Source organism: Oncorhynchus kisutch, linkage group LG13 (assembly GCF_002021735.2).
Source record: "Oncorhynchus kisutch isolate 150728-3 linkage group LG13, Okis_V2, whole genome shotgun sequence".
Classification (NCBI taxonomy): domain Eukaryota; kingdom Metazoa; phylum Chordata; class Actinopteri; order Salmoniformes; family Salmonidae; genus Oncorhynchus; species Oncorhynchus kisutch.
The window spans coordinates 8476269-8612463 of record NC_034186.2 but is presented as its reverse complement, the minus strand read 5'-3'; the positions used below and the strand labels follow the sequence as shown (position 1 = coordinate 8612463).

Below are 136195 nucleotides of genomic sequence, written 5' to 3'. Positions count from 1 at the left end.
GTTTTATAATGGTAGGATGACATTAGCTGGTCTATAGTATACAGTCTGTAATGGTAGGATGACTTTAGCTGGTCTATAGTATACAGTCTGTAATGGTAGGAGGACTTTAGCTGGTCTATACTATACAGTCTTGTAATGATAGGATGACTTTAGCTGGTCTATTGTATACAGTCTTGTAATGGTAGGATGACTTTAGATGGTCTATAGTATACCGTTTTATAATGGTAGGATGACTTTAGCTGGTCTATAGTATACAGTCTGTAATGGTAGGATGACTTTAGCTGGTCTATAGTATACAGTCTGTAATGGTAGGAGGACTTTAGCTGGTCTATACTATACAGTCTTGTAATGATAGGATGACTTTAGCTGGTCTATTGTATACAGTCTTGTAATGGTAGGTGGACTTTAGCTGGTCTACAGTATACAGTCTTGTAATGGTAGGATGACTTTAGCTGGTCTATAGTATACAGTCTTGTAATGGTAGGATGACTTTAGCTGGTCTATAGTATAAAGTCTTATAATGGTAGGATGACTTTAGCTGGTCTATAGTATACAGTCTTGTAATGGTAGGATGACTTTAGCTGGTCTATAGTATACAGTCTTGTAATGGTAGGATTACTTTAGCTGGTCTATAGTGTACAGTCTTGTAATGGAAGGATGACTTTAGCTGGTCTATAGTATACAGTCTTGTAATGGTAGGATGACTTTAGCTGGTCTATAGTATACCGTTTTATAATGGTAGGATGACTTTAGCTGGTCTATAGTATACATTCTGTAATGGTAGGAGGACTTTAGCTGGTCTATAGTATACACTCTTGTAATGGTAGGATGACTTTAGCTGGTCTATAGTATACAGTCTGTAAATGTAGGATGAATTTAGCTGGTCTATAGTATACAGTCTGTAATGGTAGGAGGACTTTAGCTGGTCTATAGTATACAGTCTTGTAATGGTAGGATGACTTTAGCTGGTCTATAGTATACAGTCTTGTAATGGTAGGATGACTTTAGCTGGTCTACAGTATACAGTCTTGTAATGGTAGGATGACTTTAGCTTGTCTATAGTATACAGTCTTGCAATGGTAGGAGGACTTTAGCTGGTCTATGGTATACAGACTTGTAATGGTAGGATGACTTTGGCTGGTCTATAGTATACAGTCTTTTAATGGTAGGATGACTTTAGCTGGTCGATAATATACAGTCTTGAAATGGTAGAATGACTTTAGCTGGTCATAGTATACAGTCTTGTAATGGTAGGATGACTTTAGCTGGTCTACAGTATACAGTCTTGTAATGGTAGGATGACTTTAGCTGGTCTATAGTATACACTCTTGTAATGGTAGGATGACTTTAGCTGGTCTATACTATACAGTCTTGTAATGATAGGATGACTTTAGCTGGTCTATAGTATACAGACTTGTAATGGTAGGATGACTTCAGCTGGTCTATAGTATACAGTCTTGTAATGGTAGGATGACTTTAGCTGGTCTATAGGATACAGTCTTGTAATGGTAGGATGACTTTAACTGGTCTATAGTATACAGTCTTGTAATGGTAGGATTACTTTAGCTGGTCTATAGTATACAGTCTTGTAATGGTAGGATGACTTTAGCTGGTCTATAGTATACAGTCTTGTAATGGTAGGATGACTTTAGCTGGTCTTTAGTGTACAGTCTTGTAATGGAAGGATGACTTTAGCTGGTCTATAGTATACAGTCTTGTAATGGTAGGATGACTTTAGCTGGTCTATAGTATACCGTTTTATAATGGTAGGATGACTTTAGCTGGTCTATAGTATACAGTCTGTAATGGTAGGATGACTTTAGCTTGTCTATAGTATACCGTCTGTAATGGTAGGAGGACTTTAGCTGGTCTATAGTATACAGTCTTGTAATGGTAGGATGACTTTTGCTGGTCTATAGTATACATTCTGTAATGGTAGGAGGACTTTAGCTGTTCTATAGTATACACTCTTGTAATGGTAGGATGACTTTAGCTGGTCTATAGTATACAGTCTGTAAATGTAGGATGAATTTAGCTGGTCTATAGTATACAGTCTGTAATGGTAGGAGGACTTTAGCTGGTCTATAGTATACAGTCTTGTAATGGTAGGATGACTTTAGATGGTCTATAGTATACAGTCTTGTAATGGTAGGATGACTTTAGCTGGTCTACAGTATACAGTCTTGTAATGGTAGGATGACTTTAGCTTGTCTATAGTATACAGTCTTGCAATGGTAGGATGACTTTGGCTGGTCTATAGTATACAGTCTTTTAATGGTAGGATGACTTTAGCTGGTCTATAATATACAGTCTTGAAATGGTAGGATGACTTTAGCTGGTCATAGTATACAGTCTTGTAATGGTAGGATGACTTTAGCTGGTCTACAGTATACAGTCTTGTAATGGTAGGATGACTTTAGCTTGTCTATAGTATACAGTCTTGCAATGGTAGGATGACTTTAGCTGGTCTATAGTATACACTCTTGTAATGGTAGGATGACTTTAGCTGGTCTATACTATACAGTCTTGTAATGATAGGATGACTTTAGCTGGTCTATTGTATACAGTCTTGTAATGGTAGGTGGACTTTAGCTCGTCTACAGTATACAGTCTTGTAATGGTAGGATGACTTTAGCTGGTCTATAGTATACAGTCTTGTAATGGTATGATGACTTTAGCTGGTCTATAGTATACAGACTTGTAATGGTAGGATGACTTCAGCTGGTCTATAGTATACAGTCTTGTAATGGTAGGATGACTTTAGCTGGTCTATAGGATACAGTCTTGTAATGGTAGGATGACTTTAACTGGTCTATAGTATACAGTCTTGTAATGGTAGGATTACTTTAGCTGGTCTATAGTATACAGTCTTGTAATGGTAGGATGACTTTAGCTGGTCTATAGTATACAGTCTTGTAATGGTAGGATGACTTTAGCTGGTCTTTAGTGTACAGTCTTGTAATGGAAGGATGACTTTAGCTGGTCTATAGTATACAGTCTTGTAATGGTAGGATGACTTTAGCTGGTCTATAGTATACCGTTTTATAATGGTAGGATGACTTTAGCTGGTCTATAGTATACAGTCTGTAATGGTAGGATGACTTTAGCTTGTCTATAGTATACCGTCTGTAATGGTAGGAGGACTTTAGCTGGTCTATAGTATACAGTCTTGTAATGGTAGGATGACTTTTGCTGGTCTATAGTATACATTCTGTAATGGTAGGAGGACTTTAGCTGTTCTATAGTATACACTCTTGTAATGGTAGGATGACTTTAGCTGGTCTATAGTATACAGTCTGTAAATGTAGGATGAATTTAGCTGGTCTATAGTATACAGTCTGTAATGGTAGGAGGACTTTAGCTGGTCTATAGTATACAGTCTTGTAATGGTAGGATGACTTTAGATGGTCTATAGTATACAGTCTTGTAATGGTAGGATGACTTTAGCTGGTCTACAGTATACAGTCTTGTAATGGTAGGATGACTTTAGCTTGTCTATAGTATACAGTCTTGCAATGGTAGGATGACTTTGGCTGGTCTATAGTATACAGTCTTTTAATGGTAGGATGACTTTAGCTGGTCTATAATATACAGTCTTGAAATGGTAGGATGACTTTAGCTGGTCATAGTATACAGTCTTGTAATGGTAGGATGACTTTAGCTGGTCTACAGTATACAGTCTTGTAATGGTAGGATGACTTTAGCTTGTCTATAGTATACAGTCTTGCAATGGTAGGATGACTTTAGCTGGTCTATAGTATACACTCTTGTAATGGTAGGATGACTTTAGCTGGTCTATACTATACAGTCTTGTAATGATAGGATGACTTTAGCTGGTCTATTGTATACAGTCTTGTAATGGTAGGTGGACTTTAGCTCGTCTACAGTATACAGTCTTGTAATGGTAGGATGACTTTAGCTGGTCTATAGTATACAGTCTTGTAATGGTATGATGACTTTAGCTGGTCTATAGTATACAGACTTGTAATGGTAGGATGACTTCAGCTGGTCTATAGTATACAGTCTTGTAATGGTAGGATGACTTTAGCTGGTCTATAGGATACAGTCTTGTAATGGTAGGATGACTTTAACTGGTCTATAGTATACAGTCTTGTAATGGTAGGATTACTTTAGCTGGTCTATAGTATACAGTCTTGTAATGGTAGGATGACTTTAGCTGGTCTATAGTATACAGTCTTGTAATGGTAGGATGACTTTAGCTGGTCTTTAGTGTACAGTCTTGTAATGGAAGGATGACTTTAGCTGGTCTATAGTATACAGTCTTGTAATGGTAGGATGACTTTAGCTGGTCTATAGTATACCGTTTTATAATGGTAGGATGACTTTAGCTGGTCTATAGTATACAGTCTGTAATGGTAGGATGACTTTAGCTTGTCTATAGTATACCGTCTGTAATGGTAGGAGGACTTTAGCTGGTCTATAGTATACAGTCTTGTAATGGTAGGATGACTTTTGCTGGTCTATAGTATACATTCTGTAATGGTAGGAGGACTTTAGCTGTTCTATAGTATACACTCTTGTAATGGTAGGATGACTTTAGCTGGTCTATAGTATACAGTCTGTAAATGTAGGATGAATTTAGCTGGTCTATAGTATACAGTCTGTAATGGTAGGAGGACTTTAGCTGGTCTATAGTATACAGTCTTGTAATGGTAGGATGACTTTAGATGGTCTATAGTATACAGTCTTGTAATGGTAGGATGACTTTAGCTGGTCTACAGTATACAGTCTTGTAATGGTAGGATGACTTTAGCTTGTCTATAGTATACAGTCTTGCAATGGTAGGATGACTTTGGCTGGTCTATAGTATACAGTCTTTTAATGGTAGGATGACTTTAGCTGGTCTATAATATACAGTCTTGAAATGGTAGGATGACTTTAGCTGGTCATAGTATACAGTCTTGTAATGGTAGGATGACTTTAGCTGGTCTACAGTATACAGTCTTGTAATGGTAGGATGACTTTAGCTTGTCTATAGTATACAGTCTTGCAATGGTAGGATGACTTTAGCTGGTCTATAGTATACAGTCTTGTAATGGTATGATGACTTTAGCTGGTCTATAGTATACAGACTTGTAATGGTAGGATGACTTCAGCTGGTCTATAGTATACAGTCTTGTAATGGTAGGATGACTTTAGCTGGTCTATAGGATACAGTCTTGTAATGGTAGGATGACTTTAACTGGTCTATAGTATACAGTCTTGTAATGGTAGGATGACTTTAGCTGGTCTATAGTATAAAGTCTTATAATGGTAGGATGACTTTAGCTGGTCTATAGTATACAGTCTTGTAATGGTAGGATGACTTTAGCTGGTCTATAGTATACAGTCTTGTAATGGTAGGATGACTTTAGCTGGTCTATAGTGTACAGTCTTGTAATGGAAGGATGACTTTAGCTGGTCTATAGTATACAGTCTTGTAATGGTAGGATGACTTTAGCTGGTCTATAGTATACAGTTTTATAATGGTAGGATGACTTTAGCTGGTCTATAGTATACATTCTGTAATGGTAGGAGGACTTTAGCTGGTCTATAGTATACACTCTTGTAATGGTAGGATGACTTTAGCTGGTCTATAGTATACAGTCTGTAAATGTAGGATGAATTTAGCTGGTCTATAGTATACAGTCTGTAATGGTAGGAGGACTTTAGCTGGTCTATAGTATACAATCTTGTAATGGTAGGATGACTTTAGCTGGTCTATAGTATACAGTCTGTAAATGTAGGATGAATTTAGCTGGTCTATAGTATACAGTCTGTAATGGTAGGAGGACTTTAGCTGGTCTATAGTATACAGTCTTGTAATGGTAGGATGACTTTAGCTGGTCTATAGTATACAGTCTTGTAATGGTAGGATGACTTTAGCTGGTCTACAGTATACAGTCTTGTAATGGTAGGATGACTTTAGCTTGTCTATAGTATACACTCTTGCAATGGTAGGATGACTTTGGCTGGTCTATAGTATACAGTCTTTTAATGGTAGGATGACTTTAGCTGGTCTATAATATACAGTCTTGAAATGGTAGGATGACTTTAGCTGGTCATAGTATACAGTCTTGTAATGGTAGGATGACTTTAGCTGGTCTACAGTATACAGTCTTGTAATGGTAGGATGACTTTAGCTTGTCTATAGTATACAGTCTTGCAATGGTAGGATGACTTTGGCTGGTCTATAGTATACAGTCTTTTAATGGTAGGATGACTTTAGCAGGTCTATAATATACAGTCTTGAAATGGTAGGATGACTTTAGCTGGTCATAGTATACAGTCTTGTAATGGTAGGATGACTTTAGCTGGTCTATGTATACAGTCTTGTAATGGTAGGATGACTTCAGCTGGTTATAGTATACAGTCTTGTAATGGTAGGATGACTTTAGCTGGTCTATAGTATACACTCTTGTAACGGTAGGATGACTTTAGCTGGTCTATAGTATACACTCTTGTAATGGTAGGATGACTTTAGCTGGTCTATAGTATACAGTCTTTAATGGTAGGATGACTTTAGCTGGTCTATAGTATACAGTCTGTAATGGTAGGAGGACTTTAGCTGGTCTATACTATACAGTCTTGTAATGATAGGATGACTTTAGCTGGTCTATTGTATACAGTCTTGTAATGGTAGGATGACTTTAGCTGGTCTATAGTATACAGTCTTGTAATGGTAGGATGACTTTAGCTGGTCTATAGTATACAGACTTGTAATGGTAGGATGACTTCAGCTGGTCTATAGTATACAGTCTTGTAATGGTAGGATGCCTTTAGCTGGTCTATAGGATACCGTCTTGTAATGGTAGGATGACTTTAACTGGTCTATAGTATACAGTCTTGTAATGGTAGGATGACTTTAGCTGGTCTATAGTATAAAGTCTTATAATGGTAGGATGACTTTAGCTGGTCTATAGTATACAGTCTTGTAATGGTAGGATGACTTTAGCTGGTCTATAGTATACAGTCTTGTAATGGTAGGATGACTTTAGCTGGTCTATAGTGTACAGTCTTGTAATGGAAGGATGACTTTAGCTGGTCTATAGTATACAGTCTTGTAATGGTAGGATGACTTTAGCTGGTCTATAGTATACCGTTTTATAATGGTAGGATGACTTTAGCTGGTCTATAGTATACAGTCTGTAATGGTAGGATGACTTTAGCTTGTCTATAGTATACCGTCTGTAATGGTAGGAGGACTTTAGCTGTTATATAGTATACAGTCTTGTAATGGTAGGATGACTTTTGCTGGTCTATAGTATACATTCTGTAATGGTAGGAGGACTTTAGCTGGTCTATAGTATACACTCTTGTAATGGTAGGATGACTTTAGCTGGTCTATAGTATACAGTCTGTAAATGTAGGATGAATTTAGCTGGTCTATAGTATACAGTCTGTAATGGTAGGAGGACTTTAGCTGGTCTATAGTATACAGTCTTGTAATGGTAGGATGACTTTAGCTGGTCTATAGTATACAGTCGTGTAATGGTAGGTGGACTTTAGCTGGTCTATAGTATACAGTCTTGTAATGGTAGGATGACTTTAGCTGCTCTATAGTATACAGTCTTGTAATGGTAGGATGACTTTAGCTGGTCTATAGTATGCAGTCTTGTAATGGTAGGATGACTTTAGCTGGTCTATAGTATACAGTCTTTTAATGGTAGGATGACTGTAGCTGGTCATAGTATACAGTCTTGTAATGATAGGATGACTTTAGCTGGTCTATTGTATACAGTCTTGTAATGGTAGGTGGACTTTAGCTGGTCTACAGTATACAGTCTTGTAATGGTAGGATGACTTTAGCTGGTCTATAGTATACAGTCTTGTAATGGTAGGATGACTTTAGCTGGTCTATAGTATACAGACTTGTAATGGTAGGATGACTTCAGCTGGTCTATAGTATACAGTCTTGTAATGGTAGGATGACTTTAGCTGGTCTATAGGATACAGTCTTGTAATGGTAGGATGACTAACTGGTCTATAGTATACAGTCTTGTAATGGTAGGATGACTTTAGCTGGTCTATAGTATAAAGTCTTATAATGGTAGGATGACTTTAGCTGGTCTATAGTATACAGTCTTGTAATGGTAGGATGACTTTAGCTGGTCTATAGTATACAGTCTTGTAATGGTAGGATGACTTTAGCTGGTCCATAGTGTAGAGTCTTGTAATGGAAGGATGACTTTAGCTGGTCTATAGTATACAGTCTTGTAATGGTAGGATGGCTTTAGCTGGTCTATAGTATACAGACTTGTAATGGTAGGATGACTTCAGCTGGTCTATAGTATACAGTCTTGTAATGGTAGGATACCTTTAGCTGGTCTATAGGATACAGTCTTGTAATGGTAGGATGACTTTAACTGGTCTATAGTATACAGTCTTGTAATGGTAGGATGACTTTAGCTGGTCTATAGTATAAAGTCTTATAATGGTAGGATGACTTTAGCTGGTCTATAGTATACAGTCTGTAATGGTAGGATGACTTTAGCTTGTCTATAGTATACAGTCTGTAAATGTAGGATGAATTTAGCTGGTCTATAGTATACAGTCTGTAATGGTAGGAGGACTTTAGCTGGTCTATAGTATACAGTCTTGTAATGGTAGGATGACTTTAGATGGTCTATAGTATACAGTCTTGTAATGGTAGGATGACTTTAGCTGGTCTACAGTATACAGTCTTGTAATGGTAGGATGACTTTAGCTTGTCTATAGTATACAGTCTTGCAATGGTAGGATGACTTTGGCTGGTCTATAGTATACAGTCTTTTAATGGTAGGATGACTTTAGCTGGTCTATAATATACAGTCTTGTAATGGTAGGATGACTTTAGCTGGTCTATAGTATACACTCTTGTAATGGTAGGATGACTTTAGCTGGTCTATACTATACAGTCTTGTAATGATAGGATGACTTTAGCTGGTCTATTGTATACAGTCTTGTAATGGTAGGTGGACTTTAGCTGGTCTACAGTATACAGTCTTGTAATGGTAGGATGACTTTAGCTGGTCTATAGTATACAGTCTTGTAATGGTAGGATGACTTTAGCTGGTCTATAGTATACAGACTTGTAATGGTAGGATGACTTCAGCTGGTCTATAGTATACAGTCTTGTAATGGTAGGATGACTTTAGCTGGTCTATAGGATACAGTCTTGTAATGGTAGGATGACTTTAACTGGTCTATAGTATACAGTCTTGTAATGGTAGGATGACTTTAGCTGGTCTATAGTATAAAGTCTTATAATGGTAGGATGACTTTAGCTGGTCTATAGTATACAGTCTTGTAATGGTAGGATGACTTTAGCTGGTCTATATTATACAGTCTTGTAATGGTAGGATGACTTTAGCTGGTCTATAGTATACAGTCTGTAATGGTAGGATGACTTTAGCTTGTCTATAGTGTACAGTCTTGTAATGGAAGGATGACTTTAGCTGGTCTATAGTATACAGTCTGTAATGGTAGGATGACTTTAGCTTGTCTATAGTATACCGTCTGTAATGGTAGGAGGACTTTAGCTGGTCTATAGTATACAGTCTTGTAATGGTAGGATGACTTTTGCTGGTCTATAGTATACATTCTGTAATGGTAGGAGGACTTTAGCTGGTCTATAGTATACACTCTTGTAATGGTAGGATGACTTTAGCTGGTCTATAGTATACAGTCTGTAAATGTAGGATGAATTTAGCTGGTCTATAGTATACAGTCTGTAATGGTAGGAGGACTTTAGCTGGTCTATAGTATACAGTCTTGTAATGGTAGGATGACTTTAGCTGGTCTATAGTATACAGTCTTGTAATGGTAGGATGACTTTAGCTGGTCTACAGTATACAGTCTTGTAATGGTAGGATGACTTTAGCTTGTCTATAGTATACAGTCTTGCAATGGTAGGATGACTTTGGCTGGTCTATAGTATACAGTCTTTTAATGGTAGGATGACTTTAGCTGGTCTATAATATACAGTCTTGAAATGGTAGGATGACTTTAGCTGGTCATAGTATACAGTCTTGTAATGGTAGGATGACTTTAGCTGGTCTACAGTATACAGTCTTGTAATGGTAGGATGACTTTAGCTTGTCTATAGTATACAGTCTTGCAATGGTAGGATGACTTTGGCTGGTCTATAGTATACAGTCTTTTAATGGTAGGATGACTTTAGCTGGTCTATTATATACAGTCTTGAAATGGTAGGATGACTTTAGCTGGTCATAGTATACAGTCTTGTAATGGTAGGATGACTTTAGCTGGTCCATAGTGTACAGTCTTGTAATGGAAGGATGACTTTAGCTGGTCTATAGTATACAGTCTTGTAATGGTAGGATGGCTTTAGCTGGTCTATAGTATACAGACTTGTAATGGTAGGATGACTTCAGCTGGTCTATAGTATACAGTCTTGTAATGGTAGGATACCTTTAGCTGGTCTATGGGATACAGTCTTGTAATGGTAGGATGACTTTAACTGGTCTATAGTATACAGTCTTGTAATGGTAGGATGACTTTAGCTGGTCTATAGTATAAAGTCTTATAATGGTAGGATGACTTTAGCTGGTCTATAGTATACAGTCTTGTAATGGTAGGATGACTTTAGCTGGTCTATAGTATACAGTCTTGTAATGGTAGGATGACTTTAGCTGGTCTATAGTGTACAGTCTTGTAATGGAAGGATGACTTTAGCTTGTCTATAGTATACAGTCTTGTAATGGTAGGATGACTTTAGCTGGTCTATAGTATACCGTTTTATAATGGTAGGATGACTTTAGCTGGTCTATAGTATACAGTCTGTAATGGTAGGATGACTTTAGCTTGTCTATAGTATACCGTCTGTAATGGTAGGAGGACTTTAGCTGTTCTATAGTATACAGTCTTGTAATGGTAGGATAACTTTTGCTGGTCTATAGTATACATTCTGTAATGGTAGGAGGACTTTAGCTGGTCTATAGTATACACTCTTGTAATGGTAGGATGACTTTAGGTGGTCTATAGTATACAGTCTGTAAATGTAGGATGAATTTAGCTGGTCTATAGTATACAGTCTGTAATGGTAGGAGGACTTTAGCTGGTCTATAGTATACAGTCTTGTAATGGTAGGATGACTTTAGCTGGTCTATAGTATACAGTCGTGTAATGGTAGGTGGACTTTAGCTGGTCTATAGTATACAGTCTTGTAATGGTAGGATGACTTTAGCTGGTCTACAGTATACAGTCTTGTAATGAATCAAATCAAATCACATTTATTTATATAGCCCTTCGTACATCAGCTGATATCTCAAAGTGCTGTACAGAAACCCAGCCTAAAACCCCAAACAGCAAGCAATGCAGGTGTAGAAGCACGGTGGCTAGGAAAAACTCCCTAGAAAGGCCAATACCTAGGAAGAAACCTAGAGAGGAACCAGGCTATGTGGGGTGGCCAGTCCTCTTCTGGCTGTGCCGGGTGGAGATTATAACAGAACATGGCCAAGATGTTCAAATGTTCATAAATGACCAGCATGGTCGAATAATAATAAGGCAGAACAGTTGAAACTGGAGCAGCAGCACAGTCAGGTGGAAGTTGAAACTGGAGCAGCAGCATGGCCAGGTGGACTGGGGACAGCAAGGAGTCATCATGTCAGGTAGTCCTGGGGCATGGTCCTAGGGCTCAGGTCAGGACTTTAGCTTGTCTATAGTATACCGTCTGTAATGGTAGGATGACTTTAGCTGGTCTATAGTATACAGTCTTGTAATGGTAGGATGACTTTTGCTGGTCTATAGTATACATTCTGTAATGGTAGGAGGACTTTAGCTGGTCTATAGTATACACTCTTGTAATGGTAGGATGACTTTAGCTGGTCTATAGTATACAGTCTGTAAATGTAGGATGAATTTAGCTGGTCTATAGTATACAGTCTGTAATGGTAGGAGGACTTTAGCTGGTCTATAGTATACAGTCTTGTAATGGTAGGATGACTTTAGCTGGTCTATAGTATACAGTCTTGTAATGGTAGGTGGACTTTAGCTGGTCTATAGTATACGCTCTTGTAATGGTAGGATGACTTTAGCTGGTCTACAGTATACAGTCTTGTAATGGTAGGATGACTTTAGCTTGTCTATAGTATACAGTCTTGCAATGGTAGGATGACTTTAGCTTGTCTATAGTATACAGTCTTGTAATGGTAGGAGGACTTTAGCTGGTCTATGGTATACAGACTTGTAATGGTAGGATGACTTTGGCTGGTCTATAATATACAGTCTTTTAATGGTAGGATGACTTTAGCTGGTCTATAGTATACAGTCTTGTAATGGTAGGATGACTTTAGCTGGTCTATAGTATACAGTCTTGTAATGGTAGGATGACTTTAGCTGGTCTATAGTATGCAGTCTTGTAATGGTAGGATGACTTTAGCTGGTCTATAGTATACAGTCTTTTAATGGTAAGATGACTTTAGCTGGTCTATAGTATACAGTCTTGTAATGGTAGGGTGACTTTAGCTGGTCTATAGTATACAGTCTTGTAATGGTAGGATGACTTTAGCTGGTCTATAGTATGCAGTCTTGTAATGGTAGGATGACTTCAGCTGGTCTATTTGATCATATCTAAACAAAGCGTTCTGTTGTGATCTACCCTGAAGGAGCAGAGTCAAGACTTGCCTTATTCATTCTTTAATAAATGGTTAAACATATTTTTACGAGGTGTTTCCTTTCTGAAGTAGTGATTATGTAGAAAACATTTAATTGAGAAACAAACATTCTAATCCAGAGGTAGCGCTAGTTGCAAGAACGCTCGGGTCTCAAAGAGTTAAGTTGAATAACAGGATGTTAGTTTGGATCTTGTAATCAAAGGGCGATGCTTTTTCTTCACGAGACACAACCCACAGTTAGACATTCACATGCAAACCAGGAGTCCGACCACAGTAAGTACTGTTGCTGATCTTTGACTAATACTAATTTATAATAATCAACAGTACCATAAAAGGAGTTTGTGTGTGTGTGAACATGTCTAACTATACTTGTGGCGACCAGATTTAGGGTTAGTATTAGTGTAGGAGAAAATAGGTTAGCACGCCTGCAGTACCAGTTAAACAGGTCTGTGTGTGTGTGGGGGGGGGGGGGGGGGGAGTGTTACATAATTACATGTCTTCTTACCCACCTTATTCTTAGATGGAGATTGGTGACATGATTGAGATCAACAGAGGTCAATACAAACACTGGGCTCTGTACATTGGACATGGAAAGGTCATCCAGTTGGTAGTTCCAGGTATGATGTTTTTCTGGAAATGTTTTTGTTGTAGCCTATATTCCAATTCCAGAATTGGGGCAGGGTATAAACATCATCTGAAGTCATATGTTAACAGCAGAGTACTGGCCCAATGCTCTAACCACTAGGCTACCTGCTGCCCCTAACAGTAGAGTACTGGCCCAATGCTCTAACCACTAGGCTACCTGCTGCCCCTAACAGCAGAGTAAAACTGATATCTGAACATGGTCGATAGTCAGAACTTTATGAACGTATTCAATCAGCTACAGCATCTGCTGTTCTCTCAGTTTCTTTATTTCTCATCATCAAAACACACCTTTTATTTCCTCCTGTTTTGTAGATGGGCCTTCAAGAGTAGCTTTCTGCAGTTTTAGCTCATCCAGCGGCAGTGTTTCCTGTAAAGGCACGATTACAATAGAGACATTACAGGATGTGGCAGCAGGGAATACTTACAAAATCAACAACTACCTGGATGACGAGTACAAACCAAGGAGGACTGACGTCATTATGGGGGATGTGGACAAAATGAGAGGCAGCACAATAAAATATGACCTCCTTGGACACAACTGCGAGCATTTTGTTACTTTCCTCCGTTATGGCAAATCAAAGTCCAAACAGGTAGCCATGACAGTATAATGAGAGAATATTCTAATTAATGCTTTGCTTGAGGAGATGCACTCCATTTGAATTATTCTTTTTCTTTGTCTTTTTCCTTATAGGCCGATGACTTCCTGAATAATGTGTTAACTGGTACTGCAGGCCTGCTTGGTGTACTGACTGCTGTTGCTGCTTCTACAGCTGCTGCAGCAAGCACACTTAGTAAATAATTTCTTGGGTCATTCATGAGTCCATGGAGAATGTCAGTAATGCAAAATGTTGTGTATTGTCTAATGAATAAAGGACCATCTCAAAGACCAATGTGGTTGTGTGGTCATTTTTCATTCAAATCAAACAGAATATTAAATTAATATACCACCCTTTATATTATTCAAAGATGGTTAAGGGCTTAACAAAAGAAGACACCTGTACAATGTCAGATACAGTTGACATGTATTCCATGTTGAGGTTGCCTCCCAATATTAGACTTTATATACATCACAGAAGACTGAAATATAACAAACCAGTTGACATGGAAACAATGTATTTTCTGCAGTTTCAAAAAATATGTTTATTAGTTATTACATCATGGAAAATATGACTAACATTCCACCCATGAGGCCACTAGAGGGCGATTGACTGCAGGAACAGGATCTATGGAGAATCCTCCCATACAGTTCATGTTAATCATATATTCTGTTATAAAGTATTAGCCCCGTTTCTACTTTTAGGGACAGATTGCAGGAACCAGATTAAACCTCCTCCTGGATTTAAAAGCATTGTTAATGGATCATCTCTATTGAAAGTGATTGTTAATCCAGGACTAGACTTCATCTGGGTCTGTGAAACCTGCACTTTAATGTTCTGAGCTTGTTCCTTGAATGGATACAGTAAGATACAGTTGAAGTCGGAAGTTTACATACACTTGGGTTGGAGTCATTAAAACTTATTTTTCAACCACTCCACATATTTCTTGTTATCAAACTATAGTTTTGGCAAGTCGGTGAGGACATATACTTTGTGCATGACACAATTACTTTTTCCAACAATTGTTTATAGACAGATTATTTCACTTATCATTCACTGCATCACAATTACTGTGGGTCAGAAGTTTACATACACTAAATTGACTGTGCCTTTAAACAGCTTGAGAAATTCCTGAAAATGGCTTTAGAAGCTTCTGATAGGCTAATTGACATCATTTTAGTCAATTGGAGGTGTACCTGTGGATGTATTTCAAGGCCTACCTTCAAACCCAGTGCCTCTTTGTTTGACATCATGGGAAAATCAAGAGAAATCCGCCAAGACCACAGAATTGTCGACCTCCACAAGTCTGGTTCATCCTCGGGAGCAATTTTCAAACGCCTGAAGGTACCACGTTCATCTGTACAAACAATAGTACGCAGGTATAAACACCATGGGACCACGCAGCCATAATACTGCTAAGGAATGAGACACGTTCTGTCTCCTAGAGATGAAAGTACTTTGGTGCGAAAAGAGGACCAACAGCAAAGGACCCTGTGAAGATGCTGGAGGAAACATGTACAAAAGTATCTATATCCACAGTAAAACGAGGCCTATATCAACATTACCTGAAAGGCTGCTCAGCAAGGAAGAAGCCACTGCTCCAAAACCACCATAAAAAAAGCCAGACTACAGTTTGCAACTACACATGGGCGGAAAGATCGTACTTTTTGGAGAAATGTCCTCTGGTCTGATGAAACAAAAGTAGAACTGTTTGGCCATAATTACCATTGTTATGTTTGGAGGAATAAGGGGGATGATTGCAAGCTAAAGAACACCATCCCAACCGTGAAGCATGGGGGTTTGACCCAAGTTAAAGAACTAAGGCAATGCTACCAAATACTAATTGAGTGTATGTTATCTTCTGACCCACTGGGAGTGTGATGAATGAAATTAAAGCTGAGATAAATCATTCTCTCTGCTTTTATTCTGACATTTTATATTCTTAAAATAAAGTGGTGATCCTAACTGAGCTAAAACAGGGAATTATTACTAGGATTAAAAATGTCAGGAATTGTGAAAAACTTGAGTTTAAATCGATTTGGCTAAGGTGTATGTAAACTTCCGACTTCGACTGTAGGACAACAGGTTTTTGATGACATCGTCCCACGTGAATGATGCATTGCTGCCTTTGGGCCAATTAGTGTAATTTTGTAAATGACTGATCTCTATGGCAAGACACATCATTCATCCAAGTTCCGTCAAAATCAGGCCAGTGGTGTCTGAAATATTGCGTGTGACTAACGTATGTACAGTTGATTACTATGGCAACCCCCTTTGACAGGGTTTGCAACATGTGTGCCAAGTGTTGTTACAATACGAATATCCTTGACGGATTTATATGCATTTGTGCCAGACCACGCCCACGTAAAAGTTTATTGGTCAATAGCGGCCAGGTTGTTTTAAGTACACCTCTGAAAAATAGTGTGTTGAGAGAGCTTTGTCCATTGTTGCCACATACCAACTTTCATGCAAATCAGTCATTCGGCGCCAGAGGAGTAGCATTTTAAGTGTTTTTCCCAACATTTAAAATGGAGGAAAATACATCACTGCAGACCTTGTAGGTATAGGTGCCTAAGGCCAAATTGTTCCTTTCAAAGAGAGGGAACTTTGTACCAAATTTCATGATTTTAAATCAAACGGGATTAGAGATGTAACCTTTCAAATTGTGCTTTATCAATTGTTTGTTATAGCGCCACCATCTGGCCAATTAGTATAATTTTGTAAATACGGGATCACTATGTGGGGGGGAATTATACATGGTCCTGAGCACCAAATCATGAAATACTTGTCCAATAGATCCTTTTCCAGTACGTACTGACATCATGCACAGATGCGCAAACTCCTGGAGGCAGTAAGAACGCCATCGCCGTCTGCGCCCATGAAACATAGACCATTATTTTTTAATACTTCGAAATAAAATAACTTTTTGAGGTTATCATACACTTACAATGATGTTTTGATTCTTGCTTGAACAATCGCTAAGATTATATTTGGTTGTGATCTTAGCAAAATCACTATTTTGGATGCGACAGTTGTTAGCTAGAATGCTAACGCTCATTGACATAGGCTGTAGCAAAAGCTAGCTAAAGAGCCATTTTACTGGTTGAAGTTGAAGTGTTTTAAAAAAAAGTGTAATGCATTTGATTTGCAATGACACAAATATTATATTCAAGCAGGACATTCATAAAAGCCTTAAAATCCAATTATAATCCAAAAGTAGTGTGAAATGCACTCATAAACAACGTGTAAATTGAGACTTTATTTGCTGGTATCTACAAGAACTCCCTTTGTTCTGACACCAACTTGTGCACATCGTCCTCGTGCAGCAATGTTTGCAACACAAAAAGGGGTCTATTAACAATATTTCAGACCACCACCAGAGGGCAGTAACAGTTTACCTTCTGATGTATGGGGCATGGGACTGTTGCAAACTGTCAGACATGAGCGAGATTTGGGAATAACACTTAAAATGTTTGAACATTCTAGATAAGGCTTTTAAAACATGAAAGCATGTTATATCTATGGAAATTCAGAAGATTACAAGCATTAAAGTCCTTAGAATGCTTGATTAGACAAGAGCTGATATCAAATCAAAATCAAATTAAAGTTTATTGGTCACGTACACAGATTTGCAGATGTTATTGCAGGTGCAGTGAAATGCTTTTGTTTCTAGCTTCAACAGTGCAGTAAAACCGAGCAATACAAATACACAATACACACATGGAAACGTTCTGAGAAAATAAATAGAAGAATAATGTAAGAAATAACACATCAAAGTTGTCTAGAAACAGGGTGACCGTGTCTGACGAACACTGATTGTGTTCTCTGCCTACCCCCTTTTATTGGGCAAACATGAGGTAGTCCTACACTGTTGATCTTTATCAAGAACTACATTACTGTAGGGGACTGGTTCCAGACCTTTTTCAGTTACTGTGCTATGTACCCCAGGTCCTAGTACCCCCTGTGGACAGGCCAGATACCTCCAGGTCCTAGTACCCCCTGTGGATAGGCCAGGTACCACCAGGTCCTAGTACCCCCTGTGGATAGGCCAGATACCTCCAGGTCCTAGTACCCCCTGTGGATAGGCCAGGTACCCCCAGGTCCTAGTACCCCCTGTGGATAGGCCAGGTACCCCCAGGTCCTAGTACCCTTTGTGGATAGGCCAGATACCCCCCAGGTCCTAGTACCCCCTGTGGATAGGCCAGGTACCCCCAGGTCCTAGTACCCCCTGTGGATAGGCCAGGTACCTCCAGGTCCTAGTACCCCCTGTGGATAGGCCAGGTACCTCCAGGTCCTAGTACCCCCTGTGGATAGGCCAGGTACCTCCAGGTCCTAGTACCCCCTGTGGATAGACCAGGTACCTGCAGGTCCTAGTGCCCCCTGTGGATAGGCCAGATACCTGCAGGTCCTAGTACCCCCTGTGGATAGGCCAGGTATACCCCCAGGTCCTAGTACCCCCTGTGGATAGGCCAGGTACCTCCAGGTCCTAGTACCCCCTGTGGATAGACCAGGTACCTGCAGGTCCTAGTGCCCCCTGTGGATAGGCCAGGTACCTGCAGGTCCTAGTACCCCCTGTGGATAGCCAAGGTACCTCCAGGTCCTAGTACCCCCTGTGGAACGGCCAGGTACCTGCAGGTCCTAGTACCCCTGGTTGGGAACCACTGCTGTAGGGTACCGTATTCCTACTAAAGAGAGATGTTAAAGTTGTTGGCTCATGTCTGGTTCACTTTCGGATGTTGTTATAATTGTATAACTATTTGAGCAGGACACATCGCCAGCAAAGTGGATACATTGTATCATTTCACCTCACCTGTGAGACTGGAGAAGTAACTCAGCAACTCTTTGAGGAAAGTGGAAGTTGATAACAGTTGATAAAACCAACGCATCGGGGGCCTTTGTCTTCACTCTTCACCAGGGGTTTACAGGTGGAGGAAAACAACCATCGGAAGACAAGACATGATGTGATTGGTAAATGAGTTGTGAAAATCTGATCGATCATTTAAAAATATGTAAGTCTCTTTCAAAAGGAGGCAAGAAGAGGACAGAGAAGAGGTTGCAAGGAGTCGAACAAAATCCAATTGAGATTCTCCCCCGCTGTCCTCCAATAGTTGCTGAATGTCCTCTTCACTGAATAGCGAGGTAGCGACCGCTTAATTGCACCTTACCTGTGAGAACCATGAGCATGTCTGATTAGACAGACTTTACCATGCAGAAAACCATTCAAAAGCTATGATATACTGTATTACCGGAGCTAAACTTAAATGTTTCCCCTTCTAAGTGCAGGCTGCTAGATATTCGTTTGAAAATAAACAGCCTAGTCCGGTCATGTTTAGCTGGTTAACAAGCTGGTAACTTGACCAGCAGTATGGTTTTAGATGACATTAGGAGAAAGGAAAGGGATCCTGGATACTGTATTTGTTACATTACCGTTGTTAAAGAATTACAGAAGTTTATTTTTTTGTCATGGCAATCAACACGTTTTTAGAAATTATGCCTTTTTACAAGAGATTTTACAGTAACATGAAAGGAAATAAATTCATATAAAAATAAAATACTCATAAATGGGGGGGGGGGACAAAAATCTGTTCTCCATAAATCTCATCAATTCAAACATAGAAAATACAAATGAATAACAAATAATCCAAATAGCTGTAAATAATTTTCTAACTGACATTGAGAAGCATTACCTTGCAGAAGGTGTGTATTAGCAGAGCAGTGACAACAACACATAATAAATCAACAGGTAATCATTATATCACAGCAGAGAAATCAAATCAAAACCAAGTTGAGCTTATTGATACATTTACCACATTGATGCATGCTTCCCACAGTGTTTAAAGAGCACATGATGAGACAAACATTGTTCATAAAAATACTGCCCCTGTCATTGGTTAATTAATATGTGCATAGCATCAGTGCATTGTGAATGACCAATGAGAAAACACCCTGGACAACAGTTCAGTTGTCTCTTCAGTAAGTACACAATGACCAAAATGTCACTATATTGCCGCGTTCATGTACTAATCGGAACTAGGAAACTCAGGAATGTCCGACTCGCTAACTGTTTGAAGTTACAGACGTGCCGTGCCACGTTCAACCAGTTAGCAAGTGGGAAATGTCAGCGTTTCCTAGTTCTGACTGGCGCGTGAACGTGGCAGGAATTCAGACATACAGCTCCTAACATGAAAAATGCATAGGACAAATACAAAAGCGTTTTGTTCCTCTTGATCCTGTGTTATTAGTAAATACTTCACCATTTAAATCCTGTTTAACTACAAAATATATACAAAATATACAGTTAATCACAATGGACAACAGATTTAGAAGAAGTCTAGATGGTGATATTGGAAATTATCTGCAGACACAGTACAATAGTAATTTCACTGACAATGTTGCAAACATAGCCCGACTTTCCTCAAACACAACATTGAGGTTGTCATGGCAATACACAACAGAGTGTCAGTTCCTAAATTCAATCTGTAATGCCAGAGTACGTTCAGAGTGCGGTGTTGTCAGAGTGTCAGTTCGTAAATTCAATCTGGAATGCCAGAGTACGTTCAGAGTGCGGTGTTGTCAGAGTGTCAGTTCGTAAATTCAATCTGGAATGCCAGAGTACGTTCAGAGTGCGGTGTTGTCAGAGTGTCAGTTCGTAAATTCAATCTGGAATGCCAGAGTACGTTCAGAGTGCGGTGTTGTCAGTTCGTACATTCAGAGCGTTTCGCTCTCGTCGGAGCGTTCAGAGATGCGCACTGTACGCTGACGCCCGAGGACTACGGTTGTTCCGTGCGTTCTGACCTCCCAATAGCAGTCAAGCTCCCAAACTAACGTTGCCTAGCTTGCTAGCTACTTCCGAGACACAAACGAGAGAACACCTCACTCTGACCACTTGACTCGCCCTGACAGAGCTGGTTATGCTGTTTTCATGTTACCCTAGTGCGTTGGTGACTGGAACTGTGCTGCTGGCAACAATTTAATTACGCTTTTTTTTTCTTTCTTTTTTTACCGACGTTTACTGACACCAGTCATGTTCATCTGATGTCAGTTATTTGCGCTCTGGCACAAAGACTAGAGTGCTCTGAAATCCGGGTAGATAACCAGAATGAATTTACTGAACGCAGCTCCGAGAGTGTTCACATACCGCCGGTCCTCCAACTGTCATAATATATGGTGGAATTCAGTCCTTTTTTTAGAGAAAACAGCGGTTATTTTAGCTTTCTTTTGTGGAGTGCTTGAAGCACACAGCACGGGTTTGTTCTAGTAGGTTTGGTGCATACTCAGCAATGTGACTTGCCCTTTTCTACGATACTGCCTTATCTGTGGAGATAAAACAATGCAAACAGGAACCAGCAAAGGCCCAATGCTTCTATCACAGACGACCTCAGGTGAAACGACATTGAAGTAACCTTTTATAACCACACCCATTCAGTCAAATAGACTGCCGTGTTTCAAGGCAAGCATGTACAACAATGTTACTTACTAGGCACAGTTAGGAATATGGCAGTGCTAGTGGGCTGTGTGTTACGTGTGAAGTATTATGAATATAGTCTTTCAACCCCACAGTGTACGATAGTGTCTGTGAAGCAATCCACATAGAGAAGAGAACTGGTCTGAAATTAATCGAGGCAGAAGGAATCACATAACCATGTCATTAATGTGTGTGTGTGTGTGTGTGTGTGTAAATGCCAAGAAGGGAGCTTTGGTTTTCAACATTCTACATAATCTTAGTGTTTTGCATATTCTTAGTGTTCTGCATATTCTTAGTCCAGGAGTGTGGTGTTGTCATGACGACAGAGGGGGTTGGATAGGGTTGGAGGGAGAGCTTGGCTTTAAGAAAGGCTCTTGTCGTAGGCCTTGACCACACGTTTGATATGGAACAGTTTGTGTCTCAACTTACGACACTCCAGCTTCTTAGCCTGGTAGTCTGGTGTCTGGGGAGGAGCAGAGAGAAAACAGATCATTTGTTTCATCGTCTATTCTCCATTATGGGGTGATAAGAGTTCATTCTTTATAATGTAGAAAGATTTCATAGAAATGTCTGCTCACCCTCTTAAGGTCTTTCAGTCGATTATATTCCTCTGCCACAACCTAAAGTAAAGAATAAGGAGAATAAGAACTATTTCTCCCTGGTTCTAAGTGTGTATCTCAGTGGAGGCTGGTGAAGGAAGGAGAGCTCATAGTATTGAGCTTGTCCTCCTATTTAAATTGACACCAGCCCTCCACCATCCGGACACACATATGGCCCCTGGCGACAAGGGTTGTAGCCCCCACCTCCACCCTCTTGTCTGTCTGTGACCCTCTAGTCTGTCTGTGACCCTCTAGTCTGTCTCCAGTCTGTCTTATGACCCTACAGTCTGTCTTATGACCCTACAGTCTGTCTTATGACCCTACAGTCTGTCTTATTACCCTACAGTCTGTCTATGACCCTCTAGTCTGTCTATGACCCTCTAGTCTGTCTATGACCCTCTAGTCTGTCTCCACCATCTCTCTATGAACCTACTGTCTGTCTCCACCATCTCTCTATGACCCTACTGTCTGTCTATGACCCTACTGTCTGTCTATGACCCTACTGTCTGTCTATGACCCTACTGTCTGTCTCCACCCTCTGTCCATGACCCTACTGTGTCTCCAACCTCTGTCCATGACTCTACTGTGTCTCCAGCCTCTGTCCATGACCCTACTGTCTGTCTCTACCATCTCTCTATGACCCTACTGTCTGTCTATGACCCTACTGTCTGTCTCCACCCTCTGTCCATGACCCTACTGTGTCTCCAACCTCTGTCCATGACTCTACTGTGTCTCCAGCCTCTGTACATGACCCTACTGTCTGTCTCCACCATCTCTCTATGACCCTACTGTCTGTCTCCATCTCTCCAGGACCCTACTGTCTGTCTATGACCCTACTGTGTCTCCAACCTCTGTCCATGACTCTACTGTGTCTCCAGCCTCTGTCCATGACCCTACTGTCTGTCTCCACCATCTCTCTATGACCCTACTGTCTGTCTATGACCCTACTGTCTGTCTATGACCCTACTGTCTGTCTCCACCCTCTGTCCATGACCCTACTGTGTCTCCAACCTCTGTCCATGACTCTACTGTGTCTCCAGCCTCTGTCCATGACCCTACTGTCGGTCTCCACCATCTCTCTATGACCCTACTGTCTGTCTCCATCTCTCTTGACCCTACTGTCTGTCTATGACCCTACTGTCTGTCTCCACCCTCTGTCCATGACCCTACTGTGTCTCCAACCTCTGTCCATGACTCTACTGTGTCTCCAGCCTCTGTCCATGACCCTACTGTCTGTCTCCACCATCTCTCTATGACCCTACTGTCTGTCTCCACCATCTCTCTATGACCCTACTCCCTACTGTCTGTCTCCACCATCTCTCTATGACCCTACTGGCTGTCTCTTTTTCCACAGTTCCTGCTGTACTCTCAAAAAATAACAACATAACATTTCAAATTAAAATTAAAAAAGCCTCCACTGGTCTCCCTCTGGTTTCTCACCTGGTACTGGGCGGAGGTCTCGTCCAGTGTGTCCAGCTGCCTGCTGAGTTTGTTCATCTGGTCACTGATGTCATCCATCTCAGCACACAGATGTTTGTACTCCCTCAGGTCGGCATCAAACTCCCTCTTGTACTCCTGACGCTGGCTGTCTGACGTTATCTCTGGGTAGACGCTGAAGGGAGAGAGAGAAATAGACAAAGTCAGAGAATATTGTTAGACATTGTTCACACATACACTATTCAGTTGAAGTCAGAAGTTTACAGACAGTTTAGCCAAATACATTTAAAACCAGTTTTTCACCATTCCTGACATTTACTTCCTGTCTTAGGTCAGTTAGGATCACCACTTTATTTTAAGAATATGAAATGTCAGAATAATAGTAGAGAGAATGATTTATTTCAGCTTTTATTTCTTTCATCACATTCCCAGGTGGTCAGAAGTTTACATACACATACAGTACACAATTAGTATTTGGTAGCAATGCCTTTCAATTGTTTAACTTGGGTCAAACGTTTCAGTTGCCTTCCACAAGCTTCCAACAATAAGTTGGGTGAATTTTGGCCCATTCCTCCTGACAGAGCTGGTGTAACTCAGTCAGGTTTGAAGGCTTCCTTGCTCGCACACGCCTTCAGTTCTGCACACACATCTTCTACGGGATTGAGGTCAGGGCTTTGTGATGGCCACTCCAATACCTTGACCTTGTTGTACTTAAGCCATTTTGACACAATTTTGGAAGAATGCTTGGGGTCATTGTCCATTTGGAAGACCGAAGCTTTACATCCTGACTGATGTCTTGAGATGTTGCTTCAATATATCCAAATAATTGGATATAGATACTTTTGTACCTGTTTCCTCCAGCATCTTCACAGGGGCCTTTGCTGTTGTTCTGGGATTGATTTGTACTTTTTGCACCAAAGTACATTAATCTCTAGGAGACAGAACGCATCTCCTTCCTGAGCGGTATGATGGCTGCGTGGTCCTATGGTGTTTATACTTGCGTACTATTGTTTGTACAGATGAACATGGTACTTCAGGCGTTTGGAAACTGCTCCAAAGGATGAACCAGACTTGTGGAGGTCTACAGTTCTTTTTCTGAGGTCTTGACTGATTTCTTTAGATTTTCCCATGATGTCAAGGAAAGAGGCCCGGAGTTTGAAGGTAGGGCTTGAAATACATCCACAGGTACACCTCCAATGAACTAAAATGATGTCAATTAGCCTATCAGAAGCTTCTAAAGCCATGACATCATTTTCTGGAATTTCCCAAGCTGTTTAAAGGCACAGTCAACTTAGTGTATGTAAACTTCTGACCCACTGGAATTGTGATACAGTGAATTGCAAGTGAAATAATCTGTCTGTAAACAATTGTTGGAAAAATTATTTGTGTCAGGCACAAAGTAGATGTCCTAACCGACTTGCCAAAACTATAGTTTGTTAACAAGAAATTTGTGGAGTGGTTGAAAAACAAGTTTTAATGACTCCAACCCAAGTGTATGTAAACTTCGGGCTTCAACTGTACATACACAACAGTATGTGGACACCCTTTCAACTTAGTGGATTTGGCTATTTCAGCCACACCCGTTGCTGACAGGTGTATAAAATCAAGCATGCAATCTCCATAGACAAACATTGGCAGTAGAATGGCCTAACTGAAGAGCTCAGTGACTTTTAAATGTGACGCCGTCATAGGATGCCACCTTTCCAACAAGTCAGTTCGTCACATTTCTGCCCTGCTAGGAGGTGCCCCAGTCAATTGTAAGTGCTGTTATTGTGCAATGGAAACATCTAGGAGCACCAACAGCTCAGCCATAAAGTGATAGGCTAATAGAACGGGACCACAGCTTACTGAAGCGTGTAAAAACCGTCTGTCCTTGGTTGCAACACTCATTGCCTCTGGAAGCAACGTCAGAACAATAAATGTTTGTCGGGAGCTTCATGAAATGGGTTTCCATGGCTGAGCAGCTGCACACAAGCCTAAGATCCACATGTGCAATGCCGAGCGATGGCTGGAGTGGTGTAAAGCTCGACACCATTGGACTCTGGAACAGTCGAAACTCGCTCTCTGGAGTGATGAATCACTCTTCATCATCTGGCAGTCCGATGGACAAATCTGGGTTTGGTGGATGCCAGGAGAACGCTACCTGCCCCAAGTGCCAACTGCTAAGTTTGGTGGAGGAAGAATAACTGTCTGGGGCTGTTTTCATGGTTCGGCCTAAGCCCCTTAGTTCCAGTGAAGGGAAATGTTTACACTACAGCATACAATAACATTCTGGACAATTCTGTGCTTCCAACTTTGTGGCAACAATTTAGGGAAGGCCCTTTCCTGTTTCAGCATGACAATGCCCCATGCACAAAGCGAGGTCCATACAGAAATGGTTTCTCGAGACCAGTGTGGAAGAACTTGACTGGCCTGCACAGAGTCCTGACCTCAACCCCATCAAACACTTTTGGGATGAATTGGAACACCGACTATGAGCCAGACCTAATTGCTCCAACATCAGTGCCGACCTCACTAATGCTCTTCTGGCTGAATGCAAGTAAGTCCCCTCAGCAATGTTCCAACATCTAGTGGAAAGCCTTCCCAGAAGAGTGGAAGCTGCTATAGCAGCAAAGGAGGGATCAACTCCATATTAATGCCCATGAATTTGGAATGAGATGTTAGACGAGCAGATGTCCACATACTTTTGGTAATATAGTGTATTTGATCAATAGATCTCGAATGTACTATGATCAACAGTATTAGAGTCATATTCTGTCTTGCTGTACACTCAGCATATTTCAACGAGAAGCTCCGCTTTCTTTTTGGCCACTTCTTGACCATTTACAGGAATTGAGTGCTCCTTGTAATACACCGTAAAGCAAGCTAGGGCTTCATATCTTCTGTTTTACACCAGTCAAATAATGGTTTTCAGATCCCAATTCTCTCACCAGGGCCCTCTCCGTCTCAAGGAGAGAAAAGGCAGAGGGGAGGTGGATGCAGCTCTCTCACTAACGACCTACCCACAACTGACCCCCAACACCTTAAACCTTTGGCCCAATTCTCTCATTATTTCCAATTACAACCTCATGTGGAATGGCATGCCAGTAGAGATTAGTTACTGTACTGGACCAAACAAGACCAGCCCAGACTGCTATACTGTTAGAAAAAAAGAGTTCCAAAGGGGTTCTTCAGCTGTCCCCATAGGAGAACACTTTTTGGTTCCAGGTAGAACACTTTTTGATTTCTGGAAGAACCCTTTTGGGTTCCATCTACATGGAACCCAAAAGGGTTCTACCTGGAACTGAAAGTGTTCTACCTGGAACCAAAGAGGGTTCTACCTGGAACTGAAAGTGTTCTACCTGGAACCAAAAAGGGTTCTACCTGGAACTGAAAGTGTTCTACCTGGAACCAAAAAGGGTTCTACCTGGAACTGAAAGTGTTCTACCTGGAACCAAAAAGGGTTCTACCTGGAACTGAAAGTGTTCTACCTGGAACCAAAAAGGATTATTCAAGTTCTCGATAACACCTTTTCTTCAAAGCGTGTACTGGGTGTGTGTGTAAAATCTCTGACTAATATGGCTCTAGTGTGTGTGCATGTGTGTGTATGAGTGCTTGCCGTGTGTGTCTAACGTCCCCCACTACCATTGCATTGTTGCAGGTGTGTGTGAGTGTGAACGTGTGTTTGTGTGTGTGTGAATATGCCCGCCTGCGCTCGCATGTGTGTGTGTGCGTGTGAATGTGCCTGCCAATTTGTGTGATATAATAATATATAATATATGCCATTTAGCAGACGCTTTTATCGAAAGTGAGTTAGTCATGCGTGTAATACATTTGTGCATGTGTATGTGTATGTGCATGTGTATGTGCATGTGTATGCCTCCCTGTGTGTCTCACCTCTCCCACTCCTCTGGGTCCAGTTCGTTGCCAGTCTCTCCTCCAGTGGTGTACTCTGTTTCGTACTGTGATTCATCCAGCTCAGGGTTGCGCCGGCGCCTCTTCCCCCTGTTAGCAGAGGGCTTCCTGACCCCCCCTGCCTCCTCAGAGGGGCTGGAACTGGCCCCCTGGGAGGGCTGGTCCGAGGGAAGGATAGCCAGATGCTCTGAATACCTAAGGCACAACAATAACATTCAATATAAACTCAACAATGAATGTAATACCTGAATACCTCTGCTCTATGTACCAAAAACACTCTGAATACCTGAATAGTTCTGCTCTATCTACCAAAAACACTCTGAATACCTGAATAACTCTGCTCTATCTACCAAAAACACTCTGAATACCTGAATAGCTCTGCTCTATGTACCAAAAACCCTGAATACCTGAATAGCTCTGCTCTATCTACCAAAAACACTCTTAATACCTGAATAGCTCTGCTCTATCTACCAAAAACACTCTGTGAATACCTGAATACCTCTGCTCTATGTACCAATAATTACCTTCGTTTTGACTTTAGTTTCTATGACCTTAGTCATGGCCATAGTTTATTGTCACATACAACCAAGAACATATCAGCCATGACCTTACTATGGTTTCTGATCCACTTAAAGGGAAAAACGACAATGAAGTACGTGAATGTAACTGATCACAAATCACCAAAACCACTGGACAAATGGAAGAGACAGACTCCGGATTTCCTTAATAAAAGGAGGGGAAGAGCCAGTTCACTGTTGAGTTAGCAGGGATTTAAGGTTTCATCTCGTGGCTATGATATTACAGCAGAGCACCATATAATATAAACTAGCAGGTTGGGGAAGTCTTGAGGCTATAGCATTCCTCTGTTTATGAAGCAGGACTTTTTAGGAGTTTCATCAACATTACATAAACTCAGCAAAAAAAAGGAACGTCCTCTCACTGTCAACTGTGTTTATTTTCAGCAAACTTAATATGTGTAAATATTTGTATGAACATAACAAGATTCAACAACTGAGACCTAAACTGAACAAGACATGTGACTAACAGAAATGGAATATTGTGTCCCTCAACAAAGGGGAGGTCAAAATCAAAGGTAACAGTCAGTATCTGGTGTGGCCACCAGCTGCATTAAGTACTGCAGTGCATCTCCTCATGGACTGCACCAGATTTGCCAGTTCTTGCTGTGAGATGTTACCCCACTCTTCCACCAAGGCACCTGCAAGTTCCCGGACATTTCTAGGGGGAATGGCCCTAGCCCTCACCCTCTGATCCAACAGGTCCCAGACGTGCTCAATGGGATTGAGATCCGGGCTCTTTGCTGGCCACGGCAGAACACTGACATTCCCGTCTTGCAGGAAATCACACAGAACGAGCAGAATGGCTGTTGGCATTGTCATGCTGGAGGGTCATGTCAGGTTGAGCCTGCAGGAAGGGAAACACATGAGGGAGGAGGATGTCTTCCCTGTAACGCACAGTGTTGAGATTGCCTGCAATGATAACAAACTCAGTCCGATGATGCTGACACACCGCCCCAGACCATGACAAACCCTCCACCTCCAAATCGATCCCGCTCCAGAGTACAGGCCTCGGTGTAACGCTCATTTCATTCGATGATAAACGAGAATCCGACCATCACCCCTGGTGAGACAAAACCACGCCTCTCTCAGCCTATTGCGCACAGTCTGAGCACTGATGGAGGGATTGTGCGTTCCTGATGTAACTCAGGCAGTTGTTGTTGCCATCCTGTACCTGTCCCGCAGGTGTGATGTTCGGATGTACCAATCCTGTGCAGGTGTTGTTACACGTGGTCTGCCACTGCGAGGACGATCAGTTGTCCATCCTGTCTCACTGTAGTGCTGTCTTAGGCGTCTCACAGTACGGACATTGCAATTTATTGCCCTGGCCACATCTGCAGTCCTCATGCCTCCTTGCAGCATGCCTAAGGCACGTTCACGCAGATGAGCAGGGACCCTGGGCATCTTTCTTTTGGTGTTTTCCAGAGTAAGTAGAAAGGCCTCTTTAGTGTCCTAAGTTTTCATAACTGTGACCTTAATTGCCTACCATCTGTAAGCTGTTAGTGTCTTAACGACCGTTCCACAGGTGCATGTTCATCAATTGTTTATGGTTCATTGAACAAGCATGGGAAACAATGTTTAAACCCTTCACGATGAAGATCTGTGAAGTTATTTGGATTTTTATAAATGATCTTTGAAAGACACGCTCCTGAAAAAGGGTGGTTTCTGTTTTTTTGTTGCTAAGTTCATAAAGCATCACTGAGGGTTGATATATGGTGAGAGCTACAATATTTCTTATTCAGTCTAATTGATTTGTTTATAATAATTTATAAGCATGTATCCATTATTATTGTTCCAATAACTGTTCTAAATATGTATGAGCCTCAACTCTTAATGAGCAGTTTACAGATGTGTGTGTTGACTTTCCATGATACTTCCGAGGGCGGTCGATACAGTACCCTCCTGTCCCAGGCACTGGACCTCATGAAGTATGCTTTGTTTGACATATGGCCTGATAGAGGCATTGTTTACTGCACAGCACCAGGTCTTGTGCACCCATTTGCAAATAAGACCAAATAAGACCACTTGACCTGATACGTGTAACTCTGACAGAGAAGTGCGTCTGTCCGTAAACTTTCAACATGCGTCGTTCCTTCCTTCCGTCCTTCCTGAATGTTATCAATGATCTGACATCACCGGCGGATAGGTGAAAGCTACTTACTGGAAGCCTGTCTCACACCCATCCCTATTATGTCAGATCAGTGATTACGAAGGGAGGAAGGAATGGTGCAGGTTATTGTAAACACACAAACAGACCTAATTGTACTTTAACAGTTACACATAGCCTACAAGCTGAAGTACAGTACTTTCTCTTATTTGTATAGAGTTGCGCAAGATGTAGTTCTATATTCTCTAAGAAAGTGTCACGTTCTGACCTTTATTCCTTTGTTTTGTCTTTATTTAGTATGGTCAGGGTGTGAGTTGGGGTGGGCAGTCTATGTTAGATTTTCTATATTTTCAGTCTTTGTGTGTCTGCACCAGATAGAACTGTTTCGGTTGTCACTTTGTTGTGTTGTATTTTTGAAGTGTTCAGTTCACGCTGCGCTTTGGTCCTCTCCTCCTTCCACCGACGACAACCCTTACAGAAAGAATACAGGAAGATGGTTCCGACGGAGAAGCGCGACATCCTACGAGTTCCAAACAGACTTTACTGACTTTTTCGTGTTTATCTTGACTTTTTTTTTTTGTACAGAAAGTTCATACTATTATCACATGTGACCACCAGGCACTTCTGGACATCAGATCGACAGTTACAAACCTCAATTTAACTTCAAATCCCACTTCAACTCCGACTCAGCTGTTCCTTTGTTCATACCGGACCTTTGTTTCATTGGCTATCAAAACGCTGCAGGCGTAGACGTGGCAGACGGGCCGGCATCCTGGCGAGACTGGAACAAAGAGAAAATCGACCGGCATTCCCCTCCGTTCTATTGGCAAATGTTCAGTCACCGGAGAATAAGATGGATGAGCTTCACTCGCGAGTCTAATATCAGAGAGACTTGAAAAGCAGCAATATTATATGTGTTGCAGAAACGTTGCTGGATTACTATAAGCATTTCTACATGCATTTCCGCTACACCTGCAATAACATGCTAAACACCCATATGTGACAAATCAAATTAGATTTGATATGTACGTAGAACTCAGTGGTTTCTCCATGCAGCGGCACGATCGGACGAAGACGGCCTCCGGAAAGTCCAATGGGGGAGGGGTGTGTCTACCAACACGTCTCCCTCACTTTTACCAACACGTCTACCTCACTTCTACCAACACGTCTACCTCACTTCTACCAACACGTCTACCTCACTTCTCCCAACACGTCTACCTCACTTTTACCAACACATCTACCTCACTTCTACCAACACGTCTACCAACACATCTACCTCACTTCTCCCAACACATCTACCTCACTTTTACCAACACGTCTACCAACACGTCTACCAACACATCTACCTCACTTCTACCAACACGTCTACATCACTTCTACCAACACGTCTACCTCACTTCTACCAACAAGTCTACCTCACTTCTACCAACAAGTCTACCTCACTTCTACCTCACGTCTACCAGCACGTCTACCTCACGTCTACCTCACTTCTACCAACACGTCTACCTCACTTCTACCAACACGTCTACCAACACGTCTACCAACACGTCTACCAACACGTCTACCTCACTTCTACCAACACGTCTACCTCACTTCTACCAACACGTCTACCTCACTTCTACCAACACGTCTACCTCACGTCTACCAACACGTCTACCTCACTTCTACCAACAAGTCTACCTCACTTCTACCAACAAGTCTACCTCACTTCTACCAACAAGTCTACCTCACTTCTACCAACACGTCTACCTCACTTCTACCAACACGTCTACCAACACGTCTACCAACACGTCTACCAACACGTCTACCTCACTTCTACCAACACGTCTACCTCACTTCTACCAACACGTCTACCTCACGTCTACCAACACGTCTACCTCACTTCTACCAACAAGTCTACCTCACTTCTACCAACAAGTCTACCTCACTTCTACCAACAAGTCTACCTCACTTCTACCAACAAGTCTACCTCACTTCTACCAACACATCTACCAACACGTCTACCAACACGTCTACCAACACGTCTACCTCACTTCTACCAACACGTCTACCTCACTTCTACCAACACGTCTACCTCACTTCTACCAACACGTCTACCTCACGTCTACCAACACGTCTACCTCACTTCTACCAACACGTCTACCTCACTTCTACCAACAAGTCTACCTCACTTCTACCAACAAGTCTACCTCACTTCTACCAACAAGTCTACCTCACTTCTACCAACACGTCTACCAACACGTCTACCTCACTTCTACCAACACATCTACCTCACGTCTACCAACACGTCTACCTCACGTCTACCAGCACGTCTACCTCACGTCTACCAGCACGTCTACCTCACTTCTACCAACACGGCTACCAACACGTCTACCTCACTCTACCAACACGTCTACCTCACTCTACCAACACGTCTACCTCACTTCTACCAACACGTCTCCCTCACTTCTACCAACACGTCTATCAACACGTCTACCAACACGTCTACCTCACTCTACCAACACGTCTCCCTCACGTCTATCAACACGTCTACCAACACGTCTACCTCACGTCTACCAACACGTCAATCAACACGTATGCCAACACGTATACCTCACGTCAACCTCACTTCGACCAACCAGAGGTGCTAAAACTCTAGACCACTTTTATTCTACCCAGAGAAATGCATAAAAGGTCCTCCCTTGTCCTTCTTTATGCAAAACTGACCATGACTCTATTCTCCTGCTTCCTGTTTACAAACAAAAGCTCCAACAGGAAGTACCAGTGATGCGCTAAATACGGAAGTGGTCTAATGAAGTGGACGTGAGGCTACAAGACTGTTTTGCTACTAAAGACTGGGATATGTTCCAGGTTTTCTACATCAAGACTCCAGCCACCCACGCCATAGACTGTTTACTCTGCTACCGTCCGGCAAACGGCACCGGAGCATTGGCTCTCGGACAAGCAGGCTCAGCGAGCTTCTACCCCCAAGCCATAAAACTGCTAGATAGCCATAAGACTGCTAAAAAGTTTATTAAACGGTTAGCCGGACTATCTGCATTGACCCTATCTTGCACTGACTTTTTGCACACTCGCAAGACTATACATTGAGTGTACAAAACATTAGGATATGCCTTCCTACTATTGAGTTGCACCACCTTTTGCCCTCAAAACAGCCTCAATTTGTCCCGGCATGAACTCAACAAAGTGTCGAAAGCATTCTACAGGGATGCTGGCCCATATTGACTTCAATGCTTCCCACAGTTCTGTCAAGTTGACTGGATGTCCTTTGGGTGGTGGGCCATTGTGCAGACCTCACTATCCTCTGGAGAGCCTTACACTTGTGGGCGGAGCAGTTGCCGTACCAGGTGGTGATACAGCCCGACAGGATGCTCTCGATTGTGCATCTGTAAAAGTTTGTGAGTGTTTTCGGTGACAAGCCAAATTTCTTCAGCCTCCTGAGGTTGAAGAGGCGCTGTTGCACCTTCTTCACCATGCTGTCTGTGTGGGTGGACCATTTCAGATTGTCTGTGATGTGTACGCCGAGGAACTTAAAACTTTCCACCTTCTCTACTACTGTCCCGTCGATGTGGATAGGGGGGTGATCCCTCTGCTGTTCACGATCATCTCCTTTCTTTTGTTGAGTGTGAGGTTATTTTCCTGACACCACACTCCGAGGGCCCTCACCTCCTCCCTGTAGGCCGTCTCGTCGTTGTTGGTAATCAAGCCTACCACTGTAGTGTCGTCTGTAAACTTGATGATTGAGTTAGAGGCATGCATGGCCACGCAGTCATGGGTGAACAGGGAGTACAGGAGAGGGCTGAGAACGCACCCTTGTGGGGCCCCAGTGTTGAGGATCAGCGAAGTGGAGATGTTTCCTACCTTCACCACCTGGGGGCGGCCCGTCAGAAAGTCCAGGACCCAGTTGCACAGGGCGGGGTTGAGACCCAGAGTCTCGAGCTTAATGACGAATTTGGAGGGTACTATGGTGTTAAGTGCTGAGCTGTAATTGATGAACAACATTCTTACATAGGTATTCCTCTTGTCCAGATGGGTTAGGGCAGTGTGCAGTGTGATTGCGATTGTGTTGTCTGTGGACCTATTGTGGCAGTAAGCAAATTGGAGTGGGTCTAGCGTGTAAGGCACTGCATCTCAGTGCTAGAGGCGTCACTACAGACCCTGGTTCGATCCTGGGCTGTATCACAACCGGCTGTGATCGGGAGTCCCATAGGGCGGCACACAATTGGCCCAGCGTCGTCCGGGTTAGGGGAGGGTTTAACCGGGGTAGGCCATCATTAGGTTTAACCGGGGTAGGCCATCATTGGGTTTAACCGGGGTAGGTCATCATTGGGTTTAACCCGGGGTAGGTCATCATTGTAAAATAAGAATGTGTTATTAACTGACTTTCCTAGTTAAATAAAGGTCAAATAAAATAAAATAAATAATAATCTTGATACACACAGGAAACTGTTGGGCGTGAAAAACCCAGCAGCGTTGCAGTTCCTGACTTACTCAAACCGGTGTGCCTGGCACCTACTACCATATCCCATTCAAAGGAACTTAAATATTTTGTCTTGCCCAACATTTAGATCTGCCAGAATCAGAGGTAGTAAGGAGGACCAGGGAAGTTCTCTGCTTAGTGTGTCCGCTAGATCAGAGGCAATAGAGATGACCAGGGATGTTCTCTTGATAAGTGCGTGAATTTGACAATTTTCCTGTCCTGCTAACCAGTCAAAAAATGTAATGACTTGCCTAAGTTTGCCTAGTTTTGGGTGTCAGGGAAAATGTATGGAGTAAAAAGTACATTATTTTCCTTAGGAATGTAGTGAAGTAAAAGTTGTCAAAAATATAAATAGTGAAGTTTTTAAAATGTATTTAATTTTACCAGGCAAGTCAGTTAAGAACACAGTCTTATTTTCAATGACAGCCTGGGAACAGTGGGTTAACTGCCTGTTCAGGGGCAGAACGACAGATTTGTACCTTGTCAGCTCGGGGGTTTGAACTCGCAACCTTCCGGTTACTAGTCCAATGCTCTAACCACTAGGCTACGCTGCCGCCCCAAGTAAAGTACAGATACCCAAAAACACAATTTAAGTTGAAGTATCTTTACTTAAGTACTTTACACCACTGATTGTAGGCAGGTCCACATTATTTTTGCCATACAGCTCCCGTTTTGGACGTGCCTAAAACCCCCTCCATGATGTAGTCTACATGTGTCCATGCCCATCATGAAACAAGAGATGAGAGCCTCAGTGAATACCGGTGAACCTCGTTTGTTTTCCGTTTCATATTTTGTTTAAACCCAAGCCCTCCGTAGGCTGCCCTTACTTTCCCTAGTTCTACTACAACAGGCTGTGCATCCTGTTTCTTCTTTATCCTGGTATAATTTTATTATATCATTACATTTGACATGTATTTACTGGAAGAAAAAAAGAAGCTTGTTTTTCATTTCATTTTATTAAAACCAAACTTATTAGAATGATTCACTGTCCTGGTTTTATGGTGAGGACATCTGTGGCCCCTATATCAGTGTGAATGTTATGTACACTACATATTGTATTTACAGCAGGCCTAGCCCCTATATCAGTGTCAATGTTATGTACACTACATACTGTATTTTAACATTGAAGACATGCAATTACTTAGAACAATGTGGACCGCAAACAGGTTCAAGTTAACATATTTAGAATAGATGGGACAAATCAGAATTTTGTTATTCTCTTTCTGTAACAGTTAAACAAACTATAATGGACTAACAATGGAATTGGAGTTGATTCTAAGGCAGTCCATAAAAGACCGTAAATACACGACTTGAAGCAACCACATATTCAGCCATGGAGCACGTTCTGATTGGCCAGTGAAGGGCCACGCCTTGACACACCCACAACTTGTTAATTCATCAAAAACCCGGCCCTTTCGCGCCAACGCCAGCAACTGCGCCGATAATTGTGCTTGTGAAAACAGAACAAATATTTCTGACATACCCCCGAAACCATAGCGCTACTGCCTAGCGCTTAGATTCACCATGACGTTAGGTTTGTTGAAATAGAGCCCCGTGTCTCAATTGCCGAGACGGCTTTAAAATCCCTCTTTAACAGTTCTCCTGTCCTTCATCTACACTGACTGAAGTGGATTGGTGACATCAATAAGGGATCATAGCGTTCACCTGGATTCACCTGGTCAGTCGATATCATGGAAAGAGCAGGTGTTCCTAATGTTTTGGACATGTTTTGCCTTCAGAGAGTATTCACACCCCTTGACTTTACAGGCTGAATTCAGATGTGTTGTTGTCACTGACCGACACACAATAGCCCATAATGTCAAAGTGGACAAAATAATTAGACATTTTTACAAATTAATTAATGAAAAGCTGAAATGTCTTGAGTCAATAAGTATTCAACACCTTTGTTATAGCAAGCCTAAATAAGTTCAGGTCTAAAAATGTACTTAAACAAGTCACATAATAAGTTGCATGGATTCACTCTGTGTGCAATAATAGTGTTTAACATGATTTTTTCTCTGAACCCCACACATACAATTATCTGTAAGGTCTGTCAGTTCAGCAGTGAATTTCAAACACAGATTCAACCACAAAGACCAGGGAGGTTTTCCAATGCCTCACAAACGACACCTATTAGTAGATGGGTACAAAATATTTAAAAAAGCAGATATTGAATATACTTTTGAGCATGGTGAAGTTATTAATTACACTTTGGATGGTGTATCAATACACCCAGTCACTACACAGATACAGCTGTCCTTCCTAACTCAGTTGCCGGAGAGGAAGGAAACCGCTCAGGGATTACACCATGAGGCCAAGGATGACTTTAAAACATTTACAGGGTTTAATGGCTGTGATAGGAGAAAACTGAGGATGGATCAACAACATTGTAGTTACTCCACAACACTAACCTAATTGACAGAATGAAAAAAAAGGAGGCCTATACTGAATAAAAAATATATTCCAAAACATGCTTCCTGTTTGCAACAAGGCACTAAAATAATACTGCTAAAAATGTGGCAAAGAAATTTACTTTATGTCCTAAATACAAAGTGTTACTGTATGTTTGGGGAAAACCCATTCTCATATTTTCAAATATAGTGGTGTCCGTATCATGTTATGGGTATGCTTTTAATCAACAAGGACCGTGGAGTTTTTCACGATTAAAAGAAACGGAATCGAGCTAAACACAGACAAAATCCTAGAGGAAAACCTGATTTCAGTCTGCTTTCCACCAGACACTGGGAGATGAATTTACCTTTCAGCAGGACAATAACCTAAAACACAAGGCCAAATCTACACAGGAGTTACTTACCAAGAAGACAGTGAATGTTCCTGAGTGGCAGAGTTACAGTTTTGACTTAAATCTACTAGAAAATCTATGGCAAGACCTGAAAATGGTTGACTGGCAATGATCACGAACCAATTTGACTGGAAGAATTTTAAAAAAGAATAATGGGCAAATGTTGCACAAACCAGGTGTGGAGAGCTCTTAGAGACTTACCCAGAAACCCTCACAGATATAATCTCTGTGAAAGGTGGGAAAACTTATGTAAATGAGATATTTATGTATTTCATTTTCAATACATTTGCTAAAATGTCTAAAAACATGTTTTTTGTCATTATGGGGTATTGTGATGTCATTATGGGGTATTGTGACGTCATTATGGGGTATTGTGATGTCATTATGGGGTATTGTGACGTCATTATGGGGTATTGTGATGTCATTATGGGGTATTGTGACGTCATTATGGGGGTATTGTGATGTCATTATGGGGTATTGTGATGTCATTATGGGGTATTGTGATGTTATTATGGGGTATTGTGATGTCATTATGGGGTATTGTGATGTCATTATGGGTAGTGTGATGTCATTATGGGGTATTGTGATGTCATTATGGGGTATTGTGATGTCATTATGGGGTATTGTGATGTCATTATGGGGTATTGTGATGTCATTATGGGGTATTGTGATGTCATTATGGGGTATTGTGATGTCATTATGGGCTATTGTGTGTAGATGTGTAAAAATCTATTTTTAACTCGGCCTGTAAAACAACAAAATGTGGAATAAGTCAAAGGGTGTGAATACTTTCTCAAGGCCCTGTAGATACACACTCACTCACACACAATACACTCACAGTAGAAACACACACACTCACACACAATACACACACACTAGATACACACTCACACGCACACTCACTCACACACAATAAACACACACTAGATACACACTCACTCACACACAATACACTCACACTAGATACGCACACATAACACACGCACACACACACACGCACGCACACACACAATACACTCACACTACATACGCACACATAACACACGCACACACACACACACACACACTCACACACAATACACACACACTAGATACGCACACATAATACAGGCACACACACACACTCACACACAATACACACACACCAGATACGCACACATAACACACGCACACACACACACACACACACACACGCACACACAATACACTCACACACAATACACTCACACACAATACACTCACACTACATACGCACACATAACACGCACACACACGCACGCACGCACGCACACACACACACACACACACAATACACTCACACACAATACACTCACACACAATACACTCACACACAATACACTCACACATAACACACACACACACACATTTGCTGCTGCTACTCTGTTCTTTATTTTACTCTTATTATTATCTATCCAGATGCCTAGTCACTTTACCCTGCCTTCATGTACATACAGTATCTACCTCAAATACTGTGTAACCCTGCCTTCATCTACATACAGTATTTACCTCAAATACCGTGTAACCCTGCCTTCATCTACATACAGTATTTACCTCAAATACTGTGTAACCCTGCACATTCACAGCATTCGGCGGATGTGACAAATAGAAATGATTTGCATATAACCGATGAAGAGAGAAAGGAAATATGCATTGGAACAGGGCTGAGTTGGTGTTGTTTGTCTGTTTACTCACACGTCATCATTGTAGGCGTCTCCAGTGTACACCCTGCTGTCAGCCTTGGTCGGGTAGGAGATGATGCTATTGGCTGAGGCGTTGAGGGGGACGGACTTCTCTGACAGCACCACGGTAGGTGCACCCTGAGTACTTTGTCCGTCCTCTACATTGTTCACCTAAAGCAGCCAGGAAACACACACACAGAGAGAGGGGCCTCTGTCAGCAGCACACTAACAAACACAAACAAAGAGGTGGCTATTGTGTCACGAGACTGTTTTCATGCTAACTTCCTAGCATAACCATAACATTACCTAACATCCTCTCTGGTGAAGACCTGGAATAAAAACACTAGTCTTTGACCTTGAAAGTAATATAGACGACAGGCTGAGACTTTGTTTCAAAGTTTTTTTTCAGATTTGAAGCTAGAGCAACTTTAGGCCTCCTCTCCACAACCTATAGTATCATGATACAAGAGACTGGGCCCCTTCTTACGACAGGGCATTATGTGAGCGCGTATGTCATTAGACAGTGATTCACTTTAATAGGTCTGACTCTATGCCAAGAATGGCATTTAAAAAAATAACTGTTCTCAGCCTGGCTGAGCAGTCGGCCAGGCATATAATTAGCCAGCCTGGGTCTTGAGTGAAATGTGGATTACCTGCTTGGTTCACCAGAATCAAGAGGACACCATGCCAAGTTACCAACAATCACCACAGACCCATTTCCCTTAGTTACTGTCCCCAAAAAATGACCATTAGTGTAATTATGTTAGCAGGAAGCGCTCTCTGTCCAGCTCCAGTCTTATCATGGACGTGAAACGGAGGGAAAGTTTATGATATGACAGTTGGCCTTGATTCCATTTGAACATCCACGCTAGCTAAGGAAAGGGCTTTCAAGACAGGGATGTCCTTTGTCTAGCTATTTATTTTCATTAGCCCACAGAACCCCCTAGAATCAATCATTAGAACTCATGGCTCAATCTGGGGTTTAGAGATTGGTGGAGATCAAAATGTGACTTCATTGTATGCAGATTACATTTTACTTTATTTATCTGAACCAAAACATTCCCTGTCATTTCTTTTACTACTGTTGGACACATATAGCGCTGTATCAGGATTCTCAAGATTAGAAAGTACATTTAAGTGGAAATGGACAAATGTTAGGTAGGGTCAACATAATCCAAATAAATATATATTACCAAGGTGGATGTATTTATTCCATGCCTTGCTAGTTTCAATTCCATCCATCTTTTTTAAATAAAATGAATGGCCTTCTCTCCAACTTTATTTGGAATGTAAAGACCTGAAGAGTCAAATTGACTGTTTTACACTTCCCCTATAAAGCTGGAGGTTGTTGGACTACCTCATATGAAGATGTATTACTGGGATCCACAACTGCTTTCACTTAAATAATGGACAGCAGACTATCCTTGTGCATGGATGACTATCGAAGCCACAAACGTAATACCGTATGATCGGAAATATATTCACCACATCGGGTCCAAGGCATTGCAGAATAAAACAGACAATCCAATGTAGATAAATTCATGAGGTGGAAAGAACCAATATTGGCAGGCCCACTCCTATTTGGATTAACCCCACCTTACCTCTAGTGTTCAATGACAACACCTTTAAGTCCTGGTTCTAAAGTGGTATTGTGAATTTTGATTTTTTAAATTTATTTTACTAGGCAAGTCAGTTAAGAACAAATTCTTATTTTCAATGATGGCCTAGGAACAGCGGGTTAACTGCCTGTTCAGGAGCAGAACAACAGATTTTGTACCTTGTCAGCTCGGGGATTTGAACTTGCAACCTTTCGGTTACTAGTCCAATGCTCTAACCACTAGGCTACCCTGCTGCCCCAGGTGCACTAGGATGGATCTCTACTGTCATTCAATCAATTACACTAAAGATTTGGATTATCCAAGGCCAATTTCTTTAAGTTCTTTACAACTCAGAAATCTTATTAAATCGATTCAACAGAATCTGGATGTACCTAAGGCATCTAGCATAGAAAAAAATACTGAGAGAAGCTGCTATGCCAAAGAAGTCGATTGCCAGGTTATATCAACGGTTGATTGAAACTCTACCTGATGGTTCAGAACCTGTCAAAAATAGAAAACAGAACTAAGGGAAGAAATTGAGGAGAACCGATATGTGAAAATGTTCAAACCTGCTTCTACAACCTAAGACATAAACTACTGCAATTTAAGATAATACATAGGACTTACTACACTCCTGCCAGAATGCATTTAATGCACCCAGAAATGTCACATCTCTAGATGCAAAAAAGCACAAAGGAACCCTATAGAGCCCCACAGTGGAGGTGTCATAATACCCATGAAACCTAGCGGTCAAACAGGGAAATGGTTCCAATCGTTTTTCCAACATTCATTTTTCACCATAGGGGATTTTAGAAACACTTAAAATATAAGTTGTGTTTCTTGTAGGTTTACCCTGGCGTGAGGTTTTGATAACCATATAAATCTCTCTTGGGCAAGTTGACTTTTATCAATATATTCGGCTCTATTTACTCTCAGATTCGAAAATGCTAATTAGGATAGAAGTAGACATCATGCAAAACTACAAATACCTGCACATTATCTCTAGCTGATATCTTTGATAACAGATAGTGTCAATTTAAACAAGACAGCTCACAGAATTGTCCATTTAAAGAAATGTAGCCTATTTATTAATTACTACATTTGGCCAACATTAGATAGTTAATCCAGAGACTCTTAGCTTTGCCTGGATTCGGCAGTCTGGTCCAGAACGTCATGGCATTTGTAGTTCCTTATGATAGCCACATGGCATTTGTAGTTCCTTATGATAGCCACATGGCATTTGTAGTTCCTTATGATAGCCACATGGCATTTGTATTTCCTTATGATAGCCACATGGCATTTGTAGTTCCTTATGATAGCCACACAGCATTTGTAGTTCCTTATGATAGCCACATGGCATTTGTAGTTCCTTATGATAGCCACATTAGCAGCTAATTAGGGTAAATACAGGCAAATATATTGATAAAAGTCACCTTGTCCTAGAGAGATTTACACAGTTATCAAAATGTCACGGCAGGGTAAGCCTACACAAAACACTAAAGTCACCTCCTATGGGAAAAATGAATGGTGGAAAAACGATTGGAACCATTTCAGTGTTTGACCTTTAAGGTTTATGGGTATTATGACTCATACTGTGGTATTCTATTACATTTGCTGTGGTCCTGTGACAAACTGACACCCGTTCTGGGATAACGTATGTGCTATCATTTTATTGTGTCTAGGAATTGATATCCATCCATTTCCACAAATATGTCTGTTGAGAAACATGAATAATGGTGATCAATATCAGAGAAAGATTTGTAATCTACAGTAGGTCGAATTGCTGAAAATGAGATGCACATTGACACTGTGTGAGATTAAATTTAACTGAGTTCTGTAGAAAAATGATTTATAAAGGAATAGTCAAAGAAAAGAAAAAAGGAAAAGGGTTTGCGTCTTATGCAACAGACTAACTGCTCTTTCCTTTTCCTCCATACAAAGGGAGAGGTCGCGGGGATATAAACAACAAAAGTCTTAATCTATATCAGCAAGTCCTTCCTGTGTGAGTGGAAAGGTCGTGTCGTCTCTACAATAAAGGTCTCAGGATCGGGTCACACTGCAAGCCTAGGCAATCTGTCACTTTATTTAATCTCTGTCACTAACAATGCAATGTATTGTGTGTGTGTGTGTGTGTGTGTGTGTGTGTGTGTGTGTGTGTGTGTGTGTGTGTGTGTGTGTGTGTGTGTGTGTGTGTGTGTGTGTGTGTGTGTGTGTGTTAGAGGTCGACCGATTAATCGGAATGGCCGATTAATTAGGTTAATTAGGGCCGATTTCAAGTTTCCATAATAATCGGAAATCGGTATTTTTGGGTGCCGATTTGCAGATTTTTTGTTGTTGTTGTTGTTGTTTTTTATACCTTTTATTTAACTAGGCAAGTCATTTAAAGAACACATTCTTATTTTCAATGACGGCCTAGGAACGGTGGGTTAACTGCCTTGTTCAGGGGCAGAATGACAGATTTTCACCTTGTCGGCTCGGGGGATCCAATCTTGCAGTTAACAGTTAACTAGTCCAACGCAATAACGACCTGCCTCTCTCTCGTTGCACTCCACAAAGAGACTGCCTGTTACGCGAATGCAGTAAGCCAAGGTAAGTTGCTAGCTAGCATTAAAATGATCTTATGAAAAACAATCAATCATAATCACTAGTTAACTACACATGGTTGATTATATTGCTAGATATTATCTAGCGTGTCCTGCGTTGCATATAATCTGACTGAGCATACAAGTATCTGACTGAGTGGTGGTAGGCAGAAGCAGGAGCGTAAACATTCATTCAAACAGCACCTTCGTGCGTTTTGCCAGCAGCTCTTCATTGTGAGTCAAGCATTGCGCTGTTTATGACTTCAAGCCTATCAGCTCCCGAGATGAGGCTGGTGTAACCGAAGTGAAATGGCTAGCTAGTTAACTAGAGGGACGGAAGCTATACTGTTACACTGGCAATACTAAAGTGCCTATAAGAACATCCAATAGTCAAAGGTTAATGAAATACAAATGGTATAGAGGGAAATAGTCCTATAATTCCTATAATAACTACAACCTACAACTTCTTACCTGGGAATATTGAAGACTCATGTTAAAAGGAACCACCAGCTTTCATATGTTCTCATGTTCTGAGCAAGGAACTGAAACGTTAGCTTTCTTACATAGCACATATTGCACTTTTACTTTCTTCTCCAACACTTTGTTTTTGCATTATTTAAATCAAATTGAACATGTTTCATTATTTACTTGAGGCTAAATTTATTTTATTGATGTATTATATTAAGTTAAAATAAGTGTTCATTCAGTATTATTGTAATTGTCATTATTAAAAAATAAAATTGGCCAATTAATCGGTATCGGCTTTTTTTGGTTCTCCAATAATCGGTAGCGGTATCGGCATTGACAAATCATAATCGGTCGACCTCTAGTGTGTGTGTGAGAGAGAGAGAGAGAGAGAGAGAGAGAGAGAGAGAGAGAGAGAGAGAGAGAGATAGTGATAGTGTGAGAGAGAGAAAGACAGAGAGATCATCTAACGTAGTAGGCTACTGTTCCTAAGACGTACACTGCCATTACTAACTTCACAGGGCAGGTTCTCTGTAACAGCAGCAAACCTGCTGCTAGAAAGAAACAATCATTGGGTGGGGTACAGGCAGCACTTCCCAGGAAGAAGGACACCTTTTGAAGAGCACAAGGCAAGTCATCTAGGAATTCCAACAATGCCCCTCTCTGCATGAAGTAGAGTGGTGCTGGGCCTCGAGCAGCCTAAATAAGCAGGGAAGGAATGTCTGAGCCCCTAGGACCTGGGGTAGGATGGGAGGGAGGGAGGGTGTAAGGGCCAGGGAGGGTGAGCAGAAGGAAGGGGGGGGGTGTAAGAGCCAGGGAGGGTGAGCAGAAGGGAGAGGGGAGGGGGGGGGTAAGTGTAGGGATGGAAACGTGGGAGGATGAAAGAGGTAGGTCAGAGGGTATGTGGCAAGAAAGGAAGGTGGGAGGCTGAGGGGCAGGGAGAGTGGGAGGGAGAGGGGGATAGACAGAGGGGGATCCTTGTCCCCAACCAAGGAGGGCCTACAGCAGTACCTAGATCTTATGCACAGATTCTGTCAGACCTGGGCCCTGACAGTAAATCTCAGTAAGACAAAAATAAAGGTGTTCCAAAAAAAGTCCAGTTGCCAGGACCACAAATACAAATTCCATCTAGACACCGTTGCCCTAGAGCACACAAAAAAACTATACATACCTCGTCCTAAACATCAGCGTCACAGGTAACTTCCACGAAGCTGTGAACGAGCTGAGAGACAAGGCAAGAAGTGCCTTCTTTGCCATCAAAAGGAACATAAAATTCAACATACCAATTAGGATCTGGCTAAAAAATACTTTAATCAGTTATACAACCTATTCCCCGTTATGGTTGTGAGTTCTGGGGTCTGCTCACCAACCAAGAATTCACAAAATGGGACAAAAACCAAATCGAGACTCTGCATGCAGAATTCGGCAAAAATATCCTCTGTGTACAACGTAAAACACCAAATAATGCATGCAGAGCAGAATTAGGCCGATATCCGCTAAATATCAAAATCCAACAAAAAAAAGAGCCGGAAGCGAGACCCAAACCTTCCATAACAAAGCCATCAACTACAGAGAGATGAACCTGGAGATAAGTCCCCTAAGCAAGCTGGTCCTGGGGCTCTGTTCACAAACACAAACAGACCCCACAGAGCCCCAGGACAGCAACACAATTACACCCAAACCTTCCATAACAAAGCCATCAACTACAGAGAGATGAACCTGGAGATGAGTCCCCTAAGCAAGCTGGTCATGGGGCTCTGTTCACAAACACAAACAGACCCCACAGAGCCCCAGGACAGCAACACAATTAGACCCAAACAAATCATGAGAAAACAAAAAGATAATTACTTGACACATTGGAAAGAATTAACAAAAAAAATGGAGCAAACTAGAATGCTATTTGGCCATAAACAGTAAGTACACAGTGGCAGAATACCTGACCACTGTGACTGACCCAAATTTAAGGAAAGCCTTGACTATGTACAGACTCAGTGAGCATTGCTATTGAGAAAGGCCACCGTAGGCAGACCTGGCTCTCAAGAGAAGACAGGCTATGTGCACACTGCCCACAAAATGAGGTGGAAACTGAGCTGCATTTTCTAACATCCTGCCAAATGTATGACCATATCAGAGACACATATTTTCCTCAGATTACACAGATACACAAAGAATTCGAAAACACACCCAATTTTGATAAACTCCCATATCTATTGGGTGAAATACCACAGTGTGCCATCACAGCAGCTTGTGACCTGTTGCCACAATAAAAGGGCAACCAGTGAAGAACAAACACCATTGTAAATACAACACATATTAATGTTCACTTCTGTACTTTAACTATTTGCACATAATATGACATCTGTAATTTCTTTATTATTTTGGAACGTGTGTGAGTGTAATGTTTACTGTTTGTTTATTACGTAGTTCACTTTCTTTGGCAATGTTAACATATATTTCCCATATATTTCCCATATTTCCCAATAAAGCCCTTAAATGTAATTGATAGGGGCAGGAAGGCTGATGGGTAAGGACAGCGGGGTAGGAACAAGAAGGATGATGGGTAAGGAGAGAGAGGGTAGGGACAGGGAGGATGATGGGTAAGGAGAGAGAGGGTAGGGACAGGGAGGATGATGGGTAAGGAGAGAGGGGGTAGGGACAAGGATGATGGATAAGGAGAGAGGGGGTAGGGACAAGAATGATGGATAAGGAGAGAGGGGGTAGGGGCAGGAAGGATGATGAGTAAGGAGAGAGGGGGTAGGGGCAGGAAGGATAATGGGTAAGGAGAGAGGGGGTAGGGACAGGGAGGATGATGGGTAAGGAGAGAGGGGGTAGGGGCAGGAAGGATGATGGCTAAGGAGAGAGGGGTAGGGGCAGGAAGGATGATGAGTAAGGAGAGAGGGGGTAGGGACAGGGAGGATGATGGGTAAGGAGAAAGGGGGTAGGGGCAGGAAGGATGATGGCTAAGGAGAGAGGGGTAGGGGCAGGAAGGATGATGAGTAAGGAGAGAGGGGGTAGGGACAGGGAGGATGATGGGTAAGGAGAGAGAGGGTAGGGACAGGGAGGATGATGGGTAAGGAGAGAGAGGGTAGGGACAGGGAGGATGATGGGTAAGGAGAGAGGGGGTAGGGACAAGGATGATGGATAAGGAGAGAGGGGGTTGGGTAAGGAGAGAGGGGGTAGGGACAAGAATGATGGATAAGGAGAGAGGGGGTAGGGGCAGGAAGGATGATGATTAAGGAGAGAGGGGATAGGGGCAGGAAGGATAATGGGTAAGGAGAGAGGGGGTAGGGACAGGGAGGATGATGGGTAAGGAGAGAGGGGGTAGGGGCAGGAAGGATGATGGCTAAGGAGAGAGGGGTAGGGGCAGGAAGGATGATGAGTAAGGAGAGAGGGGGTAGGGACAGGGAGGATGATGGGTAAGGAGAGAGGGGGTAGGGGCAGGAAGGATGATGGCTAAGGAGAGAGGGGTAGGGGCAGGAAGGATGATGAGTAAGGAGAGAGGGGGTAGGGACAGGGAGGATGATGGGTAAGGAGAGAGGGGGTAGGGGCAGGAAGGATGATGGCTAAGGAGAGAGGGGTAGGGGCAGGAAGGATGATGAGTAAGGAGAGAGGGGGTAGGGACAGGGAGGATGATGGGTAAGGAGAGAGAGGGTAGGGACAGGGAGGATGATGGGTAAGGAGAGAGAGGGTAGGGACAGGGAGGATGATGGGTAAGGAGAGAGGGGGTAGGGACAAGGATGATGGATAAGGAGAGAGGGGGTTGGGTAAGGAGAGAGGGGGTAGGGACAAGAATGATGGATAAGGAGAGAGGGGGTAGGGGCAGGAAGGATGATGATTAAGGAGAGAGGGGGTAGGGGCAGGAAGGATAATGGGTAAGGAGAGAGGGGGGTAGGGGCAGGAAGGATGATGGCTAAGGAGAGAGGGGTAGGGGCAGGAAGGATGATGGCTAAGGAGAGAGGGGTAGGGGCAGGAAGGATGATGAGTAAGGACAGAGGGGGTAGGGGCAGGAAGGATAATGGGTAAGGAGAGAGGGGGTAGGGACAGGGAGGATGATGGGTAAGGAGAGAGGGGGTAGGGGCAGGGAGGATTATGGGTAAGGAGAGAGGGGGTAGGGACAGGAAGGCAAAGACAGGGGGTGGGAGGGAGGAGTGAGGGGAAGGAAAGCAGGCATGGGGCAGAGATGGAGGGAGAGTCAGCTGCTATGTTCCCACTGAGCATGGTAGAGGGTAAATAAGCGGCAACCAACCACACCCCCTCTTTTTATCTAACAGTTGATAATACTTTACTTGGAAGTCCCTCCCTACATCTGTTAATACTTACTGTAACTATTATGTCATTTTAAAGCTGCGACCCGACCAAATTAACATAGAAACGTGCGTTATAGATCTGCCATTCTCATTAAAAGCAACTCTAAGAAGGATGTAGATCTGTTCTGTGTGTGTTATTTCTATGCTGCCCGTTCTTAAGGTTCGTTTTTGTGTTTTTTTACTCTGGGTTTTGAACACCAGCTTCAAACAGCTGAAAATACTATATTTGTGGTTTTGGAAAATATATTTCACAGCAGTTTAGATGGTACAACGATTCTCTACACTACACTTGTTTGTTTTGTCACATAAACTGAAATTAGGCAAACTATAAAAATTTGAGCAACCAGGAAATGGAGGAGTCGATTTCTGCATATCCGCACCTTTAAAAGGCTGCACTATTCCTTGCCTTAAAGAAGTAGGCGGCACCAGAAGGAGGTATACTGAGTATCACTAAATGAAATATTAATTGCAGGGTTTACAGAGAATAATAAAGTGAAGCAAATGCAATTAGCCATATTACTGAAAGCCAGTTTCAACAGCCACGTCTTCATCCAAATCAATGTATTTGCAGAGCAGGGAACAGCCAAGCACTTCGAAACACTAGTATGCACTCAAAGAGCAAGGCTTTAGTTTGGACAACTGCGGTAATGCATTGTGCATTGAACAGTGTAATAAACTGTCAACCAATGCATGTCATCATGTTGTCTACCAGAGTTAAGGTTGGTCTAATATTCTACCACATCATTCAGCCTTACATCTGCAGAACATGTGACATCATCTGTCGGAGGACAAAGGAGCCTGGTCAGGCTGAATGAGGCCAGTGTGGGTGAGGTCATCAGACAGAGACAGGGCCCTGGGCACAGTGGGCAGAGGGAGTCAAAGTAACTGTCATTGAACCAGTGTGGGGTGACTCACAGCATGGGCTGAAAGATACTTTAGTACATACTACACGTCCTGACCTGTCCTCTCCTCTCCCGTCCTCTCCTCTCGTGACCTCTTCTGTCCTCTCCTCTCCTCTCCTGTCCTGTCCTCTCCTCTCCTGTCCTCTCCCATCCTCTCCTGACCTATTCTGTCCCCTCCTGTCCTTTCCTGTCCTCTCCTCTCCTGACCTCTTCTGTCCTCTCCTGTCCTCTCCTCTCCTGACCTCTTCTGTCCTGTCCTGTCCTCTCCTGACCTCTGCTGTCCTCTCCTGTCCTCTTCAGTCCTCTGCTGTCCTCTCCTGACCTCTTCAGTCCTCTGCTGTCCTCTCCTGTCCTGTCCTCTCCTCTCGTGACCTCTCCTGTCCTCTCCTGACCTCTTCTGTCCTCTCCTGTCCTGTCCTCTCCTCTCCCGTCCTCTCCTCTCGTGACCTCTTCTGTCCTCTCCTGACCTCTTCTGTCCTCTCCTGTCCTGTCCTCTCCTCTCATGTCCTCTCCTGTCCTCTCCCATCCTCTCCTGACCTATTCTGTCCCCTCCTGTCCTTTCCTGTCCTCTCCTCTCCTGACCTCTTCTGTCCTCTCCTGTCCTCTCCTCTCCTGACCTCTTCTGTCCTGTCCTCTCCTAACCTATGCTGTCCTCTCCTGTCCTCTTCAGTCCTCTGCTGTCCTCTCCTGACCTCTTCAGTCCTCTGCTGTCCTCTCCTGACCTCTTCAGTCCTCTGCTGTCCTTTCCTGTCCTGTCCTCTCCTGCCATCTCCTCTCCTGACCTCTTCTGTCCTCTCCTGACCTTTTCAGTCCTCTGCTGTCCTCTCCTATCCTCTACTGTCCTCTCCTGACCTCTTCAGTCCTCTGCTGTCCTCTCCTGTCCTTTCCTGTCCTCTGACGAGGTCCATCTGTGGGTATGCTCTGTGACAACCATAAACAACTAGATAACACCCCTTGTAAAAAGCCTTACTGAAATACAGGGTTGGGGTAGATTACAGTCAATTCAGGAAGTATATTGAAATGTTTATTCCAATTCCAATACTCTGCAATGCTTCTTATTGAGGAACATTTGGTTTACTTTCTGAATGGACTAGAATTTAAATGGAATTGTTCCCAACCCTGCTGGACGAACACAACATAACAAGGAGGAATGGGACCCATTCCTTTTGCCGTCAGTCAATGACAGGAAGTACATTTCAATTCCATTCATATGCCTTTAAGGATTATTTTATGAATTTCAATCATTTGCTCATTTAACTGAGGATTAAGTGAAATTGACTTGTGACTGCTTTACATTGACTACTTTCACATGCCACACATCTGTCAACAGGAACAACACATCCCCAGTGTAGATCAGTACTAGTTCACCAATAACCATGGTAACAATGCCTCTCCCCTGGCAACAATTAACCCTGGTAACAATGCCTTCCCCCTGGCAACAATAACCCTGGTAACAATGCCTTCCCCCTGGCAACAATAACCATGGTAACAGTGCCTTTTCCCTGGCAACAATTAACCCCGGTAACAATGCCTTCCCCCTGGCAACAATAACCCTGGTAACAATGCCTTTCCCCTGGCAACAATTAACCCTGGTAACAATGCCTTCCCCATGGCAACAATAAACCTGGTAAGAATGCCATCCCCCTGGCAACAATAACCACGGTAACAATGCCTTTTGTTGACCTGCAACCCTGACATGTTGTTGACGTTTAAAACCCCAGCCAGCCAGCCAGGCAGTCAGCCTTAGATAAGAGCTCTAGAAACCGCCTGTTTATACTAGTTAATGATCAGCCAGAGTGAAACTAGGTAGACTGAACAAACAGCAACTATGAGCTCCACACACTACACACAGCCATGCTACCCGCCTGTTAGCAACAGCCCCTCAGTAGAGTGGCAACACTGTAGCAATAGCTAGCAGCTATAAAACTAACCTGAGGAGTCAAAAGGCTGCTCTTAAAATGTGAAACCAGAGTAGGGCATGGGTTAAAGTTTACTAGTTTGATTTTCCTAAGCGTGGCCAACATTTTATGATCAGACAATTCTCGATTGTCTGGTAATTGAGAGAAGGTTGAGGCGAGAGTCATGAATTGAAAGAAAGTGTACAAGAGGACAATGTTGGGTTGAGATTGATCAATGACCAGTCAATGTGTCACAGCTACTACAATACTCACTGTATTGACTGATAACCTTTGATCTACAGAGGCACAGTCAGATACGTGAAAACATACAGACACACACCTAAACCAAGCCCCCACTATGGAATTATACTGTATCTGTAAGTGTGTCATTTAAAAAAAAAAAACTCTTTATTGACATTTTCTGTCATAGAAAGCATGAAATGACGATACTCCTTGTGGACTTTCACCTCATAAAGTAAAACCAGGGAACCGCAACCTCGCATTCCAAAGTCCGTTTTGATCTAGAACTTACCTCGGGTAAAGAAAACATTGTAACTGACAGAGGTATTGTGCAATTCTAACTGTCAAATATGTAACATTTCTTAATGTGTTACAACTGATTAGGGAGAGAGGATAGATTAGTCACAGTAATTTATCATGTTCAACCTGACACTGACTCGTAGTAAATGAAATATTCCTGCATTAAACCTGGGAGCATCTAAAAACACATACTTACACGGCATTAATAACAGTATCTGTTTTCTACTCTTAAGAGGAACTACAATGGAAATACAGTACATTCGGAAAGTATTCAGACCCCTTCCCCTTTTCCACATTTTGTTATTTATTTTATTAGTTTACTTAAGACAGTTAAGAACCAATTCTTATTTACAATGACGGCCTCCCCCGGACAACGCTGGGCCAATTGTGCACCGCCCTATGGGACTCCCAATCGCGGACGAATGCGCGACTAGGGGAGCCCAAGGACATTGTTACATTACAGCCTTACTCTAAATTGGATTTTAAAGATGCTCATCAATCTACACACAATACCCCATAATGACAGAGCAAAAACAGGTTGTAGAATTTTTTGCAAATGTATTAACTATTTTAAAAAACAGAAATACCTTTTTTACATAAGTATTCAGACCCTTTGCTATGAGACTCGAAATATAGCTCAGGTGCATCCTGCTTCCATTGATCATCCTTGAGATGTTACCTGTGGTAAATTAATTTGACTAGACATGATTTGGAAAGACACACACCTGTCTATATAAGGTCCCACAGTTGACAGTGCATGTCTGAGTGAAAAACAAGCCATGAGGTCAAAAGAATCGTTCGTAGAGCTCTGAGACAGGATGGTGTCGAGGCACAGATCTGGGGAACGGTATCAAAACCATGCTGCAGCATTGAAGGTCCCCAAGAACACAGTGGCCTCCATCATTCTTAAATGGAAGAAGTTTGGAACCAACAAGATTCTTCTTAGTGGTGGTTACCCACTCAAACTGAGTAAACAGGGGAGAAGGGCCTTGGTCAGGGAGGTGACCAAGAACCCGTTGAGCTCCTAAGAGCTCCTAAGATCCTCTGTGGAGATGAGTGAATCTTCCAGAAGGACAACCATCTCTGCAGCATTCCACCAATCAGGCCTTTATGGTAGAGCAGCCTGATGGAAGCCAATCCTCAGTAAAAGGCACATGACAGGCGGTGTGGAGTTTTCCAAAAGGCACCTAAAGGAAACAAGATTCTCTGGACTGATGAAACCAAGATTTAACTCTTTGGCCAAGTGTCACATCTGGAGGAAACCTGGCACTATCCCTACGGTGAAGCATAGTAGTTGCAGCATCATGCTGTGGGGATGTTTTTCAGCGGCAGTGACTGGGGAACTAGTCAGAATTGAGTTGAAAAATGAACAGAGCGACGTACAGAGAGATCCTTGATGAAAACCTGCTCCAGAGCACTCAGGACCTCAGACTGGGGCAAAGGTTCACCTTCCAACAGGACAATGACCCTAAGCACACCGCCAAGACAATGCAGCAGTGGCTTCGAGATAAGTCTCTGAATATCCTTGAGTGGCCCTGCCAGAGCCCGGACTTGAACCCGATCGAACATCTCTGGAAAAACCTGAAAATAGCTTGTAGCGTAATACCTAAGGAGACTGTAATCACTGCCAATGGTGCTTCATCAAAGTACTGAGTAAAGGTTCTGATATTTCATTTTTAATACATTTGCAAACATTTGCTTTGTCATTATGGGGTATTGTGTGTAGTCTCTGAATTTGTGATATCCCTGTCACATTTATTGTGATATCCCCGTCACATTTATTGTGATATCCCCGTCACATTTATTGTGATATCCCCGTCACATTTATTGTGATATCCCCGTCACATTTATTGTGATATCCCCGTCACATTTATTGTGATATCCCCGTCACATTTATTGTGATATCACCGTCACATTTATTGTGATATCCCTGTCACATTTATTGTCACGTCCTGACCATAGAAAGCCTTTATTTTCTATGGTAGAGTAGGTCAGGGTGTGACAAGGGGGGTTAGTCTAGTTTATATTTTCTATGTGGGGTTCTAGATTGTTTTTCCTATTTTGGGTTTTGGTATGATTCCCAATTAGAGGCAGCTGACTATCGTTGTCTCTTATTGGGGATCATACTTAAGTAGCATTTTCTAAACCTGTGGGTAATTGGGATATTGTTTATGTTTAGTTGCCTGTTTGCACTGCATTGTCGTCACGTTTAGTTTATTCTTTATTGTTTTGTTTTTTCTAAGTTTCACTGTCTAATAAATATGTGGAACTCTACGTACGCTGCGCCTTCGTCCGTCTATACTAACGATCGTGACATTTATTGTGATATCTCTGTCACATTTATTGTGATATCTCTGTCACATTTGCTGTGATATCTCTGTCACATTTGTTGTGATATCTCTGTCACATTTATTGTGATATCCCTGTCACATTTATTGTGATATCCCTGTCACATTTATTGTGATATCCCCGTAACATTAATTGTGATATCCCCGTAACATTAATTGTGATATCCCCGTAACATTAATTGTGATATCCCCGTCACATTTATTGTGATATCCCTGTCACATTAATTGTGATATCCCCGTCACATTTATTGTGATATCCCTGTCACATTAATTGTGATATCCCCGTCACATTAATTGTGATATCCCCGTCACATTAATTGTGATATCCCCGTCACATTTATTGTGATATCCCCGTCACATTTATTGTGATATCCCTGTCACATTTATTGTGATATCCCCGTAACATTAATTGTGATATCCCCGTAACATTAATTGTGATATCCCCGTCACATTTATTGTGATATCCCTGTCACATTAATTGTGATATCCCCGTCACATTTATTGTGATATCCCTGTCACATTTATTGTGATATCCCTGTCACAGGTATTGTGATATCCCTGTCACAGGTATTGTGATATCCCTGTCACATTAATTGTGATATCCCCGTCACATTTATTGTGATATCCCTGTCACAGGTATTGTGATATCCCTGTCACATTAATTGTGATATCCCCGTCACATTTATTGTGAGATCCCCATCACATTTATTGTGATATCCCTGTCACATTTATTGTGATATCCCCATCACAGGTATTGTTTTTTATTATTATATTTTTTCAATATATGTACTGTGTATATGTTGTTGTTTTTTTACTGGCAAATAAAATCCATCAATCAAGAGTATGAACATGATATTCATTCCAGTATGAGTTTTCCTTACCCAGTCCTTCACATCTCTGCCTTCAGAAACTAGTCCTCCAGTCTCAGGGGGCTGTTCCCAGTAGATGTTTGGCTTGCCGTAGCGCCAGATCTTGCCTCTGGTTTTGTGGGAGAAGAAAGCAGCCACGACCAAGGCAGCGGTAACCAGGAAGCCACACACCATGGCTACACCCTGAAGGAGACACATCAACATCAAGGAGATTATGGAAGACAATTATTAAACTATCTGAAACACTACATTGTTATTTAAGGCTTAAAGGGCTACAAAAAAATATACACAGTATAAGGGTTCAATAAAGGGGTTAAGGAACCGACTGTAATCATAGACCAATTCTACATCTTCAGAGCACCAACAACACCACAATCAAATGATACATTACACAGGTAATATAACTGTTGCTCTACCTCTTGTGGGTCCACGTAGCAGTAGTGATAGAGGTACTGGTTATACATGCCGAAACCCCCCACTCCACCCATATTAGAATAGCTGCTTCCGTACAGGTTCTGGCACATCATCAGCATAGGGTTGTACATCATGTTCTGAGAGCTCTGTGCCATAGGGTTCACCCCTACGACGTACACAATGGTGATGATACCCTGGATGACAGCCATAATGACACTGACCACCAGAACCACCAGGAAGAACTTCCTGCTCCTGAACGTGGTCGATTTAGAGAAACTGGCCACGAAGAATCCCAGCGCCACAAAGAAGTTGATGGCCGCCATAGCTATCATGGTTGTTTTGGCCGAGTAAGGTGTCGGGTAGGAGCTACCATAGTTACCATAGCCTCCTCCATAGCCTCCTCCATAGCCAGAGCCGTAGCTGGAGCCATAGCCGCCTCCCATTCCCCCATAACCGCCACCGTAGCCCATCCCTCCGCCGTAGGAGCCCATCCCCCCCATCCCGTACTGCATGTCCCAGACAAGGGTGGAGGCCACACAGGCAAAGATCCCCACACAGAGCACTATGATTGTGCCAAACATGGCCTTGACGATGCCAGGAGGAGAGATCCACTTGTAGAAGTGTTGGGGCTTCTCTTCCATGTAGTAGGAGCCCGGTGGGGGTGGGTATGGGTCAAACTCACTCCTGGGCGGGTGGTAGCTTTGTGGGGGGCCGTAGCCATTGGATTCCGGGCTGTATGGAGGACTGTAGACGGGAGGGCTGTCGTAACGCTGCTTCTCAAACATCTCTCAAAGATTGGCAGGGACCTACAGAGACAAAAAATATGCTAGTGGACACTAAACACAACAGCACTGAGACATAGCTTTGATGAGGTGTGAGGTGTGGCAAATGTGCAGGATTACACTTGACCTTGCTCATCTCAAGATTTACACGAATAGAATGAATCTACATGAATACACTTGGCAAGCTTTACAGTAATATAATTAAATACATATGTTTGCTATTATATTCCTAATAAACATTCTTTACTTGACTGGTCCCAACATGTATGACTTGTTAAACAGATGTGTTTGATGATTGATTGTACATTTACAGACAGCAGTCCAATGTCTGTTCTCCTTTATGAATACAACTAATGTTAAGTTATTTAGAGGGGGTGCACCAGGCCATCATTTATTTAGAGGGGGTGCACCAGGCCATCATTTATTTAGAAGGGGTGCACCAGGCCATCATTTATTTAGAGGGGGTACACCAGGCCATCATTTATTTAGAGGGGGTACACCAGGCCATCATTTATTTAGAGGGGGTGCACCAGGCCATCATTTATTTAGAAGGGGTGCACCAGACCATCATTTATTTAGAGGGGGTGCATCAGGCCATCATTTATTTAGAGGGGGTGCACCAGGCCATCATTTATTTAGAGGGGGTGCATCAGGCCATCATTTATTTAGAAGGGGTGCATCCGGCCATCATTTATTTAGAAGGGGTGCACCAGGCCATCATTTATTTAGAGGGGGTCCATCAGGCCATCATTTATTTAGAGGGGGTGCATCAGGCCATCATTTATTTAGAGGGGGTGCACCAGGCCATCATTTATTTAGAAGGGGTGCATCAGGCCATCATGTATTTAGAGGGGGTGCACCAGGCCATCATTTATTTAGAGGGGGTGCACCAGGCCATCATTTATTTAGAGGGGGTGCACCAGGCCATCATTTATTTAGAGGGGGTGCACCAGGCCATCATTTATTTAGAGGGGGTGCATCAGGCCATCATTTATTTAGAGGGGGTGCATCAGGCCATCATTTATTTAGAGGGGGTGCACCAGGCCATCATTTATTTAGAGGGGGTGCATCAGGCCATCATTTATTTAGAGGGGGTGCACCAGGCCATCATTTATTTAGAAGGGGTGCATCAGGCCATCATTTATTTAGAAGGGGTGCATCAGGCCATCATTTATTTAGAGGGGGTGCATCAGGCCATCATTTATTTAGAGGGGGTGCACCAGGCCATCATTTATTTAGAGGGGGTGCATCAGGCCATCATTTATTTAGAAGGGGTGCATCCGGCCATCATTTATTTAGAAGGGGTGCACCAGGCCATCATTTATTTAGAGGGGGTCCATCAGGCCATCATTTATTTAGAGGGGGTGCACCAGGCCATCATTTATTTAGAAGGGGTGCATCAGGCCATCATGTATTTAGAGGGGGTGCACCAGGCCATCATTTATTTAGAGGGGGTGCACCAGGCCATCATTTATTTAGAAGGGGTGCATCAGGCCATCATTTATTTAGAAGGGGTGCACCAGGCCATCATTTATTTAGAAGGGGTGCACCAGGCCATCATTTATTTAGAGGGGGTGCATCAGGCCATAATTTATTTAGAGGGGGTGCACCAGGCCATCATTTATTTAGAGGGGGTGCACCAGGCCATCATTTATTTAGAGGGGGTGCACCAGGCCATCATTTATTTAGAGGGGGTGCACCAGGCCATCATTTATTTAGAAGGGGTGCACCAGGCCATCATTTATTTAGAGGGGGTGCACCAGGCCATCATTTATTTAGAGGGGGTGCATCAGGCCATCATTTATTTAGAGGGGGTGCACCAGGCCATCATTTATTTAGAGGGGGTGCATCAGGCCATCATTTATTTAGAAGGGGTGCATCCGGCCATCATTTGTTTAGAGGGGGTCCATCAGGCCATCATTTATTTAGAGGGGGTGCATCAGGCCAACATTTATTTAGAGGGGGTGCACCAGGCCATCATTTATTTAGAGGGGGTGCACCAGGCCATCATTTATTTAGAGGGGGTGCACCAGGCCATCATTTACAACATAGACACTTTACAGATGACCTTAGCTTTCAGTTCTATGAACCAACAAAGTCAGAACCAGCATGGAGATGTTGGTACCAGGAACCAGAGATCAGACTGCAGCCCAACCCAGCACAATGCTGCTTTTCACCCGGGCCCCGTGGGCAGTGGGAGTCTCCTTCAATCCCTCAAATTGTTCTGCTGCCTTTGAACACTTCATATCCCATCCTCGGCCAAATGTGGTTTTGTTTTGAATTTAGGCCACACGTAACTGCTAGCACACAGTATAAACAGACTTAACAATGGCCATTATTTTACAAAAGTCAACAGGCAAAAGTTTGGCATTCACAACAAGCTGATTTAATTAAAGAAGAAAAAATATTGAAAGATTTTTACATTTGTGAAGTGCAGATGTTTAGTATTTATTTTAGTGCTGATGCTGAGGAGGCCATGTCAGTCTTTGACATCAAAACACTGCATTGTTCCATCTATTTATCATGACACATTGTAGCACCGGGCAAGAACAGTGTGTGGCTAAATTCATTAGATAACAGTAGTACAAGACATTTAGACTTCCTGCCTGTCTTCCTGCCTGCCTGTCTACCTGCCTGCCTGTCTTCCGGCCTGGCTGCCTGTCTTCCTCCCTGGCTGTCTTCCTGCCTGCCTGTCTTCCTGCCTGCCTGACTGCCAACCTGTCTGTCTTCTTGTCTGTCTGTCTGCCTGTTTTCCTGCCTGTCTTCCTGCTTGTCTGTCTGCCTGTCTGCCTGTTTTCCTGCCTATCTGCCTGTCTTCCTGCTTGTCTGCCTGTCTGTCTTCTTGCCTGAAAGGGGGTGAAGAACTCACTGTTTCCTTACAGTCACACTCACAGACACACTGTGAATGGCCCAAAGCTTTACATCATGGAGGACAAACAAAACAGACAGGCCAGGCTCAACCCAGTACAACCATTACTTCTCTCTCTTTATGACTCAGTTCAGTAGGGGTCTCTCCTGACTGAGAGCCTCCTTCTCATACACCTTCCCCTCATCCTCTCCCCCCTTCCTCCCACTCCATATCTTTCATTCCGTCTTCCCTCTCCCCCTCGTACCCCTCCCTCCCCTCCTCGCTCCCTAACTTCTTGTCTTTGTTTTTGGAGGGTGAAGGGAAAAGTCAAGACTGCTAGGTGTGGGAAATGTGGTTGCCATGGTATTTAGGAGAAGAAAAAAATTGGCCACAGTAAAAAAAAAAAAAAAAAGGATCCAACAAGAGCTCTCCTGTGTGGATACTGTGGGAGAGAGGGAGGGGTACATTTGGGCAGGAGGATCAGGTGTCTTCTGAAGGGGGTTGCACCTCTATTTATCAATAGCCTGCCTAGTAGCTTCCATCATCACAGCATATTGGAAATAACTCCCTCTGCAGTGTGTAAAGTCTAGACACCGGTGTCCATTACACCTTTCCAGGACTCTGCTCTATATGTACGTGGTGACGATACTGCCTCACCAAAAGAAACACCTCTGACTGGACATTTTGACAGAAGAGACAAAGCCACTCCCTATGTTAGGGAATCTTAAGGCAAACCTTAAGAAATGGTTAGTGGGCTAAATGCTTTAAAGCTAAAGTCCTTAACTGAAACAATAACAAAGCAGACAACCCTACTCTGTTTTGATTTTTAAAAAGCTTGAGGAATGGGCCTGGAGAGATGTCACCACTCTCAAATTCATGGACAGAGCTATGGATGGAAGGACTGACCATCCATGACATCAACATTATAGTTTTAACCATGTTTTGAGGCTATACAGTGTATATATACGGCTTACTTTCCATCCCTGGTTGTATCCACGTGTGATTGTATTGTGTTTTTTAAATCATCAAATAAATAAAATACAATAATACAATACAGTTTAATAGCAGCCTACAATTCAGAGCTCCATGTAAATGTTGCCTCTATGAAACAGACAACACAGTGATAGAGGCTGTTAAGCTGGAGTCAAAGGTCAGCCACCCACTCACTACTCACTGAGCTGCTGTCATCCAGTACAGACAGCCACACACTCAATCATCTCTTGTTGATAACAGAATTCTAACCCTGAATCACATGCCTCACATCTGTCAAAAACTATTATCCCCCATGCCTAATGTAGGCTAAGGCTGGGGCACAGCTAGTAGTAGAGACTCTAGTTACATGGCTATTAAAAACACTCTATAGAGAGGAGCACTCTAATAAATCAAAATGAAGAATAAAGGAGTAGAAGAAAATAATGAACAAATAATGTCTCACAATTTCCCAATACAGGGCTAGACAGACTAGAGCAAAAATAACTGAATGTTTCTCCCTTAGAGAACACAAATGGGCATCATGCAAATGTATTTGAACTGTTTAGCCTGAGATGTTCCCATTAAAGGCTATCTGATTTTATGTACGCAGTAAGATCAGGTTTACTGAAGAGTCGACCAGGTCAACCACTAGGCATATTTTCCTAATACAGGATGTAAAATTAGAAATAACACAAATAACAGAGAAAAGCTACTAACAATGCAAACGGAAAGCCCCACAGGCCACACCTGTGAGAGCCCCCCTCAAACCCCATGAGCGCACTTCACGTCTCTCAGAGCAGGCACAATTGCGAGCTTGTGTGAGAGAACGGGAACACTTGACAATATATAGACCAAAAGAAAACCTGGAGTTTAGAGCAACTAATATTAATGATACAATACTCAAAACGTAGCCTAAAACATTTACAAACGAAATAATAACCTATTTAAATTGGTCGACGTTATTTTAAAATGTAGTTTGAGGCCTATCCCCACTTACAGTATACTCTAAAGGGGTTCCCAAACTAGGTCCTGCACCCGCCGAGTGTACCTTTAGGTTTTTTGCTATAGCACTACACAGCTGATTCAAATAACCAACTCATCATCAAGCTTTGATTATTTTAATCAGCTGTGTAGCAGTGCTAGGGCAAAAACCAAAACGTGGGGGCCCCAGGACCCAGTTTGGGAAACCTTGGTCTAGAAGACATGGTGTTCAATATGTAGCCAATCGAGCAACATGTCTTGTAGACTGTTGACTTTTTTGAACCGCGGTAGTGTGTGGGAAAAGTCCTCAAACTAAATGTTAAAATGAAGCCTACCCATTTAAATAGGTTATTATTTCGCTTTCTAACGGTTTAAATTCGATTTAAAGCCCATTTCACTTACCTGAAAGTAAAAGAAAAAAACTGACGGTTGTTGGCGCCTTAACGCAGTACCGAAAACGCCGTCGTTTTGCGAGTTTACTTTGTATCCGTCAAGATGTAGACCAGAGAGGTTGAAATAAACTCAGCAACGAAATGAACCTGTTTATTAGTGACCTGCTTTAGTTGTGGTGGCTCCCTCTTTCGTCCCGTCCCACGCGCAGAGACGGTTCTGTGTCTGTGAACAAGTGCTTTGTTGTGCTTTCCAAGGACCTTGGTTGACTGCCCAACCCTACGCTGTCTGGAAGTAGGTGTGATTTGTAGACTAGTCGACTACCCAGTGTGTTATACTTGAGAGAAAAAGTCCATTGGTTGATTGAATTCTGAAAACACTGGTTCTGTGCATTTTCTCATAAATTTTTACAGGTATTAGCATTTGATCTTAGCATTTAATTACCATGTAACAACCAATAGACCAAATTCAATTACTTTGCCCAGGCTTTTTCAGAACTTTCCCCCCTTCAAGATAAGTATAAATAAAAAATAAAAATAAAAAAGTATAAATTAATCATTATATATAAACTTGACTTCTATAAAAGGTTTAGGGTTTGGTCAGATGTTTATTTCCATCAGAAAATAACATGTGCAAACTTTGCGCTGGTAAAGTACCAGTCAAAAGTTTAGACACACCTTCTCATTCAAATGTTTCTCTTTATTTTTACAATTTTCTACATTATAGAATAATAGTGAAGACATCAAAACAAGGGAATAACACATATGGAATCATGTAGTAACCAAAAAAGTGTTAAACAAATCAAAATATATTTTAGATTTAAGATTCTTCCAAGTAGCCACCCTTTGCCTTCATGACAGCTTTGCACACTCTTGGCATTCTCTCAACCAGCTTCATGAGATAGTCACCTGGAATGCATTTCAATTAACAGGTGTGCCTTGTTAAAAGTTCATTTGCGGAATTTCTTTCCTTCTTAATGCATTTGAAGCAATCAGTTGTTTTGTGACAAGGTAGGGGTTGTATTCAGAAGATAGCCCTATTTGGTAAAAGACCAAGTCCATATTATGGCAAGAACAGCTCAAATAAGCAAAGAGAAATGACAGTCCATCATTAATTTAAGACATAAAGGTCAGTCAATCTGGAAAATTTCAAGAACTTTGAAAGTTTCTTCAAGTGCAGTCGCAAAAACAATCAAGCGCTATGATGAAACTGGCTCTCATGAGGACCGCCACAGGAAAGGAAGACCCAGAGTTACCTCTGCTGCAGAGGATATTCATTAGAGTTACCAGCCTCAGAAATTGCAGCCCAAATAAATGCCTAAAAGTTCAAGTAACAGAGACATCTCAGCATCAACTGTTCAGAGGAGACTGCGTGAATCAAGCCTTCATGGTTGAATTGCTGCAAAGAAACCACTACTAAAGGACACCAGTAAGAAGAAGATAATTGCTTCGGCCAAGAAACACGAGCAATGGTGGAAGTCTGTGCTTTGGTCTGATGAGTCCAAATATGAGATTTTTGGTTCCAACTGCTGTGTCTTAGTGAGACGCAAAGTAGGTGAACAGATGATCTTTGCATGTGTGGTTCCCACCGTGAAGCATGGAGGAGGAGGAGGTGTGATGGTGTGGGGGTGCTTTGCTGGTGACACTGTCTGTAATGTATTTAGAATTCAAGGCACACTTAACCAGCATGGCTACCACAGAATTCTGCAGCGATACGCCATCTCATCCGGTTTGTGGGACTATTATTTGTTTTCCAACAGGACAATGACCCAACACACCTCCAGGCTGTATAAGAGCTATTTGACCAAGAAGGAGAGTGATGGAGTGCTGCATCAGATGACCTGGCCTTCACAATCACCCGACCTCAACCCAATTGAGATTGTTTGGGATGAGTTGGACCACAGAGTGAAGGAAAAGCAACCAACAAGTGCTCAGCATATGTGGAAACTCCTTCAAGACTGTTCAAAAAGCATTCTAGGTGAAGCTGGTTGAGGGAATTCCAAGAGTGTGCAAAGCTGTCATCAAGGCAAAGGGTGGCTACTTTGAAGAATCAAAAATATTAAATATATTTTAATTTGTTTAACAATTTTCTGGTTACTAAATGATTCCATGTGTGTTATTTCATAGTTTTGACATCTTCACTATTATTCTACAATGTAGAAAATAATAATGAAAAACCCTTGAATGAGTAGGTGTGTCCAAACTTAGGTGTGCCCGCCACAGGAGTCGCTGGTGCGCGATGAGACAAGGACATCCCTACCTGCCAAACCCTCCCTAGGCCAATTGTGCGTCGCCCCACGGACCTCCCGGTCGCGGCCGGTTACAACAGAGCCTGGGCGCGAACCCAGAGTCTCTGATGGCACAGCTGGCGCTGCAGTACAGCACCCTTAACCACTGCGCCACCCGGGAGGCCCTGTGTGTCCAAACTTTTGACTTTTACTGTAGGCCTATCCATCGCAAATCGAAATAATAGTATTGTAATTGCAACCCGTATACTTACATACAAGATGAGGCAAGTCAGTATATAGCTGCTTTGATCAGCCATTTCACTACCTTTTTGAACCAATTCTTATTGCATGAATTGCCTTTCATCAACTGCAGTGCAGGCAACGACAGTGAGATCCTATGGGATGTACTGTATATGTGGTCCAGAGGCTACACAGAGGGACTGGGATTGTACACTGAGTGTACAAAACATTAGGAACACCTATTCTTTTTCATGACATAGACTGACCAAGTGAATTCAGGTGAAAGCTATGATCCCTTATTGATGTCACCTGTTAAATCCACTTCAATCAGTGTAGATGAAGGGGAGGAGCCAGGTTAAATAATTATTTTTATGCCTTGAGACTTGAGACAATTGAGACATGGACTGTGTATGTGTGCCATTCAGAGGGTGAATGGGGCAAGAAAGACAAAACATTTAAGTACCATTGAACGGGGTAATGGCAGTAGGTGCCAGGCGCGGTGCGGCTTGATTGTGTCAAAAACTGCAGCACTGCTGGGTTTTCTTCATGCTCAACAGTTTCCTGTGTGTATCAAGAATGATCCACCACCCGAAAAACATCCAACTACCTGGACATAACTGTGGGAATCATTTGAGTCAATATGGACCAACATCCCTGTGGATTGCTTTTGACACCTTGTAGAGTCCATGCCCTGACAACTTGAGGCTGTTCTGAAGGCCAAAGGGGGTGGAACTCAATATTAGGAAGGTGTTCCTAATGTTTTGTACACTCAGTGTAGATCCTTATCTACTGGCCGTGTGGTGCCAGGACAACAACCTCTCCCTCAACGTGATCAAGACAAAGGAGATGATTGTGGACTACAGGAAAAGGAGGATCGAGCACGCCCCCATTCTCATCGACGAGGCTGTAAAGGAGCAGGTTGAGAGTTCAAGTTCCTTGGTGTCCACATCACCAACAAACTAACACGGTCCAAGCACACCAAGACAGTCGTGAAGCGGGTACGACAAAACCTATTCCCCCTCAGGGTACTGAAAAGATTTGGCATGGGTCCTCAGATCCTCAAAAAGGTTCTACAGCTGCACCATCGAGAGCATGGTTGCATCACTGTATGGTATGGCAACTGCACGGCCTCCAACCGTGCAAGGCACTACAGAGGGTAGTGCGTACGGCCCAGTACATCACTGGGGCCAAGTTTCCCTCCATCCAGGACCTCTGTACCAGGAAGGCCCTAAAAAGACTCCAGCCACCCCAGTCATAGACTGTTCTCTCTGCTCCCGCAGGGCAAGCAGTACCGGAGCGCCAAGTCTAGTTTCAATTACCTCGACTAACCGGTGCCCCTCCACATTGACTCTGTACTGGTACCCCCTGTATATAGCCTCCACATTGCCTCTGTACTGGTACCCCCTGTATATAGCCTCCACATTGACTCTGTACCGGTACCCCCTGTATATAGCCTCCACATTGACTCTGTACCGGTACCCCCTGTATATAGCCTCCACATTGACTCTGTACCGGTACCCCCTGTATATAGCCTCCACATTGACTCTGTACCGGTATCCCCTGTATATAGCCTCCACATTGACTCTGTACCGGTATCCCCTGTATATAGCCTCCACATTGACTCTGTACCGGTATCCCCTGTATATAGCCTCCACATTGACTTTGTACTGGTACCCCCTGTATATAGCCTCCACATTGACTCTGTACTGGTACCCCCTGTATATAGCCTCCACATTGACTCTGTACTGGTACCCCCTGTATATAGCCTCCACATTGACTCTGTACTGGTACCCCCTGTATATAGCCTCCACATTGACTCTGTACTGGTATCCCCTGTATATAGCCTCCACATTGACTCTGTACCGGTACCCCCTGTATATAGCCTCCACATTGACTCTGTACCGGTATCCCCTGTATATAGCCTCCACATTGACTCTGTACCGGTATCCCCTGTATATAGCCTCCACATTGACTCTGTACCGGTACCCCCTGTATATAGCCTCCACATTGACTCTGTACTGGTACCCCCTGTATATAGCCTCCACATTGACTCTGTACCGGTACCCCCTGTATATAGCCTCCACATTGACTCTGTACTGGTACCCCCTGTATATAGCCTCCACATTGACTCTGTACCGGTACCCCCTGTATATAGCCTCCACATTGACTCTGTACCGGTACCCCCTGTATATAGCCTCCACATTGACTCTGTACCGGTACCCCCTGTATATAGCCTCCACATTGACTCTGTACTGGTACCCCCTGTATATAGCCTCCACATTGACTCTGTACCGGTACCCCCTGTATATAGCCTCCACATTGACTCTGTACCGGTACCCCCTGTATATAGCCTCCACATTGACTCTGTACTGGTACCCCCTGTATATAGCCTCCACATTGACTCTGTACTGGTACCCCCTGTATATAGCCTCCACATTGACTCTGTACCAGTACCCCCTGTATATAGCCTCCACATTGACTCTGTACTGGTATCCCCTGTATATAGCCTCCACATGGACTCTGTACTGGTATCCCCTGTATATAGCCTCCACATTGACTCTGTACCAGTACCCCTGTATATAGCCTCCACATTGACTCTGTACTGGTACCCCCTGTATATAGCCTCCACATTGACTCTGTACCAGTACCCCTGTATATAGCCTCCACATTGACTCTGTACTGGTACCCCCCTGTATATAGCCTCCACATTGACTCTGTACCAGTACCCCCTGTATATAACCTCCACATTGACTCCGTACCAGTACCCCCTGTATATAGCCTCCACATTGACTCTGTACTGGTACCCCCTGTATATAGCCTCCACATTGACTCTGTACGCGGTACCCCCTGTATATAGCCTCCACATTGACTCTGTACCGGTACCCCCTGTATATAGCCTCCACATTGACTCTGTACTGGTAACCCCTGTATATAGCCTCCACATTGACTCTGTACTGGTACCCCCTGTATATAGCCTCCACATTGACTCTGTACTGGTACCCCCTGTATATAGCCTCCACATTGACTCTGTACCGGTACCCCCTGTATATAGCCTCCACATTGACTCTGTACCGGTACCCTGTATATAGCCTTCACATTGACTCTGTACCGGTACCCCCTGTATATAGCCTCCACATTGACTCTGTACCGTAACCCCCTGTATATAGCCTCCACATTGACTCTGTACCGGTACCCCCCTGTATATAGCCTCCACATTGACTCTGTACCGGTACCCCCCTGTATATAGCCTCCACATTGACTCTGTATCGGTACCCCCTGTATATAGCCTCCACATTGACTCAGTACCAGTACCCCCTGTATATAGCCTCCACATTGACTCTGTACCGGTACCCCCTGTATATAACCTCCACATTGACTCTGTACCGGTACCCCCTGTATATAGCCTCCACATTGACTCTGTACCGGTACCCCCTGTATATAGCCTCCACATTGACTCTGTACCGGTACCCCCTGTATATAGCCTCCACATTGACTCTGTACCGGTACCCCCCTGTATATAGCCTCCACATTGACTCTGTACCGGTATCCCCTGTATATAGCCTCCACATTGACTCTGTACCGGTATCCCCTGTATATAGCCTCCACATTGACTCTGTACCGGTATCCCCTGTATATAGCCTCCACATTGACTTTGTACTGGTACCCCCTGTATATAGCCTCCACATTGACTCTGTACTGGTACCCCCTGTATATAGCCTCCACATTGACTCTGTACTGGTACCCCCTGTATATAGCCTCCACATTGACTCTGTACTGGTACCCCCTGTATATAGCCTCCACATTGACTCTGTACTGGTATCCCCTGTATATAGCCTCCACATTGACTCTGTACCGGTACCCCCTGTATATAGCCTCCACATTGACTCTGTACCGGTATCCCCTGTATATAGCCTCCACATTGACTCTGTACCGGTATCCCCTGTATATAGCCTCGCACATTGACTCTGTACCGGTACCCCCCTGTATATAGCCTCCACATTGACTCTGTACTGGTACCCCCCTGTATATAGCCTCCACATTGACTCTGTAACCGGTACCCCTGTATATAGCCTCCACATTGACTCTGTACTGGTACCCCCTGTATATAGCCTCCACATTGACTCTGTACCGGTACCCCCTGTATATAGCCTCCACATTGACATCTGTACCGGTACCCACCCTGTATATAGCCTCCACATTGACTCTGTACCGGTACCCCCTGTATATAGCCTCCACATTGACTCTGTACTGGTACCCCCTGTATATAGCCTCCACATTGACTCTGTAACCGGTACCCCCCTGTATATAGCCTCCACATTGACTCTGTACCGGTACCCCCTGTATTATAGCCCTCCACATTGACTCTGTACTGGTACCCCCCTGTATATAGCCTCCACATGACTCTGTACTGGTACCCCCCTGTATATACCTCCACATTGACTCTGTTACCAGTACCCCTGTATATAGCCTCCACATTGACTCTGTACTGTATCCCCTGTATATAGCCTCCACATGGACTCTGTACTGGTATCCCCTGTATATAGCCTCCACATTGACTCTGTACCAGTACCCCTGTATATAGCCTCCACATTGACTCTGTACTGGTACCCCCTGTATATGCCTCCACATTGACTCTGTACCAGTACCCTGTATCTTAACCTCCACATTTGACTCTGTAACGCAGTACCCCTGTATATAGCCTCCTCCACATTGGACCTCTGCTACAGGTACCCCTGTATATAGCCTCCACATTGGAACTCCGTACCATACCCCCTGTAATATAGCCTCCCATTGACTCTGTACGCGGTACTGCCCCCTGTAAATAGCTCACATTGATCTGTAACTGGTACCGTCCCTGTATATAGCCTCCACATTGACTCTTGTAGCTGGTACTCCCCTGTATATAGCCTCACATTTGACTCTGTACTGGTACCGCCTGTATATAGCCTCGCACATTGACTCTGTACCGGTACCCCTGTATATAGCTCCACATTGACTCTGTCCGGTACCCTGTATATAGCCTTCAACATTGACTCTGTACCGGTACCCCTATATAGCCTCCACATTGACTCTGTACCGGTACCCCCTGTATATAGCCTCCACATTGACTCTGTACCCAGTACCCCCTGTATATAGCCTCCACATTGACTCGTACCGGTACCCCCTGTATATAGCCTCCACATTGGACTCTGTACCAGTACCCCTGTATATAGCCTCCACATTGGACTCTGTACCAGGTACCCCCCTGTATATAGCCCTCCACATTGACTCTGTACCAGACCGGTACCCCCCCTGTATATAGCCATCCACATTGACTCTGTAGCGGTACCCCCCATGTAGATAGCCTCCACATTGACTCTGTACCGGTACCCCTGTATATAGCCTCCACATTGACTCTGTACCAGTACCCCTGTATATAGCCTCCACATTGACTCTGTACCGGTACCCCCTGTATATAGCCTCCACATTGACTCTGTACCAGTACCCCCCCTGTATATAGCCTCCACATTGACTCTGTACCAGTACCCCCTGTATATAGCCTCCACATTGACTCTGCTACCGGTACCCCCTGTATATAGCCTCCACATTGACTCTGTACCAGTACCCCCTGTATATAACCTCCACATTGACTCTGTACCGGTACCCCCCTGTATATAGCCTCCACATTGACTCTGTACCGGTACCCCCTGTATATAGCCTCCACATTGACTCTGTACCGGTACCCCCTGTATATAGCCTCCACATTGACTCTGTACCGGTACCCCCTGTATATAGCCTCCACATTGACTCTGTACCGTACCCCCTGTATATAGCCTCCACATTGACTCTGTACCGGTACCCCCTGTATATAGCCTCCACATTGACTCTGTACCGGTACCCCCTGTATATAGCCTCCACATTGACTCTGTACCGGTACCCCCTGTATATAGCCTCCACATTGACTCTGTACCGGTACCCCCTGTATATAGCCTCCACATTGACTCTGTACCGGTACCCCCTGTATATAGCCTCCACATTGACTCTGTACCGGTACCCCTGTATATAGCCTCCACATTGACTCTGTACCGGTACCCCCTGTATATAGCCTCCACATTGACTCTGTACCGGTACCCCCTGTATTAGCCTCCACATTGACTCTGTACCGGTACCCCCTGTATATAGCCTCCACATTGACTCTGTACCGGTACCCCCTGTATATAGCCTCCACATTGACTCTGTACCGGTACCCCCTGTATATAGCCTCCACATTGACTCTGTACCGGTACCCTGTATATAGCCTCCACATTGACCCTGTATATAGCCTCCACATTGACTCTGTACCAGTACCCCTGTATATAGCCTCCACATTGACTCTGTACCGGTACCCCCTGTATATAGCCTCCACATTGACTCTGTACCGGTACCCCCTGTATATAGCCTCCACATTGACTCTGTACCGGTACCCCCTGTATATAGCCTCCACATTGACTCTGTACCGGTACCCCCTGTATATAGCCTCCACATTGACTCTGTACCGGTACCCCCTGTATATAGCCTCCACATTGACTCTGTACCGGTACCCCCTGTATATAGCCTCCACATTGACTCTGTACCGGTACCCCCTGTATATAGCCTCCACATTGACTCTGTACCGGTACCCCTGTATATAGCCTCCACATTGACTCTGTACCGGTACCCCCTGTATATAGCCTCCACATTGACTCTGTACCGGTACCCCCTGTATATAGCCTCCACATTGACTCTGTACCGGTACCCCCTGTATATAGCCTCCACATTGACTCTGTACCGGTACCCCCTGTATATAGCCTCCACATTGACTCTGTACCGGTACCCCTGTATATAGCCTCCACATTGACTCTGTACCGGTACCCCCTGTATATAGCCTCCACATTGACTCTGTACCGGTACCCCCTGTATATAGCCTCCACATTGACTCTGTACCGGTACCCCTGTATATAGCCTCCACATTGACTCTGTACCGGTACCCCTGTATATAGCCTCCACATTGACTCTGTACCGGTACCCCCGTACCCCCTGTATATAGCCTCCACATTGACTCTGTACCGGTACCCCTGTATATACCTCCACATTGACTCTGTACCGGTACCCCCTGTATATAGCCTCCACATTGACTCTGTACCGGTACCCCCTGTATATAGCCTCCACATTGACTCTGTACCGTACCCCCCCTATATAGCCTCCACATTGACTCTGTACTGGTACCCTGTATATAGCCTCCACATTGACTCTGTACCGTACCCCCTGTATATAGCCTCCACATTGACTCTGTACCGGTACCCCCTGTATATAGCCTCCACATTGACTCTGTACCGGTACCCCCTGTATATAGCCTCCACATTGACTCTGTACCGGTACCCCCCTGTATATAGCCTCCACATTGACTCTGTACCGGTACCCCCTGTATATAGCCTCCACATTGACTCTGTACCGGTACCCCTGTATATAGCCTCCACATTGACTCTGTACGGTACCCCCTGTATATAGCCTCCACATTGACTCTGTACCGGTACCCCCTGTATATAGCCTCCACATTGACTCTGTACCGTACCCCCTGTATATAGCCTCCACATTGACTCTGTACCAGTACCCCTGTATATAGCCTCCACATTGACTCTGTACCGGTACCCCCTGTATATAGCCTCCACATTGACTCTGTACCGGTACCCCCTGTATATAGCCTCCACATTGACTCTGTACCAGTACCCCCTGTATATAGCCTCCACATTGACTCTGTACCGGTACCCCCTGTATATAGCCTCCACATTGACTCTGTACCGTACCCCCTGTATATAGCCTCCACATTGACTCTGTACCGTAATACCCTGTATATAGCCTCCACATTGACTCTGTACCAGTACCCCCTGTATATAGCCTCCACATTGACTCTGTACCGTACCCCTGTATATAGCCTCACATTGACTCTGTACCGGTACCCCCTGTATATAGCCTCCACATTGACTCTGTACCGTACCCCCTGTATATAGCCTCCACATTGACTCTGTACCGTACCCGTAACACCTCTGTATATAGCCTCCACATTGACTCTGTACCGTACCCCCTGTATATAGCCTCCACATTGACTCTGTACGGTACCCCTGTATATAGCCTCCACATTGACTCTGTACCAGTACCCCCTGTATATAGCCTCCACATTGACTCTGTACCAGTACCCCTGTATATAGCCTCCACATTGACTCTGTACCGGTACCCCTGTATATAGCCTCCACATTGACTCTGTACGGTACCCCCTGTATATAGCCTCCACATTGACTCTGTACCAGTACCCCCTGTATATAGCCTCCACATTGACTCTGTACCAGTACCCCCTGTATATAGCCTCCACATTGACTCTGTACCGGTACCCCTGTATATAGCTCCACATTGACTCTGTACCGGTACCCCCTGTATATAGCCTCCACATTGACTCTGTACCAGTACCCCCTGTATATAGCCTCCACATTGACTCTGTACCAGTACCCCCTGAATATAGCCTCCACATTGACTCTGTACCGGTACCCCTGTATATAGCCTCCACATTGACTCTGTACCAGTACCCCCTGTATATAGCCTCCACATTGACTCTGTACCAGTACCCCCTGTTATAGCCTCCACATTGACTCTGTANCTGTACGGTCCCCTGTATATAGCTCCACATTGATCTGTACAGTACCCCCTGTATATAGCTCCACATTGACTCTGTAGGTCCTCCCTGTATATAGCCTCACATGACTGTACTGGTACCCTATATAGCCTCATTGACTCTGTACGGTACCCTGTATATAGCCCACATTGCTCTGTATGGTCCCCGTATTAGCCTCCACATTGAACTGTACCGTACCCTGTAATAGCCTCCACATTGACTCTGTTGGTCCCCCTGTATATAGCCTCCACATTGATCTGTACGGTACCCTGTATGTAGCCTGTCCACATTGACTTGTACTGGTACGCCCTGTATATAGCTCCACATTGACTCTGTAACCGGTACCTGTATATAGCCTCCACATTGACTCTGTACGGGTACCCCCTGTTATATAGCCTCCACTTGACTCTGTACCAGTACCCCTGTATATAGCCTCCACATTGACTCTGTACTGGTACCCCTGTATAGCCTCCACATTGACTCTGTGACTCTGTACTGGTACCCCCTGTATATAGCCTCCACATTGCTCTGTACCTGGTACCCCCTGTATATAGCCTCCACATTGCTCTGTACTGGTACCCCCCCTGATATATAGCCCTCCACATTGACTCTGTACCGGTACCCCCTGGTATATAACCTCCACATTGATTCCGTACCAGTAACCCCCCTGTATATAGGCCTCCACATTGACTCTGCTACTGGTACCCCCTGTATATTAGCCTCCCACAAATTGACTCTGTACCGGCCCCTGTATATAGCCTCCAACTTACCGGTACCCCTGTATATAGCCTCCACAGGTGCTCTGTACTGGTACCCCCTGTATATAGCCTCCACATTGACTCTGTACTGGGTACCCCCCTGTATATAGCCTCCACATTTGGACTCTGTACCAGTACCCCCTGGTATATAGCCTCCACATGGACTCTGTACCGGTACCCCCTGTATCATAGCCTCCACATTGACTCTTGTACCAGTACCCCCTGTCATATAGCCTCCACATTGACTCTGTACCGGTACCCCTGTATATAGGCCTCCACATTGACTCTGTACCGGTAACCCCCTGTATATAGCCTCCACATTGACTCTGTACGGTGACCCCCTGGATATAGCCTCCACATTGGACCTCTGTACCGGTACCCCCTGGTATATAGCCTCCACATTGACTCTGTATCGGTACCCCCTGTATATAGCCTCCACATTGACTCAGTACCTGGTGCCCCCTGTATATAGCCTCCACATTGACTCTGTACTGGGTACCCCTGTAATCTAGCCTCCCACATGACTCTGTACCGGTACCCCCTGTATATACCCTCCACATTGACTCTGTCACCCGGTACCCTGTTATTATAGCCTCCACCATTGACTCTGTCACCGGTACCCCCTGTATATAGCCTCCACATTGACTCTGTACCGTAACCCCCTGTATATAGCCTCCACATTGACTCTGTACCGGTACCCCCTGTATATAGCCTCCACATTGACTCTGTACCGGTACCCCCTGTATATAGCCTCCACATTGACTCTGTATCGGTACCCCTGTATATAGGCCTCCACATTGGACTCAGTACCAGTACCCCCTGTATATAGCCTTCCACATTGGGACTCTGTACCGGTACCCCCTGTATATAACCTCCACATGGACCTCTAGTACCGGTAACCCCCTGTAATATAGCCTCCACATTGACTCTGTACCAGTACCCCCTGTAATATAGCCTCCACATTGACTCTGTACCGGTACCCCCTGTATATAGCCTCCACATTGACTCTGTACCGGTACCCCCTGTATATAGCCTCCACATTGACTCTGTACCGTAATACCCTGTATATAGGCCGCCACATGACTCTGTAACCCCCAGTCCCCCTGTATATAGTCTCCACATTGACTCTGTACCGGTACCCCTGTATATAGCCTCCACATTGACTCTGTACCGGTACCCCCTGTATATAGTCTCCACATTGACTCTGTACCGGTACCCCTGTATATAGCCTCCACATTGACTCTGTACCAGTACCCCCTGTATATAGCCTCCACATTGACTCTGTACCAGTACCCCCTGTATATAGCCTCCACATTGACTCTGTACCGGTATCCCCTGTATATAGCCTCCACATTGACTCTGTACCAGTACCCCCTGTATATAGCCTCCACATTGACTCTGTACCGGTACCCCCTGTATATAGCCTCCACATTGACTCTGTACCGGTACCCCCTGTATATAGCCTCCACATTGACTCTGTACCAGTACCCCCTGTATATAGCCTCCACATTGACTCTGTACCGGTACCCCCTGTATATAGCCTCCACATTGACTCTGTACCGGTACCCCCTGTATATAGTCTCCACATTGACTCTGTACCGGTACCCCTGTATATAGCCTCCACATTGACTCTGTACCAGTACCCCCTGTATATAGCCTCCACATTGACTCTGTACCAGTACCCCCTGTATATAGCCTCCACATTGACTCTGTACCGGTATCCCCTGTATATAGCCTCCACATTGACTCTGTACCAGTACCCCCTGTATATAGCCTCCACATTGACTCTGTACCAGTACCCCCTGTATATAGCCTCCACATTGGACTCTGTACCGGTACCCCCTGTATATAGCCTCCACATTGACTCTGTACCGGTACCCCCTGTATATAGCCTCCACATTGACTCTGTACCAGTACCCCCTGTATATAGCCTCCACATTGACTCTGTACCGGTACCCCCTGTATATAGCCTCCACATTGACTCTGTACTGGTACTCCCTGTATATAACCTCCACATTGACTCTGTACCAGTACCCCCTGTATATAGCCTCCACATTGACTCTGTACTGGTACCCCCTGTATATAGCCTCCACATTGACTCTGTACCAGTACCCCCTGTATATAGCCTCCACATTGACTCTGTACCGGTACCCCCTGTATATAGCCTCCACATTGACTCTGTACCGGTACCCCCTGTATATAGCCTCCACATTGACTCTGTACCAGTACCCCCTGTATATAGCCTCCACATTGACTCTGTACCGGTACCCCCTGTATATAGCCTCCACATTGACTCTGTACCGGTACCCCCTGTATATAGCCTCCACATTGACTCTGTACCGGTACCCCCTGTATATAGCCTCCACATTGACTCTGTACCAGTACCCCCTGTATATAGCCTCCACATTGACTCTGTACCAGTACCCCCTGTATATAGCCTCCACATTGACTCTGTACCAGTACCCCCTGTATATAGCCTCCACATTGACTCTGTACCGGTACCCCCCTGTATATAGCCTCCACATTGACTCTGTACCGGTACCCCCTGTATATAGCCTCCACATTGACTCTGTACCGGTACCCCCTGTATATAGCCTCCACATTGACTCTGTACCGTAATACCCTGTATATAGCCTCCACATTGACTCTGTACCGTAATACCCTGTATATAGCCTCACTATTGTTATTTCACTGCTGCTCTTTAATTATTTTTTACTTTTATATCTTATTTACATTTTTCTTTTAACTACATTGTTGGTTAAGGGCTTGTAAGTAAGCATTTCACTGTTGTATTCGGTGCATGTGACATAACATTTGATTTGATTGGACATGCTTTGCCAAATGTATGGCATGATCTACATTTCTCTTTTTTACTCTCTTTATTTATTCTCTTTTTGTTCTCAGTGGTTGCCTAGTTCTTTGGATATCTGAGGTGGCCTAGTTATTCATTAATTCCCAGGAGTACTGTATGTGTTTTGTTTATGGTGGATGGCTCCCCCTTTCTATAGCTTTTGGGTACTGTAAGAATCTTGACATCACATTATCACTTGCCTGTTAACGCAGTATAATGACACACCAGCATTAAGTAAACAAGAAATTGTACACATTTTACTGAAATACAATATTAACATCTCATAGACAGTACATTAGAACCAAATATCTTTCTTATGAGGTAAACAGTCACAGACAGTTCCACTAACAGTCTTATTTATATTTAAAATAATCTGTATCATTATCTGTGCTGCATTAAATGTGGTTTTATTGAAAGAATGTTTGACAGAGTAGACAAAAATGTTTCAATAGGACCTTTCCCCCCTTTTAATCTGATGCTCATCAGAAGGTGTGAGTCCATTTTGTAATCACTAGATGGCCATCTGTGGCCCCGCAAACTGGTGTTGTCCCATTACAGCATTCTTACCGGTGTTCTTCCTGGTTCATTTCTATGTTCTGTGTACCGGTGAGTCTCTGTAATGTACTGTATATCTATGTCTGTGGCTGTTGGCAAGCCTACAATTGTCCTCTCTGAGGATAAATTACATTCATTAATTAGCTGATGAGGAGTTCAGCTGGAGCACACTGAGAGGCTTATGTGAATACTGAAGGACATTTTACTGACTACCTGTATGGCAGAAGTCAAAGGTCATTCTCTTGAAGATGGAGTTCATTAGCTATACTCAGTCCCTTTGTCTGTTGTAGTCACCTTTGATTGTGTTGGGAATTGCACCTTGCTAACAAGCCAATATTCAGCACTGTGATGACTGACAGGTTGCTGTATATATCCTGAAAGAGATAGTTTTACCCCAAAAGGTTAGTCAGATGTTTTACAATGTATACAGAGTAAGTGGTCTTAAGTTGACTCGTGTCCATATTCCCCATACCATGTTGGGTCACCATGTAGTAAGCCTGTCATGTGTATATTAGGATAAAGGGCCTCAATCCCTAATCAATGGGAAAGATTGGCACCATCTAATTAGATGGAATTACACTACGCTAATATTTTCCATTCCTTCAGTTTTGAGGCCTACAGATTTCTGACGTTGCCATGAGCAGCTGGGTGACTTCCGACACATAGACAGTGTGAAGCAGCTGTATAACATATCATACTTGTCCAGAGGTGATCAGATAGACTGCAGGAAATCTGGGCAATTACAGTTGTTCACTGTTTGCAGACATAGGCCTGTGTGAGCGCCCTTGAGTGACGATTTAGGCCAACTGTATAAGATCATCCCTCTATCCATTTTAAATCGCTAGACATTCTCATCTCTACAAACATCCATTTATCTTTATTTATTTATTTATTTTATTTAAACAGGGAGTCACTTTGAGATGCAAATGTATTTGACAAGAGAGCCATGAACACATTACAAATAAAAACATAATATTAAAACAACATACATGTGTATAAAACAATAAAATAAATAAAAAAACAGAATAAAATATATATATAACATTAACATATAACATAACATATAACATAACATATAACATTTAAGAAAAGCAATCACATTCAACACATAGAGGTCCTCAATCAATAATTATAACTGCCTCAGTGGCACCAGCACATCTAACTGCAGTGAACTCTGCAGATTGTTCCACAGATTTGTAGCATAAAAACAAAACGCAGATTTTCCCAAATCTGTGGAGACTGGAGGGATCTCTAGTGTTATCCATTCCTGTGAACGGGTTTGATAACTTATGATTCTTAACTTTATTAATGATGTTACATATAGAGGGAGTTTCTGTCAGATTGCTTTGTAAATAAATAAAAGGGAATGCAGCTCTCTTCTTACAGACAGAGAGGTCCATCCCAGATGTTTATACAGACTTTCTTCTTACAGACAGAGAGGTCCATCCCAGATGTTTATACAGACTTTCTTCTTACAGACAGAGAGGTCCATCCCAGATGTTTATACAGACTTTCTTCTTACAGACAGAGAGGTCCATCCCAGATGTTTATACAGACTTTCTTCTTACAGACAGAGAGGTCCATCCCAGATGTTTATACAGACTTTCTTCTTACAGACAGAGAGGTCCATCCCAGATGTTTATACAGACTTTCTTCTTACAGACAGAGAGGTCCATCCCACAGTCCTAAAATTGTCCTAAAATTGTCCCCTGTGATAAAACGTATTGCTGAATGGTAGACTGTGTCCAAGGGTTTTAAAACAGAGGTTGTGCCGCGTGCATGTAAACAATATCACCAACATCTAATACAGGGAGAGGCGTTGTTTGAACAATCTTTCTCTTATTTTTAATACTAAGGCATGATTTATTTTGATATAAAAAAATTAAAAAAAAATTATCTTGGCTGCAGTCTACCATTCAGCAATATGTTTTATCACAGGGGACAATTTTAGGACTCATCATTGTAGTTTGTACAAACATGTGGGATGAACCTCTCTGTCTGTAAGAAGAAAGGTGCATTCTGTTTTATTTATTGGATCAAAGTCATGCTGAAGTTCACGAATGGCCTGCTGCACTGAGGTGGCACAGGAATACAAAACTGTGTCATCTGCATAGAGATGAGTAGTACAAGCATCAACAGTGTTTCCTATGTCATTAATATACAAAGTGAACAATAATGGACCCAGCATCGAACCCTGAGGAACATCTTTTTTGAATCTCAAGCAATTCAGATTTAACCCTATCTATCCAGATGGCCTGAGTTCTGTCGCTAAGATAATTCTGAAACAATTAACAGGCTGTATATCCCAGGCCTACTCTTGATAATTTATTCAGCAAAACAAAATGATCAACAGTGTTGAACGCCTTTGACAGGTCAATGAACAAGGCAGCACAGCTCTTTTTAGCATCCAAGGCATTGACAAGATCATTAACAACTAGCGTGGTTGCTGTGATAGTATTATGCCCAGGCCTAAAACCTGATTGGTTTATATTAAGAATACAATTATCAGATTAAAAGAAGGACACTCAGGATTGTGTAATCATACTATTTGTTCATGGTTCTATCTAGACAATTTGATTTAAAGCACAGGTGCAACAGCCCCTACACTAGATTCAAAGCTTTTGTGTCTGCTCAAATATCTGTATGATTTATCTTGTATAGATTCTGCCTGTGGCACTCGTGCAAGAAAAAAATGGGGCGGTAATGGGGCGTTGCCTCCGCCTTTTGGCGTTGCCACTGGTGACGCGTCTCCACCAGCCTGATCCCTCCCTAGACGCCCGGTTTCATTTGTTGTTTTGCGTGTTGCTTTGCTACCGCGCAAGGTGTTCGGACGAATTAGCTGTCAATCTCCGACCAAAAATATATTTAGGGTAGGTTGATTAAGGGATCAGTACTGTAGCAGTTCCCAGTGAGATTAATTCTGGGTCTGTTAGAGGTTAATGTGATAGAGTCATTGGACTTTATGCCAGTTTCAGGAGCATTTACATTAGCTTGGTAAAGCTAACTAACTGTACAGTAACATCACAAGCAACCTCAGTTTTTTTTTAGCAGGTTTTTTTCTACGCTCACGAAATTGAAGATGTCTGACTCCGACATAATGTCTTCAGCCGAAGACAGAGCCAAGGAGATTCTGAAGGGGTTTAAGCTGTATCCTTTTCAATTAATTGAGTTTTGCGTGGTTGTTTTAGCTAGCTATTTGGCTACAGTCTTCAGTTAGCTAGCTAAGCCAGTTACGTTACCTGTCCTTATTGTACCACGCTGGCTACCGTTAAGTCGTTAGCTAGTTCGTGGATGGCTAGTCTAGGCAACGTTAGCGAAGTTAGATAATATTTTCAGTCTGTTGATGGTTTATTAACTAACTAGTTGGTAACGTTAGTGTTGCTCGTGTCTTTCTTGGCCATATGCTCTGAATCTAACGTTAGTTGCTGTCAAGTTAGCTTAACGTTAGCTAACAGTAACAGGCCTCGCTATGTTATCTAGTTATATACTCAACTCATAGATGTGGTGGTTAACTTTAGCCAATTACTTCGGATAAGTTGATAAGGAGCAGTTACATTGGACAATGAGATGCTATTTAGATATGCATTTAAGGTTAGCTGAATTGTTGCCGTCGCTAGTTTGCTGACTGGTTCTGACTGGCACTAAACTTGTAGTCGTTTGCTGATGCTCAGTCTCTGTAGCGTTACCTGTTCGAACATACGGAACAGTATTGGCCAATTGTCATGCATTGCCTATTACTTGTGCAAGAGCATCCTTACAGCATCAGTTTCGAGTTTTCGGGGTCTTTCATACCAAGTTGGTTTGGTGCGGTTTTTCCCGAACTCTTGTTAAATCCACATCAGTGTAGATGAAGGGGATGAAGGATTTTTGAGACATGAGTTGTGTTTATGTGCCATTCAGAGGGTGAATGAGCGAGACCAAAATATTTACGTGTCTTTGAATAGGGCATGGTACGGCAGTAGGTGCCATGTGCACGGGTTTGTGTCAAGAACTGCAACGCTGCTGGGTTTTTTCTTCAAAAGTGTCTTCTTCTAAATGGCATTATTTATTGTATTATTTAAACGCTCCACTGTTTCCCATGTGTATCAAGAATGGTCCACCACCCAAAGGACAACCAGCCAACTTGATACAACTGGAGGAAGCATTGGAGTCAACGTGGTCCAGCAACCCTGTGGAATGCTTTCGACACCTTGTAGAGTCCATGCCCCGATGAATTGATGCTGTTCTGAAGGCCAAAGGAGGTGTGCAACTCAATATGAGGTTTTGTACACTGAGTGTGTAGTTTAGTGAGTGTGCCTCGGTGCAAAATAGATTTTGGTGCAGATAGTTTTTATCATTAATTCTCTATTTAGTAGTCTTATGGCTGTCTCGGGGCCTTTTGGTCCAAGAGCCGATGTTCCAGTACTCTTTGCCTGGCGGTAGCAGCGTGAACAGTCTATGGCTTGGGTGGCTGGAGTCTTTGGCAATTTTTCAGGCCTTCCTCTGACATCGCATAATATAGAGGTACTGGATGGCAGGGAACTCGGCTCCAGTGATGTGCTGGGCTGTCTGCACCACCCTCTGTAGCGCTTTGCGGTCAAGGGTGGTGCCGTACCAAATGCTATGCGAGTCTTCACATGGGAGTGAATGGTGTCACGTGATCGATGGCATTGTCCTTTCATATATACAGTACCAGTCAAACGTTTGGACACCAACTCATTCAAAGGTTTTCCTTTATTTTTATTTTCTAATAAAATGTTCTAATAGTGAAGACATCAACTATGAAATAACACATGGAATCATGTAGTAACTAAATAAGTGTTAATCAAATCAAAATATATTTGAGATTTTTCAAAGTAGCCACCCTTTGCCTTGATGACAGCTTTGTACACTCATTAGCACTCAATCACTCTCCTTCTTAGTTAAACAGCCCTTACACAGCCTGGCGCCTTTTAGTCGTTTTTTTTTTTTGCAGCAATTTGACCATGAAGCCTGATTCACGTAGTCACCTCTGAACAGTTGATGTCTGTTACTTGAACCCTGTGAAGCATTTAGTTGGGCTGCAATTTTAAGGCTGGTAACTCTAATGAACTTATCCTCTGCGGTAGAGGTAACTCTGTCTTCCTTTCCTGTGGCGGTTCTCATGAGAGCCAGTTTCATCATAGCGCTGGATGTTTTTTGCCATGAAGAAACGTTCAAAGTTCTTGACATTTTCCCGGAGCGGACCTCTGTTGTAGAGGATAAGTTCATTAGTTACCTGCCTCAGAAATTGCAGTCCAAATAAATGCTTCACAGAGTTCAAGTAACAGACATCTCAACATCAACTGTTCAGAGAAGACTGTGTGAATCAGGCCTTCATGGTTGAATTGCTGCAAAGAAACCACTACTAAAGGACACCAATAATAAGAGTCTTGCTTGGGCCAAGAAACACGACAATGGACATTAGACCGGTGGAAATCTGTTTGTTCTGATGAGTCCAAATTAGATTTTTGGTTCCAACTGCCGTGTCTTTGTGAGACGAATAGTAGGTGAACGGATAATCTCTGCATGTGTGGTTCCCACCATGAAGCATGGAGGAGGTGTGGTGGTGTAGGGGTGCTTTGCTGTTGACACTGTAAGTGATTTATTTAGAATGAAAGACACATTTAACCAGCATGGCTACCACAGCATTCTGCAGCGATACGCCATCCCATCTGGTTTGGGCTTAGTGGGACTATCCTTTTGTTTTTCAACAGGACAATGACCCAAAACATACCTCCAGGCTGTGTAAGGGCTATTTGACCAAGAAGGAGAGTGATGGAGTGCTGCATCAGATGCACTGGCCTCTACAATCACCCAACCTCAACCCAGTTGAGATGGTTTGGAATGAGTTGGACCGCAGAGTGAAGGAAAAGCAGCCAACAAGTGCTCAGCATATGTGGGAACTCCTTCAAGACTGTTGGAAAAGCATTCTAGGTGAAGCTGGTCGAGAGAATTCCAAGAGTGTGCAAAGCTGTCATCAAGGCAAATGGTGGCTACTTTGAAGAATCTAAACCACAAAATATATTGTTTTAACACTTTTTAATTTATTTTTTGGTTACTTCAGGATTCCATGTGTGTTATGGTGTGTGTGTGTGTGTGGTAGAGACCTGAGGATGGGTATAGATTCTTTGCAAGTAGTCAGTGCGGTCCAAATGGTGTCTGGGAGAGAGGGCGGGCAGTGGTAGGGCTTTCATATCTATGTCTAACATTTTTAATCCTACCATAGTGGAGGTCATTTGAGGAGCTTTCCATGTACCTTCCATGGGTAATGTTCAGTGCACCTCCCCTACTGTATCTCAGATAAAGGCCTTCTTCTGGTTTACATAGGCTAACACAAGCCAACGGTCCCAAAATAGGCACGGTAATGCGGACGAGATTAATCACACCTACTCTACTGCCATCGGCTTCAAGACTGAAGATCCATCGTTCTTTAATTACTCCCTGTACATTAAACATGACTTGGTAGCACTGAGGGTAGGCCTATTCAGTGTTGATAGGTAAGGGATCGTGACTTGTGTAGCAGACTGCTTATTCATGACATTCAAGGCAAGATAGGCTTAATTTTCTAGGCTTCTCATTCTTAAATCCTTGATTTGCAAGGACAGGGATTTACTGCCTTATGGTCCTCCTAACAGGCCTGGTGACTGAGTTAACATGCTACCAAGCACTGCATGGAGCCACGGCCCGCTGCATACTCCTAGAGTACCACAGTCGAGGTCATAATACCCATAAAACCTAGCAGTCAAACAATGAAATGGTTCCAATGGTTTTTCCACTGTTCATTTTCCCCCGTAGGGGACTATAGAAACACTTAAATGAAGGTCTGTTTTGTGTAGTCTTACCCTGGAGTGACGTTTTGATTACCATGCAAATCTCTCTCGGACAAGGTCCCACTTTTTAAAAATGTATTTTGTTTGCCCCCTTTTTTCTCCACAATTTCGATCTTGTCTCATCGGAAGAGGCGAAGGTCGAGTCATGCGTCCTCCGAAACATGACCCGCCAAACCGCGCTTCTTAACACCAGCCTACCAGCTGTCGGACAAAACGCCGTTTACCTGACAACCGAGGTCAGCCTGCAGGCACCTGGCCCGCCACAGAGTCGCTAGAGCGTGATAAGCCAAGTAAAGCCCCCCGGCCTAACGCGGACAATACTCAGCCTATTGTGCGCCACCCTATGGGACTCCCGCTCATGGCTGGTTGTGATACAGTACCGGAATCGAACCCTGCTCTGTAGTGACACCCTTAGCACTGCGATGCAGTGCCTTAGACCTCTGTGCCATTCAGGAGGCCCCGGACAAGGTGACTTTTATCAATATATTTGCCTGTATTTACAGTAGTAGGCAAAGTTATGTAGCCTTATTTAGTCAGACCTGCTATGGTGGGTTTTAATGTAATTGGTGTTCACACGTTTCTTTTTGAGGTAGAATAAATGTCATGTTATTGATGCCTAATTGCAGACCTTATTTGCATTTTCTCTGTTCCAGAACCAATGGGTGTGCAGGAGTCTCATCACCTCTCAACTAGGGAAGCTGTTTCAACCTGGAACACTTTTCTCCTGCTTTGGTCTGTTTATCGTTGCAGGAAGTCCTGAAGAGCTGGAGTGTATGAAGGGTTTTGTCCCAGCCCAGCTCTAACACCTGGCTTAAATAATCAACATAATGAATCACGGTTGTAAGCTAAGATTTGTATTCCGATATGAGCTGGGCAGGAACAAAAGCTTATGCATACTCCTGCCATTCAGATCTGTAATTATTCTGTACTATGGGTACACATTTTTTGTGAGGAGGGGAATTAATTTAGATGGTATTGCTATATACACTGCTCAAAAAAATAAAGGGAACACTAAAATAACACATCCTAGATCTGAATGAATGAAATATTATTTTTAAATACTTTTTTCTTTACATAGTTGAATGTGCTGACAACAAAATCACACAAATTATCAATGGAAATCAAATTTATCAACCCATGGGGGTCTGGATTTGGAGTGACACTCAAAATTAAAGTGGAAAACCACACTACAGGCTGATCCAACTTTGATGTAATGTCTTAAAAACAAGTCAAAATGAGGCTCAGTTGTGTGTGGCCTCCACGTGCCTGTATGGCCTCCCTACATGCCTAGGCATGCTCCTGATGAGGTGGCGGATGGTCTCCTGAGGGATCTCCTCCCAGACCTGGACTAAAGCATCTGCCAACTCCTGGACAGTCTGGTCCAATGTGGCGTTGGTGGATGGAGTGAGACATGTTTTATTTATTTTACCTTTTATTTAACCAGGCAATTCAGTTAAGAACAAATTCTTAATTTCAATGACGGCCTAGGAACAGTGGGTTAACTGCCTTGTTCAGGGGCAGAACAACAGATTTGTACCTTGTCAGCTCGGGGGTTTGAACTTGCAACCTTCTGGTTACTAGTCCAATGCTCTAACCGCTAGGCTACCCTGCCACATGATGTCCCAGATGTGCTCAATTGGATTCAGGTCTGGGGAACGGGTGGGCCAGTCCATAGCATCAATGCCTTCCTCTTGCAGGAACTGCTGACACACACCAGCCACATGAGGTCTTGCATTAGGAGGAACCCAGGACCAACCGCACCAGCATATGGTCTCACAAGGGGTCTGAGGATCTCATCTCGCTACCTAATGGCAGTCAGGCTACCTCTGGCGAGCACATGGAGGGCTGTGCGGCCCCCCAAAGAAATGCCACACCATGACTGACCCACCGCCAAACCGGTCATGCTGGAGGATGTTGCAGGCAGCAGAACGTTCTCCACAGCGTCTCCCAGACTCTGTCACGTCTGTCACATGTGCTCAGTGGGAACCTGCTTTCATCTGTGAAGAGCACAGGGCGACAGTGGCGAATTTGCCAATCTTGGTGTTCTCTGGCAAATGAAAAACGTCCTGCACAGTGTTGGGCTGTAAGCACAACCCCCACCTGTGGACGTCGGGCCCTCATACCACCCTCATGGAGTCTGTTTCTGACTGTTTGAACAGACACATGCACATGTGTGGCCTGCTGGAGGTCATTTTGCAGGGCTCTGGCAGTGCTCCTCCTTGCAAAAAGGCAGAGGTAGCGGTCCTGCTGCTGGGTTGTTGCCCTCCTATGGCCTCCTCCACGTCTCCTGATGTACTGGCCTGTCTCCTGGTAGCGCCTTCTCCACTACGCTGACAGACACAGCAAACCTTCTTGCCACAGCTCGCATTGATGTGCTATCCAGGATGAGCTGCGCTACCTGAGCCACGTGTGTGGGTTGTAGACTCCGTCTCATGCTACCACTAGAGTGAAAGCACCGCCAGCATTCAAAAGTGACCAAAACATCAGCCAGGAAGCATAGGAACTGAGAAGTGGTCTGTGGTCCCCACCTGCAGAACCACTCCTTTATTGGAGGTGTCTTGCTAATTGCCTATAATTTCCACCTGTTGTCTATTCCATTTGCACAACAGCATGTGAAATGTCTTGTCAATCAGTGTTGCTTCCTAAGTGGACAGTTTGATTTCACAGAAGTGTGATTGACTTGGAGTTACATTGTGTTGTTTTAAGTGTTCCCTTTTATTTTTTTGAGCAGTGTGTGTATATATAATGCATGTCACACTCAAGTTGAACTTGTTGGCTGATGCTGAGAAGGGAGTGGTTGCAACTAGAAGGCATCACTGGTCCACACCTGCCCTGTCTGTCGGATGAGTAGTATTGGTTGGTACTGGCATGTGCCTTTCGGTTCCTCTCCATGTGTAGGCTATTGTACAGTCTTTCATACAGTGCCTTCTGAAACGTTTTCCACATTTTGATAAGTTACAGCCTTATTCTAAAATTTATTAGTTTTTTCCCCCCTCATCAACACAGTACTCCATAATGACAAAGCAAAAATAGGTTTAGGAATTTGTGCAATTTCATTAACTGAAATATCACATTTACATAAGTATTCAAACCCTTTACTCAGTACTTTGGCAGTGATTACAGTCTCGGGGTCTTCTTGGGTATGACGCTACAAGCTTGGCACACCTGTATTTGGGGAGTTTGTCCCATTCCTCTCTGCAGATCCTCTTAAGCTCTGTCAGGTTGTATGGGAGCGTCGCTGCACAGCTATTTTCAGGTCTCTCGAGAGGTTAGATCGGGTTCAAGCCCGGGCTCTGGCTGGGCCACTCGAGGACGCTCCGAGACATGGCCCAATGCCACTCCTACATTGTCTTGGCTGTGTGCTTAGGGTTGTTATGCTGTTGGAAGGTGAACCTTCACCCCAGTTTGAGGTCCTGAGCTCTCTGGAGCAGGTTTTTAATCAAGGATATCTGTACTTTGCTCCGTTCATCTTTCCCTCGATCCTGACTAGTGTCCCTGTCGCTGAAAAACATCAACACAGAATGAAGCTGCCACCACCATGCTTCACCGTAGGGATGATGCCATGTTTCCTCCAGATGTCATGCTTTGCATTCAGGCCAAATGGTTCAATCTTGGTTTCAACGGACCAGAGAATTTTGTTTCTCATGTTCTGAGTCCTTTAGGGGTCTTTTGGCAAATTCCAAGCGGGCTGTCATGTTCATTTTAGTGGCTTCCCTCTGGCCACTACCATAAAGGCCTGATTGGTGGATTGCCGCAGAAATGGTTGTCCTTCTGGAAGGTTCTCCCATCTCCACAGGATCTTTGTCTTGGCTGTGTGCTTAGGGTTGTTATGAACTCGATGGTCACTTCTTGGTCACCTCCCTGACCAAGGCCATTCTCCCCCGATTGCTCTAGGAAGAGTCTTGTTGGTTCCAAACTTCTTCCATTTAAGAATGATTGAGGCCACTATGTTCTTGGGGACCTTCAATGCTGCAGAAATGTTTTGGTACCCTTCCCCATATCTGTGCCCCGACACAATCCTGTCTCTGCTCGAGCTCTACAGACAATTCCTTCGACCTCATGGCTTGGTTTTTGCTCTGATATGCACTGTCAACTGTGGGACCTTATATAGACAGGTATGTGCCTTTCCAAATCATGTCAAATCAATTTAATTTACCACAGGTGAACCCCAATCAAGTTGTAGAAATCTCAAGGATGATAAATGGAAACAGGATGCAACTGAGCTCAATGTCGAGTCTCATAGCAAAGGGTCTGAATACTTATTTACATAAGGTATTTCTTAATTTTTTGTAAAAAAAATTCAAACATTTCTAAAAACCTGTTTTATTGTTTTGTCCATTATGGGATATTGTGTGTGCAGTCGTGGCCAAAGGTTTTGGGAATGACACACACATGAATTTCCACAAAGTTTGCTGCTTCAGTGTCTTTAGATATTTTTGTCAGATGTTACGATGGAATACTGAAGTATAATTACAAGCATTTCATAAATGTCAAAGGCTTTTTATTGACAATTACATGAAGTTGATGCAAAGAGTCAATATTTGCAGTGTTGACCCTCTTTTTCAAGACCACTGCAATCCACCCTGACATGCTGTCAATTAACTTCTGGGCCACATCCTGACTGATGGCAGCCCATTCTTGCATAATCAATGCTTGGAGTTTGTCAGAACTTCTGGGTGTTTGTTTGTCCACCAGCCTCTTGAGGATTGCCTACAAGTTCTCAATTGGATTAAAGGTGGGGGAGTTTCCTGGCCATGGACCCAAAATATGGATGATTTGTTCCCCGAGCCACTTAGTTATCACTTTTGCCTTATGGCAAGGTGCTCTATTATGCTGGAAAAGGCATTGTTCATCACCAAACTGTTCCTGGATGGTTGGGAGAAGTTGCTCTCGGAGGTTGTGTTGGTACCATTCTTTATTCATGGCTGTGTTCTTAGGCAAAATTGTGATTGAGCCCACTCCCTTGGTTGAGAAGCAACCCCACACATGAATGGTCTCAGGATGCTTTACTGTTGGCATGACACAAGACTGATGGTAGCGCTCACCTTGTCTTCTCCGGACAAGCTTTTTTCCGGATGCCCCAAACAATCGGAAAAGGGATTCATCAGAGGAAATGACTTTACCCCACTCCTCAGCAGACCAATCACTGTACCTTTTGCAGAATACCAGTCTGTCCCAGATGTTTTTCCTGGAGAGAAGTGGCTTCTTTGCTGCCCTTCTTGACACCAGGCCATCCTCCAAAACTTGTGGTGCTCCGATCCCGCAGCTGAATCAAGTTTAGGAGACGGTCCTGGCGCTTGCTGGACTTTCTTGGGCGACCTGAAGCCGCCTTCACAACAATTGAACCGCTCTCCTTGAAGTTCTTGATGATCTGATAAATGGTTGATTTAGGTGCAATTACTGGCAGCAATATCCTTGCCTGTAAAGCCCTTTTTGTGCAAAGCAATGATGACAGCACATGTTTCCTTTGCAGGCAGGTAACCATGGTTGACAGAGGAAGAACAATGATTCCAAGTACCACCCTCCTTTGAAGTTTCCAGTCTCATTCAAACTCAATCAGCATGACAGAGTGATCTCCAGGCTTGTCCTCGTCACCACTCACACCTGTGTTAACGAGAGAATCACTGACATGTCAGCTGGTCCTTTTGTGGCTGGGCTGAAATGCAGTGGAAATGTTTTTTGGGGGGGGGGATTCAGTTAATTTGCATAGCGAAGAATTGCAATTCATCTGATCACTCTTCATAACATTCTGGAGTATATGCAAATTACCATCATACAAACTGAGACAGCAGACTTTACGAAAATTTATATTTGTCATTCTCAACTTTTGGCCACGAAATATTTAATACATTTTGTAACAAGGCAAGGAGTCTGAATACTTTCTGAATGCACTGTATGTGTAGTAGTTTTATCATTTGTGTCAACTTTGGGAACTTCTCTAATCAAAAATGTGTTCTTTTCCATTTAATTATTCTTCCACACTTTGTAGATTTTTGCCCAAATGACATCCATTTTAATCCCACTTTGTAACACAACAAAATGTGGAAGAAGTCAAAGGGTATGAATAGTTCCTGATTGTTGTTGTCTTAAGTATTTCTCATTCTGCTGGAGTTTACCTAGTATTTTATACTGAACAAAAATATGAACACAACATGCAATCACTTGTGTTGCTACCATGTTGTCTTTTTTCTTTTCTTTTTTTGGGGGGGGCTACCATGCTGTGTTGTCATGTGTTGTTGTCTTAGGTATCTTTGGTGTTTCTCTTGCCTTTGTTATATAAAAAAATAAATAATAATTGCCGTCGTTATAAATAAGAATTGTTTCGTAACTGACTAGCCTAGTTAAATAACATTTGAGGAGATACATTTAATTGGGCCCTTCTCTATGGATTTTACGTGACTGTAAATACAGATATGCAACTGTTGTTCAAAGATGCCTTGGGCCTCAGGAACTCGTCATAGTATTTCTGTGCATTCAAATTTCCATCGGTGAAATGCAATTGTGTGCTTTGTCCGTCTCTTATGCCTGCCCATACTGTAACCCCACTGGCACCATGGGGCACTCTGTTCGCAACGTTGACATCAGCAATCCGCTCACCCACCCAGCGCCATACGTTGGAGGTGACTCACGGTAGAGAAATTAACATAAAATGATCTGGCTCTGTTGGACATGCCTGCAGTCAACATGCCAATTGCATGCTCCCTCAACTTGAGACATCTGTGGCGTTTGTGTTATTGTCCCCAGCACAAAGTACACCTGTGTAATGATCATGCTGTTTTAATCAGCTTTTTGATTTGCCACACCTGTCAGGTGGATGGATTATCTTGGCAAAGGAGAAACACTCACTAATAACACTAATAGGGATGTAAACAAATTTGTGCACAAAATTTGAGAGAAATGGAACATTTTTGGGGGTCTATTATTTCAGCTCATATAACATGGGATTGACGTAGTCCTGTTTGGCTCAGTTGGTAGAGCATGGTGCTTGCAATGCCAAGGTTGTGGGTTCTATTCCCACAGGGGACCAGTGTAAAAAAGAATGGAAATGTATTCACTCATACTCTTATCCAGAGCAATTTACAGTATCTGCTAAAATGGCTAAATATTGAGAAAAAAATTATTTTATTTTTGTTCAGTGTGTTTTAAGCCTACCTTCAACATCCAGTTATTTCTCCATTTGTAACTCACCCACCAAAAATCACAATATGCCATTTTACATTTTGCTTTATTTATGCTGGTCTAATTCCTATCATGGAAAAGCAGAATAATCTGTGCGCTCTCAGATTAATAAATAGTTTAAGCTTTACTTCAAGACAGATGTTTATTTTATGTATGCATTGTTTACTATTTAGATTTCTGTAAAACAATGTAATTGTTGGAGTTAAGGTGTTTGACTTGATTGATGGGTGACTAGGTGCGTTCTTGTCAAATAAATATGCTTATTCATTCATGACCTGTTTAAATTCTACTATGAATTAGTCTGGCTTTGAATCTGCAACCGAATGTGTCAAGTTTTTAGTTCTGAATCGCTTTAATACAGTAGTGCATTCTGACACCATTTAATTGAAATAGGTATCACCTCGTTCATATAGTTGGCAGAACTGATAAGGGATTAAATGTATACCAGCAGCTAAAGGAGAAGAGGATCTGGTAAAATAAGGGTATGTTGCTATTTTCACCTAGGTAGGTTAGCTAGCTAGCGTCTTTGCAAAAAAAAAATATATATATAGCCTAGTATTCATGGCATAATGTAAATATCTGACTGATAGTATTGTGTACAAGACCAAATGCATAAATAAGCCAATAAGTATTATTTAAATAAAATATAGATAAGTAAATCAAAATATTTTGTTTTGTTACAAGGTAGCTAGCTAGCTGACAGCAAAGGTGTCTGTTAGAGATGGCTTGCAGGAATTTATATGATGTGTACTTTGATGGTAATTAGCATTCTTCAAATTTCAAAGTAAATGGAGCTGACTATATTGATATAAGTAACATTGTCCGAGAGCGATTTACATGAATATCAAAACGTAATTCCAGGGAAAGCCTACATGAATCGCAGACCTTGTTTGAAAGGGTTCTAAAATGGGTGGTTTATAAATGTAGGAACCATTTCTGTTTTTGACCGCTAGGTTTTATGGGGCTCTATTGTGTAACTGATTTTACAACCTTTGCAAAAGAGGTTAGCCTTTGAATTTTGTTTTGTTGTGGATTGCGAGAGAATCGCGAGTGGCGCAGCGGTCTAAGGCACTGCATCTCAGTGCAAGAGGCATCACTACAGTCCCTGGTTTGAAATCCAGGCTCTGATTGGGAGTCCCATAAGGTGGCGCACAATTGGCCTAGCGTTGTCTGGGTTAGGCTGTCATTGTAAATAAGAATTTGTTCTAATTGACTGACTTGCCTAGTTAAATAAAGGTTAAAAAAATGTATTTAAAAAACAAAATGATACAGAGGATAGTCGAGCTGTTTTCAAGTTTAAGCTGATCCTTCTGAGACCAAGCAATCAATCTGTACTCTGAGGAATTGTCCATCTTTGAACTAAAACCAAAAACTTTCCCCTTGTGCTGCCTAATCAGATTATTTGATACTTTGATTCCTGGGAACTGCCTTGCATCCATGAATAACCCAGTACCGTGTGCCTTAGGCCTAGGCTATAGCCGATTACCCAAGTCGTGCTGAGAATCCTGCCTTTCCATAGAACACCACAGTATTTTATTAAGCCGCCCTACAGTAGTTCATTGTATTGAAAAACCTCTCTGAAGTTTGGTTAATTAGACAAATGTACATCTCAGACTAAAAATCTACAGGCTACATGACTGATTTATGTATGAAGCTGTTGCTGCATTGGGCTTCCTGGCTTGTACAACATCGCCTCTGTTATGTCCCTAAGGAAAGGCAAAGGCTGGCCTCGGAGGAGAATGCAGTGTGCACTGTAGCCAGCTTCGGCTTCCCCTGAGTAGACCTGACTTGCATTTTAATCTGTCCCTGTAACAAACTGATTCACAGAACTGTGTGAACACAATGACTGGCTAACCTCACAGGGAAAGTCTGAGTGGGTCTAGTGGTAGTAGGATATTTGAGCTTTTAAGACTTCAGAAAAGTAAAACGGTCTCAATTGCATTTCTGAAGATGTTTGTTACAAAAAAATATATGTTTTTTGAAATGTATTCATTTGCAATGCTTTCATTTGACAGTTTATGCAATATTCCATGCGTCATGTCTCGTGTTTATTGCATGTGCAGTCAAATGTGATTTTCCTGTGTTTTTATATTCCCACTATGAGGGTAGGAATAATACTCTGTGATAGTCTAAGATCTGTTTTGGAGAGAGAGAAAAAAATATTTTTGAAATGTCAGTTTGTTTGCATGGCTGGGTTCTTTATGCCACTTGGCTACATCGCCAGGTGATACAAGTTAACCCTATCAGTCCCGAGACGCCAGCGAAAATCGTCTTTTCATTGATCTGCATGTCCAGCCTTTCTATTTAGTCTCACAATGAAGTGTTTTACCATGTTCTTTTCAGGACAAACACGGCTCCAAGTAGAACACAAAACAATTTGACATAAACAGTTGCGTTCGTGAGTTTTATTGACAAATCTCAACAACTAAAATGTCTGCCAAAGCAACAAACAAAAAAAATGATAAAAATGCATTTCTGAATGCTGGAAATACAGAAATGGGTTGCTCTGTGGGAAATCAATATCCAACTAGTCAGTGGCAACTGTGTACAGTTTGAAAGCAAATATGTGAGCTTGTTACAATATTATAGACGGTATGACCTTGGATTCATTTGGTTAATAGACCATAACAAAGAGAGTTTGCCCTCCATTAATAGCTAGTTTTCAGGTTACATATCCCTCACACTAGGCTCCTCCAATTATGCCCCTCACTCAGGCTACTCCCGGACAGTCTTAGCAAAACTGTTCTTTAAGAAATTGCTTTTTTGCTAAGAAGTTACTTTTGTTTCTTTTTGACCATTTTAATTGAAAAGCAATCACAGTAAGGTACTTAATTGTTACCCAGAACAGATTTGATATTGAGAAGAAGAGGGGGAAAAAAGTCTACATGGACCATTTTTAAAGCTACTCTTTAAAAATGGATGGGGCTTAAGTGAGGCTAGCATGACCCTAGGGGCTAATTAAAAGCCTGTTTGAGTGTGTTCAGGAACAAGGGTCTATCCCCCTTGCGGATATTCTCTGCTTAGCGCCAGGGATCTCAGTAGGTATGATCCTGGAGACATCTGTCACCTGTTTCCCCACCGGGCCTAATAGAACTGCGTTGAGCTGACATCTTTATCCGGGCCTATTATGAAGAACTTTGTGTTGTCTAGGCTTTGACCTTAGAATGTACTGGAAACATTTTTCCGGAATTGTTCTCTGCAGCCAGTTAAGGAGCTTAATTTAAATATATATATATAATTAATGAATTAACATTGAAGCAGCAGGACAGAGCGTACTCTAATCCATTCATAAAATGTTAGATGGGTCGACGCTGCTAAATTGCTTCGTCCCCCAGTCATTGTCCAGCAGGACTGACAACTGTTGGAATCAATTTAAATGATGTAGGAGACAGACAGCACAAAGTCCACAGCCAAAATATTACCTAACAAACCCGCCTCACACACAGCATCCCAGTCATGTACAGAGTTTTTGAATGAAGGGGTAAAACTGTAGCCTCGTGTATACCAGACTGATTACCGCTGCGCAGCAAACCATTCATGTAAACTTGCAAGATCAGGGTGGCTTGCGAGGCTAGTAAAACCTTTTGGTAGTAGGCCTGTGTTTTCTGAGGAAGTTTCTATTGAGGTGACAGAGCCACGCACTGTAGACTTGAGTTTCAGTCTAGGAGGTTGTGGGAAGCTGCTGGAAGGTTGGTGACTGAGCTGACCCAATGTTGCTGGGATGCAGGCTGTCAGATTTTGAAAGGATTAAATGATTCAAAGCACCACACGTTTCATCTCGCTAAAACAGTCCTCGCTCCACAGCAGCTAGCTAAGCTCAGCGTTGGAGTTGGTTGCCCAAAGTTTCTGTTTTCACTTGGCATCAACTGTTATTTTCCTACCTGCTGTTTTGAAATTTGGTCATTCTACATTTAGACTCTTATTGTTAGTTTGAAAGAATTGATCCCGTGTGCGGAATGGAGCGATAGACACTTTGCTCCTCCGATTTAATTCCGTTTTGCTGTTTGAAGCACTTAGTCATGAAATAGTCATGTCAACTGAATGGCATTGTGTCCTGAGGAGGGCTGTGCAGGCTGGTGCTGACACCCTTTTGGGGGGGAGGGGGAGCACAGATGGTCTTGACACAGGAGTTCAGGTGCTTCTGACATGGAGTACCCTCTAGTTGACACACGAGCCACATCTTCAGGTCGGCTTCCAGAGCCGAGTCAGAAACTCTTTGTTCTGTTAGCACCAGCTGGAGAACTGTTACGTGACACACTTGCCTCGGCTTGCACCACTTGATCTATTAGAAGACGTTAGCTAGTAGTAGCTACATAATCATGGGCGGCTTTATTGGCCACTCCAATAAAAGAACATTGTGTGAGAGCTGATGTAAATAACTAGAGCCACAAACGTCAGCTCTCTTAAGAGTTTCAGAAGTATAAAAATAGACCTAGACAGTTTCTTTTTTTGGCTTTAACTCGTGCCCACTAGTTGAATTATCAACCAAACCTGTGTCCGTTGGTTAGCTTTTTAGTTGTTGTCCGAGACTGAGTTGAACATCTGCTGCATACTTCTGGATTACCTGTTGGTTCCGAGAGATCAAAGGTTGTGTATTTACCTCCTGATTGGGCTTGGCTACTCTTTGAATTGTCTGACAGTTGGCTTCCACTAAACTATCGTAACTTGATGGGCTTCCTGTTATCCTGCAACCTTGAGGAATATTGGCGTTACTTAATTGATCCCTGGCTCTGAGGGAAAATTCAGATTTTTGCCACGAGCTGCAGACAAACTGTACAGACCAGAACCTAGATAAGGCTACTGTTGCCTGATGGAAGTACATGGCTGTGTCCGTAGTGTTCCTCGACTCCCTCTGACAGAAACTGGATGAACTTGCGTGATGCTGAGACTGGGAAGGTGCTGTGGCAGGGAACGGAGGATCTGTCTCTTCCTGGGGTCGAACATGAAGGTACTGGCTGGTTTACTGTCATCTTGCTTCCCTCCTGGAGGAAACCTGGATTTTTAGGCCGAATATTCCAACCCCTACCAAGATGACCACTCGGTTCTAACCATCCCAGCAGTCAGTTTTTCCTTAAGAGCTTGAACCCCTGAACCAATGTCAAAATACCCAAAATGATAATTAGCAATTTACCTCTAAACATAGTTATCATGTTGTGCCATGTTAAAATTGTGTATATTATAATCAATAGAAAAGGGAGAATGTATGTTACGTGAGAAAGTAGCCTAGCTCTAGGTAAACATTAGGGGCCTAATTTATAAATCTATAATTTCTAAATTCGCCATTTCTGAAAAGTTCGCATGTACAAAAATAGAGGGATTTATCAGCTTGGCGCACGCCATACATAAGCATGTTTCTCGTTATAAATTAAACCTGGCATAAAACTGCGTGAACGTGCATTGGTGGGGCGGCAGTGGTTAGAGCGGTAGACTAGTCACCGAAAGGTTGCAAGATCGAACCCCACGAGCTGACAAGGTAAAAATCTGTCATTCTGCCCCTGAACAAGGCAGTTAACCCACTGTTCCTAGGCCGTCATTGAAAATAAGTATTTGTTCTTAACTGGCTTGCCTAGTTAAATAAAATAAAAAGTGCTCCACCTGAAAAACGCTCTCCATGTGGTGACAATAACGCCCTTTTTATTTGAGTTATAATTTGGAACTATTGGCATTAGACCACAGCATGCAAAAGACATTCAATATTTAGTTCATCCAGATATTATTGGGTTTATATGTTCTACCTTGGTATAGACTATGAGCTTAAATGGACATTGATGTCGCCACCTATCACACAGCAATACTGTAGCCTAAGTTTACCCAAACTGTCAAATATTTTACATAAAGCTAATGGTTTATTTACTGTGTGTGCAGCATGTTTTAATCTTCTGCAGTCATTTATGCTGTTTCTGGAAAAGGACTGTCAGTTTCTGAAAGATAAAAAATTGTTGTGGACATGTCTACAGAACATTTGAATTCAACAATGTTTTGCATTGATTCCCCCCCCCCCCCCCCCCCCAACCTAAATATGGACTGCCTGCGAATTGTGAAACATTGTCTAAGGCAGGCTACAAATTCAAATGGAATTCCATGAACTTACTTCCAGTAGCTTACTAAGGCCTAAATCAATGTAAGAGATCAATGGTTCACCTGTTAAATTCAACCCGCATAACGGTATTATAAACCGTACTACCTATGATATTGCAAAACTTGAAATACATATAACCTATCTATTTACTAGGCTACTAGGTCCAATTAAATGAGAGATGCGCATGGTAATTTGTTGTATGGCTTCTTCAGGAATATAAACCCAATCAAGACCAGAAAAGGTCATGAATATATTCTGCAATGGCTATATAATATATATAAATAGGAAAAAGATTCCTATTTCAAATGATTTTAGATTCTAAAAGAAAAATGGATCCTCTCAGTAATGGTAAATGGCTGCATTCTTTTTAAAAAAAATACAGTTTATTTAAATTTGTATGAATATGCATAAATGCGATTTGCACAAATTACTTACTTGCCAGCTTGCAATACAATATTTCAATCACAAGCAGATGTGCTTACGCATGGTCTAAAGTTGGCAGGGATGTGAACACTTTCTCACATCAAGTACATTTTTTATTTTTATAAATGCCAACTTTAGCGTGAACTGGCACACGCACATTTTGGGGTATATTTTGTATGTATGCACAGTTTGTAAATGAGGCCCCAGGATGTTGTTTGTGTTTGTGACTGCATTTATTCTCTCCTAATTGGTAGTTTGACTGTCCGTTTTTTTTTATTTCCTTGCAGCTCGAGTCCCCAAGAAAATTCTCAAGTGCAAAGCTGTGTCCAGAGAGCTAAATTTCTCTTCATCAGAAAAACTGGAAAAGTTCCGCCTTGAGCAGAAAGTCTTCTTCAAAGGCCAGTGTTTAGAAGGTGCTAGTCTCTCTTATCTGTTTCAATAAGCGTTTCATATACAGGTAGCTGCCAAAATAAAGGAAACCCCCAACATAGTGTAATAGGGTATTGGACCACCACGGGCTGCCGGAATATATTCAAATGCGCCTTGGCATAGATTCTAGAAGTGTCTGGAACTCTGTTGGAGGGATACAACACCATTCGTCCACAATAAATAAAATAAAATGTGGTGTTTTGTTGATGGTGGTGGAAAACGTTGTCTCAGGCGCCGCTCTAGAATCTCCCATAAGTGTTTAATTGGGTTGAGATCTGGTGACAGAGACACACACACCCATTACAGACAGAAATGCTCCTCAGCATCCCCACCACCCCCAGACAATCCCGTAGGTAAAGAAGCCGTGGAGGTCCTGGGCTGGCGTGGTTACACCTGCGGTTCAGACCGGTTGGCCGTACTGCCAAATTCTCTAAAATGATGTTGGAGGTGGCTTATGGTAGAGAAATGAACATGAATTTATCTGACAACAGCTCTTTTGGACATTCCTGCAGTCAGCATGAGAATTGCACGCTCCCTCAACTTGAGACATGGATTATCCTTGCAAAGGAGACATGCTCAGCAACAAGGATGTAAAGCTTTTTGTGCATATGGAACATTTCTGGGATCTTTTATTTCAGCTCTTCAAACACGAGAACAAAAACTTACATGTTGCGTTTTACATTTTTGTTCAATATACTTTGTATGCCTCATTTACTCAAGTGTTTCCTTTATTTTGGCAGCTACCTATATCACAGATTAGCCATTTTATTGACATGATACTGTAGTGGCCGCTCTAACAAGGTAAAAGAAATGTCTTCAAAAATGGAAGGCAGTCTGGAGGAGGCAAGAGCCGGTTGGACCATTCTAGCCAATGAGAGGGCAGATACGCATGTGAACAACAGGCACAACGGTTACCACAGATACAAAGTCAAAATTGGCTATATCGTGAAATATTATTTAAGATTACTGTAAGGTATAAGGTTAGCAGTGTGAGTAATGTTAGGTTTAAAATCACATCTTAGAAATAGGCAGGGTTTATGACTTTGTGGCTGTGGTAACTAGTGTCAACCAGGCATACCCCCAATGTTTTTTTTAAGTTGCCGGGATTTCATGTGTCCTACTTATCAGTACACTCGTAACAACCTAATCATTACGAAACTTATATTCGGTCTAATGAGCCACGCATAGCAAAAAAGCCATTCCATTTTTTGTTAACCAAATTCAACACTAATTGACCTCCAATCAAAAACTCTGCTTGGTTCTGCAATGCAAAAAAAAACATTTTTAAAACGCCACCCACCTGCTGAAGAAGACAGATTTTGGGCTCAGTTATCCCTCTCGCTTCGCCTCTTCCTTTCTGCCTGTATGTACTAAAGAATACAATATCCGTGCATAGTGAATAAACACTGATTGAATGTGTTTTGGATGGCTCTCTCCTCTACCTGCAGAATGGTTCTTTGAGTTTGGCTTTGTGATTCCCAACTCCACAAACACATGGCAGTCTTTGATAGAGGCGGCTCCTGAGTCGCAGATGATGCCTGCAAATGTTTTAACGTAAGAGTTCAGATATATTTTTGAGAAACTATTTCAGCCTTTTGCATTTATCTGCATGGGTTGTTGGGTCTTTTGTTCATTGTCCTACATTTGGGTTGTGCAATTGTTTGTAGGTAATACAGAACTGTCACTCACTAGGCTGCATCTTGAATTAAGTAATGAGGCTACAGCCAAATATTCCTTCACACTTTATCTATTCTACACCAAACTTCCTGTAAACTGCAATGTCCTCGTTTATGGAGGCGTCTTTGTCTCATATTTTTGCAGCTAGAGATTAGTGTTTGCTGAATTGTAATGTTTCTTCGTTTCTCTCCCTTGCAGTGGAAATGTTGTTATAGAGACCAAGTTCTTTGATGACGATCTTCACGTCAGCACCTCCCGAGTACGACTTTTCTACGTCTGAAGAAGAACGAACAACTTTACTTTTTTTTCTTATTTTTTTCTATTAATCCTTGAAGTGATGAGGGGGGGGGGGGGGAGAACAGGACCACCATACACAACTGATTGTTGTTATCCAATGGTCACTGGAAGCTGAGTTCGACGGAGTGCGTTTCTCTTTACAGGGGGGGGGGGAACAGGACCACCATACACAACTGATTGTTGTTATCCAATGGTCACTGGAAGCTGAGTTCGACGGAGTGCGTTTCTCTTTACAGTGACGGGTGACGGCAGTACTAAAAGGGAACAATGCAGGAAGAAACTGACATCCAACCAAGTCATCAAGATCACACTGGCTTCTTGGCAGACAATACTTTTTGTATGTAAATATATATATATATGGGCAAAGATGATGCTCATGGCAAGAAACCATGTAAATTATTTTATTTGTACATTCATTATTTTCCCCTTGTCATTCCAGAAGTGTCACCCTGCGATGTACACAGCTCCATTGTCACCTTGTGTTTTTGATGTTTGCTTTCAGTTGATGTTGTGGTTGCTGATATTGTCATTGTTTGGATTTTTTTTTTTTAATAGTTGTTACTAATCTTGTAAAATAGGCTGTGTTTATTACTACACGAATTATGGATTAAAATATGTTCACTACATTTTTTTTTTTTTTGTAGTTGAAGTTTAACTGCAACAGAATGAGTGGTTCATGCAAGATATTTTGTCTCCTAGGATCCCAAACTTGGCTAGTGTATGAGGCATGGGGCACCTGTATGCAAATTAGAACTAAACATTCATGCATATTTTTGACTAAGCCACTCAACACTTCAATAAACCCGTAGGCAGACTAGCCTAGCCCACCACATGTCAGTTATATCATTTTAGCTGCAGTGAACTTCAAGTCCCAGAAAGCCTTTCGCCTGAATGAGTAAAGTTGTCTGTGACGACCTTGGATATCGACTACACTGCAAGCATGGCGAATAAAGAGCCCAACGTGAGTATTTAAAATAGCTACCAACCATCCTTACTATAGACAGGGAATAAATACTTGTTATAGTGTCAGCTTGTAGACGCTGTTTGTATTTCAGACACGTGTGTTATATATTATGACTTACAGGCTATGCTTGAGAGGAGGATGGAGATAACTAGCACAGGTTAGCTAATAACTAACGTTAGCTAGTTATGGTTAACTGGCTAACTACGCTGGTAGTTAAGACTCATATCCTCTCTGCAATGCTTGACAACTAGCTATCAAATATAGCAAGTATATATTTTTTTAGATTCCATTTGAAAGCTATGGTTTGCCGATGCCAATTTAGCTAAACAGTTCTCTAACCAGCTAGAAACAGGCCAGGTCTCACGTTGCATCAGATGCTAATAAGCTAGCTAACTTAAATGTATTTTGTTAATATTTGCTAGCTAGTTAAACATAGCTATCTTCTTTCTGAAGTATGGGAAAATATTGGTATTTGGAACAACAGACGAACCTAGCAGGCAGTTACCAAAATATAACTAGTTAGCAGAACCAACAAATTCCAAGTCATTCATTCAATGTCAACACACATGCAGGTAATTTGCCTACCCGTTTCTACGTGGAATACATTGATTTAAGTGCTGCTTAAACGTTAACGTGACCAGTTTACATGCACATCCATTACTTATTGACCTGCACAGTCCAGTTATGTTATAAATGGTCAAGAATATTCGAGGTGAATATGAATGGCAGGCATTGTCCTGGACACAAGTACCCCTCAAGGCCACCAGCTGGGGGAGGGGTGTTAAATTGCTGGACCATCACAAGAAGCCCTCCAAATCGCTCAATGTATTACTGTCCTAATAAATGAACAACTGTATAATAAGCCATGTAGTCATTTGTGGAGAAAGGGTCTCTGTCAGATGCTTAACATGACGTCCTTGTTCTGTCTTCCCAGCGCTTCCTGACACATCTGCGGGACCTGGCCGGTCGTATGTCTGGTGCAGGGGGCAAGGGAGCAGGGATAGGTCTCAAGCTGCTCATTGGTGCTGGAGCTCTGGCCTATGGCGTCAAAGAGGCTACATTCACGGGTATGCTTAACCTCTGGTAGTGGAATGGGTAACACTTATCACAATCATGAGTGCACCCCTCTAATGTTGTGTGAAATGGTTTGTTCCCAGTGGATGGAGGTCAGAGAGCGATCATCTTCAACAGAATTGGGGGGATGCAGATGGACACAGTGCTGGCTGAGGGACTGCACTTCAGGTACACTGTCGGACTCGGTCTCGGGTGGGGTTTATCATAAAGCCAGGGTCCTCATGTTCGGTAGGCTCCAACTTGAAACAAAACTGAATTCACATGACCATATTGTAACTGAACAGTTTTTGTTCTTCAGGTTACCATGGATCCAGTACCCAATCATCTATGACATCAGAGCCAGGCCCAGGAAGATCGCTTCACTAACTGGAAGTAAAGGTACATGATGGCAGAAATGGAGGGATGGACACATGTAGACCAATGCATTGGTGTGATGTGATGTTTTAACCTTTTATTTAAATAGGCAAGTCAGTTAAGAAAATATTCTTATTTACAATGACGGCCGAACCCGGATGACCCTGGGCCAATTGTGCGCCATCTTATGGGACTCCTAATCACAGCCAGTTGTGATACAGCCATGTGACTCCTCTCTCTCTCCCGGTCTCTCTCTCTCTCCCGGTCTCTCTCTCCCGGTCTCTGTTTCCCTTGTGTAGATCTGCAGATGATAAACATTGGACTGCGTGTGCTGTCTCGTCCCGTGGCCGCCAACCTGCCTGCCATGTACCAGCAGCTGGGGAAAGACTATGACGAGAGAGTACTACCCTCTATTGTCAACGAGGTGCTAAAGAGTGTGGTGGCCAAGTTCAATGCCTCACAGCTCATTACTCAGAGAGCACAGGTACGGCACAGGGACTCGTACACAGGTAGACTACAGTTCATCTGAGACCACAGGTAGACTACAGTTCATCTCAGAGACCACAGGTAGACTACAGTTCATCTGAGACCACAGGTAGACTACAGTTCATCTGAGACCACAGGTAGACTACAGTTCATCTCAGAGACCACAGGTAGACTACAGTTCATCTCAGAGACCACAGGTAGACTACAGTTCATCTCAGAGACCACAGGTAGACGACAGTTCATCTCAGAGACCACAGGTAGACGACAGTTCATCTCAGAGACCACAGGTAGACGACAGTTCATCTGAGACCACAGGTAGACGACAGTTCATCTGAGACCACAGGTAGACGACAGTTCATCTCTGAGACCACAGGTAGACGACAGTTCATCTCAGAGACCACAGGTAGACGACAGTTCATCTCAGAGACCACAGGTACTGCCACACAGGAGTGATGGATTATACGGGACCAAGGTTGTGTACTTTGCCGGTCTCTGCTTAAAAGAAAATGTACATGCATTAGATTGACACGTGAACTCCTGCATATGTTTAGCCTTTCCCTGAAGGTGTTTTATGAGTCTGCCGTGTTCCTGGGTCTACTGTAGGTGTCCTTGTTGATTCGCCGGGAGCTGTTTGAGAGAGCCAAAGACTTCAACATCATCCTGGACGATGTGGCCATCACAGAGCTGAGCTTCAGCAGGGAGTACACTGCTGCCGTAGAGGCCAAACAAGTTGGTACGTACCCATTGTGGGGGGGGGGGGGGTATATATGGCTGTCTGTGGATGTGTACTTGCATGCATTAGGTTGTCTGCATATGTGTGGGGGTGTGAGAACATGCATTGGGTTTTAAAACACAGCCTATGTGTCTTTACAGCCCAACAGGAGGCCCAGAGAGCCCAGTTCTACGTGGAGAAAGCCAAACAGGACCAGAGACACAAGATTATTCAGGCAGAGGGAGAGGCAGAGGCTGCCAAGATGGTAACATATTAACTTCACCACAACCTGCCAAGATGGTAACACATTAACTTCGCCACAACCTGCCAAGATGGTGACACATTAACTTCACCACAACCTGCCAAGATGGTGACACATTAACTTCACCACAACCTCTAGACAATCTGCTCCCTCTTCCTCACATGACTTCAAAACCAGATTATTCTGGTCTACAATTGTTTTTTTATTGACTTAACGTGGTATATGATTTTTTTTTATATTTTTATTGTAAACTACGTCACCCTGCCCAGACCCACCTGCTCACACCCCCCCTCATCAACTACATCACCCTGCCCAGACCCACCTGCTCACACCCCCCCTCATCAACTACATCACCCTGCCCAGACCCACCTGCTCACACCCACCCTCATCAACTACATCACCCTGCCCAGACCCACCTGCTCACACCCCCCCTCATCAACTACATCACCCTGCCCAGACCCACCTGCTCACACCCCCCCTCATCAACTACATCACCCTGCCCAGACCCACCTGCTCACACCCACCCTCATCAACTACATCACCCTGCCCAGACCCACCTGCTCACACCCCCCCTCATCAACTACATCACCCTGCCCAGACCCACCTGCTCACACCCCCCCTCATCAACTACATCACACCTGCCCAGACCCGCCTGCTCACACCCCCCCTCATCAACTACATCACCCTGCCCAGACCCGCCTGCTCACACCCCCCCTCATCAACTACGTCACCCTGCCCAGACCCACCTGCTCACACCCCCCCTCATCAACTACATCACCCTGCCCAGACCCGCCTGCTCACACCCCCCCTCATCAACTACATCACCCTGCCCAGACCCGCCTGCTCACACCCCCCCTCATCAACTACATCACCCTGCCCAGACCCGCCTGCTCACACCCCCCCTCATCAACTACATCACCCTGCCCAGACCCGCCTGCTTACCCCCCCCCCTCCATCAACTACATCACACCTGCCCAGACCCACCTGCTCACACCCCCCCTCATCAACTACATCACCCTGCCCAGACCCGCCTGCTTACCCCCCCCCCTCCATCAACTACATCACACCTGCCCAGACCCACCTGCTCACACCCCCCCTCATCAACTACATCACCCTGCCCAGACACGCCTGCTTACCCCCCCCCTCCATCAACTACATCACACCTGCCCAGACCCACCTGCTCACACCCCCATCTCCAGACCCACCTGCTCACACCTCCATTTCCCATGCCTGCATCACCCTGCCCAGACCCACCTGCTAACCCCCCCATCTCCAGACCCACCTGCTAACCCCCCCATCTCCAGACCCACCTGCTAACCCCCCATCACCAGACCCACCTGCTAACCCCCCCATCTCCAGACCCACCTGCCCACCCCCCCCATCTCCAGACCCACCTGCCCACCCCCCCCATCTCCAGACCCACCTGCCCACCCCCCCATCTCCAGACCCACCTGCTCACCCCCCCATCACCAGACCCACCTGCTCACCCCCCCATCACCAGACCCACCTGCTCACCCCCCCATTTCCAGACCCACCTGCTCACCCCCCCATTTCCAGACCCACCTGCTCACCCCCCCATTTCCAGACCCACCTGCTCACCCCCCCCATCTCCAGACCCACCTGCTCACCCCCCCATCTCCAGACCCACCTGCTCACCCCCCCATTTCCAGACCCACCTGCTCACCCCCCCCATTTCCAGACCCACCTGCTCACCCCCCCATCTCCAGACCCACCTGCTCACCCCCCCATCTCCAGACCCACCTGCTCACCCCCCCATCTCCAGACCCACCTGCTCACCCCCCCATCACCAGACCCACCTGCTCACCCCCCCATCACCAGACCCACCTGCTCACCCCCCCATCACCAGACCCACCTGCTCAACCCCCCATTTCCAGACCCACCTGCTCACCCCCCCATTTCCAGACCCACCTGCTCACCCCCCCATTTCCAGACCCACCTGCTCACCCCCCCATCTCCAGACCCACCTGCTCACCCCCCATCTCCAGACCCACCTGCTCACCCCCCCATCTCCAGACCCACCTGCCCACCCCCCCATCTCCAGACCCACCTGCCCACCCCCCCCATCTCCAGACCCACCTGCCCACCCCCCCCATCTCCAGACCCACCTGCTCACCCCCCCCATCTCCAGACCCACCTGCTCACCCCCCCATCTCCAGACCCACCTGCTCACCCCCCCATCTCCAGACCCACCTGCTCACCCCCCCATCTCCAGACCCACCTGCTCACCCCCCCATCTCCAGACCCACCTGCCCACCCCCCCATCTCCAGACCCACCTGCTCACCCCCCCATCACCAGACCCACCTGCTCAACCCCCCATCTCCAGACCCACCTACTCAACCCCCCATCTCCAGACCCACCTGCTCAACCCCCCATCTCCAGACCCACCTGCTCAACCCCCCATTTCCAGACCCACCTGCTCACCCCCCCATCTCCAGACCCACCTGCTCACCCCCCCATCTCCAGACCCACCTGCTCACCCCCCATCTCCAGACCCACCTGCTCACCCCCCCCCATCTCCAGACCCACCTGCTCAGCCCCCCCATCTCCAGACCCACCTGCTCAGCCCCCCCATCTCCAGACCCACCTGCTCAGCCCCCCCATCTCCAGACCCACCTGCTCAGCCCCCCCATCTCCATCAACTGCATCACACCTGCCCAGACCCACCTGCCCACCCCCCCTCCATCAACAACATCACACCTGCCCAGACCCACCTCCTCACACCCCCCCTCCATCAACTACATCACACCTGCCCAGACCCACCTGCCCACCCCCCTCTCCAGCGCCTGCATCAATCTCCGCCACATGACCTCAAACTACACCATTTTGTGTCTCCGTCGCCCACAATCTTTCAACATTTAGATAATAAAGCATGTGACCTTTCCGTTGTGTTAACGATGGAGGATTGGTTGATTTCCACTTAAGTGTACGTGTTTTCCCAAGATGATGGACGAGAAAAGTATGGTCCAATCCAACGGGTCTCTCTCTGCACCTTCATAAGCCATGTCTGAAAAATATGCAGACGGACGGATTTAAAAGTACATTTACACTGTAATACTTCTGACACGTGAATTTCATGAAGTATTCCTTCATTATGGCTCTTGTGTGTTTGGTGTTGTAGTTGGGACAAGCAGTGACGAAGAATCCCGGATACCTGAAGCTTCGACGAATCAGAGCTGCCCAGGCCATTGCTAAGACGGTGAGTTGTAATCGTGTCCTTGTTCCTGTATAAAGGAATTTGGAGATCAATGGAGTTATTGTCCTCATAACTACTTCATTCATTAATTTAGGAGGAAATCGTTACTCATCTATTGATCTTATTGTTCCAGTCAGAATGGGGTCATTTTTAGCAGCCTGTTCTTGTTGTGGCTGTTTGGTTCTTGTTGCTATGGTAACCTACAGTGCAGTTAGCTGGTTATATCGCTATCTTCTGTTATTTTCTGAGGCAATAGGACTGAAGGAGGGTTGTTTACCCTCGTACTATGAGCTGCTACAAAGACTAGCTCTGTGACGCTGTGTTTGTTATGTTGTCTCAGGTGGCAACGTCCCAGAACAAGGTGTACCTTTCCGCCGACAACCTGGTCCTCAACCTTCAAGACGACTCTTTTAACAAGTATGTTTCTCTTAGCTTCACTCTCGCAACATCATGTCCTCGTCTGGCTTTTGTCCTTTCTTGCATGGCTCACCACTACCCAGATGGTTTGTTGTAGTTGCCTCAAACAGGGTTAGCTCTGACATGAGTGTTCACATCCACAGTTTGGCACACTGTGTCGTGCATTACAGGTGCTGGGGGAAATCAATGGCAATATTGGGGGGGAAAATACATTATTTCTCTATCACATTACCTGTGGGGAAAAGTAGACATTCCTTATCTATCACATTACCTGTAGGGAAAAGTAGACATTCCTTATCTATCACATTACCTGTAGGGAAAAGTAGACATTCCTTATCTATCACATTACCTGTAGGGAAAAGTAGACATTCCTTCTCTATCACATTACCTTTAGGGAAAAGTAGACATTCCTTATCTATCACATTACCTGTAGGGAAAAGTAGACATTCCTTATCTATCACATTACCTGTAGGGAAAAGTAGACATTCCTTCTCTATCACATTACCTGTAGGGAAAAGTAGACATTCCTTCTCTATCACATTACCTGTGGGGAAAAGTAGACATTCCCTAAAGTTGCTCTGGAGTGTTTTGTGAAGCAGCTCTATACTAGCTCAAAGAGAACATGATTTTTAGCAAAACCATGACCGTTATGCCTGCTCTTCTCACATTCCCTCCAGTGTGCATGTCGTGTCATTTTCACAGCTTTGACCTATGACCACCAGGGGGTGTTCACTAGGTACTAAAATGGAAGACGACAGGCTGAAAACAGGGAAGGACTATCCAACAAGAAACGCTAGTTTTCCTTACAAAACATGAGCATGTTTTGTTACGATGTGCGCTAATTGAACACAACCCTGGCCTTTGCTCTCCATATCACTGCTTTGCCTGGTCACTGGAATGAGAATGACTCTGGTCAGACTGTCTGTGCCACACTGAAGTAATTCTCCTCTTCTCTTAATGCTGCCAAGGATCTTTAGTGTCCGGGTGTAGCCGTTCACAGAAACGGAGACACAGGCCTGGTGCAAAAACGCCAGTCATTCAAAACTCATATACATCTTCAATTATTATACAGTTGACAATAATGGCAAGAAAAAACCATAATGAGATATATTCAGAAACACGTCTGCAACCCTGTCCATCATGTGTGTTGATGACCTGTTTACTGGACTTAGTGTCTTGTCAAAGCCTTGAAGAAATGCTGAAATTGCTGTTATGTTTTCCCCTTATTGATTGCCTTATTGTGAATCCTCTTTTTGGTTTTTAGGAAAGGACTATAAAGAATACTATGTATCATTAACACGGGCAACCCCCCTCTCTGCTTCTGTTTCAGTCTATCACTGGGAAAGAAGTAGGCTTTTGAGAGGCCTCTAGCATTCCACCGGTCTGAGGCTACATCTACTGCTGTCTGTCCACCTGCCTGTTAATCTGATTGTAACCAAGTGGTTTACCATCTCTCTGAAGAAGACTCTGTACAGTAAACCTCTGGGACTAGTGGTCTGACATGGCTAGGTGCAGATGGAACCTGTAGGGATGATGTCATAATGGGATTTGGAATCAATAGTGTTTTGTGGAATCAAACCAAATGGCACTCGCCTATAACAACATAATCAGGTGCTTCGTTGACAATAAACTGTGTAGATGATGCTGTAGGAATCCTACTTGTTCTGTCTAATCCCTAGATGTGTTTGTGTACATGTGTTGAGAACAGCAGGACTAGGCTCTTGGGCTGCGTTTAGACAGGCAGCCCAATTCTGATCTTTTTTTACTTTTTTTTTTTACTAATTGGTCTTTTGATTAATCAGATCCGCTCTGAAAAGGATCTGGTGTGATTGGTCAAAAGACCAATTGGTAGAGCAAATATCTGAATTGGGCTGCTGTTCTAAACTCAGCCTCGGTGCATCAAGTGTTTAATAATGACTTAAGTCCTCTTTGTTTTCTATGAAACTACTGCTGTGACTAGCTGCCCTCGTTGTGTTATATGACGGCCATGTTATTTGATACATGACCATATTATCTGATGCAGCTCTGCTGGGGAAAGGTACTACTCCTCGTGGCGATCAAAGGGTCTGCCAAAATGATTCCATCCACTAGTTTGGAGCTGACAAAAAGGCTTTGTCCTTCTAAGTGTTAATACATTGTTCACTGTTGACGTGACTGAAAATAAACAGGGACCGTGCGTTTTATTTAAATCTTTTTACGTGTTCGTTAGTGTTTTTTTCCCAAAACATAATGTAAGTACTATTGCAAAATTGCTTGCTATCGTCCACATTCAGGTTTTCTGAGAAATGAAATGATCCCATGACGGAAACAGACGTATTGGATAACAGTACAGCCTGTTGTACCAGGGAGATCTTTAGCTGTACATCTGCAGTGGCATTAAAGCCACTTACACGACTTTCCTTTTAATGGAGTGAATGTGTTGCTGCCGTATCCTCCCCTTGGGAATCGAACATAAATACTTGTTGACTTAACAAATGCACTGATGTTTACTCCTGGGCTGTGTTCGTTAGGCATAAACAAGAAGGAACATTTTCAAAATGGAAACATGAACGTTCCAAATGCACAAGTAGCCTACACATGGACTCATTTTTGTCCTGCTTAAATAGTTTTTTGCTTTGTGCCTCTGGCCTGTATGACATCAGCCTGTGAATGTGGGTCATATTGTAGGGGTGGGATTTGCCAGGCACCTCACGATAAGATATGTATTGTTATTCAATACTGTGATTTAAAATATAAACGTTTTATTGCCATTCGATGTTCCAAACCTATTGCTTACTGTATGTCTGCAGAGGGACAAGCGAGCCATGAGAAAATTAGTTAAGTCATGGAAATAAGTGGTGAAACCGAATTGGCTTCCTGTTTAAAAAGATGGAGAACAAATTGAAGGAAAAATACTGGAGTTCTGGTCCATGTTCAGCCAATTGGTGAAAAAAAAGAGATGGGATCTACAGGGTATTAGGAAAATATCCACTCTCTTCTTTAGCCACATTTTGGTACATTACAGCCTTACTCTAAAATGTATTAAATCGTTTTTTTCCCCTTTCAGTTGACACAACACCCTATAATGAAAAAAGAAACATATTTAGACAAACTCAATCAAATTTATAAAGCCCTTCTTACATCAGCTGATGTCACAAAGTGCTGTACAGAAACCCAGCCTAAAATCCCAAACAGCAAGCAATGCAGGTTTAGAAGCACGGTGGCTAGGAAAAACTCCATAGAAAGGCCAGAACCTAGAGTGGAAACAGGCTATGATGGGGTGGCCAGTCCTCTTCTGGCTGTGCCGGGAGGAGATAACAGAACATGGCCAAGATGCTCAAATGTTCATAGATGGCCAGCAGGGTGAGATAATAATAATCACAGTGGTTGTAGAGGGTGCAACAGGTCAGCACCTCAGGAGTAAAATGTCAGTTGGCTTTTCATAGCCGATCATTAAGAGTCTGTCTATAGAGAGTTGAAAACAGCAGGTCTGGGACGGGTAGCACATCTGGTGAACAGGTCGGGGTTCCATAGCCGCAGGCAGAACAGTTCAAACTGGAGCAGCAGCACGACCAGGTGGACTGGGGACAGCGAGGAGTCATCAGGCCAGGTAGTCCTGAGGCATGGTCCTCGGGCTCAGGTCCTCCGAGAGAAAGAAAATTAGAGGGTATACTTAAATTCACACAGGACAGCGGATAAAACAGGAGAAATACTCCAGATATAACAGACTGACCCTAGCCCCCCAACACAAACTATTGCAGCATAACTACTGGAGGCTGAGACGGGAGGGGTCGGGAGACATTCTGACCCCGTCCGACGATCAAACAGCCAAGATATAACCCAATCCACCTTGCCAAAGCACAGCCCCCACACCACTAGAGGGATATCTTCAACTACCAACTTACCATCCTGAGACAAGACCGAGTATAGCCCACAAAGATCTCCCCCACGGCACGAACCCAAGAGGGGGTTCAGCAATTACAGCCTCGAGGCTTCTTGGGTATGACGCTACAAGCTTGGCACACCTGTATTTGGGGAGTTTCTCCGATTCTTCTCTGCAGATCCTCTCAAGCTCTGTCAGGTTGGATGGGGAGCGTCGCTGCACAGCTATTTTCAGGTCTCTCCAGAGATGTTTCTGGCCGCTCAAGGACATTCAAAGACTTGTCCCGAAGTCACTGCTGCGTTGGCTTGTTGTGTCCTAAAGGTTATTGTCCTGTTGGATGGTGAACCTTCGCTCCAGTTTGAGGTCCTGAGCGCTCTGGAACAGGTTTTCATCAAGGATCTCTCTGTACTTTGCTCCGTACTTCTTTCCCTCGATCCTGACTAGTCTCCCAGTCCCTGCTGCTAAAAAACATACCCACAGCATGATGCTGCCACCACCATGCTTCACTGTAGGGATGGTATTGGCCAGATGATGACCCGTGCCTTCTTTCTTCCAGACTTGACGCTTGGCATGCAGGCCAAAACGTTCAATCTTGGTTTCATCAGACCAGAGAACTTTGTTTCTCATGGTCTGAGAGTCCTTTAGGTGCCTTTTGGCAAACTCCAAGCGGGCTGTCATGTACTTTTACTGAGGAGTGGCTTCCGTCTGGACGGTTCTCCCATCGCCACAGAGGACCTCTGGAGCTCTGTCAGAGTGACCATCGGGTTCTTGGTCACCTCCCTGACCAAGGCCTTTCCTCCGTTTACCCAGTTTGAGTGGGCAGCCAGCTCTAGGAAGAGTCTTGGTGGTTCCAAACTTCTTCCATTTAAGAATGATGGAGGCCACTGAGGTCCTGTGGACCTTCAACGCTGCAGAAATGTTTTGGTACCCTTCCCCCAGATCTGTGCCTCGACACAATCCTGTCTCGGAGCTCTACGGACAATTCCTTCGACCTCATGGCTTGGTTTTTGCTCTGGCATCCACTGTCAACTGTGGGACCTTTTATAAGGACAGGTGTGTGCCTTTCCAAAAAAATGTCCAATCAATTGAATTTACTACAGGTGGACTCCAATCAAGTTGTAAATACATCTTGATCAATGATCAATGGAAACAGGATGCATTTGAGCTCAGTTTTAAGTTTATTTTATTTATTTATCTACCCTATAACATCAGCTTCTGAACCTGGGCCCACTGTTCTTCCCTTGTGGCCTAAATAACATCACTCTATTCATCTATTCATCTGGTTGTGGTTATGTGCCCTCACAGGGAGAGAAGTCATCTATAGTATATTTACTTTATGTTGGATATAAGAAGTTTCCCTAAGGCGCAGAATGCAAAACAAACCTTATATCAGTGGTGGTGGGGGGTCCTTTTTGATAAAGTACTCCTGTTATGACACAATCCATTCTACTGTCCCTCTAGCAAGATGTAATCACGTACAGATCTCCTATTAGTTTCTTTGTATTTGCATTCTTCAAAGGGCACCAATGAGCTGCTTAAATCGTAAGGAAAACATGGGAGGTGGTATTTTTGGAAGGGTGTCTGCTTTCGCTCAACATGCTAAAAACTAACTGAACATTGTAGAGTAGGGGTGGGTAATAATTATATCTTTTTTTTTACCCCTTTTTTTCTCCTCCAATTTCGTGGTATCCAGTTGGTAGTTACAGTCTTGTCTCATCGGACTCAGGACAGACGAAGGCCGAGAGTCGTTCATCCTCCGAAACACAACTATTTATAAAATTCTCAAACGACAAGTCCTTGTTCTATGACGTGGTGCAGTTATAATGTGTCCAGGTAGTTCCACCTTTTCCCCACCTGATGGCGCCCCTTGCAAAGCTATGGAACTCCTTAAGCCTTGATATAATCGAAGGACACTGCAGAGAAGCCATGGCTGTTATCTGATCAAATCTTATAATGTAATAATTTTCGGGCTTCTATGACATAATTGAACAATGCAGGTTTTTAAGTCCAAACACAGACATGCTGCTGCTGCAGGTATTGTTGATGTGCCGTGAATTATTATGTGGTGTGCAGTCTGTGTGCAATGAAGGTTATGTTTCTACATGTGTGTTTGCCAAGATGCTTGTAGTTTAGAGGTAGTGCTCTGTTTAATGTGTTCGTTTTGACCACAGGCAGCACCTGTTCCTGTGTGCTGGCTGCCTATTCCTGTGCGCTGGCTGCCTGTGTGTTGGCTTCTTGTGTGCTGTGACTGCCTGTGTGCTGGCTGCCTGTTCCTGTGTGCTGGCTGCCTGTTTGCTGGCTGCCTGTTCCTGTGTGCTGGCTGCCTGTGTGTTGGCTTCTTGTGTGCTGTGACTGCCTGTGTGCTGGCTGCCTGTTCCGGTGCACTGGCTGCCTGTTCCTGTGTGCTGGCTGCCTGTTTGCTGGCTGCCTGTTCCTGTGTGCTGGCTGCCTGTTCCTGTGTCCTGGCGGCCTGTTCCTGTGTGCTGGCTGCCTGTTTGCTGGCTGCCTGTTCCTGTGTGCTGGCTGGCTGCCTGTTCCTGTGTCCTGGCTGCCTGTTCCTGTGCCCTGGCTGCCTGTTCCTGTTTGCTGGCTGCCTGTTCCTGTGTGATGGCTGCTTGTTCCTGTGTGCTGGCTGCCTGTTCCTGTTTGCTGGCTGCCTGTTCCTGTGTCCTGGCTGCCTGTTCCTGTGTGCTGGCTGCCTGTTTGCTGGCTGCCTGTTCCTGTGTGCTGGCTGCCTGTTTGCTGGCTGCCTGTTCCTGTTTGCTGGCTGCCTGTTCCTGTGTGCTGGCTGCCTGTGTGCTGGCTGCCTGTTTCTGTGTGCTGGCTGCCTGTGTCCTGTGAGTAGACTACTATTACAGGCAGTTCTGAATATGCATCTTTCTCTTACTCTCTCTCCCTCCCCTCCTTGACTCCCTATCCCCTCCCCCTCTCTCTCCCTCCCCTTCTTGACTCCCTATCCCCTCCCCCTCTCTCTCCCTCCCCTTCTTGACTCCCTATCCCCTCCCCCTCTCTCTCCCTCCCCTTCTTGACTCCCTATCCCCTCCCCCTCTCTCTCCCTCCCCTTCTTCACTCCCATTCCCTCTCCTGCTCTCTCCCTCCCCCTTTCTCTATCTCCCTCCCCCCTCTTTCACTCTCTTCCTGTCCCCGTTCCTGTTCATTCGCTCACTCAGAGCAGGGGGGGGGGGGCAGCAGCTTACTGCTCAGCTGGTGTGTTTCCATAGAAACACTGACCTCACGCTGTGACAGGCGATCTGGGCCGGTTGCCATGGTGATCTGCTGTGACATCAAACCTGAGCCTCTAGTTGCCATGATACCACACCTACCGGCTCAGCAGCAGCTATTTCAGTCCTAGTCTTTGAGCCTTATTACAATGTTCCAGTTTTTACACAGCGCCATATTGTGTTCTGTGTTGTCATTCTGTCCTTGTCTGCGTGTGCAGCAGAGTGCAGTAGCCTACATGCAGGAAAAGATCTGTGTTCTGACAGTGGTTGCCTGTCTCTCATTTATAGGTGTACGTACTATGTACGACCACAGTCACGCAGATGTAATGGGAATAAACCATCACTGTCTGGACTGTATCCCCATTACATCAGCTACTGACTGCTGGAGCGTCTGTGTGTCTGGTAGAGCGAATGAGGGGAAGTGTGTGTGTGTGTGTGTGTGTGTGTGTGTGTGTGTGTGTGTGTGTGTGTGTGTGTGTGGCATAGCATCTGGTTGTCTATGGCTGAGGGTAAATGTGCTGTGTGTGTGTGTGTGGCATAGCATCTGGTTGTCTATGGCTGAGGGTAAATGTGCTGTGTGTGTGTGTGTGTGTGTGTGTGTGTGTGTGTGTGTGTGTGTGTGTGTGTGTGTGTGTGTGTGTGTGTGTGTGTGTGTGTGTGTGTGTGTGTGTGTGTGTGTGTGTGTGTGTGTGTGTGTGTGGCATAGCATCTGGTTGTCTATGGCTGAGGGTAAATGTGCTGTGTGTGTGTGTGTGGCATAGCATCTGGTTGTCTATGGCTGAGGGTAAATGTGCTGTGTGTGTGTGTGTGTGTGTGGCATAGCCTCTGGTTGTCTATGGCTGAGGGTAAATGTGCTGTGTGTGTGGCATAGCATCTGGTTGTCAATGGCTGAGGGTAAATGTGCTGTGTGTGTGTGTGTGTGTGTGTGTGTGTGTGTGTGTGTGTGTGTGTGTGTGTGTGTGTGTGTGTGTGTGTGTGTGTGTGTGTGTGTGTGCACGCTTACACTGCATCTGTGCTCAGTGTCATTGAGAGGGCTGCACAGGGCTCCAAGGACACACAGGATTATCAGCTCTGAGGGTAATCCGGAGATGTTGCTAGCTTTACATTAGCATCTCTATGTACTCTCTTTAGCCTGTGTGTGTGTGTGTGTGTGTGTGTGTGTGCAGACACATGCTTCCGTCCGTCTCTCTACTATATACTCGACACTGTCATTAAGCTCCTCTGTTCTCTGGTCAGTTTTACCATTCAGAGTGTTTCTCCATATGAACACATGTATTTTGTGTTTTATTTACTGGGCCACACAGCAGGTAGGAACCTTAAAGACTGATCTGCTCTATCATGTGGCCCATTTTGATCCTGTGTTTTCATAGAATTACAAGATGTTTAGCAATTGCTCATTATAAAGATTTGGGTATCCAGGGACCTGTATTAAGGGCATTATGACATTTAGTACCAAAATGTGTGTTCTCACACTGGGGTAAGTCGCTCTGGATAAGAGTGTCTGCTAAATGATTCAAATGTAATGTGTGTGTTTGTGGTGAGTGCCAGTGTTCCCCTAAGTGCTGTGTGTGTGTGTTCCCAAAAAATGACTGTGTGCTTTTGTAAAATTGTGTGGTGTGTTTGTGACAGTTTTTTTTTTTTTTTTTGCAGCCTCCACGGAGTACAGTAATCACCTCCAGTGCAGCCGGCCTCTCTGTCTGTCATCACTGCCTGTCTGTCTGTCATCACTGCCTCTCTGTCTGTCATCACTCATGCACTGCAGCACATCTCTGTTTTTCAACCAGGTGGTCAGGCAGAGGCAGGCAGAGATGGTACATGGGTCTTGTTCCTTAGTGTGTGAGCAAGCTAGAGGCTAGAGATTAACCTGCTTTCTGAGCGTGCAGGTCATTATGGTAAATTAGGTTTCATTACGGATGGTGCTGGCCTGGCTGCTGACTGGCGAGTTTGTTCAGTTCCTTACTCCCTCACGTGGTCCGTCCCAGCATCCCAGGGTCACCTCGCAGCATCTGGTTTCAACCTGGTTCTCCCCCCTAGTGTATCTGATAACTGAGAAAGACAATCAGGGTCGTTCTGGGAATAGGGTGCCAAACCTAGTATGTGATAGATTTGAGTAGGTTTAGTTAGATCAATCCACAATAAAAGATCTGGCAACATTCTCCCAAGTTGTGTGTTCAGAGCTCTGTGTGTGAGCAGCCCAACCTCTCTGTCTGCTCTGCTGTTTTGATAAACCACTGCATCCTGTTCTACCTAGGAGGAAGTGTGCCCCAGGTACATATCTAGCCCCCACCATGCCTGTCAGAACAGCCTTCATTTCCATAAATACGATTGTGCTGCATATGTCGGTTCAGTAGGGAACTGACTTTTTAAAACCACAATGCCTATAAGCAGAGATCAAATTGAACCACCTCTTTCCTGTGTGTTCTCCTAAACTACAGGACCTCACTGTGTATTCTACTGTGTCTGACTCAAACAGACACCCTGCAGGAAACATTAAGGGATAGTCCTCACAATAGAGGTATTTTTGTACAGAGCTGAAGGAAGCAGGCTAAATTAGGACTTGTGTACCACAGGACAACTGGTGTAAGAAGAGCAGGGTAGTATTTTAACGGTCTAAGTTACTGCATCTCAGTGCTAGAGGCCTCACTACAGACCCGAGTTAGATTCTAGGCTATATCACAACCGGGCCTGTGATTGGGAGTCCCATAGGGCTGCGCACAATTGGTCCAGCGTCGTTAGGATTTTGCCAGTGTAGGCCGTCATTGTAAATAATAATTTGGTTCTTAAAACCTCTTTAGGCTAGGTGGCAGTGTTTTGATGTTTGGATAAAAACGTGCCCAAAGTAAACTGCCTATTTCTCAGGCCCAGAAGCTACAATATGCAAATAATTGGCAAATTAGGATAGAAAACACTCTAAAGTTTCCAAAACTGTCAACATATTGTCTTTGAGTATAACAGAACTGATATGGAAGGCGAAAACCTGAGGGAAATCCATCCAGGAAGTGCTGTTTTTCTGAAACTACTCTTTTCCATTGCAAGCCTATCCTCCATTTAAAGGGATATCAACCAGATTCCTTTCCCTGTGGCTTCCAAAAGGTGTGAACAGTCTTCAGACATAGTTTCAGGCTTTTATTCTGAAAAATGAGCGAGAATGATCGCATCGCGTCAGTGGATAGCCAGATGTCCTCAGAGTTGTGCATGCGTGTGCGCCGGGAGCGAGACCTTTTCCTTCTCTCTTCTATTGAAAAGGCTACCGTCCTGTTGAAATATTATCGATTATTTATTGTAAAAACAACCTGAGGGTTGATTATAAAAAACGTTTGACATGTTTCTACGAACTTTCAGGATACTATTTGGAACGGTCACGAAGTCTGCCCTTCGTGACCGTACGAGCCTGTGGATTACTAATAAAAACGCACCAACCAAATGGAGGTTTTTGGATATAAAGAGAATCTTTATCAAACAAAACAAACATTTATTGTGTAACTGGGAGTCTCCTGAGTGCAAACATACGAAGATCATCAAAGGTAAGTGATTCATTTTATTGCTTTTGTGACTTTTCGTGACCCATCTACTTTGCTGCTAGCTGTATGTAATGAGTTGTTCTCAGATAATCACATGGTTTGCTTTCACCGTAAAACCTTTTTGACATCTGACACGCCGGCTGGATTAACAACAAGTTAAGCTGTGTTTTGGTGTATTGCACTTGTGATTTCATGAAAATTAAATATTTTTGGTAATTTAATTTGAATTTGGCGCTCGAAAATGATCCCGCTAAAGGGATCTGAGCGGCAAGAGGTTTTTAACTGACTTGCCCAGTTAAATTAAAGTTTAAATTTAATAATATTAAATAAATAAATCTGTGAGTGTAAAGTTAACCTTAAGTCTGCTTTCAAATGTGATTATTCTGTTTGATAAATCTGCCATATTTACTTTGTAACAGTTCCAAGGGTTTCTTAGATCACTGTTTTAGCTTGAGTTCTCTGTATTCAATGGGCACGAAGTCTACCTCCATTAAACCAACTGCCAAGAGACTCTGTTGATACAGACTTCAATTATGAGCTGCATTCAAGATACTTTGTTGTTCGTCGATATTGTTATTCTTTCATTTTATTAATGAAAAAAATGTGCCCTGGGAATATTTTTCTTTTGTGGGGGGGGTGTCGTTTACTCTTCGTGGCGAATCTGAAATGCATCCTGAAGGAAGAATGATGCAAAAGGCTGAAGGAGATGAGAGTGGCTGTGTGATACCCTTTCCAATTACCTTTGTTTGAAATGAGTGTCAGCATTAAAACTTATGTTCCTTGCTGAGAATGCTAAGAGGCCGCGTGGTGACGTTGCCCCTACACTCTGATCTAATGTCAGTTTTTATTTTGTCTCCCTTGTGGTTAAGGTTAGGGACTGGACAGGATAAGTTGATCCTAGATCTGTGCTTAAGGGCAGGAGTGAACAGCTTGGTCGTGAGGTTGCAGTATATAATTTGAACTGAAGAGGGCTGCAGGGTACATTTGTTCCTGTCTATCGTTTAGATAGGAACAAGAAGAGGGATAAAAGACTCAGTGCTTAAATGGTTACCTTCTACGGTCACATCAAAGGTTACCTTCTACAGTCACATCAAAGTTTACTTTCTACAGTCACATCAAAGGTTACCTTCTATGGTCTCATCAAAGGTCACATCAAAGGTTACTTTCTACAGTCACATCAAAGGTTACCTTCTACAGTCACATCAAAGGTTACCTTCTACAGTCACATGAAAGGTTACCTTCTACAGTCACGTCAAAGGTTACCTTCTACAGTCACGTCAAAGGTTACCTTCTACAGTCACATCAAAGGTTACCTTCTACAGTCACATGAAAGGTTACCTTCTACAGTCACGTCAAAGGTTACCTTCTACGGTCACATCAAAGGTCACCTACGGTCAAATCAAAGTTTACCTGCTACGGTCTCATCAAAGGTCACATCAAAGGTTACCTTCTACAGTCACATCAAAGGTCACCTACGGTCACATCAAAGGTTACCTTCTACAGTCACATCAAAGGTTACCTTCTACAGTCACATCAAAGGTTACCTTCTACAGTCACATCAAAGGTTACCTTCTACAGTCACATCAAAGGTTACCTTCTACAGTCACATCAAATGTTACCTTCTACAGTCACCCATCAGAGCCTGGTTGCTCTCTAGGTTTCTTCCTAGGTCCCTGCCTTTCTCTGGAGTTTTAACTAGCCACCGTGCTTCTACATCTGTATTTATTGCTATTTGGTGTTTTAGGCTGGGTTTCTGTATAGCCCTTTGTGACATCAGCTGATGTAAAAAAGGGCTTTATAAATACATTTGATTGATATCATGAAGCAGAGAAGGAACCGACAGTTTATGGAGTCTATTCTATGGTATTATTCTCAAGTATGTCTCAGGCCGTTTGGAAAATAAAATTGCAGGATGAAAAATGTACAGCACAATCAGCTGTTCTGATTTCATCTGATGCTATTTGATCCAAGATGGCCCTTTTTCTGTCTGTTCTTCAGTGCTTATAAGGTATTTCATCCTATATAGACATATCTATGTCTGGCTCCAATTCAGAGCGAACTGTGAATGATAGAAAGTGAATTCCTGTTCAGAGTGAATGAATAATCTGCAGCCTCATGTTTCTTCTCAAAAGATCCTTCAACTCTGAGTCCCTGGTACGCCACAGAAGAGCTTCAGTATACCTGCCACAGAGAACAGTCAGCCTGAATGAGATGTTGTCTGCCGGCAGGGTGAGAGAGAGCTGACCTAATGCCATAACAGCGATCATGAGGGGAATGAAGGAATGTCTGTTTGGAGGTATTTAGTAATAAGGTGCTGATGTTGCTTATATCATTGGCAGCTGCCTAGAATTCTTGCATTATGAGTGACCCAACTACAGCTGAACAGGCTTAAATGACCATATAGATACACTAAGCCATGTTCCTTTAGTCGTGACCCAAGAGGGACTGGCCCTGACCAACCAGTGGTTCCTGATGCACCAGTAGAGAACCAGTATGTCAGGGCTATTTAACTCTGACCCTACGAGGTCTGGAGCACTGCTGGTTTTCTATTGCACCCACCTGGTGTCCCTGGTCTAAATCAGTCCCTGATTAGAGGGGAATCACCCACCTGGTGTCCCTGGTCTAAATCAGTCCCTGATTAGAGGGGAATCACCCACCTGGTGTCCCTGGTCTAAAGCAGTCCCTGATTAGAGGGGAAAGAAGCGTATGTTCTTTTCTAACCTTTATTTAACTAGGCAAGTCAGTTAAGAACAAATTATTATTTACAATGATGGCCTACACCAGCCAAACCCTAACAAGGACAACACTGGACCAATTGTGTGATACAGATATTGTTGTGATACAGCCCAGGATCGAACCAGGGTCTGTAGTGACGCCTATAGCACTGTGATGCAATGCCTTTAGACCGCAGCGCCACTCGGGAACCATTATTCTGCTATACTGAACGCCTTCGAAGGTCACCACTGGCCAATGGGTGCACATTCCTAAGCCTTCTTTGCACCCCTCTATTCCTCCCATAATGGTTTCTCCCGTGTGCATTGGTTCAGGCTGAATATGTAAATACAGCACACAGAGGTACTGTGAGCAAACATGAATATTTATTGTTTGTTGACGCCTCTCCTTTATTCCCTATCTCCCTCTTTTCTGTGACTCATCTTCTCTCCATTTACATTTCACTGATTTCATTCAGGTCCGCCCCCCCCCTTCCTTCTTCCTCTCAGTATTTATTAACTGTAGTCCCCATTCTCTCATGTTGTCTGCTTTGTCAGGTGGTATACAAGGTAAGGCTATCTCCCCGATTCAACACAGACCCTGAATGCCACACACACAGACATAATAAGCGTGATGAAGTCAGTCAGGAGAGAGCGTGTGCCAAATGGCATCAAATTCGGTCTAGCTTTTTGTGGTTTTGACGTTCTTGACTAATATAGGAAGTCTTTTTTTGGAGTGTTGGCCTTTGCCTAAAGAACATGTGGGCAAAGCATTTCAAAAGGTCTTTGTCAATAATAATATATCTTAGACATTGAAAGCAAGTTAATTAAAACAACTATGTATTATACGCATTTAACAGACACACAGATCTAGAGCAACTTAGCGAGTGCATACGTATTCATACTGGTCCCCCATGGGAATCGAACCCACAACCCTGACATTGCAAGTGCCTACCAACTGAACTACACAGGACTATATAGATTGATGTCACTGTTTCTTGGACAGTGTTGTGTGAATGAAAGCATCCCTCCATCATGTTTACTTGAGGCATTTGGCCAATATGGAACTAATAACATATTAAACTATAGAAATTGATTTATGTCTATGTTTGCAACATTGATTTATGTTTTATGGAGCTACGTCGTCACAAACTCTGGGTGAACCCTCGCTGCATTCTTGAACTTAATTTGGGAATATTTGCATACATGATTTAAGGATACAGCTGTAGCGATCTCTCACCACACGTGTTGAATGTGAAACATCTGTTGGACAGCCCCGTGTCTCCTGTGTCTCTCCAAGCATGTGCAAACATGGTTCTGGATAGAAGTTTTCCCCGCAGGCACAGGTCTGGGATCAGCGTGAAGGGGGCACACTGCAATGTTGTGTCAAGGGTGCACGCTGAAATGCTGGTTTTACAGCTCTTCTGTAAAACATATAAATAGTCAATACGATATATTTCTGCTCATTATGGAAAATGCCTACAGATTCTTCAGAGAATTTTTTTCAACTTTCAAGGCATCCATCGAGACTAGAGAATGCCCTCTGGCTGTTCTGCTGGTGTATCATGGGTGGGAACTGGTGCACCAAATCTGTTGACCCCCGCACTTGGGGAACAAGTTACATGACCCTCCTTGCCTTCAGCATGTATTCCATAATTTTTTATTTTATTTTTTATTTGACCTTTATTTAACTAGGCAAGTCAGTTAAGAACAAATTCTTATTTTCAATGACGGCCTAGAAACAGTGGGTTAACTGCCTGTTCAGAGGCAGAACGACAGATTTGTACCTTGTCAGCTCGGGGGTTTGAACTTGCAACCTTCCGGTTACTAGTCCAACGCTCTAACCACTAGGCTATATATACACACTACAGTTCAAATCTTTGGGATCACTTAAGAATGTCCTTGTTTTTGAAAGTAAAGCACATTTTTGTATCCATTAAAATAACATCAAATTGATCAGAAAAACAGTGTAGACATTGTTAATGTTGTAAATGACTATTGTAGCTGGAAACGGCTGATTTTTAATGGAATATCTACATAGGCGTACAGAGGCCCATTATCAGAAACCATCTCTCCTGTGTTCCAATGGCACGTTCTGTTAGCTAATCGAAGTTTCTAATTTTAAAAGGCTAATTGATCATTAGAAAAACCTTTTGCAATTATGTTAGCACGGCTGAAGACTGTTGTTCTGATTAAAGAAGCGATAAAACTGGCCTTCTTTAGACTAGTTGAGTATCTGGAGCATCAGCATTTGTGGGTTCGGTTACTGGCTCAAAATGGCCAGAAACAAATGACTTTCTTCTGAAACTTGTCAGTCTATTCTTGTTCTGCGAAATGAAGGCTATTCCATGCGAAAAATTGCCAAGAAACTGAAGGTCTCGTACAACGCTGTGTACTACTCCCTTCACAGAACAGCGCAAACTGGCCCTAACCAGAATAGAAAGAGGAGTGGGAGGCCCCGGTGCACAACTGAGCAAGAGGACAAGTACATTAGAGTGTCTAGTTTGAGAAACAGACGCCTCACAAGTTCTCAACTGGCAGCTTCATTAAATAGTACCCACAAAACACCAGTCTCAACGTCAACAGTGAAGAGGCGACTCCGGGATGCTGGCCAACTAGGCAGAGTTGCAAAGAAAAAGCCATATCTCAGACTGGCCAATAAAAACAAAAGATTAAGATGGGCAAAAGAACACAGACACTGGACAAAAGAACACAGACAGAGGAAGATTGGAAAAAAAGTGTTATGGACAGACAAATCTAAGGAAGGCTATCACTCCATTTTGGAGCGACTTACAGCTGTAATCGCAGCAAAAGGTGGCGCTACAAAGTATTAACTAAAGGGGGCTGAATAATTTTGCACGCCCAATTTTTCAGTTTTTGATTTGTTAAAAAAGTTTGAAATATCCAATAAATGTCATTCCACTTCATGATTGTGTCCCACTTGTTGTTGATTCTTCACAAAAAAATACAGTTTTATATCTTTATGTTTGAAGCCTGAAATGTGGCAAAAGGTCGCAAAGTTCAAGGGGGCCGAATACTTTCGCAAGGCACTGTTTATATATATATATATATATATATCCAAAGTTTGGACACACCTACTCATTTAAGGGTTTTCTTTATTTTTACTATTGTAAAGTAATACTGGAGACATCGAAACTATGAAAAAACGCATATGAAAATCATGTAGTAACCAAAAAAGTGTTTAACAAATCAAAATATATTTCATATTTGAGATTCTTCAAAGTAGCCACAGTTTGCCTTGATGACAGCTTTGTACACTATTGGCATTCTTTCAACCAGCTTCATGAGGTAGTCACTTGGAATGCAATTCAATTAACAGGTGTGCTTTGTTAAAAGTTCATTTGTGGAATTTCTTTCGTTCTTAATGCGTTTGAGCCATTCAGTTGTGTTGTGACAAGGTAGGGGTGGTATACAGAAGATAGCCCTATTTGGTAAAAGACCAAGTCAATCAATCAATCACATTTATTTATAAAGCCCTTTTTACATCAGCCGATGTCACAAAGTGCTGTACTTTGAAAGTGCTGTACCCAGCCTAAAACCCCAAACAGCAAGCCATGCAGGTGTTGAAGCAGGGTGGCTAGGAAAAACTCCCTAGAAAGGCCAGAACCTAGTAAGAAACCTAGAGAGGAACCAGGCTCTGAGGGGTGGCCAGTCCTCTTCTGGCTGTGCCAGGTGGAGATATAACAGAACATGGCCAAGATGTTCAAACATTCATAGATGACCAGCAGGGTCAGATAATAATAATCACAGGTCAGCACCTCAGGAGTAAATGTCAGTTGGCTTTTCATGGCCGATCATTCAGAGTTAGAGACAGCAGGTGCGGAAGAGAGAGAGTCCAAAACAGCAGGTCTGGTAGTCCTGAGGCATGGTAGTCCTGAGGCATGGTAATCCTGAGGCATGGTAATCCTGAGGCATGGTATTCCTGAGGCATGGTATTCCTGAGGCATGGTAGTCCTGAGGCATGGTATTCCTGAGGTCTGGTAGTCCTGAGGCATGGTAATCCTGAGGCATGGTCTTAGGGCCAGATATAACAGACTGACCCTAGCCCCCCGAAACACAAACTATTGCAGCATAAATACTGGAGGCTGAGACTGGAGGGGTCAGGAGACACTGTGGTCCTGTCTGACAATAACCCCGGACAGGGCCAAACAGGCAGGATATAACCCCACCCACTTTGCCAAGGCACAGCCCCCACACCACTAGAGGGATATCTTCAACCACCAACCTACTACCCGGAGACAAGGCCGAGTATAGTCCACGAAGACCTCCCCCACGGCACGAACCCTAGGGGGGCGCCAAACACGGACAGGAAGATCACATCAGTGACTCAACCCACTCAAGTGGCGTACCCCTCCTAGGGACGGCATGGAAGAGCACCAGTGACTCAGCCCCTGTTATAGGGTTTAGGCAGAGAATCCCAGTGGAGAGAGGGGAACTGGCCAATCAGAGATAGCAAGGGTGGTTCGTTGCTCCAGTACCTTTCCGTTAACTTTGACACTCCTGGGCCAGACATCACTCAATAATAGGACCTACTGAAGAGATGAGTCTTCAATAAAGACTTAAAAGTCGAGACAGAGTCTGCGTCTCTCACATGGATAGGCAGACCATTCCATAAAAATTGAGCTCTATAGGAGAAATCCCTGCCTCCAGCTGTTTGCTTAGAAATTCTAGGGACAATTAGGAGGCCTGCGTCTTGTGTAGGTATGTACGGCAGGACCAAATCGGAAAGATAGGTAGGAGCAAGCCCATGTAATACTTTGTAGGTTAGCAGTCAAACCTTGAAATCAGAGGGAGGCTAGCACTGGAGTAATATGATCACATTTTGGGGTTCTAGTCAAGATTCTAGCAGCCATGTTTAGCACTGAAGTTTATTTAGTGCTTTATCCGGGTAGCCGGAAAGTAGAGTATTGCAGTAGTCTAATCTAGAAGTGACAAAAGCATCGATTCATTTTTAGACAGGAAGTTTCAGATTTTTGCAATGTTACGAAGATGGAGAAAAAAAGCTGTCCTTGAAATATTCTTGATATGTTTGTCAAAAGAGAGATCAGTGTCCAGAGTAACTCCTAGATCCTTTGACTGTACAACTATCAAGATTAATTGTCAGATCCAACAGAAGATCTCTTTGTTTCTTGGGACCTAGAACTAGCATCTCTGCTTTGTCTCTGCTTTCGCCTCCATCCACTTCCTTATATCTGAAACACCGGCTTCCAGGGAGGGAAATTTTGGGGCTCCACCATGTTTCATTGAAATGTACAGCTGCGTGTCGTCTGCATAGCAGTGTGTTTCCGAATGACATCCCCAAGTGGTAAAATATATAGTGAAGACAATAGTGGTCCTAAAACGGAACCTTGAGGAACACCGAAATGTACAGCTCCGTGTCGTCTGCATAGCAGTGAATGTTAACATTATGTTTCCGAATGACATCCCCAAGAGGTAAAATATATAGTGAAAACAATAATGGTCCTAAAACGGAACCTTGAGGAACACTGAAATTTACAGTTGATTTGTCAAAAGACAAACCATCCACAGAGAGAAACTGATATCTTTCCGACAGATAAGATCTAAACCAGGCCAGAACTTGTCCGTGTAGATCAATTTGGGTTTCCAATCTCTCCAAAATAATGTGGTGATCGATGGTATCAAAAGCAGCACTAAGGTCTAGGAGCACGAGAACAGATGCAGAGCCTTGGTCTGACGCCATTAAAAAGTAATTTACGGGTGCAGTCTCAGTGCTATGATGGGGTCTAAAACCAGACTGAAGCGCTTCATATACGTTGTTTGTCTTCAGGAAGGCAGTCAATATTATGACAGGGGCAGCTTAAATAAGAAAAGAGAAATGACAGTCCATCATTACTTTAAGACATGAAGGTCAGTCAATACTGAATATTTCAAAAAGTTTCAAGTGCAAAAACCATCAAGCACTATGATGAAACTGGCTCTCATGAGGACTGCCACAGGAAAGGAAGACCCAGAGTTACCTCTGCTGCAGAGGATAAGTTCATTAGAGTTACCAGCCTCAGAAATTGCAGCCCAAATAAATACTTCCCCGAGTTCAAGTAACAGACACATCTCAATATCAACTGTTCAGAGGAGACTGCGTGAGTCAGGCATTCATTGTCGAAATGCTGCAAAGAAACCACTACTAAAGGACACCAATAATAATAAGAGACTTACATGGGCCAAGAAACATGAGCAATGGACATTACACCACTATCCTTTGGTCTGATGAGTCCAAATTTGAGATTTTTGGTTCCAACCGCTGTGTCTTTGTGAGATGCAGAGTAGGTGAACAGATGATCTCTGCATGTGTGGTTCCCACTGTGAAGCATGGAGGAGGAGGTGTGATGGTGTGGGGGTGCTTTGCTGGTGTCACTGTCAGTGATTTATTTAGAATTCAAGGCCCACTTAACCAGCATGGCTACCACAGCATTCTGCAGCGATACGCCATCCCATCTGGTTTGCGCTTAGTGGGTCTATCATTTGTTTTTCAACAGGACATTGACCCAACACACTTCCAGGCTGTGTAAGGACAATTTGACCAAGAAGGAGAGGGATGGAGTGCTGCATCAGATGACCTGGCCTCCACAATCACCCGACCTCAACCCAATTGAGATGGTTTGGGATGAGTTGGACCACAGACTGAAGAAAAAGCAGCCAACAAGTGCTCAGCATATGTGGGAACTCCTTCAAGACTGTTGGAAAATAATTGCAGGTGAAGCTGGTTGAGGGAATGCCAAGCTGTGGGTGGCTACTTTGAAGAATCTCTAATATAAAATGTATTTTCATTTGTTTAACACTTTTTTGCTTACCCCTCCATCAGTCCCTTCCTCCGCCCTGCCTCGGGGCTGTCTGAGGGGTAAGCACTATGGCTTTATGGATGAGGCCGGGAGGAGAAGGGGGAGGAAGGGACTGATGGACGGGGGTAGGAGGGAGGAGAGAAGATAGACTAGGAGGGACAAAGCGAGGGGGGATGTAGGAGAAGGAGGAAGGAGGATGAGAGACATCACTCTTCTATTTAATGTGGACTGATATTGCTTTTCATGTAATCAGCTTGATAATGGATTGTACTTTCCACTCCATGTCAAAGCCCTTTACATGCATTGGGCTAGCTAGTCCACCTCATTCACCCACCACGGCAGCCATTTTTATGCCAGAAAAACCTTCACCACATCACAGAGCTATGACAATAGAGATTCCTTTTTACTTCTATGAAAATGTAAATACAAATCAACCTTCCACTACCTCCCTTTGTTTGACTTGCCGGTGTGGCTGTTACATAGAGGGGACCCTATGATGTGGAATTTCAGATGGTTCCATCATAACACACTGGTTGAATCAACGCTGTTTCCATGTCATTTCAATTCATTGACGTCTGTGTCCAGTGGGAAAAGCCCCTTTCAGAGATCAGCTGAGAGGGACAGGTCATCTGCTGGAGATCAATGAGGAGAGGGGGAGGGGGGGGAAGGGTGGAGGAGGAAGGGGGGAATGGGGAGGGGGAAGGGGGGAATGATGGAGGCCAGAGGGGGAGGGGGGGAATGGTGGAGGAGGAGGGGGGGAATGGGGAGGGTGGAGGAGGAATGGGGAATGGGGAGGAGGAAGGGGGGAATGGGGAGGGGGAAGGGGGGAAGGATGGAGGCCAGAGGGGGAGGGGGGGAAGGGTGGAGGGGGAGGGGGAATGGGGAGGGTGGAGGAGGAAGGGGGGAATGGGGAGGGGAAGGGGGGAATGATGGAGGCCAGAGGGGGAAGGGGGGAATGATGGAGGCCAGAGGGGGGAGGGGGGAATGATGGAGGCCAGAGGGGGAAGGGTGGAGAGGAGCTCTGTTTACATAGGGGGAGCTACAGTATATGTAGGACACATTCAATGCAGTGAAATGATCCCTTTCTAATTGTGCTTTTATTGTATTTGATATTGAATGTTGAAACAGATCTTAACCAAAATCTAACATTAGATCAAGGGAACCTGAGTAAACAAATAACACAACAATTACATACTTATTTAATGTATTTCATAAACAAGGTTATGCAACACCCAATTCCCCTGTGTGAAAAAGTAATTCCCCCTTACACTCAATAACTGGTTGTGCCCCCTTTTAGCTGTAATGACTCCAACCAGACACTTCCTGTAGTTGTTGATAGGTCTCTCACGTCGCTGTGGAGCAATTCTGGGCCACTCTTCCATACAGAACTGCTTTATCTCAGAGACATTTGTGGGTTTTCATGCATAAACTGCTCGTTTCAAGTCCTGCCACAACATCTCCACTGGGATTAGGTCTGGACTTTGACTAAGCCATTCCAAAACTTCAGCATTTTTGCTTTTTAGCCATTTTCATGTAGACTTGATTGTGTGTTTTGGATGATTGTCTTGCTGCATGACCCAGCTACTCTTCAGCTCACAGATGGATGGCCTGACATTCTCCTGTAGAATTATCTGATACAGAACAGAATTCATGGTTCCTTCTACTAAGGCAAGTCGTCCAGGTCCTGAGGCAGCAAAGCACCCCCAAACCATCACACTACCACCACCATGCTGGACCCCAAACCATCACACTGCCACCACCATGCTGGACCCCAAACCATCACACTGCCACCACCATGCTGGACCCCAAACCATCACACTACCACCACCATGCTGGACCCCAAACCATCACTCTGCCACCACCATGCTGGACCCCAAACCATCACACTGCCACCACCATGCTGGACCCCAAACCATCACTCTGCCACCACCATGCTGGACCCCAAACCATCACACTGCCACCACCATGCTGGACCCCAAACCATCACACTGCCACCACCATGCTGGACCCCAAACCATCACACTGCCACCACCATGCTGGACTCCAAACCATCACACTGCTACCACCATGCTGGACCCCAAACCATTACACTACCACCACCATGCTGGACTCCAAACCATCACACTGCTACCACCATGCTGGACCCCAAACCATCACACTGCCACCACCATGCTGGACCCCAAACCATCACACCGCCACCACCATGCTGGACCCCAAACCATCACACTGCCACCACCATGCTGGACCCCAAACCATCACACTGCCACCACCATGCTGGACCCCAAACCATCACACCGCCACCACCATGCTTGACCCCAAACCATCACACTGCCACCACCATGCTGGACTCCAAACCATCACACCGCCACCACCATGCTGGACCCCAAACCATCACACCGCCACCACCATGCTGGACCCCAAACCACCACACTGCCACCACCAAGCTGGACTCCAAACCATCACACCGCCACCACCATGCTGGACCCCAAACCATCACACTGCCACCACCATGCTGGACTCCAAGCCATCACACTGCCACCACCATGCTGGACTCCAAACCATCACACCGCCACCACCATGCTGGATCCCAAACCATCACACCGCCACCACCATGCTTGACCCCAACCCATCACACTGCCACCACCATGCTGGACCCCAAACCATCACACCGCCACCACCATGCTGGACGCCAAACCATCACACCGCCACCACCATGCTTGACCCCAAACCATCACACCGCCACCACCATGCTGGACGCCAAACCATCACACTGCCACCACCATGCTGGACGCCAAACCATCACACCGCCACCACCATGCTGGACCCCAAACCATCACACTGCCACCACCATGCTTGACCCCAAACCATCACACCGCCACCACCATGCTGGACCCCAAACCATCACACAGCCACCACCAGGCTTGACCCCAAACCATCACACCGCCACCACCATGCTGGACCCCAAACCATCACACCGCCACCACCATGCTGGACTCCAAACCATCACACTGCCACCACCATGCTGGACCCCAAACCATCACACTGCCACCACCATGCTGGACCCCAAACCATCACACCGCCACCACCATTCTTGACCCCAAACCATCACACCGCCACCACCATGCTGGACCCCAACCCATCACACTGCCACCACCATGCTGGACTCCAAACCATCACACTGCCACCACCATGCTGGACTCCAAACCATCACACTGCCACCACCATGCTGGACTCCAAACCATCACACCGCCACCACCATGCTGGACTCCAAACCATCACACCGCCACCACCATGCTGGACCCCAAACCATCACACCGCCACCACCATGCTTGACCCCAAACCATCACACCGCCACCACCATGCTGGACCCCAAACCATCACACCGCCACCACCATGCTGGACGCCAAACCATCACACTGCCACCACCATGCTGGACCCCAAACCATCACACCGCCACCACCATGCTTGACCCCAAACCATCACACCGCCACCACCATGCTGGACCCCAAACCATCACACTGCTACCACCATGCTGGACCCCAAACCATCACACCGCCACCACCATGCTTGACCCCAAACCATCACACTGCCACCACCATGCTGGACCCCAAACCATCACACCGCCACCACCATGCTGGACTCCAAACCATCACACCGCCACCACCATGCTGGACCCCAAACCATCACACCGCCACCACCATGCTTGACCCCAAACCATCACACCGCCACCACCATGCTGGACCCCAAACCATCACACCGCCACCACCATGCTGGACGCCAAACCATCACACTGCCACCACCATGCTGGACCCCAAACCATCACACCGCCACCACCATGCTTGACCCCAAACCATCACACCGCCACCACCATGCTGGACCCCAAACCATCACACTGCTACCACCATGCTGGACCCCAAACCATCACACCGCCACCACCATGCTTGACCCCAAACCATCACACTGCCACCACCATGCTGGACCCCAAACCATCACACCGCCACCACCATGCTGGACGCCAAACCATCACACCGCCACCACCATGCTGGACCCCAAACCATCACACCGCCACCACCATGCTGGACCCCAAACCATCACACCGCCACCACCATGCTGGACGCCAAACCATCACACCGCCACCACCATGCTGGACCCCAAACCATCACACCGCCACCACCATGCTTGACCCCAAACCATCACACTGCCACCACCATGCTTGACCCCAAACCATCACACCGCCACCACCATGCTTGACCATTGGTATGAGGTTTTTACTGTGAAATGCAGTGCTGTGTTTTCGCCAGGCATTATGGGACCCATGTCATCCAAAAGGCATTGCCTTGCCTTTTCTCTATAACCCCCAATAAACATTTTCTACTAATGCTAATTGAGTCTGTTTCCTTCATGTGTAATGAAAATGAAAGATCCTTTTTGTGAGATATTGTTACAACACTGTACATGATATGACTGCTGAAACCTTTCTGAGTGTAATGTTTACTGTTCATTTCTGATCACTTTTGTTTATGATCTATTTCACTTGCTTTGGCAATGTAAACATACGTTTCCCATACCAATAAAACCCTAAAATGGAATTTAATTTAATTGAAATTGATATGTCTTCCCTTCTGAAGGCTCTAATATTACTGTCAACTACTCTCTTTCTCTCTCCATCTTCCATCTCGCTTTCTCTCTCTGTCTACCCTCTCTCCCTGTCTACCCTCTCTTCCTGTCTACCCTCCATCTCTGTCTACCCTCTCTCTCTGTCTACCATCTATCTTCTCTCTGTCTACCCTCCATCTCTGTCTACCCTCCATCTCTGTCTACCCTCTCTCTCTGTCTACCCTCTCTCTCTGTCTACCATCTATCTTCTCTCTGTCTACCCTCCATCTCTGTCTACCCTCCATCTCTGTCTACCCTCTCCCCCTGTCTACCCTCTCTTCCTGTCTACCCTCTCTCCCTGTCTACCCTCTCTTCCTGTCTACCCTCCATCTCTGTCTACCCTCTCTCTCTGTCTACCCTCTCTCTCTGTCTACCATCTATCTTCTCTCTGTCTACCCTCCATCTCTGTCTACCCTCCATCTCTGTCTACCCTCTCCCCCTGTCTACCCTCTCTTCCTGTCTACCCTCTCTCCCTGTCTACCCTCTCTTCCTGTCTACCCTCCATCTCTGTCTACCCTCTCTCTCTGTCTACCCTCTCTCTCTGTCTACCATCTATCTTCTCTCTGTCTACCCTCCATCTCTGTCTACCCTCCATCTCTGTCTACCCTCTTTCTCTGTCTACTCTCTCTTCTCTCTGTCTACCCTCTCTCTCTGTCTACTCTCTCTCTGTCTACCCTCTCTTCCTGTCTACCCTCTCTCCCTGTCTACTCTCTCTCTCTGTCTACCATTTATCTCACCCTGTCTACCCTCTCTCCCTGTCTACCCTCTCTCTCTGTCTACCCTCTCTCCCTGTCTACTCTCTCTCTCTGTCTCCCTGTCTACCCTCTCTTCCTGTCTACCCTCCATCTCTGTCTACCCTCTCTCTCTGTCTACCCTCTCTCTCTGTCTACCATCTATCTTCTCTCTGTCTACCCTCCATCTCTGTCTACCCTCCATCTCTGTCTACCCTCTTTCTCTGTCTACTCTCTCTTCTCTCTGTCTACCCTCTCTCTCTGTCTACTCTCTCTGTCTACCCTCTCTTCCTGTCTACCCTCTCTCCCTGTCTACTCTCTCTCTCTGTCTACCATTTATCTCTCCCTGTCTACCCTCTCTCCCTGTCTACCCTCTCTCTCTGTCTACCCTCTCTCCCTGTCTACTCTCTCTCTCTGTCTCCCTGTCTACCCTCTCTTCCTGTCTACCCTCCATCTCTGTCTACCCTCTCTCTCTGTCTACCCTCTCTCTCTGTCTACCATCTATCTTCTCTCTGTCTACCCTCCATCTCTGTCTACCCTCCATCTCTGTCTTCCCTCTCCCCCTGTCTACCCTCTCTTCCTGTCTACCCTCTCTCCCTGTCTACCCTCTTTCTCTGTCTACTCTCTCTTCTCTCTGTCTACCCTCTCTCTCTGTCTACTCTCTCTCTGTCTACCCTCTCCTCCTGTCTACCCTCTCTCCCTGTCTACTCTCTCTCTCTGTCTACCATTTATCTCTCCCTGTCTACCCTCTCTCTCTGTCTACCCTCTCTCTCTGTCTACCCTCTCTCCCTGTCTACTCTCTCTCTCTGTCTACCATTTATCTCTCCCTGTCTACCCTCTCTCCCTGTCTACTCTCTCTCTCTGTCTACCCTCTATCTTCTTTCTGTTTACCCTGTCTCTCTGTCTACCCTCTCTTTCTGTTTACCCTGTCTCTCTGTCTACCCTCTCTTTCTGTTTACCCTGTCTCTCTGTCTACCCTCTCTCTCTGTCTACCCTCTCTCCCTGTCTACCCTCTCTCTCTGTCTACCATATATCTTCTCTCTGACTACCCTCTCTCTCTGACTACCCTCTCTCTTTGTCTACCCTTTGTCTTCCCTCTCTCTGTCTACCCTCTCTCTCTCTGTCTATCCTCTCTCTTTGTCTACCCTCTCTATCTACCCTCTCGCTTTGTATCTTTGTCTAAACTCTCTCTGTCTACCCTCTCTCTCTGTCTACCCTCTCTCTCTGTCTACCCTCTCTCTCTGTCTTCCCTTCTCTCTTTCTACCCTCTTTCTTTGTCTAAGGGGCGGCAGTGTAGCCTAGTGGTTAGAGCATTGGACTAGTAAAATAAAGGTACATTTAAAAAAAAAAACTCTCTCTCTGTCTACCCTCTCTGTCTACCCTCACTTTGTCTAAACTCTCTATCTACCCTTCTCTCTGTCTACCCTCTCTTTGTCTAACCTCTGTCTCTGTCTACCCTCTGTCTACCCTTCTCTCTGTCTACCCTCTCTTTGTCTAAACTCTCTCTCTGTCTACCCTTCTCTCTGTCTACCCTCTCTTTGTCTAAACTCTCTCTGTCTACCCTCTCTGTCTACCCTCACTTTGTCTAAACTCTCTATCTACCCTTCTCTCTGTCTACCCTCTCTTTGTCTAACCTCTGTCTCTGTCTACCCTCTGTCTACCCTTCTCTCTGTCTACCCTCTCTTTGTCTAAACTCTCTCTCTGTCTACCCTTCTCTCTGTCTACCCTCTCTTTGTCTAAACTCTCTCTCTGTCTACCCTTCTCTCTGTCTACCCTCTCTTTGTCTAAACTCTCTCTCTGTCTACCCTTCTCTCTGTCTACCATCTCTTTGTCCCCCTCTCTCCTCCTCTATCATCCTATCTCTCTCCTCTCATCGTCTCTTCTCTTGTCTCTTCTTCTCATCTCTCCCCTCTTCCCCACTCGTTTCTCTCCTCTCTTCCTCTCCTCTCTGTTCCAGCTGTCAGTGTGCTTGTCACAGTGATGTGAAGATGGCCTCTGAAAGCCCACTGAAGCATGTTTACTAGGTTCCACTAGGCTGAATCACTAGGCTGTGTCTGTGAGATGCTGCGTCCCTGAGACGCACCCAGCAGGCTACAGATGAACACTCTTCCTGTGTCACACACCTGTTCTCTTCCTGCAGTAGCTGATGTGACATAAATATCATACATATCACAAAATATATCTGCTCTCTGTAAACGACATGCTGTTTAAAGCATGCCTTGTCTGGGTACAAAACATGGGTTTAGACTAGATAGACAACACATCCTTTCATCCACAAATTTACTTCAAAGTAATACAAGTAGTTTTTTATTTATATTTTTACTTTCTGAGGGGAAGTGAGTGGAAGTCAAGGTGATTATCAGTAGAAATTGTATGAGTGATTGTATGTAGTTGTATGCATGCTCAAGGCTCAGCTTACTAATACATCACAGTATAGTCAGAGACAATGTACTTTCTATGAACTGAGGTGGAAAGAACTTGAAACCTGAACATTCTACCTTCTAGACCCTCAAACTCAACGGTGGACCCCCAAGTCAGTTCCACTGCATTTTTCTTCATCGTTCCCCTCTAATCAGGGACTGATTTAAATCAAATCAAATCCAAATCAAATTTATTTATATAGCCCTTCGTACATCAACTGATATCTCAAAGTGCTGTACAGAAACCCAGCCTAAAACCCCAAACAGCAAGCAATGCAGGTGTAGAAGCACGGTGGCTAGGAAAAACTCCCTAGAAAGGCCAAAACCTAGGAAGAAACCTAGAGAGGAACCAGGCTATGTGGGGTGGCCAGTCCTCTTCTGGCTGTGCCGGGTGGAGATTATAACAGAACATGGCCAAGATGTTGAAATGTTCATAAATGACCAGCATGGTCGTATAATAATAAGGCAGAACAGTTGAAACTGGAGCAGCAGCACGGCCAGGTGGACTGGGGACAGCAAGGAGTCATCATGTCAGGTAGTCCTGGGGCATGGTCCTAGGGCTCAGGTCCTCCGAGAGAGAGAAGGAGAGAATTAGAGAACGCACACTTAGATTCACACAGGACACCGAATAGGACAGGAGAAGTACTCCAGATATAACAAACTGACCCTAGCCCCCCGACACATAAACTACTGCAGCATAAATACTGGAGGCTGAGACAGGATGGGTCAGGAGACACTGTGGACCCATCTGAGGACACCCCCGGACAGGGCCAAACAGGAAGGATATAACCCCAACCACTTTGCCAAAGCACAGCCCCCACACCACTTAGACCTGGGATACCAGGTGGGTGATTCCCCTTTAATCAGGGACTGATTTAGACCTGGGATACCAGGTCGGTGATTCCCCTCTAATCAGGGACTGATGTAGACCTGGGATACCAGGTCGGTGATTCCCCTCTAATCAGGGACTGATTTAGACCTGGGATACCAGGTGGGTGATTCCCCTCTAATCAGGGACTGATTTAGACCTGGGACACCAGGTGGGTGATTCCCCTCTAATCAGGGACTGATTTAGACCTGGGACACCAGGTGGGTGATTCCCCTCTAATCAGGGACTGATTTAGACCTGGGATACCAGGTGGGTGATTCCCCTCTAATCAGGGACTGATTTAGACCTGGGACACCAGGTGGGTGATTCCCCTCTAATCAGGGACTGATTTAGACCTGGGACACCAGGTGGGTGATTCCCCTCTAATCAGGGACTGATTTAGACCTGGGACACCAGGTGGGTGATTCCCCTCTAATCAGGGACTGATTTAGACCTGGGATACCAGGTGGGTGATTCCCCTCTAATCAGGGACTGATTTAGACCTGGTATACCAGGTCGGTGAAATTAATTATCAGGTAGAAGAGAAAGACCAGCAGGCTCCATTCCTCGTAGGGTCAGAGTTGAATATCCCTGTTTTAGGGCTTTCTTTAGGGTAGATTCTGCCTCTTTAAATTCCCTTTGGCCTATTGATTACTTCCTCTTCATAGGCCTACAGCATGAATGGCAGTTAGACAGCTGCATAACTCCCACTATATGCCTTAAAGGGGAGGTCCGTAGTTATCTATACCATTAGACATACTGCAAGCAGAGAGAGGCTGCATTGTTTAGAATATGTACAATTGGAGAAAAAAATGGACAGAACGCTTGTTTCAAATACGAAGCCAGAAAGTGCCGTTAGACTGTGGATGGATGAGGTTAATG

At 44.2% G+C, this 136195-nt stretch overlaps 4 protein-coding genes across 4 annotated transcripts; 3 read left to right on the top strand and 1 right to left on the bottom strand.

Moving 5' to 3' along the window:
• The first annotated feature begins 12755 nt into the window (after positions 1 to 12755).
• LOC109885211 (phospholipase A and acyltransferase 4-like) lies at positions 12756 to 14152 on the top strand. Its single transcript, XM_031785511.1, has 4 exons — positions 12756 to 12890; positions 13138 to 13234; positions 13575 to 13852; positions 13954 to 14152. Exons 1-4 carry the CDS (start codon positions 12867 to 12869, stop codon positions 14059 to 14061), a joined length of 507 nt encoding a protein of 168 aa, XP_031641371.1. The 5' UTR covers positions 12756 to 12866; the 3' UTR covers positions 14062 to 14152.
• A 5120-nt stretch (positions 14153 to 19272) lies between these two features.
• si:ch73-61d6.3 (occludin) lies at positions 19273 to 61124 on the bottom strand. The gene is made up of 8 exons (XM_020477040.2): positions 60827 to 61124; positions 54844 to 55647; positions 54440 to 54610; positions 38932 to 39089; positions 27236 to 27448; positions 23363 to 23534; positions 21902 to 21943; positions 19273 to 21786 (listed from the first exon to the last, which is right to left on the bottom strand). Exons 2-8 carry the CDS (start codon positions 55624 to 55626, stop codon positions 21685 to 21687), a joined length of 1641 nt encoding a protein of 546 aa, XP_020332629.1. The 5' UTR covers positions 55627 to 55647; positions 60827 to 61124; the 3' UTR covers positions 19273 to 21684.
• Positions 61125 to 78878: 17754 nt separating this feature from the next.
• LOC109886040 (retinal rod rhodopsin-sensitive cGMP 3',5'-cyclic phosphodiesterase subunit delta) lies at positions 78879 to 99647 on the top strand. Its single transcript, XM_031785509.1, has 5 exons — positions 78879 to 79254; positions 94976 to 95064; positions 96906 to 97031; positions 98496 to 98601; positions 98923 to 99647. The coding sequence occupies exons 1-5, from the start codon at positions 79187 to 79189 to the stop codon at positions 99002 to 99004; spliced, it is 471 nt and encodes a 156-aa protein (XP_031641369.1). The 5' UTR covers positions 78879 to 79186; the 3' UTR covers positions 99005 to 99647.
• Positions 99648 to 99759: 112 nt separating this feature from the next.
• LOC109886041 (prohibitin-2-like) lies at positions 99760 to 108698 on the top strand. Its single transcript, XM_031785508.1, has 10 exons — positions 99760 to 99982; positions 100920 to 101052; positions 101143 to 101227; positions 101358 to 101437; positions 101713 to 101897; positions 102503 to 102632; positions 102773 to 102876; positions 106014 to 106091; positions 106429 to 106505; positions 107836 to 108698. Exons 1-10 carry the CDS (start codon positions 99962 to 99964, stop codon positions 107855 to 107857), a joined length of 915 nt encoding a protein of 304 aa, XP_031641368.1. The 5' UTR covers positions 99760 to 99961; the 3' UTR covers positions 107858 to 108698.
• Positions 108699 to 136195: the final 27497 nt, after the last annotated feature.

Excerpts from the sequence above, each read along its gene's own strand:
- LOC109885211 (XM_031785511.1), top strand. The coding sequence starts at position 12,867 with ATGCAAACCAGGAGTCCGACCACA. Across the intron at positions 13,235-13,574 it reads CATCCAGTTGGTAGTTCCAG|ATGGGCCTTCAAGAGTAGCT; the intron begins GTATGATGTTTT and ends CCTGTTTTGTAG. Across the intron at positions 13,853-13,953 it reads GCAAATCAAAGTCCAAACAG|GCCGATGACTTCCTGAATAA; the intron begins GTAGCCATGACA and ends TTTTCCTTATAG.
- si:ch73-61d6.3 (XM_020477040.2), bottom strand. The coding sequence starts at position 55,626 with ATGTTTGAGAAGCAGCGTTACGACAGCCCTCCCGTCTACAGTCCTCCA. Across the intron at positions 54,611-54,843 it reads GCTACGTGGACCCACAAGAG|GGTGTAGCCATGGTGTGTGG; the intron begins GTAGAGCAACAG and ends TGTCTCCTTCAG. Across the intron at positions 23,535-27,235 it reads GACCCAGAGGAGTGGGAGAG|CGTCTACCCAGAGATAACGT; the intron begins GTGAGACACACA and ends CTCTCCCTTCAG.
- LOC109886040 (XM_031785509.1), top strand. The coding sequence starts at position 79,187 with ATGTCTGACTCCGACATAATGTCTTCAGCCGAAGACAGAGCCAAGGAG. Across the intron at positions 97,032-98,495 it reads CAAAGGCCAGTGTTTAGAAG|AATGGTTCTTTGAGTTTGGC; the intron begins GTGCTAGTCTCT and ends CTCTACCTGCAG. Across the intron at positions 98,602-98,922 it reads ATGCCTGCAAATGTTTTAAC|TGGAAATGTTGTTATAGAGA; the intron begins GTAAGAGTTCAG and ends TCTCCCTTGCAG.
- LOC109886041 (XM_031785508.1), top strand. The coding sequence starts at position 99,962 with ATGGCGAATAAAGAGCCCAAC. Across the intron at positions 99,983-100,919 it reads TGGCGAATAAAGAGCCCAAC|CGCTTCCTGACACATCTGCG; the intron begins GTGAGTATTTAA and ends CTGTCTTCCCAG. Across the intron at positions 106,092-106,428 it reads CCCAGGCCATTGCTAAGACG|GTGGCAACGTCCCAGAACAA; the intron begins GTGAGTTGTAAT and ends ATGTTGTCTCAG.